Genomic DNA, 144,179 nt, shown 5'->3' with positions numbered 1-144,179 from the left:
TGAATTTATAGTGTAATGGAGGGAGGTTACTAGGTCCTCCTTCAAAGGGATAAAGCCCTCCTTCAAAGGGATAGCTCCTCTCATCAAGGGATTAGCTCCTTCTCTTTTGGGATGCATGAACCACCTCAGAGCGAACAATCCACGTCAAAATTCCTTCTAGAATCCTCTAGAATTAATCCAAAGTGAGTTTTTTAAGATAAAACTTGCGCCTTTTGACTTTCACAGGGGTCCGCACCCACACCTTTAGGGACAGAGTGGGCAGGTCCGCAGTTTTTGTAAACAGAAGGTGTGGGACCGCAGGTGACAGTGAGAGAAAGTGCGGAACCAGAGTTTCATTGATTTTTAATGTCTTTCTCCCATTTTCAAAGCTTGACTTGAAGAGCTGAGGTCTGAGAGTTGCTTAGGAGGACAGTGTAAGTGATGATAGACCCATACTGACTGCAAATAATCATGGTGATGATATTTTTGTGTAACAGCCCTGACGATATTCATAAGAAATTAAGACTCTTCTATGATTTCTACTCCAATATGGGTATGAATATTAATATTGAAAAAAAAAAGTCATGACAACTAAATCCAAAAGGTAACATATGATAACAACAATGTGTAGGGAATTCCTTCATACAAATATCACAAACTCAATTGGAATTATTGTTATAGCCTTAAATATCACCCTCTTTGAGCCTTTAATGATCTACTAAAGTCATCTACTAATTCATCACAATATGTCCCCTTCTTAGATAAGTTTTGAGTTTGTTCATGCCCACCCTTTAGGAAAAAAATGTGATTGGTTTCAATTTTCACTCCTTGCAACATGTGATAATTGTGAGGTGAACTATTAAGGTGATATCAAAGAGAAAATGGGGGAGAAATTTTATGCAAATTTTTTTCATCAAAATGCATATTTCTTTCTAGCTTTTGTGTTATTCTTCTTGTGACATTTTGGTGAAGCCTAATGAAGAGCAAGGAAAAGAAGTGAGAAGTAATATGTAGCCAAGATTCAAGGTAAACTTGGTTGACTATTGTACTTTTACTTATATTATTAATGAAATGGATATATATGCTTTCTCCCTACGCACTTCATGTATTTTAAGAGCATGACACCTCAAGTGGTTTATGTAATTTGATTAGCTAGTTTAGACTTGCATTTCAATTAATAACATATTGTCTAGAATATTTTGAGAAAGGTATTATATTCATTCATGTGTGGGAAATAGGTTATAGGAGGAGAAGATGGGATCTTAGGAGTTGAATCAATCAAGATCACACAAGGACAAATTTCTAGAAAAAGTACATACTTTTATATTCTTAATTTTCTTGAATGATTGATAGATTGAATGTCTTCTAGGTCTAGTGGGTTTCATTGTAGTTTTTCGACCCTCCATCTACCATGATTCATGGGCAAGTTCATGGGAGAACTCAACTATCCATAAGAGATATTTTCCATTAGCAATTATAACATTAAGAAAAGGATAAATGGAGGGTGTAAAGCTTATTATGGACTTGAAAACAATTGTAAATCAACAGATCCTTATATATGGAATTAAAAAATTAGTTTTTGAGACTCTCGTTGCCCCTTTTATTTTATATGGATCTAAGGTTTGGGGACTTAGTGTCTCTAGAGAGTCATGGAGAAATATATATAGAATAGATTCAAAAGAATTTTATAACCCATAATCTCAAAATTAAAAGAAATACACCCTATGCAATTCTCCTCATCGAAGCAAGCCTTTTCCTCATTGAGAGAATGGCTATGACTATGTACCTAATGTATAAGAACATGCTATACAACATGGAAAACAATAGGCTTCCTAAAATTGATTCAAACTCTAGCGAAAACTACCTATGACACAAGAGAGGATGGCATACAGATTCCCAATTTTGGCTAAACCATTGGGGAATAAAGGAAGCGATCATATTGTAAGATAAGGATAATATTAAAAGTATTACTTCAAAATTCAAGGAGAAATTGTGGTGTGATAAGGAGTTACAGGGAAAAAAGAAATTAAGATGTTAGAAGGATATGATCAATTCTAATCTCGAATATCAAAACTACCTCTTTGTTTTGACCAGTGTAAAGAAGAAAATAAATATTGCTAAAATAGGAAGAAATTCTCATGAGCTCACTGTGAAAATGGGCATTGGCCTACTTCTAAAACACCGTGGAATGAAAGAATCAGTCACCATTGTGACACCAAAAAGAAATTTTCCTTAGATTGTATAACATATACCCAGATTACGACTCAATTTTAAAAAGTTTGTCACAGAACTAATATTTATTACTTTTTAGCTCATTAAAACCATGGCGATCATGGAACACTCCGCTTAATGGTTTTCAAGTATAAAAATAAAGTTCTAGGTAATTCCAAGTAACCTCTTACACTCTTAAGGTACTTAAACCGAGCATTACAGGATGTTAATAATCATTTATATATATCTCTTTGTGTGCGTGTAACATACCCCCTACTATCCCTAGTCCCAACTAAAGGTAGTAAGAGGTTTATTAGTTAGCTTACATGAACTCCAAGGTTCCAATTATGGAAATGGGGTCTAAATTTTTGATATTTTTTGAACTCTTCAAAACTTAAAATGGATAACATCCTTGTGTTCGTCTCATCAAGACCTTACCAATGATATGTAATTTCCCTCGATCAGACTCCCAGATCAAAAGATATAGTCATTTAAATATTTGGCCTATTAACTTATGCCAAGTCATACTGGCATAGTAGAAAAGCTACCTGTCTTGGACTCCCATTTTACAAATTAGAGCCTGATGGCCAATTTAATTTCACTATAGGCATGCAACATTTAATATAGATATGTCCATGTCTTTCATACTCAGGCCATCCCGACCGTAATGCATGCTCTAGAAGAACACAAAAACTAACCCATTTTTGGGAAGATTTATCGAGGGATTACAAATCTCTCTTCTGCATAAGAAATAGGGCATCCCGTGCTAAGATTTAGATCCATTTATCATCCATCAACACCAATTTCACTCCATATACAGTAATTAAATAACTTAAGGAAATTAGCTCATAGACGCATGACAAAAAATCATAAAAGGAACCATATTCATTCAAGAATTTCAACCAATACAATCATGCACCAACATCACACAACGATGCAACATCATTCAGAGCTACACGTCAATTTCCACAGAGCATTTTTTTAATTTCATAGCTCTTAGCTCAATGCATTTCATTTACAATACAGAGAAAGGGAAAACTGAAAGTGAGACTTCAATTTTCCACCCAACCATAAACCTACTGTAGCCAGAATCACTTATAACAATCACCCTCAAGCCATATCCATGATCTAAGGGCAATTTATCTTCAACAGATTTAGTAGGAAACCATATTCAAGTCACAAAGGATAAAGAATGCATATAACAATGGGTGGTTTATCAACTAGTCAAGCACAACATATTTCACAACATTGTGTGGTTTATCATCTGTTTCAAGCACTTTGAGAGTGGTTTATCAACCCACAACAAGCACCCTGGGTGGTTTATCAGCTCTATATTAGAAAGCACCCATTTTCATGTAGTTTATCAGCCCTAGCTAGCACCCTAAGTTGTTTCTCAGTTGGTTCTTGGCAAGCACTCATTCTCATTTCCTTATTATCCTCTTGCATTTTTTGTCACAATTTAATCTTTCAGGGAATCTCTATTCCCTCAGCTCATAGCTCTTTCATGCTTTACTCATGAACTTCACCAAGAAGAGGTCCAACCCTCACATTTCTATGCATTTTCCTTTTTATCATTTCCTTAAGGTGTCTCTCCATGTTCCTCTTAGACTCTTCCTCTTCTTTTCTTATTATTTGCACCATAAAATTAATTAAAGGTGTTAGCTAACCCTCCTAGGTTTATATTTCCACTTCCCTCTTAGATCATGGATATATTATCCCACATTTTAGGGCATTACATAAAACAAGTTCTTTTATAATATCAAGTACCATTACATTACAAAAATAATGGGAAAAACATACCAGGGGTGTCACAAACCCCACCCGCTTAAAGGGAACACCATCATCGATGTTCTTATTAGCACCGAGAATAAATAAAACTAAGCTTTACATAAAAATAATACATCTCCTTTTTTAGTAACAAAATATGGGTACTACATCCTTATTTGTTCATCCATCTCCCAAGTGGCTTCATTAGGTCCAAATTGCTTCCATTTCACCTTGACCTGTCTATTGTTCTATTCCAAATAGTGATTTTCCTTTGATCCAAGAAGCATAGTGGCTCTGGTTGGAATTCTCCCTCTGGTTCCACCTATATCACAAACCAGTGAATTACATGATTAGTGTCATGAACATATTTCTTAAGCAAGGAAACATGAAACAAATTGTGAGCTTTCATTGTGAGTGGCAAGTCCAATTTGTAGGTTATTGGTCCCACTCTCTCCAATATCTGGAATGGTCCACTATATCTGGGTTCCATCTTGGCATATGAGCCTATTTTTAATGATATTTTCTTCGTCTTAATACAGAGATAAAAATGTTCTCCCACTTGAAACCCTTTATGTAGTATTTGCTGGTCTGCATAAATTTTCTACCTATCCCGCTATGCCTTTAAATTTTGCCTAATATTGAACATCTCCTGCTCCATTTATTTTAGCAAATTTGTCCCAACAATTAGTCTGTTCACTGGATCATCCCAGCTGACAGGGGTGTTGCATTTGCTCCCATAAAGTGCCTCAAAGTGACTCATTCCCAATGACTCTTGATAACCATTGTTGTATGAAAATTCTACCAGTGGAAGGTAGTCTTCCCACTTTCTTGGTTGATGCATCACATACATTCTTAGTATTTATTCCAATATTCTACTCTTTATATTTTCTCGTCGGTTTGAGGATGATAATTCATGCTAAAGACTAGCCAGGTTCCAAAAATAGCAAATAGTGACTTCCAAAATTTCGCAATAAACTTGGCATCTCTATCTGATATTATCTTTTTGGGTACTCCATGCAACCTAATTATCTTTTTCATGAAGATCTGAGCTATATCTATTGCTTTATGAGTAGACTTAATAGCTATGAATTGAGTTGCCTTGCTCAACTTATCCACTACAACTATGTTAGCATCATGTTTTCTAGATGTCTTGGGCAATCCTATAATGAAGTCCATGGATATTACCTCCCATTTCCATTTTGGAATTGGAATCATTTGTAGTAGTCCAACTGAATGCCTTCTCTCTACCTTCACTTGTTGGCATTCCAAACATTTTTCAAGGTATTTTGAAATATCATTTCTAGCCAAAAATATGTCCTTTTCATGGATATCATCATCTTTTGATATCCAGGGTGACCCGAGTAAGGTCTTTTATAGTGTTCATCCATATGATAAGCTTCCTTAATCCCCTGTATTGGGATCATATTTCCTTCTCTTGAATATTAGTATTCCATCATCATTGAGTTGGTAGTTTCTCCTTACTAATTCCTCTAGTTTTTCTTACCAAAACTTCTTCACATATTGGTAATGTTCATCCTTTATCAACCCTTCTTTAATCCTCTTCTTGATGTCAAATGAGCAAGTGCTTATGGCTACTAAGTGAACCTCTTGCAAACTTCTATTAAGTGCATTTGCCACTTTATTTTCCTTTCCTTGTAGATACTTAATTTCAAAGTCAAACTCACTAATCAATGCCAACCATCTAGCTTGGTTAGCATTTAGCTTGGGTTAGTCAAATAAGTATTTCAATCCACCGTGATCTGTCATCAACACAAATCTCCTTTGTAATAAGTAATGTCTCAATAGTTTTAGGGCGTGCGTGATGGATACCAACTTCAAGTCGTGAGTGACATAGTTCCTTTCATGCTCATTTAACTTCATAGATTCATAGTATATTGCATGTGCTTCCTGCATTGTTACTCCACCAAGTCCCTCCTTGCAGACATCAATGAAAACTACAAAACCCTTTTTTGGATTATCTAATCTCAAGATAGTTGCACAAGTGAGAACATTTTTAGTTGCTCCAAACTAGCTACACATTTAGGTGTCTTTGTAAGGTAGTGATGGGATACCCAATCTGTGAGAATGATTTGAATGAATCTTCAATAGTAACCAACCATCCCCATGAATGATATGACCTTTGTTACATTCTGCGGTGTGGGCCAATACATTATTGTTTTTATCTTCTTTCAGTCCACAATCGCTCCTTCTTTTGATAGCACATGCCCCATATAGTGAATTTGAGTTCGAAATAACTCGCATTTATTGAGTTTGGCATACAATTTATGCTCTCTTAGAAGTTTGTTGACAATGTTGGAAATCCGTCAACCAAGGAGGTCTCTCAGATGTGAATTCCTAATTAGACCTCACATCGTTTGGAGTAGGAGCCCCATCCGGAATATCATCTTGGTTTCTATTATCTCAAAATCAGATCCTGATAGGCTGCTAGTTAGGTTGACTCTAAGTAACTATTTCAAACCAATCTTTTAGCTAAGGCTTAGCCTCCTTAGCCTGAGAGGGCTCTCTCAAAGGGTTAATGATATTGATTAAAGATATGGATAGATGGCTAACTCTATGGTTTGGATTTTATATGTTTGTAGATTGGAAGATGGAGACTTGCTACCATTGGGCTATGGAGTCAGTGACAGAGATAAGGACAACAAATAGCTCTTCTTATAAAACTGAGGCTTGTATATACTTCAATGAAAGAGTGATACATCAATATAACAATGAACTCAACCTTACATGGAAGTCAGGGCATTCAGCATTTAAACATTCAGAACATAAACTCATAGGGGACCACACAGTTTATAAATGTATACAGGAAGTCAGAGCACATTCAGTGAATTCTGAGTGATTATACATCCATACCACTGTAAGAATTAAGGAAATGACAACATCACATATTCTGAACATAAAAAATCCTTCATGAATCCTGAGAAGTAAAGTCAAGCATGTATTACTGAACTCAATTCACCATAGTTTAACACTTAAAGGAAGTCAGAGCATGTTCCTCCATGAATTCTGAGTAATAAGCATTAAGACTATGGAAGTAAAGCATTTCAGAGATAAAAGATGAAGCTCACTGAAGTACACTAAGAATCTCAGCTTCAGAAAAGTCCAACTGCTTCTGTATATATCAATCCCTGCATAGCATTTACAAAAGTAGTCTTTTTCTCTAACATTTTCCAACCCTTTGCTAATTCGACCTCTTGCTCTATATAAAGCATTTACAATTAGGATTCCATCATCCCTCATCAAGAGAATTCGAATTTGACATCAGTGACACCTATTCTAACCATAAAACAAACCATTAATTAGAACTAGCTGTTAACTAGGAGTGCTAGTGACCTAATACAACTAGGAGTGTAACTCCTTATCATGATTCAACAACCTTATCTAAGCATTTAAAGCATTATTTGACAACTTGCAACCTCAAGAAGTCGAATTTGATGAAGCCTCCCACGTGGTCACCCAACTGCTGATGACAAACCCTAGAAATTAGGGAACATGTTTCCCTGTTTTTAGGTTTAAATCCTTGAAAATTGGCACGTGGGACAGAGCCTTTATCTCTTCATCCATGACACATTTTACAAAACTGAAGGAGGTTTTTATAGCCCATGTTGTCCAGAACAAAAACCTCTCCTGGTTTTTTAAAACATTTCTCTAGCTGTCCAGAAACTGTCCTTGAAAAACACGTGGCAAACAGGAAAAATCCGTTTTCTGAAAGTAGGGTCTCAATGAAAGCTTAATATCTCCCAACTGAAAACACTTATGAAGAAATTGAGATAGGTTATTGTATCTGGAGAGTTGATGAAGATAAACCTCTTTCAGAATTCCAAAATACCTTTTAATGTGACCAGGAACTGATCTTGAAAAACAGGTGTCAAACAGAGAAATATGCCTGTGGAAAACTTGCACCTACAGCAGTTTCGTAGCGCAAGTTTGATAACAACCATTGCCACTGTGTTGCTGTCTGCAATTGTATGAAGTTGATCTAGATTGATTTCCCAACCCCTTTCTGGAACTAAATCATGATGCCTTGCTTCCTTTTTCTTGCATTGCCAATATGATGGTAAGTGAAGATGACATGAGATATAAGCTTCTATTCTGGCTGAAAAATAGGGCTTGGGACAGAGCTCATAACTTCTCACAAAAAACGTATTTGGAAAAAATGAAGGAGGCTTTTGTGAACCAATCCATGCTGAACAAAAACCTATCTTGGTTTTTTGAAACACCTTCCCTACCGCCCAGAATGTGTCTTTGAAAAACAGGTGTAAAACAGGAGATGAAAAACTGCACCTACAGCAGTTTCGTAGCGCAAGTTTGATCATTCATTTCTCTCACCTCAGAATGGATTTGAAGAAACTGAAAGAGGTTTTTGTAATTCAGCATGTTAGGAATAAAAGCCTCTTTCATTTTGCAAAATTGAGTTCTCAGCTGCTCTGGAAAGCTTCTGGAAGTTAACTAGTAAAACCAATTTTTCTGCTAAAACAGGCTGCTACAGGGGTTTCGTAGCGCGCTACGAAAACTCCTAGTTCAGTGATTTCGTAGTTACTTTCAATATTTCTCCAAAATGATGTGAGATATGACTTATAAACACCTGGTAAGACTTCTAAAACATGGAATGAGGCTGTCAAACATTATTTGGAAAAGAGATATGATCTTAAAAGACTTCTAACCTTATGACCTAACCCTTAAAGCATGAAATGACCTAGAGACCCTTTAACACCATGACTAGAAGAAGGGTTTGTAAATGAGAATGACACTAATTGTGATGAGATGACTCAAAAATTATAAGACTATGACTAGAAACAAGGCTACTTTCCAAAGCTTAGAGACAAAGATTTTAGGGTGATAACAGTGGCTCCACTAGGGATAGTGTGCCCTTGTGGTATACTAAGAACTTGTAGCTCCAGTGCCACTATCCATCCTCTAGAATAAAACTCTGAACCTCTGCCCAATTTTCTCCCCAAGCCTTTAATGATTTCTGAATGAAGAATTCAAACTGCACCCACTGAAACAGATGCTCAGTCAACCTACCCTGAGCTTATTTGCACATTCCTACCTACCCTATCAGCTGCAATCTCCACTTGTAGTTCAAGGAACATGAAACTTCCAATGAAGCCAGTCATCGATCTGATCTAACACTTGAATCCTTTGACTGTGCTTGAAACAAAAATAAACCAGATACTGAAATAACCAAGGCAGCATGAGGTGTAATTGTTCTTCAAGATGAAAATATAACTGGAAGCCTGAACAGTAAATCTTTTCCATGTATTCAGCTATAGGGTCAAAAAACACATGGTTAGTTTGATGATTCTCACAACCTTCTATATCTTTAGACAACTGATCCTTAGCCACACAAAATCCCTTTGATGTGCTATCCAACTGCCTTTCTGCATGATTCCCATAGACAATGTAATTTTCCTCACTATTGTGATCATTCTTTGATGTAAGCTGCTGCAAGGAATCACAAAAATGGACAACCTTTTCTTCTGCCTGAGGATTATAAAAAATTTCTTCCAGTATTTCTTCTTGGTGTTTGCAATCATTTTTATCTTCATTATGATCCGAAGACTGAGAATACTGCTGCATCTCTTCATTCATATCAAAAGATGAAACATGGTTTTCACAAGTAAATCCCTGCTGCTCTTCATGCTGCGTTTCATGAGATGTTATACTTTCTTCTTGGTGTTGAAATGCATTGTTATGAAGAGCCTCTAAAATTTCTTCATCCATAAATTCATCATCATCATAACAATCCTCCAAATATTGAATAAAACTCGTAGAATGTTTACAACAATCTTTGACCAGCAATAAGGAGGGATGACACTCTTTATACATGTCATAGAACACATCATGGAAATCAGCAAGAGAATATAATGAACCATTTTCCAAACTTTTATACCAAGACCATGCCTTTCCTTCTAAAGTGGTCATAAACATCCTCATGAGACAATCTTCAGGGAACTGAACCTTAAGACTGCGTACATGCATATGGAACCTAACCAAATGAAGAGCAGCATTATCTTTCTTTTCATCTTTGAATATAGGAAGATCCTCTAACCAATCAACCTTTGGCATAGGATTTGGAAAACCAGGGATATGAGACCGATTCATAGGAGCATACCTGGCATTCATTCTTGCAGTGGAACTCATCTTGGAACTTCATCAAGCTACTGATCTCCTAGCAGTGGAGTCACCTTTCAATTTGTTATTTGATGTGTGGAGTCGCCAAGGTAGTTTTGCAGCCTCAAATAGATGTCTGAGCTCCTGCTACCTTCAGAAGTTCAACCTCTTAATTTCGGGAATGAATAGACTTCAGGCTCCCGGCAGACGCACCAAAATGTTATCTCAAAATCAGATCCTGATAGGCTGCTAGTCAGGTTGACTCTAAGTAACTATTTCAAACCAATCTTTTAGCTAAGGCTTAGCCTCCTTAGCCTGAGAGGGCTCTCTCAAAGGGTTAATGATATTGATTAAAGATATGGATAGATGGCTAACTCTATGGTTTGGATTTTATATGTTTGTAGATTGGAAGATGGAGACTTGCTACCATTGGGCTATGGAGTCAGTGACATAGATAAGGACAACAAATAGCTCTTCTTATAAAACTGAGGCTTGTATATACTTCAATGAAAGAGTGATACATCAATATAACAATGAACTCAACCTTACATGGAAGTCAGGGCATTCAGCATTTAAACATTCAGAACATAAACTCATAGGGGACCACACAAATTATAAATGTATACAGGAAGTCAGAGCACATTCAGTGAATTCTGAGTGATTATACATCCATACCACTGTAAGAATTAAGGAAAGGACAACATCACATATTCTGAACATAAAAAATCCTTCATGAATCCTGAGAAGTAAAGTCAAGCATGTATTACTGAACTCAATTCACCATAGTTTAACACTTGAAGGAAGTCAGAGCATGTTCCTCCATGAATTCTGAGTAATAAGCATTAAGACTATGGAAGTAAATCATTTCAGAGATAAAAGATGAAGCTCACTGAAGTACACTAAGAATCTCAGCTTCAGAAAAGTCTAACTGCTTCTGTATATATCAATCCCTGCATAGCATTTACAAAAGTAGTCTTTTTCTCTAACATTTTCCAACCCTTTGCTAATTCGACCTCTTGCTCTATATAAAGCATTTACAATTAGGATTCCATCATACCTCATCAAGAGAATTCGAATTTGACATCAGTGACACCTATTCTAACCATAAAACAAACCATTAATTAGAACTAGCTGTTAACTAGGAGTGCTAGTGACCTAATACAACTAGGAGTGTAACTCCTTATCATGATTCAACAACCTTATCTAAGCATTTAAAGCATTATTTGACAACTTTCAACCTCAAGAAGTCAAATTTGATGAAGCCTCCCACGTGGTCACCCAACTGCTGATGACAACCCTAGAAATTAGGGAACATGTTTCCCTGTTTTTAGGTTTAAATCCTTGAAAATTGGCACGTGGGACAGAGCCTTTATCTCTTCATCCATGACACATTTTACAAAACTGAAGGAGGTTTTTGTAGCCCATGTTGTCCAGAACAAAAACCTCTCCTGGATTTTTAAAAAATTTCTCCAGCTGTCCAGAAATTGTCCTTGAAAAACACGTGGCAAACAGGAAAAATCCGTTTTCTGAAAGTAGGGTCTCAATGAAAGCTTAATATATCCCAACTGAAAACACTTATGAAGAAAGTGAGATAGGTTATTGTATCTGGAGAGTTGATGAAGATAAACCTCTTTCAGAATTCCAAAATACCTTTTCATGTGACCAGGAACTGATCTTGAAAAACAGGTGTCAAACAGAGAAATATGCCTGTGGAAAACTTGCACCTACAGCAGTTTCGTAGCGCAAGTTTGATAACAACCATTGCCACTGTGTTGCTGTCTGCAATTGTATGAAGTTGATCTAGATTGATTTCCCAACCCCTTTCTGGAACTAAATCATGATGCCTTGCTTCCTTTTTCTTGCATTGCCAATATGATGGTAAGTGAAGATGACATGAGATATAAGCTTCTATTCTGGCTGAAAAATAGGGCTTGGGACAGAGCTCATAACTTCTCACAAAAAACGTATTTGGAAAAACTGAAGGAGGCTTTTGTGAACCAATCCATGCTGAACAAAAACCTATCTTGGTTTTTTGAAACACCTTCCCTACCGCCCAGAATGTGTCTTTGAAAAACAGGTGTAAAACAGGAGATGAAAAACTGCACCTACAGCAGTTTCGTAGCGCAAGTTTGATCATTCATTTCTCTCACCTTAGAATGTATTTGAAGAAACTGAAAGAGGTTTTTGTAATTCAGCATGTTAGGAATAAAAGCCTCTTTCAATTTGCAAAATTTAGTTCTCAGCTGCTCTGGAAAGCTTCTGGAAGTTAACTAGTAAAACCAATTTTTCTGCTAAAACAGGCTGCTACAGGGGTTTCGTAGCGCGCTACGAAAACTCCTAGTTCAGTGATTTCGTAGTTACTTTCAATATTTCTCCAAAATGATGTGAGATATGACTTATAAACACCTGGTAAGACTTCTAAAACATGGAATGAGGCTGTCAAACATTATTTGGAAAAGAGATATGATCTTAGAAGACTTCTAACCTTATGACCTAGCCCTTAAAGCATGAAATGACCTAGAGACCCTTTAACACCATGACTAGAAGAAGGGTTTGTAAATGAGAATGACACTAATTGTGATGAGATGACTCAAAAATTATAAGACTATGACTAGAAACAAGGCTACTTTCCAAAGCTTAGAGACAAAGATTTTAGGGTGATAACAGTTTCCATATATCTTAAAGATATGCCTTGGCTGAAACTATCAGCATGGGAGAGGGATGGAATGGTGTCTTTGAAAAGCAAGGGGGGTGTGCCTAGTGAGTGTGCAGTTTTGATTGTGTCAAGGTTCTTCTACTACAAAGGGGGGAGAAAAGTGAGCCTCTACGTGAGAGGTAACAGTACCACCGAGGAAGAAACACACATGAACCAGAAGGATCCATCTAACATCCAATGGAGTAGTTCACAACGGGTGTGATGTTCATTACAACCAAGAAACAAGGAAATATCTATTTAGTATCCCGCGAAATATTCCACAAGGATGGGACAACAATAACAACCATTACAACACATTCTCAATAAGATAAGAACTAAAATAACTGAAACAGTTCAACTATCTTAGTACACGTGAAATCAAACATGAAATAAAAACGTCCACATAATAGTCTTACAAACATTCATAGTCCATGCATGAATAACGTGTTAGCCTTAAAAGGCTTATGTTATTAAGCAAAAGTTCCAAGACACACGTTTACAATGTACATCACTAGCCCCAGTAATGGGGTATTGGAGCCACTCCTTGCTCCTCAAAGAACTAGTTGATCTCTCTCTAATGCCTTGCGGGAGAAGCCAAGGTGAAAATTCCTTTTCTTATACAATGAGGGAGTACATATAACCAAGGGGTGATGCTTCCCCTCCTTGTGACACTTTTACTACCCTCATGACTGATTGACTTCCTATGACTTTTCAGCTTACATGACTCTCCATATTACATATGTGTCCTTTGGACTTCCACTTTACATTGAATACAATATACATGGTCCACAATGATCATCTGGCATATGACAACTCGTGACAAGAGATGGCATGGCACTGCTGATATGAATTGGTTGAGTGATATGGAAATGTCAAGCCACTGTTGTTGTTGTGAATGATATATGCTTGAGAATACTCTTGTCTTCCACCTCCTCATGGCTTGGTGACAAGAATCTTCAATGATCTCAAGTCTTCGGTTGTGGTCACGAGTTGGTGTCCCTTTTCTTTGCCTTGATAGATCAACTTGCATGCTCAGCTACAAGAATGTCCTTTGCATGTATTCCTCCTTCATCTCCTTCATCATCCCGCCAGGTTCCTGTATCTACAATTCACTCATGATGAGACGACATCAGCCCGAAAACCTCCTAGCCGAAGATGGTGCATTATGGTTCACAAACTGAGTCGAAACCGAGTCATAAGTTGGGAAGGGAGGCTTAATGAGTGCACATGATCAATTCCAACAACTAGGGTTGAGGCTTGGGGCCTGGAACAACGCAATGCGCATTTTAGGCTCGACTGAGGGACAGTCTTTGTACAGTTTTGAGAGACACTAAGTCAGGCTGAGGGGAATGACCCCTGGGAGAAGCTTCTACGCAGTTCTGTAGGTGAAGGGAGGTTGGTCTTCTGCGTGATTATCCAATTTAGCAGCATAGGGAGGCAACTTGATGCTTGTTCTTGCGCAATGCATAGTTTAGCCAGGATATCTCAGAAGATTGCACAATTATGGCGCGAAAGGTTGGCTCTTGGGCTTAGGAATTGTGCAATGCAATAGTCTTGGGGGACAGGAACTATGCATTGCGCAGATCCAGGGGTCAAGTTCACAACCTGCTGACTGGAATTGTGCAATGCACTATCCAGGAAGGCTGGGTGAAGCCAAATTGAAGAACCCGGGAGCTTCTTCAAAAAAGGCTAAGTGTTGGACCAGTGAGACTGACAGATGAAGTGATGAAGCTTCGACTATGTCCTAACACTTAGAATACTTGAAAACTCAACAAAATTGATCACCCATGACACATGAACAACACTTTCTCTTGTGTGTGCCTACTTCATGACCAGTTACAACAAGTGTGACACCTAAGATAGACTTTATGACGACCGTGACAACACTTGTGCGACAATGTTCAAAACTTTGTGAATGAGTGCGATAGGTGTTTATATGGTTAGGAAAACTCATAAACACAAAGATGGGCCCTAAAAACCACCATAATGAGCTTATACATTAAGTGCAACAGCTAACACGCAAAAAGACAACATCTTACGTATCTTACGAAAGGGAGAAAAACAATTAGAGAAAACACATGGAATGACTTTCAATGTTTGCAACCATACATGTCATTGAAGACATAATGATATGACAATGGTAAGCTATCCTTAATACTACACTAAAAGGTGAATTTCAACTTCATGAAAGATGCGCTTTGTTCTTCGTACCTACCCTCCAAAGGGTTATGAATCAGATGGAGTCTTCATGTGGTCTTGATCTCTGATCTTCTATCATACCCTAGGGTTCCTTGGTATTCTTATCTGATGATTATCTTTTCTCCTCAGATCCTTAAGTTTCATCTAGCATGTCCTCCTTCATCTCCTTCTTCATCATCTTGCCATAGCATGGTATAATTCTTGTATCTGTGATCCACTCATGACAAGATGACATTAGTTTGATAAACCCCTAGTCTAAGATGTTGTGTGATAATCCATTGACCGAGCCAAAATCAGTAGTAGGTAAAGGGGGAAGGTTCAATAATTGGGTTGGATTGAGAGATAAGATTTTGGAGTTTTGGGCCTAGTGAGTTGAGCTGAGAGATTAGGCATTGGTTCAACCAACTACGTAGTTCTAGAGGACAAATGAGGCTGAGTGATTGTGTAACTATGCAATTTTGTCTGGGTTGGGAGAAGGATTGTGTAATTCTAGGAGTTAGGGTTTGGGCTTGAGCACTGAGGTTTTGAAATGCGCATTTTTGGGAGGCAGATATTAAGTAGTGCACAGTGTCAAGGAACAAGATTGCTTCTTGAGGGCTAAGATTATGGAGTGCGTAGTTTAGGAAGGTTGGATGAGGCTAGGTTACTAGGAATCCTCCAGAATTTGGCTAATTGTGGGATTAATGGAACCGATGTGAACAGTGATAGAACTTGACTGTGACCACACACTTGGACACTTGGTGACACAACATATATCATCCAAAACATATGAAAACATACTTCCCTTAATGCAACAACCTTTGTGGCAACTTATGACAAGTGCGGCACTGAAGATAGACTTTGTGATGATAATGATGACACTTGTGTAATAGTGTGTGAAAATTTGGAAATAAGTGTGAAACATGTCTATATGATGAGAACAACTCATTTTCAAAAATGTTTCCCCTTGAAGCAAACCAGAACATCCCTTTGCATGGTAAGCAATAATTCCCATGACCGAAGACGACACTTTCTTTATAAAGATAAAAGTGTGAACGACACTTGAGATCCAAGAAGGGAGTTTGAAATCATTAGCTGACCAATAAGTGACTAAGGCACGGCCGATCACAGGATCCATAGTTGGCTCCAAAATTTGAGTGTAGGACAAAATTTTGGAGGGTGTTGCAGTCGCTACAACACAGTTGTAGAACTACTCTCAGGTGGTCCTCATGCTCCTTTTCATTCTTTGAATACACCAGGATGTCATCCACAAACACCAACACAAATTTGTCTAAGTATGGTTTGAGCACATTATTCATAAGGCACATAAAGGTTGTTGGAGCATTTGTAAGCCCGAATGGTACTATAGTATGTTCATAGTGGCCATACCTTGTCCTTTACACATTTTTATGAATGTCTACTTCCTTGATTATGGCCTGGAGGTGTCTCGTCCTTAAGTCAATCTTGGAAAACACAACAACCCCTCTCAATTGTTCAAAATAGATCGTCAATTTTGGGTAATGAGTACTTATTTCTCACAGTGGTCTTGTTTAGCTAATGATAATCTATGCACGGATGCAATGTTCCATCTTTCTTTTTGAAAAAGAGTGTCGGGGCTCCCCACCGTGAAACGTTGGATTGTATGTATCCTTTCTCCATTGGTTCTTTCAATTGCGGCTTTAGCTCCACAAGTTCAAGGGTGTTCATACGATATGAGGCTTTCACTATTGGTGTTGTGCCTAGGATAAACTCAATGGTGAAGTTGATATATCTATTGGGCGGTAGTCCTGGCAACTCATCCATAAATACATCTCTCTACCTTCTTATGGAAATTTTGTTGTTACTTGCCCATGATAGAGCCCATATAGTCCAAGTGTTGAACTTGGATGCTCTGATACCATTGTGTAACAGTCCCCTCCTAATCATCACCATTACATCGATTAAGAGGGGGTGGTTACTATACTAACCCAAGATACAGGGTGTCATTAGGGAAATGGGATATACAAATTTTGATCTCTTCAACTTAATTAAACCCTGATTTTGACATCACTATTATGTTAAAAAAAAACAATTCGAGTGATATAAAACTTTACCTCAAACCAACCTTGAAATCAAGAGGTGTGACCATTGCAATTTTGGTAAAATAGATAGAACCACATCATCATCTCAGCCACGTGGCTATCGCCTGACTATACCCCATGGCTAGCCTCCCAGTGCCACATGGAAAACAATTAATGGTTATTGACTTGTTCATGGGGTTGGCTTCTGCGACCCCATACTTTGAATTAAAATGCAACCTTTACCTATATGCAAAAATACATACATATACATATATGTTACCGACCCCTCGATGACCGTTATTTGTGACCAAAATTCTCGTCTCCCGGGTTTTATAACCAAACCATTTCAATTGTATGCTTGAAGTTTTTCTCTGGGATTGATCCTCCAGGCTAATCCGTATGTGGGCCTGCACATCTACACCAATGATTAAACTATCAGGTGCATGTGTATGTCATCGTAGCCCAGGCTCACATCACCCTACTCATTTAGGTGTGCGTTCCTCTCTATACTTCTGGGGAATACCCTTTAGGCTTACATGCCATGACAGGCTCTCCCACATGATACTATCAATTCATTTGATTGGTCCTCACTGGTGTCAAGATGATGGACTTACCATCTCATCCCTGTCCTTATCAATTCGACTCTTCCCTTTCAGTGACTTTCTACGGGCTTCCGGGATGCGACCCCTCCATGCTCATGTCATCCCGAACCCTTGGCCAACTCTCGATCACCTCCACCGCTTAATCTTCGTCGCTCATTATGTTGGACTTGCTTTGAGTTATGCTATGGTCCTATGGTTATCAATCTGGCCATAGAGCCAGACCTTACTCGACTTAGTAAATTCTATCGTGACCATAGATAAGGTTAAAGGGGCTAAGGATAAGGCCTTTCCACCTAGGTCATTTACGAAGGGATTCATCAATGGCTCAGCCATGGTATTTCTACAAATGCCTATACCCATGTCAAAACTCAATCATCAGTTATTAAGGCTATGTGAGCATACACTGGTGTTATCCTTCAGAGCTTACAACCATATCATTCCTGAAGGTTTTAACAACAAAAATAGAAAATGTGAAACAAGGACTTTTCTATTCAACCCTTCAAGACTTGAAGTCCCCTTGATTCGTTAATATCTTATGGGAACGGGTCAATCTCAGTCAAGAGATCCCAAGGCCTCTCTACAAGGTCCAACTAGCACGACAACGTTACAGTGATGACCGAAACGAATATGATGCCCAAAAGGCTACAAAGGAACCAACAATAATCAAAGAAATAAGGAATTGTACCATTTAGCTCAACTAAAAGCATGGACCAAAAGCATTGTCACTTAACTGGTAGTAACACAAGCTTGTAATCATCTCATTTGGTTGAACATGAATTCTAGTCAACTTAACCACAAAATTGCCCAATATATGCATACCCATTATGGAGTACCAATAAAATTAATCACCATGGATAAAACCAATCATTTAAGCAAGGACTGTCCCCATGCCATCTCCACATAGAGACAACACACTCAACCTTAAGGCTTCAACCTTAACAAGTGCATAGCAAGGATGCATCTTTGTATGGAATATAGAAATTTAAAGCCAATTCATTCAATCTCATAACGTTGTTGTTGGGTCTCCAAAATGTCATTCATTTCACCCTCTTTTCTTTTACATTGCTTCATAATTTACCAGATTTCGCAACTCCATAACTATGCACTAAGACCATCTTCATAATTAAATATGGGTTTACAAACATTATTTTCCAATACATTTGTTCTTGTATTTTAAGTGAATTTATGGTAAAATATTAGAAAAATAACATGTATTCACTTATATATAAAAGTTGGATGAGTTTTGTGATGTGTGTAGGCATATTTGAATATTTTAGGACAATCATATTTGGCCTCCAAGACTCAAATTCTTGAAGATTTGAGGTATTGGTCAAACACATTTCATGGAGAAATATCATGGATGTTTTCACAAGTGTCTCCTAGCAAAGCTAGGAGAGATTTGTGAGAGGATATGAAGAGATGTTAATTGCTAGATGTCAACGCATGGTTGTAACCACATGAGTATTTGTGGATATGGGAGAGATTTGTAGATCTACATTTATGAATTAGTTATCTTAGTTTTTATAAATAGGAGTGTCTTCTCTCAAAAGGTGTGAAAATTTTGGGAGTTATGCTCATGCTTCAATGTAGAGTATTTGATGTTAAGGATTGACACTATGCTTATGATTGATGTAATGAATACCATTGCAGTTCACTTTGATATGGTTGGTGTTTTATCAATAGTTTTCTGAACTTTCCACCTCTCATGGACTTTATAATGGCCACCTAATGAGTATGAGATGCATTTTAATGTTTCATTTTTTTGAAGATAGATTAGTTTCTTTCATGATTCATTTTAACTCTTTTAATTAGATGCATTGTTTACATTATTTTATGCTCATTCCATTTGCGTTCTTTTGAAATTCAAGCATTATTGCTTATATGCCATAGACCCATTGCTTTTCAATTTGTTTGCTTTTAGATTCATAGATAGTCATGAATGATTCTAATTTGACAATGCACACATCAATAATTTTAATTGATCTCTCATTGATTTCATAATAGGTTTCCTTTAAATCTCATAGATTAAGAATTCAATGCTTTCTTAGTATAGGATTTGTTGCTTTCTAGATTAAATTTACTTTCAGTGATTAGAATGGATTTATTTTCATGTTGATAAAGATAGATTTACTTTCAAGTCAATGGAGTAAGTTTACTTTCATGCCAATTGTCATTTCAATTTCATATGTTAAAAGATTTATTTCCAAGTTCTAAATTTGAGACTTTTGAAAACAAAAGGTTGTGCATACTCCTCTTAGACATTTTTCCTAAATAGGTTTTATTTCATTCTTGTAATTTCTTTCAATAGATTAGAATTTCATTTTGAAATTGAAAGTTGATTCCTAGCATATATTGTGCAAGTATACTTCACACATTCACGAACCCCGAGCTTGACAATTTAATGACAATTAATTTAACTAACAATTAAATTACCCAACAATCGTACCTCACACAACATAGGATATAAATTTGTTAGACTGATCCCTAGCTAAAAATGGATGTACATGCCCAACACCAGGGTATGCATCACTGAAGGCTTGAAGAAGGCTCTTATATAAACAACGGGTTAATGAGGATAAAAGAGGAAATCCTCCATATTACCACCTTGCAACGTAATAAGGAAATAGTAACTTGAAATCAATAGAGTCTTAAATATTGCAATAAAGAAAAAGAACGCTCAAGCTAAATAATTCTACACTTGGTCATCATTCTTGCACACTATTTAGCACAACATATTAGCAAATCCTGCAATAATGCTTCATACAATTATGTTTCATGTACACTTACACCATTCTAACCATAATGTAATTACACAATTCATTAACATAGAGAACACATGAGAAATACTTATCTTATGAGTTATGGGCAACTGAGTCTAGGACTATGACTCTCCACCCAACCATAGACAGTTGCAACCATTTCTCACTTGCATTATTACCCTTGAGCTAGATTCTAAAGACTAAGATGTCTTTTAATCAAAGGTTGAAACATAACCTTTAGTTGCTCCAGGGACTCCATAGATGTTTCCTCCTCCACCCTCCAAGCAAGTTGCAAGTAGAAAAAACATAGGGAATCTGGAGATTAACTACCTCCACCCTTCAAAACTCAACATCGAGGTTCCACCCAACTTGGGGAATCCATGACCAAAACAAAATAAATCCTACAAGGAAGCCATCAAAAAATCCCCCATGAATTTTTCTAGGGATAATTCATCCACCTCACCCCTTCGGGATTTGTTGAGAATCACCATCTCCACTTTATGGCTACTGGGGTCTCAAGAGGTAATTTCTTCCCCACCTAGAAGTGATTTCCTCCCTGACTCCTTGCCAACCGAAAGTTGTGTCTTCCCTTGTTGTTTCCCTCTCTTCTATTTTCACTGCCACTGCGTTCTTCTCCTGCTTTTGCATTTTTTTCTTCTCTAATACTGTTGTGCTCTTTCTCAACTGATCCCAAGACCTTCTCTACTATTATTGTGCACTTCCTTTTTTTTTAGTGCATTTCTAACTGTTCGTTTCTCCCCTATATGTTTACCTCCTCGTTCTTCTCTCCTGCTACCTGCATAGCCCATAATAAATTCTCATCCTGTTTAATTGCCCAATCTCCCAAGGCAAGTATGGTTCTTGTACTTCTAATTCAGTCACATAAATTAGAGGAACACCACATTGGAGAAATTTTGAAATTAAAAATGGGCGTCAAAACAAAAATGTACAACAAAAATTGACTTTCTAAGAACCAATAAGATTCAATATAATGATGTCAACCATGGGGGATGATTCATCGTTTTGAAGTAAAAAAAAAAAAAAAACAAACTACTTTTTCAAGTCATATTTTCAACTTATCTCCCTATGATTTTACTCAAATTTCAAGTAAGAGCACCCGTTGGATCCGAAATTTAATTTTGCATCTAATGAGTACTCATGTTGCATACTTTTTATAGACCCTACTAGACGAAAAATGTTAAATACATGAAAAAATGTGACTGCAATCACGTTTTTTCATGTATTTCACATTTTTCGTGTAGGGGTCCATCAAAAGTATGCAACATAGGTACTCGAATGAAAAATTAAATTATGCATCCATCGATTGCTCCCGCTCAAAATTTGAGTAAAATCATATGGAGATAAATTGAAAATGAGTTGAAAAAAAAAGTAAAAATTTTCCCCTCCAAAATTTGATGAGGTATTTTATTCTTATTTTATTATTTCCACTATTAGTTTATAATATTCCTTAGGAGGCCCATTTTAAGCCTCAAAATTTATCTAATGGGTCATTAAAGCACAACAACCAACCTTAAATGGCTATCACATAATTCATAAAAAAAAAAATTATTGCATCAAGTAAACCTTAGCATCCCAGGCAATTACCCTCAGCATTTGGAATTTGTGTCCCATAACTCAACCCATATTTCTTTTATAAAAGTATTTACATTGAATGCATGACATTAAGCAATTAGGTTGTTACAAACCCCTCCTCCTTGGGGGAACATCGTCCTCGATGTTCTGTGTCCATATGCAATACAAAATACATGCTTGAAACAAATTTGTATTGTTGTTGAGAACTTCTTGCCCCTGAAGATGGGTGAAGTGTTCACCCAAAACGTCAGGCTCTTCAAACAAAACACACATGATTCCAGAAGTTCTCAACAACATTATGTTACTGGCTATGGAAATATATATGCCATAACAAATTCATATTGTTTATGGAGCATTATAGACATAACTGTGCACAATATTTACAATTACATATATAAATTTGCTTCAACCAGTAAACAAAAAGGGGTATGCTATCATCATTGAGTCATCCATTTCCCAAGTGGCTTCCCTAGGCCCAAAGTGCCTCCACTGCACTTTGACTTGCTCTATGGATTGGTTTCAAAGTGTGATGCTCCTCTTATCTAGGGTGCTTAGGGGATATGGCTAGAAATCTCCCTCTTGTTCCACCTGCAACACAGACCAATGAAGCACATTATTAGAATCTTGTACATATCTTTCAAGCAAAGAAACAAGGAATACATCATGGAATTTTATTAATGGAGGTAAGGCTAGCCTAGGCCACTAGTCTTATCCTTTCAAGGATCTCAAAAGTTCCACAAAACTAAGGTGTTGATGCCACTGATTTCAAATGCACACGATTTCACCCAATGACAAATTTTCCTCTTCGTTCCCATTTCCAATCGAACTAACCATGGTTCTGTGTGTAATTCCTTAATCAATTTGCATCTTTTCACATGTTGTGTCTGACATAGTTGTAGTTAGAATCAAGGTCAATCAAAATGAGAATAAATTGATCACCAAGCTTACCTTCTATCTCAATGATGGATGCTTGGTGGTCTTCCTAGCGATTATTCATAGTTGTGTAAATTTTGGGCAAGCTCTGAGCTACGTCCCCCACTGTACGAACTTCCTGGGCACTATAAATATTAGGCCCTGCATTCCTTTGATGTGGTTAGTCTATTTTATGGTGGTTTTCACCACACGTCCAACATTTAGATTGCTCTTTTATCTCATCTATGCGTTGCTTTGTTGTTGACTGGTGCACACTGCCTTCGGAAACCCGACCGATTTTTGACTAAAATTGATTGGCTTTGGTTGGGGGCATCCATTCCTTTCTTTCCATGGTTTTCTTAGGCCATTTATTTTTATTTCCAATGTTGCTCCTTGTTTTCTAGTCATGTTTGATCTAAGGCCTTCCCTTTGCCTGCTCATAACAATGTTTCAGTTTCTTAATGGCATCATTAAATTTTTTACGCTCCGACAATTCAATTTGGTCTCTGAATATCATAGACATCCCATTGATGAACCTTTGAATTATAGCCTTCTCATCTCTAATATATGGCACACATCTTAACTATTCCAGAAACTTGGTGACATACTCGTCATCTGTCATTTGTCCCATCTTGAGCTCATAGAATTCTTTTGCTATGTTGTCATAGTATCACTTTGAAAAATACTTCTTAGAAATTAATTAATGGAGCCATAAAACACACAGAAATATTGTAGAATCACAAACACAAAAACGCATAACATAAGAGAGACATAGATATATTTGGTACACCCAATTTGAGCTACATCCATGGAGAAACAAACAATCCTTCCTTTATTATTATCCAACAAAATGAAGAGATACAACCTACAACATATTTTTTGTAATTTATTACTTTCTCTCACATAATATCCTCTCTCTTTTTCTCTTAGACTAATAAAACACAACTGCAATAAAATTCCCTCCTATAAACTGAGAGTTTCCTTCTAGGGAAAAAACCCTAAATTAACATAACTTCTACCATTAGATCATCTCATCCAAATGAACGAACCAAATTGAATATGAAATTGCAATATTTTATCAGGTAAATTTTCATCTATTTTTAGCTTCGGGGGCCCTATCCCTAAACCCTGGCCAGGGAGGACTCATAAAATTGTCGTCACCCCCCCATAAACCCCTCTGATGACAATCACAATGGCGACATTGTCGCCATGTTAGGAAAAAAGATCCAACATAGATGAAACAAAAACCTCTGAGCAATCAGGAAGATAATAAGGCTCCACACCTAACAATCTCCCACTTGGAGTCTGATTATATAAACTCCATTGTTGCTTCACTTGTTGGAAAATGACTCCACTTGGACCTGGTTGTTTCTCATCTTCACCATCATACTTGAAGACCAATTGAAACTAGGCATAATCTCAGTTTCTCCTTGGTTACAAATTTTGTTAACATATTTGTAGGATTCTAGCTAGTGTGTATCTTTTCCAGCTTCAACTGTCCATCTTCCAACACTAAGCGTATCAAATGGTACTTGAGTTGTATATGATTAGTTTTGGAATGAAATGTTGAGTTCTTTTTAATATGAATGGAACTTTGGATGTCACTCTCTAACCTACCCATATCCTGCTTCATTCCCAATTCATCCGTAAACCTTTGTAACCAAATAATTTCTTTACTAGCCTTTATAGCAGCAACATACTCTGCTTCTGTTGCTGAAAGTGCAACAATATTTTGCAATTTTGAAACCCAATAGACATTTTTTCCACCTGCAGTAAACACATACCCTATGGCACTCCACCTGTTATTTCTATCCCCTACCATATCTGCATCAACATATCCCTATAGAGAAATGTTTGAACCACCAAAGCATAATTCTTGATTTGTGGTACCTCTCAAGTACCTGAGAATCCACTTCACTACCATCTAATGCTCTTTTACTAGATTGTTCATATACCTTCTAAAAAATCCCACAGCACGTGCAATATCAGGCCTTATGCAGACCATTGCATGCATTAAGCTTCCAACTGCTAATGCATATGGAATCCATCTCTTCCTGTGCCCTGGGACACATCTCCTTACTTAGTTTGAAATGGCTAGTAGAAGGTGTATTAACTAGTTTTGCATTCTACATGTTAAATCTTTCCAACACCTTTTTTATGTATTCACTTCGAGACAATGTTAATTTGTAATTTTTCATGTCTTTAGTTATTCTCATACCAAGGATTTTTTTTGTAGCACCCAAATGACTTATGAAGAAGAGGAAGAAATGCAACATGATATATCAAAATTACGATACCAAGTGCAACAAAATTCACTCTCACAAAAAGTAATATAAGTTAAGATGGATAGTTTAAAGAAAAGCATGGAAGCTAAGATGGATGGTTTACAGAAATGTGTGGAAGTTAAGATGGATGATATAGAAGAAAAACTTAAAGGCAACATGGAAGAGATGAAGACAGATTTGACAAATTTGCTACAAGAAATGCTCACTAATGGTGAAAGGGTAGTAAAAGAAACTTGTGAGGAGAACAAAAGAAATGTTAATCATGATTTCATAGACTCTAATAGTGGATTGAAGACCCACCATGTTCCAAAGATCGATATGAAGAAGTTTGATGGCAAGGATCTCGTAACATGGATACTACAGATGGAGCAATATTTCGATCTCCATAGTGTGCAAAACACACAAAAGGTACGCATTGCAACTTTATATTTGGAACCAAATCAGTGTGTATGGTATCGATGGGTTTTCTCTCATAAACAAATTGTCACTTGGGCAATTTTTATGGAACAAATGATAGCACATTATGAAGATACAAAAAACAACACTTTTTTTAGTCAATTGATAAATCTCAAACAACAGGGTTCAATGATGGAGCGCATTGAAGACCTCCAAAAATTGAATAGAAGGGTAAAAGATATTCCACAGGAGCATAGGATTGTTGTGTTCATAGGGACTTTAAAGGATAACATCCAACATGAGGTTCACCTTTGGGAAATTAATTCATTGGAGAAGGCATTCAGCTTGGCAAGAAAAATAGAAAGCGAAATTATGGCAACAAGGAAGCCTACCACTCACAACTATAAAGATGGAAGTGTTGTTGCCCCTAGCCTTTCACAACCTAGAAGGTTGAAACCACAACAATTGGAAGAAAAAAGAGCAAAATGGCTTTGTTATAGTTGTGATAGCAAATACACTAAAGGTCATAAGTGTGCTGAGAAGAAATTATTTTACATAAATTGTGAAGAGGAGGAAGAAAAGGAAAAGGAAATGCCAAAAGAAGAGGATATACACCCATAGTTTAAAACTCGGTCTTGCTAACGGGTTACCGGTCTAACCGGCCGATTAGCAAGCCCATCGGTTGAAACTAGCCAAAAAACCCGGTTCATTAGCCCATTTTGCCAATTTTTGCCCTAAACCGGTGCTAACCGGCCGGTTTTGTATCAAATCGGCCGGTTCTGTCCTAAACTAGCTGGTTAGAAGCACGCCCACCATAAAATCCAAAAAGCGTATTGCTTACTGTGTTTTAGGGGTTTTGGGGGGAAACTAAGTGTGTTTTCCCTCCAAAAACACTCTTTCCAAGCCTATAAGAGGCCCCTCTCACTCTCATTTGTCTCACACAACTGATTTGGAGTGTTTCTAAGTGTTTCTGAGTTTGTTTGTGAGCTTGGAGAGTGTTGAGTTTTTGCTGAAGTAGTCATCTTGGAGTTGGAGTTGGAGATATTTTGGAGATAGTGTGTAGCTGCCAGTGGAGTTGTCATCTTCAAGAGGAGGCTAAGGAAGCTAGTTTGCATTTCCAGGTAAGGATTTGCACTTGAAAATTCCTCATTTCACTATTGTCCATGAATTAAATTTTTTTGTGTTATAAATTTATAAACTTCTCACTTCTATGATCTATCATCTATGCTATGAACTCTCTAGCTTTATGCTATCAAATTTTGTAGCTTGCATGTGCATTTGTTTTCCTACATTTATCTTTGGTTTTCCATGTTGCTTAGCTGCAATTTTTTTTTAAATGGCAGATTTCTTTGCAAATTGTTATTATTTCAAGCAAACATGGCTCCAAAAGAAAAGGACAGTGCATGGGCTCATTGTGATGTAATTGATGGAAAAATGATATGCAAATTATGCCATAAATCTATTGGAGGTGGGGGTATTCTTAGGTTGAAACAACACTTGGCTGGGATAAGAGGCCAAGTAAAGCCATGTGATGCACCAAATGCACTGTTAGGTCCTATTAGGGCAGAATACATTTCCAAACTTGAAAAATTTTATGAGGATAAGGCTAGGGAGAAGGTCATCCAAGATGACATTGCAAGGAAGAGGTAATTATTAGAAGCCATGAAAGAGAGTGGGTTTGATGATTATGAGATTCAAGACTCCTCTTCTATCCCTTCCACCAATGACCCCTTTCACTATGTTCATCCTTCTTTTGGCCAACCATCAAAAGGAACAAAGAGAACAAACATCCAAAGTTATTTCTCATCTTCTGCCAACATTGCCTCTTCTAATCCCACTTCCTCTCAGCCAAGTTCTCAACCCACTTTGGATCAACATTGGAAAAGACAATGCAAAGAAACTTCTCATAAATACATTGCTAGATGGCGGTATGATTCAGATATCCCATTTAATGTTGCTCGCTCACCTTATTACCAAGCTATGTGGGACTCTGTTATAGCTGCAGGAAAGGGCTTCAAAGGCCCTAGTATGCATGACTTGAGGGGAGCTCTTTTGCAAAAAGAGATATCTTCCATTGATGAGTATTTGGTTGAGTTTAAAGATTCATGGCTCAAAACAAGTTGTTCCATCATGTCAGATGGATGGACTGATGGAAAGAACTGCACTATCATTAATTTCCTTGTTTTTTGCCCTCAAGGAACCATGTTTTTGAAATCAATTGATGCATTTGATAAGGTAAAGGATGCAACCCTTCTATTTGAGCTTTTGGATAACATTATTCAGGAAGTTGGGGAGTAGCATGTTGTGTAGGTCATCACTAATAATGCCTCAAAATATGTTCTTGCTAGAAAGATGCTTGAGACCAAATATAAGACCATATTTTGGACTCCATGTGCTGCACATTGCATATACCTCATGCTTGAGGATATAGGCAAAGTGGAGTGGGTAAAAAACACTGTAGAGCATACCAAGTGCATTACAAAATACATTTACAACCACTCATGGGTATTGAGCCTAATGAGGAAACGCACTGGGGGCAAAGAGCTTGTTAGGCCTGCAATTACGAGATTTTCAACTCACTTCCTCACGTTGCAATGTCTCAATGGTCAACATAAAAACTTGCAAAAAATGTTTTCCTCTGAAGAATGGTCTGAATCTCGGTGGGCTTGTAGACCAGATGGAAAAGACACCAAAAAGAAAGTGTTAGACACTTATTTTTGGAAAAGGTCTCTAAAGCTTGTGAAAATTACCAAGCCCCTTGTTAAGGTGCTAAGGTTGGTGGATGGGGAAAGATTGGCCATGGGCTACATTTATGAGGCTATGGATTAGGCAAAGGACCAGATACGGGCAGCTTACAAGGAAAGGTTAGCTAAATATGGCCGTATATGGGAGATCATTGATAACAGATGGAACAATCAACTCCATCGTCCTATACATGCAGCTGGGTATTTTTTGAACCCAAAGTATCACTATAAAAATCGGCTAGGAGATCTGCATGATGGGGAGGTCAGAGCTGGATTGATTGATTGCTTGGAGTGCATGTTCCCTAGCCATGCAGACCAATTGGAAATACATAGACAGCTTACTATTTTCAATATGGCAGGTGGTACTTTTTGCAAAAACTTGGCAAAGATGGTAAGAGATGTGGACCAACCAGATAAGCAATTCCAATTTCCAATTTGTTTTTCTTTTCAAGTTAAAATTGTTTATGTTCTTTACAATTCAAATTATAAACTAAGTTACTAATTAATGTCTTTTTCTTTGCAGCACATTGGTGGGAGTCATTTGGTGGCCAATGTCCTCAATTGCAAAGGTTTGCAATTAGAGTCCTCAGTCAAACTTGCAATGCTTCAGGTTGTGAGCGCAATTGGTCTGTTTTTGAGTGCATACACACGAAGAAGAGAAACCGTTTGGAACAAAAACGGTTAGATGATCTTGTTTTCGTGCAATACAACCTTCGACTGAGGAGGAACCAAATGATGAGAAAAACACCTAATCTAGATCCCATTGTGTTGGACGATATTGATCCAACATCAGAATGGGTGGAGGAGACTGAAGATCTTGTGTTTGAGGCTAATTTTGATATCGACATGGCTTTAGCAGGGGATGAAGCAGATTATGTGGCAGCATCAGAACCAGGATCAGTAGCGGCATCAAGGAAAGGCAAAGAACCAATGGAAGGCACTAGTCATGCAGGTGGACAAACTCATGCTTCCATTAGGTCCACTTCTATTGTTATTGGTAGCATTGATACTGAGGTTGTAGATCAGGCTGAGGCATCCTCAGACTCTGAACCAGATGATGTCTATGTAGCTCTTGATGATGATCCTGTGTCTAGTAGTGGTGATGAACTTGATGATTGATCATGTGTACACTGTAGACTTGTAGTAGGACTGTAGGCCAATGGCCTCATAGCTTGCAGCATTGTTTTTGGACTTTATAGGCCATTTAGAGCCTCATTTCTTATGTATTTTGCTATTTTGTCGATGATATGTATTGTACTCGGTGCCATTTTGATATATTCACCTTTACATGGCATATAAATGAGCCAACTTTGCATATTTTGTCTCTATTTGCTTGGAATCATGGTTTTACATCTTAAGAATAGTTTTGTTTCATTAAAAATTAATTATTTAATGTATTTTTTTAAAACCAGTTCGTTTAGACCAAACCAGTCCCGGTTAGACCAGTTCCGGTCGGTAAATCGGTTCATTAGGTGGACCAGTCCGGTCACCGGTTCCAGTTTTAAAAACATTGTATACACCATGAACAAACCCTAGAGAAAGAAGAAATGAATCCGACCATATCTTATAATGCATTGGCCGAAATTACCGCTCCTCAAACTATCAAGATAGAAGGACATATCAAGAAGAAAAATGTAATAGTGTTGATTGATTCGGGCAGTACCCATAATTTTATTCATTGTAAGATAGCCAAGGAATTGAATTGCTTCCTATATCTAGCACTAGAGTGTCAAGTGATGGTTGCAAGTGGAGGAACCATAAATTGCTCTGGAAAGTGCCATAATATCAAGTTATCCATGGGAGAATATGTATTGAATAGCCCAATGATTTCCATTCCAATGGGTGGTGCTAATGTTGTACTAGGAGTCCAATGGCTACAATCATTGGGTACAATAGCTTTTAATTTTCAAGAAATTTTCATGAAATTTTCTTCAGAAGAAAAGGAAGTTGAATTAAGGGGTATCACAAGGAAACCGAGAAAGATAATCAGCTCTAACGGAATGAAAAAGCTTCTAAAGAAAGAACAACAAGGCGTAATTGCATAATTATGTTCACAAGAGGTTCCCACATCGAAATCATCTATTTCTCCAGATCTCCAAAAAATCTTTAACAATCATTCCAAGGTATTTGATCCCAAAGGCCTCCCACATATTTGTGATCATGATCATGCTATTCATTTGATTCCAGGAAATGTTCCTCCAAACATAAAGCCTTACAGATATCCCTATGCCCAAAAGAGTGAAATTGAGCGTATGGTTGCAGAAATGCTAGAGGCTGGTATAATTCAACCTAGTCAAAGTTCTTTCTCTGCTCTAGTAGTATTGGTGCACAAGAAAGATGGATCATGGCGCATGTGTCTGGATTATAGGGAGTTCAACAAGCTCAATATTAAAGATAAATTTCCCATTTTTGTCATTGATGAATTATTGAATGAATTGCATGGATCTATTTACTTCACCAAGTTGGATCTTCGTTCAAGATATCATCAAATCATAATGAAGACTGAAGACATTCCAAAAACAACATTTAGAACTCATGAGGGTCATTATGAATTTTTGGTCATGCCTTTTGGCCTTACCAATGCACCTTCTACATTTTAAGGTTTGATGAATTCCATTTTCAAACCCTCCTTAGAAAATTTGTGTTAGTAATTTTTGATTATATACTAATCTACAGCAAGTCTTGGAAGGATCATGTTCAACATGTTGGCAGGGTGCTTAAACTATTGGAGGAGAAACAATTATATGCAAAAAGCTCCAAATGTTTCTTTGGAGTACAAGGGGTGAATATCTGGGTCATATTGTATCTCATGAAGGTGTGAAGTTAGACCCTAGAAAAATTAAAGCCATTAAGGAATGAAAAATCCCCACATCCATAAAGCATCTGCAAGGATTTCTCGGGTTGACAGGGTATTACCGCAAGTTTGTTAAGAATTGTGGGCGAATAGTAGCACCTTTAACAACATTATTGAAGAAAGATGCATTTTCATAGACTCCAGAAGCAACGAAGGCCTTTGAACATCTTAAAGAGGCAATGTGCCAAGCACCAGTCTTAGCTATGTCGGACTTCACAAAAATCTTTATTGTGGAATGTGATGCCTCAGGAAATGGAATTGGTGTTGATTTAATGCAAGAAAAAATACCCATTCCTTTTGAAAGTCGTCTAGTCAAAGGAAAGTATTTACACAAAGCTATTTATGAAAAGGAAATGTTGGCAATACTACATGCACTTAAGAAATGGCGACACTATCTAATGGGAAGACACTTCAAGGTAAAAATGGATCATGATGATAGTCCTAAATACTTTTTAGAGCAAAGATTATCTTTAGAAGAGCAACAAAAATGGGTCACAAAGATGTTGGGTTATGACTTTGAAATCATCTACAAAAAAGGGAAGCAAAATGTTGTTGCATATGCACTCTCAAGAAAGGATGAGGATGTCGAAGCATTGATTTGCACCATTTCTATTATCCAACCAGATTGGATAAACAAAGCAAGGGATGAATGGAAGAATGACGAAGAAGTGTGGGCACTCATTCAAAAGATACAACAAGATCCCAGTACATCTGATACATTTAGCTGGAAAAATGATTCGTTATGGTACAAAGATCACTTATACTATGTAAGAATTCCCAACTCAAACAAAATATTCTTATGGAATTGCACACCTCTCCCTTAAGAGGGCACCCAGGATTTTTAAAAACTTACCACAGGGTTAACAAGAAATTTTTTTGGGATGGCTTTAAATCGGATATTCAAAAGTTTGTGGTGGAATGTTTGGTTTGCCAACAAAATAAAGTTGAAACAATTAAGACCCTAGGTCTATTACAACCTTTATCCATTCCAAGCCAACATTGAGAGGAGGTTTCAATGGATTTTATCACAAACTTACCTAAGTCCAAAGGAATGAGTGTCATCATGGTGGTAGTTGACAGACTTACCAAGTATGCACACTTTTGTGCATTATCACATCCATTTAAAACCAGTACAATTTCCACTGCATTTATGGAAACAATTCAAAAGCTACATGGAAACCCAAAGATTATTGTACGCGACAGAGATCCCATTTTCACTGGAATGTTTTGGACAAAATTATTTTCTTGTCTTGGTTCTCAGTTAGCTCATAGCTCATCTTATAATCCTCAATCTGATGGGCAAACTGAGATAGTAAACAAATGTTTGGAAGGATATCTTCGTTGCTTTGTGATAAACATACACAATGGGTCAAATGGTTTCCTCTGGCTGAATGTTGGCATAACACTTCCTTCCATACTGAAGCAAAAATGACCCCATTTATGGCACTTTATGGATATCATCCACCGTCTATCACATCATATTTAAGAGAAAATTCTAAGGTTCAAACAGTGGAAGATCACATCGAGCATCAACAAGTTCACTACTAAAGATCATCTATTTAAAAATTACTTCATTTACTTATTTTAAAAGCACTTTCATTAATCTATTGGCTATTTCTAGAGCTATATTTTCTAGAACTATACTTTCTGATCTATAAGCGGAGGTGTCCTGATACCTATAAATTAGACTTGTAAATTAATTATAAATATTTTTGTATATGTCTTGTAAATAAATTTAACTTTGGTATATAACTCTTGTATATATATTTTTATTTTGTTTTGTATATACTTTGGGGTTTCATTAAGCTTTCATTGCAGATCTTTCTCTTGACATTTCTTTTGCAGGGCAAATCATTTTTGAGCTCAAACCCTCTCCTCTTTGGACGGTTAGGGTTTGTGTGTTGAGTCGGAAAAAATTTATGGCCATCTACACTTTCTAATCCTCTCTTCAAACCACAAGCTTTGGAGGCCCATCCCTTGCTCTAAAATCGAATTTTCTCTAAAGACTTTCATTTATAAATTTTATAAAAAATTCTAAGGCATTTTCCTTAAAATCTGTTTAAAAATATATATATATATATATATATGAGCCCTAACGACTTTTTTGAAATCTATAATTTGTGAGATCTGTAATTTGTGAGTGTCGCAAGCCAGATCGAAAGTTTTTAGGGATTTAAATTTTGATTTGAAATTTCCTGTGGTGTTAACAAACTTTTTTGTAGATCTTTTGGTGAGCCGGTATAAGAGGAAGATATCTTCCAATGCGATTTCTCTTTTCTGGTTTGGTATAAATATTTTAAAGATGATTTAATCTCTACCTCTGGACCTCCTTTGCAAATCTGCCTCTACTACTAGCCGCTAGGGTTTCTAACCTTTCCTTCAGAGCCACGAGCATTTCAAAGTCTACACCAAATACAAATCGAAATTCTTGAAGCCATACGATTGATTTGCTCTCAAATCTTCGTTCTCCTTGGATGGCTAGGGTTTCCAGCTAATCAAATTAATTTTCTTTGAGTCGTCCTCCCTTTTCAAGACAACTGAAATTTATGGGGTCATATTTCTCTGTTGAAGCACAAATTCGTGGAGGGCTCTTTCCAGCAAGATCCCCAAAAAAAAAAAAAAGAAGTTGGGGGCAGATCGAAACTTTTGGTGGTTGTCATTTGTTCTAAAAGCCAAATCGAATTTTTTGAGTAGTCTTCAATCTTTGAGTCTGCGATTTTTTTTTTACGTCTAACAACAATTTCGATTCAGGAATTTGAACATCTACCTTGCAAAATAATGTTTCCTTGCACGTCAAAATAATGACGCCGAAATCTTTGGAAGGGGGAGTCGATATTTTCGGAAATTTGATGAATTAAACCTTGCATATTTTTTGGCAGCTTGGACGTCAAGTGCAAGTCAATTTCTTTGGGAGAAATATTTTAATATAAATTTTGTAAAATTTGCGATAGGAATTTCTCTCATTAACTTGAGTGAAGGGCTATTTAAAATTTTATTTATAAACCTCTCTTCAAAAGTTTAAAAACTTTGTCTAATTTATTAAACAAAATATATTCTCGAAGTGAGGGTAAATTACTTTGAAGGCTTTGAAGGAAAATCGACTTTAAGAGAAATATTCTCATTTTTATCTTTTAAAGTCATTTTTTTTTCTTTTCAGAGGAATATCTTAATTTTGTAAAATTATTAAATTTCTCTTTCAGTGGTATTTTGGGGAGGGATCTTTAAAATTTCCATGATACAAGTCCTCACTAAAGTTTTAGAAACACTTACATTTGCCTAAAAGGATAATCCTTGTAATTTCAATAGCAAAAAGGCATCATTTTGGATTTGAGGGAGCTTGGGTTTACCCTAGTTTCCCATCTCCTATCTGGGTAAGAGGGCCTTTACTAACTTAGTAACTTAGTGTTGAAATATGTAACTAGGTTAGGTCTTCTAGATGACATGTGTAATCATGAATTTATCTATTTAATGAAATGAGAAAAATATATTTATTATGATTATTAATCTTGAAACATGGGTTTCATGCTCAAGGAAAAAATATTTTTAGGTCAATCTCTCATTGTGAGCTCTTAGGATTGGTCATTGAGTCATAAAGTCAATTGAGTCATGATCATGTATTGAAGACCCATTTGAGCATGTTACATATTGTAAAAGAGAATTGTTTTGAGCCATTATAAGAGACATAAAATCTCCAAGACCTCGTCACAAGTACATTATCATGTCAGCCCTCCAAAGAAGCTATAGATCGTTCTAGAAGGAGATGTCGACCTAGACACAAGCACAAGTCGACTTATTTTGCATGGACAAATCACTATATAAAGAAGGACTCAGCCTCACTTTGAGAGAATCCATCAAGCATCTGAAATAGAAGAAGAAGTGTGATTAAAGGGTAGAAAGAAGTCGTCAATCCAGCGAAGGGAAAAAGAAAAAGGTCGAAGTGTTTTGGCATTGTTTTTGGGTCATCTTCCTCACACACGTGACTGAAATTAGGGTTTTTGCAGTGAGGTCACATCAGTCCTTGAAGAAGCCAAGAAAGGGGTCACAAAAAAATCATTCTTGCTAGCCGAGATCACAAAGGGAAGTCTCCAAGTCAAGCGAAGAAGAAAAGTGTCACCAAACTCCTCCAATCAACTCACACGTGGGAAATTTCAGTGGTTTCAGACAGGCCGAGAATTGCAGGACTGTGGAAAGGGACTGAATTTCAAGGAAGTCGAGAATAGAAGTGCAAGAAGTCAATTTGACAAGCGTTGACTTGGACAAGAAGAAGAATTTTTCAAAAGGTCTTGTGACTTGGTCTTGGAGACGTTAGGTCAAGGGTCTTGGTTTTGGTCTTGGAAAGGTTCCCTGGTTGATCACCTACATTTTGTGTCCTTTGTCTCATGATTATTTGGTAGTTGTTTGATGATAAAAAACATTAATATAATCAAGTAAAAAAAACTAATAAAGATTAAGTAAAATTGCATCACAAACAGTTATCATTGCAAGAGAAAGCACCTCATCTCTCTACCCTACATTTTTCAACATCGTATAAGAGCTAAGGTGACAAGTCAAGGAAGGGCGGCTCAATAAGGGACACTAAAGCTCTCAAAGATCAAGGTCCTAGAAAGATATCAAAGGCATCAAAGAATCAAGAAGATCCTCTCATATCCAAGGCATTTTGAAGACAAAGGCTACATCATAATCTTGAAATAAAGTGTCAAAAACCTAGATCAATCAAAGAAGAAGTCCACAGTTAAAGCACTCTTGGGATCCTCACTCAAATCTCATCACAAGGAAGGAAACCTCAAAAGACCCTACCTCTACTTGAATTGAAGAAATCATCAAATCAAAGCATCTTGAAGTATACTCATCCAAGGGAAGTAAGAAGAAAGGAGTAGTTGATATCATCAAAGAACTCAAGGTGATTTCCCTCTATTTGGAGTCAAGGATCACTATTGAACAAACCATCTTCTTTAAGAAGTTTTATATTATCTATATTATCATCAAATTCAAGAAGGCAGCAGGTTGAAGTAGCATCTTCACAAGTAAGTATATTTATGTCTACATCTGAATCTATCAAAATGTCTTTTTGCAAGGAAAGCAACATACTGGTTAGGGTTTCAAACTTTCTTGCATGGAAGAGAAGAATAGATCTTAACCTCATAGAAAATGAGGTCATGGAACATGTTAAGGGCTCAATCACCAAACCTCCAAAGGAAGATGCTCAAGCACTTGCAAGGTATATGAAAGGGGAAATAAGTGCTCAAAGGATTCTCATAGAATCCAGGGTCCCCTCATTCCCTGTGTATCAAAATTAGAAACATCAAAGGAAATATATGACAAACTTGTAGAATTGTTCTTCGTAAACACTACAAGAGAAGTAATCTCATTAAGGCAAGAACTCTACAAGATGAAGATATCAAAAGAAGAAGGAATGGCCTCATACTTTATCAGGATATCTGAAATAAGAGATCAACTACAAGAATTGGGAGAGATAATGTCTGACAAAGAGATGACTACCATAGTGCCCAATGCACTACCGAAAGAATGGGGCAACTTCACATCAAGTATCTATGGAAAGAAGGAAGTTACTCCATTCAATAATCTATGGTCACTATGTAAAATTGAATAAATCGGGTTGAAGGCAAAATCTGATGTAGGATCAAATGAGAAAACATGGGCATATGCTGCCATGGCAAAGAGAAAATGGAAGTTTAGGAAGTTTGGTCCTCATAAAAGAAAGAATAATATGGCAAAGGTTCAATGCTATGGATGTCAAGAATATGGGCACTACAAGAGAGATTGTCCTAAGCTCAAAAAGGACAACAACAAAGGAGGAAGGGAAGAAGCCCATATCACTGAAGTAGAGGAAGCTGAAAAGAAGAAATCCAAGAAAGAGGAAGTAAAAGATCTCTACTATGATTGAAATAGTCTTCCTCACCTAATTCTTTTCAAGTTTCTGTCTCAAGGTTTTTTGTTGTAAAATATAGCTATCATGGTCGGAATCATTAGAGGCATGATAAGATGCATCATGGCATCATAGAAGCATACGATTGAAAACAAGAGCTCATGAAAAGCATGAAGGATAACCAAAATAGAAGTCTGTGGCAGCCACCCACAGAAGGATGTATCTTTTCATAACCTCATTAGAAGTATAAGTAGTACTTATGAAAAGAAGAAAAGTCATCTAGTATAAAGCTCATCATACATCATTCAAGAGGAGAATTTGTTGATAAGGATGATCAAGATCCTCTGTTGGAATCTTCATTGGAAGTTTCACCTATTGGAAGAAGCATGTGTCTCGCCGAGAATTCCACCTTGTATGAATCCATGGAATGATGGAATAAGAAACGAAGCAAGTCAAGGTGATTGAAGTTCTTTCAATCAAGGAAGTTGCTAAAGGAAGTCTAGATGACCTAAAGAAAAAAAATGAGGTATGTATGCATGCATTTAATTGAGTCATGTCATATGGTTGCAAATATCATGAATAAATGCTTTACCTCAATAGCATGATCAAAAGAAAGGATCTCCTCTCCTGAAATGATGCATGAAGGCATGGTTCACACATTGACTAGATGAAATCAACATAATATGACTTCATATGAAATATGAGGTGGTTGACAAAGTTGAAGGAACTATGGTTGGAAGTTCTTAGGAGGAAATGTGTGAATAAAGAAAGGAAGAGATCATGCAAAAAGCAACTATGGAGAAGGCAAACAACATGCAAGGACTAGAAGATTTGACTATGATATCTTCATGGGAAAGATATGAAGATCTTGATGAAGTTTGAAAAAAAAGAGACCCTTGACATTGTATATCTTTTGGAGATGTGTCAATATATATGAAGGATGTTGACGCAAACAAGGAGATGTCATGATGAAAGACCATCATGAAGGAATTTTTGATTTAATGTTCATTTTCTATTTTTGAATAATATATGGATGGGCTTATGCAAGGCTACCAAAGGAAGAGTTATGGATATCATCTACAACTGACACTCATGTGGTAGGATGAAAGATCTTGAAGGAAACATGATGCAAAGAAGGTAGCAAAGTATAAAGGAAAGGCCAAATATGGACTAATGGGTCAGTTTCCAATGAAAGAAATGATGACATTACTAACATGACTAATGAATGAAAGTGATGAATCGTCGATGCCCTTCGAAAAAGTCCCAAAAAGATGAAGACTCCTGAATAAAGAAAAAGAAGTTCATGACATCGAAAGGAAGGGCTCTTCAAGCAACTAGTTGTCCCATAATCTCCACCTAAAGAGTTGTTAGAAGCAAGTCCCCGGTCAAAAGGGAGCTTGGTCTCAAGTCCCTAATTAAGAGGAAGCTTGGGTACATTCCTTTTATAGGAATGGGTACATTCCTTCACTCGAATGAGCATATACTCCCTAATTGAGAGGGAGAGATAGACACATCATTCTTGTCTTCACTTGGGAAGATAGAATAGAGGATTGGGTAAGCATTTGCATCTGATACTCTTTGAGGATGTGGTAGGGAATCCAAGATAAGAGTAGTCATAGAGGACCGATATTCTTTAAGGACTGAGAATCCAAGATAAGAATAGTCCTTGTGGAACATACTCTGAGTGAACTCGGGTGGGGTATGTTCTGAGAGAGACAATGATGAGGGTGTCTATAAATCATTGGTCTTGCCAGCATTGTGCTCTAATCTTGTGGAGAGATAAAGCGGTTAGTCAAGGCCTTGCTAAGGGACAATGTTGGATGATATGATGCTATATAGATGGGTTACCAATCTGACTCTTCTTATGAGAATTCTTCAGATTAAGAATGTCCAAGTACCTTGTATGGATTATGAATACATCCCTAGTTAAGAGGGAGTGTTGAAATATGTAACTAGGTTCGGTCTTCATAATGACATGTGTAATCATGATTTTATGAATTTAATGAAATGAGAAAAATAAATTTAGTATTATTATTAATCTTGAGACATGGGTTTCATGCTCAAGGAAAATTTATTTTTAGGTCAAGCTCCCATTGTGAGCTCTTAGGATTGGTCATTGAGTCATAAAGTCAATTGATTCATGGTCATGTATTGAAGACCCATTTGGACATGTTACATATTGTAAAAGAGAATTTATTTTAGTCATTATAAGAGACATAAACCCTCTAAGACCTCATCAGAAGTACACTATCATGTTGGCCTTCCAAAGAAGCTATAGATCATTCTACAAGGAGATGTCGACCTAGACACAAGCACAAGTTGGCTTATTTTGCATGGACATATCACTATATAAAGAAGGACTCGACCTCACTTGGAGAGCATCCATCAAGTATCTGAAATAAAAGAAGAAGTGTGAGTAAAGGGTAGAAAGAAGCCTCTCATCCAGCCAAGGGAAAAAGAAAAAGATCAAAGTGTTTTGGCATTGTTTTTGGGTCATCTTCCTCACCCATGTGACTCAAATTAGGGTTTATGTAATGAGGTCACATCAATCCTTGAAGAAGTCAAGAAACGGGTCACAAAACAAGCATTCTTGCTAGCCGAGATCACAAAGGGAAGTCTCCAAGTCAAATGAAGAAGAAAAGCCTCACCAAACTCTTCCAATCAACTCATACGTGCGAATTTTTAGTGGTTTCAAGCAAGCCGAGAATTGCAGGACTGTGGAAAGAGGCTAAATTTCAAGGAAGTTGAGAATAGAAGTGCAAGAAGTCAATTTGACAAGCGTTGACTTGGACAAGAAGAAGAATTGTTCAAAAGGTCTTGTTACTTGGTCTTGGAGACGTTGTTAGTTCAACGGTCTTGGTCTTGGAATTCATCAATTGAAGATTCTATAAGAAGAAGAATTTGTTTGGGTGTTCCTCTCAAGTTGGAGAGGTTTTGGCCCTAGCCAATCGCCTACATTTTGTGTCCTTTGTCTCATGATTATTTGGTAGTTGTTTGGTAATGAAAAAAAAAAAAAAATTAATAAAGATTAAGTAAAATTGCATCACAAACAATTATCATTGCAAAAGAAAACACCGCATCTCTCTGCCCTAGATTTTTCAACATTCATGAATTTGAATATCTACCCTTCTAAATAATTTTTCCTTTAACATCAAAATAATTGAAGCCAAAATCTTTCGAAGAGAGAGTGGATACTTTGGGAAATTTGATGAATTAAACCTTGCATTTTGTTTTGGGAGCTTGGATGTTAAGTAAAAGTTAATTTCTTTGGGAGAAATAATTTAACATAAATTTTGTAAAATTTGCTATAGGGATTTCTCTCATTAACTTTAGAGGAGGGTTATTTAAAATTTTATTTATAAACCTCTCTTCAAAAGTTAAAGCTTGCCTAATTTATTAAACAAAATATATCTTCAAAGGGAGAGTAAATTACTTCGAGAGAAATTCTATCATTTTAATTTTTTAAAGTCATTTATTTTTCTTTTGAGAGGAATATCCTAATTTTGTAAGATTATTAAATTTCTCTCATTGGTATCTTGGGGAGGGATCTTTAAAATTTCCATGATATAAGTCCTCCCTAAAGTTTTAGAAATGCTTACATTTGCCTAAAAGGGTAATCCTTGTAATTTCCATAGCAAAAAGACATCATTTTGGATGTGAGTGAGCTTGGGTTTACCCTAGTATACCATCTTCTATCTGGGTAAGAGGGCCTTTACTATCTTACTAACTTAGTTACTAAATTATTTTATTTTATTTTATTTCTTATTTTTATTTTTTGCATTTATTAATTCTTAGCATTTAAGTGTTAGATTTAGTATCATTTGCTAGTAGCTTTTGTTATCACTTGTTCTTACTTTGATCTAATTATATAGTGGCTTCTTTAGCTATTTTAATTCGATTTGCATTTGTCTCATTGAATAATATCTCACTTGCTTCACTAGTCATTGATATACGTTAATCTTCTTATAATAAATTGTGTCCAAAGTGTTAAAATTTGATTTAATCATATAAGTGGAATGGTATTTGCTATTCATAAATTTTAAATACATTTCACATTTTGAAGCATTGTGGTTGATCTTGTTTGGAGCATTTGTTTAATTTCATTTTAGATCTAAACTTGCATCCTAATTTTCGTCTATTAACTTGCATTATTTTCCTCTCTAATTGGCTTTGTTTCTTTGAGCAAAATTATATGCTTCATTAATCTTGCAATTTTGGGCTTAAAGGTAATCATAAGTATATTAGCATTTCTCTCTTTGAAGCATCTCACTGAAGCATTGCATTGACATTTTGCATCTCATTTTGCAATCACAGTCTAGTCTTGCATTCATTTCATCTTTCTCTCATTTGGCATATTATTAATTGTGATCATTTTACTTCTCTTGCAATATTGTAGTACTACTCTTTTACTTGGCTTTAATTTCTCGCTCATTGATCACTAATATCACTTTGTCATATTTTACTTGATCATTTATCTTGAAGTACAAGTCATTTTCATCCTTGCAAGTTTCATTTTCTGCGCATACTTTGAATATTGTGCCATCTTTCCTAAACTAACATTTTTCTTGCAGCATGGTTATTATTGTTACTTGAGATATTTTATTTCCAAGTTTTTCAATTTTCATTGAGCATTGTTGAAGCACCAGTCGATCATATTTGTCTTATATTTGCCTCATTAATCCTAATTGAATGCATCTTAGAACACATTGCTCATAATTTATCATACTTTCCATGTTTAACAACCAAATTACATTAATAATAATTGTCTTGCTCTTAGATCTCCTAGACTTGTTGCTTCAACAAGTTTTCCTTCATTAATCATCCTTAGGGACTACCCCCCGCGACTTAGCTAGGAGAGACTCTAAATAGAGTGAGTAGGAATCAGAGTGACAACTCATACTTTGAGCATTGTGCCTTAGGTGTACACTTTAGGCGAAAACAACACTAAGCTATTTCCTAGCCCCATATCAAGCTTAATTACCACGATAACACTAAGCTATCTTCTAGCCCCATATAGAAATTCATTTCAATACACATTTTTAACGTCTCATGTATCAAACATGCCAAGTCTTGCTTATCTAGTATAAGAAACACCCTACACAAGAGACATGTTACACATGCCAAACACATTGTACTCATGTAACTCACATATCCACATCTTTGATGTATGGATTCTACGCACCAAAGGTATATGAGACATATCTTGTTTCATATATATATATATAAGGCTTTAACATTAAAAATAAATAACTAATGTGTTCTAGAATTCAACTTGAATTATTATATTCATAAGACATAAAAACGTGAAATAAAATAAAACGACTATAACTTCTCAAAACCAATTGTGTGTTAAAAAGAGACAAGATGGTGTTCATAAGGCACTATGGGCATAAAATTCATGTTTTAAATGTTTCCTCTACAAACAAGGAGAGGATAAAAGCTCATTAGTTGAACTCTAAATGCTTTGAAGGGAGCACAAACCCTACCCTTAAAAAGTGTTACAGTGTTGTTCCATAAGGCCATTGGTTAGACCTAGACATGCAACTGAATCTATCACTCTCCAAGAAAAAAAAGATGGAACTCCACTAATGAATTCAAACTAAGGAGTTTCATGCTAACCAGTTCAGTCTATTGTTGAAACCATCTTTAATATTGTTATCTTTACATCCTTAACTTATTTTGCAATGTTTGCTTCATAAGACCCTTCAACTTTGCCTGTCCTATGCATGATCCTAGGCACTTCCCTTGCTCAAGAGATAAGGAAATACAAAAAATTAAATGAAATACAAGTAAAGAAAAAAATCCATATAGAAGATCCAAGCACTTTTGCTCAAGACATGAGGAAATACAAAAGATTAAATGAAATACGAGTAAAAAAAAAATGTGCCAAATAGAAGAGCCAAGCACGTGTCCTATCATACAGATTAAAGAGGAATATAACAGAAAATAAAGGAGGTTACGTGTATTAACAATGTGGTGTTATAACATTCAACTCTAGTATTATTTACTAGATGCCCAATTTCCATACACATTGAAAATTGTTACTAAGCATATTGACCTTGACAATTGCATATCCAACAAACAATACTAATCTTCATGATAAAGAAAAAGACTAGGATAAAGGTAACGATCGTAAATTCAGCACATTAATATCAGTTTTCTTGTTATTTACAATAAAGAAGAAAGACAAAATATCATTCCTACGAACAGAAGGTTCCCAAGACAATTAATTTGCTCTTAACATAGTCAAAACAAAGTCATTGTTATCAGAAAAACACACTGGTTTCTTTAAAAATTTAGACCTCTAAATTCGAATAGCATTTTTCCCCTCCTCGAACACACAAAAGCGGTAATGCTAGTCAGAAGACAATGACATGTAGAACCAAACTTTGCCCGACTTCCAAATAAGATAGGTCTATGATATGAAGTCCTACGAGCAAAATATTTCTTACCAGGTATTTTAGAAAAAAGCTCAAATAGGATTTAGATATTAGTCTTTTCATGGCACATATGCATTAAGAATTATACAGGAATAAGAATCACAGCAGAGTTTTGTTAAAATTTAGTCAATTCAATTGATTATGAATCTGTTAGATAGCAAAAGAACCTATACCAAATAGGTTATCACTAGAAATTCTACAGTGTATGCATAAAAATGCTGATTGGATGTAACTAACTCTATACATCTTGACATTCCAATTCATTAAGAAATTGGAATTGGAATTATTGTCCACATCAATTCGGAAAACATTTCAGAATCTTGAGTTGGTAGGTATTTTTGTTGCTCCAGAAATCACAAAACTCCTCTTTTTTCTATAGTACACAACCGGTGAGCATATGAGTAGCAAGCATAAAACAATTCCCTGCCAAAACACAACCTCAAATCAAAATCAGAATATTATGCATAATGATTTGAGAATTGTGCATCCAAAATGTGGTGGTCGTTATCATGCTTATAAGTGGACGCATCACACCACAGCTACCCACCAGCAAATGAAAATGAAGTTGTTAAAAACTACATGCACACAGATTTAAAATGGTTGAATGTAAGATTTAAGGGCAAAATATACGTATCATTCTTTGATACACAAGCACAGCATACTTTGATGCCTTTCAGAGTATATAGAGATTCTTTACCAAGGTATATACCAAATTTACATAGAAAGGTACATGGACTCCAAGAAAACACCCCTTAAAATAAAATAAGAACAAGCAATCACCAGGGTAAAACAACTTGTATTTTCATAGTATATTCGAACTCAGAGTCATACCATAAGCATTGAACTTCCATGAAACAAACAAAACAAAAATGAGCAACTGCAGATTTAGTCCAAGCAGAATTTGTTAGCACTGCTTCTACAGATTATCAATTCAGTAAAGGGAACAAAAAGACGGATTGAATTGGTATCAATAAATTCCACCTAAAGGCTAGCCATTCAAACAAGCTCATCAAAAACTTTAAGGTTGATTTCAGTAGAATCAAGGAAATGACAATGAGGAATGGCTACAAGTGAACTACTTTACTTCCATTTGAAAGTTGCAAAAGTAGATAAAGAATAAGATAATTTTATAATGTCCAACAAAAGAGTGGGAGCACAAAGGGCCAATCCTATAAAGGCATCATAAAATCAGACCTAATCTATGCTAAAGTAAGATCTCTAGTCTAAGATCAAGGAGCAGAAAACAAAGTGGAACCACAGATACGTGCAAGTAGTAAGTACTGCTGAGAGCCAAAAACCCCTATGGATGATGCCTCATCTAAGGGACGCAGATTAATGGCCCACAATGCTATATGCTGAGGATGAAAAGAGACTGCTTCCCTCCCCTGAACCAAAGGTCCTAGTACTTGTATTTGTGCCTCTCTCAACAAGTGAGACCATGGTGAAGAGACTCGTAATAGATGACTAATTGGAAGACTTCGCAGCATCGATACAGTCCACCTAAAGGCTAGCCATCCAAACAAGCTCGTCAAAAACTTGAAGGTTGATTTCAGTAGAATCAAGGAAATGACAATGAGGAATGGCTACAAGTGAACTACTTTACTGCCATTTGAAAGTTGCAAAAGTAGATAAAGAATAAGATAATTTTATAATGTCCAACAAAAGAGTGGGAGCACAAAGGGCCAATCCTATAAAGGCAACATAAAATCAGACCTAATCTATGCTAAAGTGAGATGTATAGTCTAAGATCAAGGAGCAGAAAACAAAGTGGAACCACAGATACGTGCAAGTACTGCTGAGAGCCAAAAACCCCTATGGATGATGTCTCATCTAAGGGATGCAGATTAATGCCCCCCAATGCTATATGCTGAGGATGAAGAGAGACTGCATCCCTCCCTTGAACCAAAGGTCCTAGTACTTGTATTTGTACCTCTCTCAACAAGTGAGACAGTGGTCACGAGACTCCTAATAGATGACTAATTGGAAGACTTTGCAGAATCAAAAGATCTGCTTTGAGCAATGTCTCCCTGCCTAGATGATGTAATCTTCTACCTACATCTGGAAGAAGTCACCTATCTGCTGGTATTGTGTGAACTATCACAGGGTCTGAGGTGATAGCTATGAAAGGTTCTCATTAGCGGAACATGGATGGCCTCCCAAGGTCTTGCAGATCTAATTATTAGTGTAGTACTGCTGTCTGCATGCCTCTTGGTGCCCCTGTTTGTTGGGAGCATCGGAAAGTAAGAGGTAATCAGCCTGGAGGTGTCAAGTCTAGGTGTGGATGCCAGCTGCAAGTGGGATTTAAGTTTGAGGGCCTCCCTCATGACCAGGGCCAAGTATCTCCAGTCTGAAAATCAAAGGGAGGTGGAGAGGGAGTTCTAAGACTCCTTGTAAAGATGATATAATCATCCTCTAATCTCATAATAGATGGAGTGGCAAGAGATGAAGTGCTCCATTGTCTTGGTCCCTAAGGGTGGCAAAGCTAACAAATCCTGTCCCCCCAGGTTGTAGGAAACTAGTCAACTAGGCTATGTAATCAATGAGTATTGTAATAGGGTAAGCTAACCAAGGTGTGTACTCAACTAGGCAGTCAATTCAGTCAACGAATCGACTACTTCTTGTTGGTTCTTTAGTTTTTACTCTTTCTCTCTTTCTCCTCCTGTGTGTGCATGCTTGTATATTATTGTTTGTATAACATAGTTTAAAGAATAAATTATGAGATTAAGAAAGATTGCAACTTGAATGAATGTTCAAGAATTAAAGAATATGATGTTACTTGTGATCATTGAGAATGAAGTGTACATAGAGCTACCTCAAGGATTTGATGTAAATGGGAAGGAGTTCCATGTTTGCAGGCTTAAGAAAGTCTTGTATGGACTCAGGCTGGCACTAAGAGCATGGTATTCCAAGATAGATTAAAATATGTATGGGCTTCACCAAAAGCAAAACAAATCTCAACTTATATTATACATTTGCAGGGTGTGATCTACATGTTTTGGAAATGTATGTAAATGACTTGTTTCTTACAGGCGCAGAAAAGCTCATTGCAGAGTACAAAGCAAGTATGACAGTTGGCTTCGAGATGAAGAACATTAGCATGATGCAATAATTCTTGGATTTGGAGGTGTGGTAGAGACCAAAGTTGATTTTCCTTGGGCAAGTTAAGTTTGTAGTTGAGATCTTGAAGAGGTTCCAGATAGAGGACTACAAACTTGTAGACACACCATGGTCACTAATCTGAAAAAGGTGACAGCTTCATATTCAAAGTCCGTAGATCCCATGTTCAAGCAGCTAATAGGTTCCTTGATGTATTTGATCAACACTAGGCCAAATATATGTTTTGCAATGAACACTTTGATCCAGTTCATCGTGGAGCTGAGGAAGTGGCATTGGATAGCAGCCAAACTTGTGCTCAGATATTTGAGGGGTACAGTGGAGTAAGGTCTAAGATATCTTAGAGATGGTGAAGTGAAGTTGCAAGGGTATTTCACCTCAGATTGTGTAGGCAGTGCAGTAGACAAGAAGAGCACTTCAAGATGTTGCTTTAGCTTGGAATCAGTGATGATATCCTATTTCAGTAGGAAGCAAAATTCTGTGGCACTTAGCTTATCAAAGGCAAAATACATGGCAGCTAGTACTGCTAGTTGTGACTCGTGAGGCCAACTAGCTTTGCAAGTTATTTATAGGATTGTTTGAGCAGGACTTCGACCCCACAGTCATTTATTGTGATAACTAGAGTTATACCAAACTCTAAGAATCTAGTGTTTCATGACACGTCCAAGCACATAGAGATCATATATCATTTCATATGAGATAGGATTCATAAGGGAGCAGTGAAACTCTAGTATATTGCCACAGATCAACAAGTAGCTAATAACTTAGCAAAAGGGAAGTTCAAAGCATTCAGAAATAGGTTTGGATTGGTGCAGAATTCCTTCATCGCTAATAGAGAATGTTGAGAAATGTAGCTCGAGCAAGAACTGTTGATTTTTGGTAGCCTGGGAGGTACTCCAAGCCCTAGGGTTCGGGGTTTGGAGGGCAAAGCGCCACAAGAGTCACTTGTGGATTTGAAACCCAAGGTTGGGGTTTTACACCCATCGTGATTTGGGCCAAAACCATGGACACATTTCGACATGTGATGGATGGGGATGATAGCTCTCATCGAGACGAATCTGACACAACGAAGATCATCTGATTCCGAGTTGTAGAAATGGAGTTGTGAATTTTTGAAGTTATGTGTGGGCATTGTGGCAGAAGGTCAAGGTAGGCTTCATGTTAATAAGCATTATGACAAGTTTTCAAGCCCACACATGTGACTTTATGGAGCCCTTGTATTGTGTATAAATATAAGGTGGAGGAGAGTCATTTGACACATCCAAGAAGCATCTTTCATAGTCTACAAATCAAGGAAGGCAACGTGAGTGCAGGCAGCTCGAGTGCTGGTAGTGCGAGTGCAGGAACACAAGTGTGGGAACGTGTGAGCGCAAGAACGTGCGAGTGCAAGAACGTGAGTGTAGGTACTAGGAACGCATGAGTGCAGGAACACGTGAGTGCAGGAACGCGAGTGCAGGTAGCACAAGTGAGGGTTGAGCATGTAGCAGACTACACCAGGGTGACACAGAAGCTGAGCAGGGCTAGATATGTATTGTATTGATGTGTTAAGGTTGAATTGATGCTAGTGGATGATGTCCTAGGAGAGGACAGTTTGGAAGTCTGTTAGCAGCCATGTGGAAGGGTTTCCTAGGTGTTGGATACCCTAACTAGGAGCAGATGCTACAGCAAGTATTGGTCACTCATGGATTGTTGGAGGGCAGCGTGAGAGTGGACCAAGTGTGAACGTTGATTGGACATTTATGGTCTGTTGGAGGACAGCGTGATAGTGTCCAAGTTGGAGCTCGGTGTGCAACACTTTGATGGACAAGAGTGGTTGCTAGAGGGGCAGTTGTTGAGCTCAAGGGTTGACAAACCAAAGGAGCAGTTGAGCAGCCCTAGACTTGTGTGTGGAGAAGGAATTCTACAGCAAATGATGGGCAATCCTCCTAGCCTATGTTCATTGTGGGAGATGGGCATCTTGCATTGATAGGTGGCAGCCCTCCGTGCCCTATGTTAGTCTTCATCGGAGCAACGTGGGAAGACTATAGTGGGCTAAAGTCCTTGAGTCGCTGAGAAGCAGCAATGGGTAGATTGAGAGTTGTTCACAAGTGGAGTTGTGAACAACTCGACAAGAGTCTCAATGTGTTGTGCCCTTGACGGACAAAGGCACAACTAGTGAGCAGATTAACAACTGAGGTTCAGTGGCCAGATGGACTTGGATCGTTGAGAAAGGCAGTGTTGCAGATCAGAAGCCAAAAGACCGGGCAGGTACAAGGTACAACTAAGGTAGTTGGGAGGAGCTCTACATCAAGTAGACGATCAAAGTATCTTGTTGAGGGTAGATTGGTTGTCGATGGATTGACAACAAGCCCCAGTTTGTATTCTTGTACTAGTGGATAATTGAGGGCCATTATCCCTAGTACGGGAGCCCTAGACTGTTGTATTATGTATTGATTAATATAACGAAATTGGGTTGAAAATTGTAAAAAGTTGTCCATATTTTGTGCACTAGTAGATTTACTGTTGTTTATATTCCGTTGTGCAAAGTAGTATCATTGTGATTCTTGGTTTGGTAGCGTCAGAGATTCTAAGATTCTATCCTAGACCCAAGATCATGGAAAAACAACATGGTATCAGAGGGTATCTGAGCTACTTTGAGGGACAGTGAATCAGAGTGTGCACAGCGAAGCAACTTAGAGGGAGTTGTGGGTGTCTAGATCATGGAGCAGAGGGTTCAGCTGAAGACATGGAGATGTGGTCTTGATTGGCTTGGTAGCGAGATTGGCTAGGAGTTCTGGTGGATTGGTGGTGAGCCTGGTGAACAACAATTTGTTGTAGGGCAGATTGTTGATCATGGACTTTCGTTGATTTGTCATGGATGGTTGGGACAACTCGAGGGTTTCTTTGGCTTGGACGAGATCAGGTTGATCGAGATGGCTTCATGTGATGGACTACAGATTGGCAAGCTAGAGTCTTCATCGGATCGTGGTGTTGCATATCCGAGATTGGAGGGATTTTCACGAGTGGTATTTGATCCAGGAGGATGAGTGCTTGCAGCACTGAGCCAGTGGATTTTGTGTAGGCTCAGAGGGGGTCTAGCGAGTAGCCCTATAGAGGTTTGGGATCTTCAAGTTCAGATGTGATGAGGCAGAGGCACTACCGAGATTGTCGGGTTCATTCTACAAGGTATGCTGCAGTGATGGATGTCAAATGGGCTAGTGTCGCCAGAGATGATGATGGTTACTTCCTAGCCTTGGAAGTACCTCCATCGCTAAGAGGGAGTGTTTATTTCTGGTAGCTTGGGAGGTACTCCAAGCCCTAGGGTTTGGGGTTTGGAGGGCAAAGCGCCACAAGAGTCACTTGTGGGCTTGAAACCCAAGGTTGGGGTTTTGCACCCATAGTGATTTGGGCCAAAACCATGGACACATTTCAACATGTGATGGATGAGGATGATGGCTCTTGTCGAGATGAATCCGACACAATGAAGATCATCTGATTCTAAGTTGTAGAAATGGAGTTGTGAATTTTTGAAGTTATGTGTGGGCATGGTAGACCATGGCACAAGGTCAATGTCGACTTCATGTCAATAAGCATTATGACAAGTTGTCAATCCCACACATGTGACTTGATGGAGCCCTTCTATTGTGTATAAATATAAGGTGGAGGAAAGTCATTTGACACATCCAAGAAGCATCTTTCATAGTTGTTAAAATTGGCAACTAGGGCCAAACTCCATGTGGGTCATCTTATTTATGGCAGCTGATATTTTTCTTGGATCCCTCTCATCAAGAGGTGTAGGATTGATCTAAAGATCATTCAATTCCGATAAGTATTCATGGAGTTATGAATTTATTTGTGTTATAAGACAAATTGTCAAGTTGGCCAGCAACTTATGTAGGCTCAAAAGCCCAATAGTCATGTCTATTCATCATCTACGTTTTAGTATAAATAGAAGAGGACTTGAAGTCATTTGAGAGACATATTCTTCATGTGATCTCCTCCTCTCCACGTCTTTGGGTTTTTGGTGAAGGAGAGACACTAAGAATATACGCTGGGGTAAGTAGATGATGCCCTAGCTGCAATAAATGATGCCCTAGCTGCAGAAGATGATGAACTAGCCGCGGTAAGGATTACGCTGTCTCAAGAGGCTCAATCCGCAGATGAAAGGAGGGCTAATATAGGCCCCAAACAAAGGCCTGAATATGCTGTCTATTGACACTATATGCAGCAAGAAAGAGACTCTTTATCTGCAGTCAGGAAGAGGATCTATATACAGTTCTTGAGGAGATGATTTGCTGTCGAAAGGAGATTCATACGCAGCCCTAATCCGCAGTCAAAGAGGATACTCTAAACGTTGTTCATAAGAGCCTTAAATGAGATCCCTAACTCGCTGTTCTAAGCCGTAGTCATCAAGGGGTTCATCTACAGCTATAGGAGGCATTACACAGCCCTAAGTAGAGCCACAGTTGCACTATAACTGCTGGGCTTATGCTGCACTAGAAGCTATCCTTCATCCGTTAACGAAGGCTTCAAGCAGCTCCTAATTTCCGCTATCATAATGAAGATTCTATGTGAGGTAATGAGAACTATACGCTGACCTTATACACAGTCATACGCTGTCCTAAATGAGATTATACATCGCTGCAAGGAGAGGCTTAATACGCTGCCTTAGGAAGCCTCTATACACTATCAAGAGGAAGACATAATCTCACATCTATCCACAGTTTGATGAAACTTCTATCTGCCCTGATCACAGTCCAAGAAGGAGGTTCCAGCCACTGCAAACAAGGTCTCAAGCTACTTTTATAGCTGTAGGTGACAGCATGACCTTTTCTGTATTGTTAGGGTATGATATGATGGGCAAAGCATTCAATGAGGAGGAGCTATGGGGCTGCTGCATAATTGGGTTACTGTATGAAGAGACAAGGTTGCAATCAACAGCTGGGCTAGGCCACAGGCCATAGCCAGCAGTTGTAGGCCTCTTCAAGTGCAGCGTTCAGACCCTATAAGGCCATGCATCGTTGAAGCAAATATGTACAGGCAAGCTGCAGTCTATAGGTGGACTGTGGGGTTTGTTTAGAGTGTTGTAGCTCACAGCATTTGTACTCTATCTGGTGTCCAGCTCTGCTATGAAATGCATCAATCCTTACTGTATATGAAAGGTGCTCAGTGAAGCAGCAAAGGAGGAAGAGTGTTATAGGAGGAAAGCTTCAGTATTCTAGCTATTTGATTGAGCTGCTCTAGGCCTATCACCTGCCATTTTGTGTTATCTTCATGGTGAAGATCTTTGATTGCTGATCCCTTGTCTTGTCAAGTCAAAGTGTTGACTTCTGATGTATATGTACTATCTCTCTCTCTGCTGAACTATTGAAGAACATAGAAGAAGAATTTATCAAGGGTTTCCCCACATTGGGGTTTGTCCCTAGCTAGTGCCATATCTTGTGTCCTCTTGTCTTGGCTTGTCTTCTGCGATTTTAATTTATATTTATGTTCTATCTGCAATTTACTTTAATGCTGATGTGATTGCTAATCTGGAAAAGATATTGAGCTAACTGTGAAAATTGAAATAAATTGCTCTAGCATAGAACATACCTAAAAATAACATGGAATCAGAGTTGAGGTGAAGACAATGCCCAAGATAGAGTGAAAGGGCAATCACCGAAGACAGTTGGGACAGGATAATAGGGTCAATGGGTTCCTCATCCCTCTTCTAATTCACCAAGGGTGAAGTCGAAGCAGAGAATATTATCAGAATGGCGCAGCAGAAGTTTCTAATGGCCTACCTAAAGATCACTTCATTGGAAATTTCGGATCTACAGGTGGAAGGAAAGGCGGATGCCTTGGTTGCAATAAGTTCAACCATTATGCGAAGGAGTGTCCGAATGGCAGAGACACATCTCTTGATAAAGATAACAATCATTCCGGGACATCTTCAATGATCAAAGGAATGATAGGTAATACAGTGCATCAAGGAGAACTGGTCAACTCTTCAAAGAAAGCAAGGAACCTCGGTGCTTCAAGGCACTTCATCGGATAGATGGATGCACTCTCTAATTTGGTAGAGATGGAAACAATCATGGGATTATACTTGGAGCCGATGCCACCTATCCCGGAAAGGATGTAGGGAATGTTATCCCTCAAGTAAATGAGGGTAACTCGATTCATTTACAGAATCTCTTTTATGTACCTGATCGCAAGAAGAACCTGGTGTCGATTTCGGCAATGGAAGTCAAAGGTTTCAAGATGGCACTCATCGATGGAAAGGTACGTGTTTGAAAATAGAATTTTCAAAAATGTTTTTGAGTTCAGGGTTGTATCAGGTTGCAGGAAGTCCACTAGGGACCATGTCCATTGACACATAGCACCGAAGGTCTGTGAGTCAGATGGTGACAGGGATGCCTGAATTCAAAAAGAGCATGAAAGTACATGTTTGAGATGTACCGAAGGAAAATCTTACAAGGGGACCATTCCCCTCATATAGCAAGTCCACAAGTTTGAAACAATCCAAGGGGTTTGAGATTGATGATCGGGAATCTCATGTATACAGGTGGAAGAAAGCCCTCTATGGTTTGAAGCAAAACAACCCAGGCATAGTATGAGAGGATTGATAGCTGTCTAATGAAGCTGAGATTCACTAGGAGTGAAACCGATCCAAACTATTACCCGAAGGTTGTGGATGATAGACCTCTCATACCGGCACCTTATGAGGACGACCTATTTCTGACAGGTGCAGACCCTCTCATTTGCAGAAGTAAGAGGGAGTTGGATTCCGGATGTGGAATGATAAACTGCAAGCCTGTGACTACCTCGAGGATCTTAACTTTCAGAAGTTATATGGCAGTGATGCGGACCAGATTTGGGAAATGCCTCTGAGTTTCATAAACTCATTCGCATTGACGTTCTTTGTGAACTTCCGTCCAGACATATGTTTTGCAGTTAGCATGGTGAGCTCATATTTGATTGAGCCTCACTGGATTGATGCCAAGAATCTTCTAAAATATCTTCGGGGCACAATCTCTCATGGATTGAGATACATTGCCAGATTATTCGAATGCTGACTGGGCAGGTAGTGTGGAGGATCACTAGAGCACTTCCCAGTGCTAGTTCTCTTTGGATTCTGCTTCGATATCATGGATGAGAAGGAAGCAGAAGACGGTTGTTATAAGCACCACCGAGACCGAATACATAGCTATGTGTATGATCTCGTATGAAGCTGCCTGGTTGAGGAAGCTCTTCAGTGAATCGTTTGTACACATGATGAATACCACTGTGATTCTCTGTGACAACCAGAGGTGGGATTCGATTATTGAGGAATCCCATATTCGATGATTACTCCAGCAGATAGACATCAGATACTACCTTATCTGGGATATGGTAAGTCTATGAGCGAGGAAGCTCCATCGTTGTGAGATGATGTACAGGTCGCTACACTTTGTCCAAGCCCAGGAGGAAAGATCAAATCTATGATTTTCCCGAACGACTTGGAGTCGTCAAGAGACCCTTGTAAAAGGGTCCTACATGTTGCATGCATTGAGCTCTGGGAGCTCTGGGGGCTTGGGGTACTTACTGGAGCAACATACGACCACAGGGTGACTCACCCTCCCCTGGTGGTGCGCTATGAACAGGATGATTAGTTCTCATGTGGGCCAGGATGATTCGTTCTCCGTGGTGACAGTGGAACAGGATGATTCGTTCTCCTGTGGGCCAGGATGATTCGTTCTCTGTGGCGATTGTGGAACAGGATGATTCGTTCTCCTGTAGACCAGGTTGATTAGTTCTCTGTGGCATCCACTGGACAGGATGATTCGTTCTCCTGTGGACAAGATGATTAGCTCTCCTGTCAAAGCATCCTACCCATGCAGTCTGGGACTCATGGGAAGTACCTCATCTGATCAATGAGCAGGGAAATGAGGATAGGGACCATAGTAGTACCAATGGATGCATCGTTGTATCTACCGTACTCCCTATGCTAGGATACCTTCATTGATCTGGGATCAATGATACTAGTCTGGGACCAGTGAGAGTGGTACATACTCTGAAACTAACTTCGGGTCAATAGAGGACTGGTTTGGGACCAGTGGTACACACTCTGAGATGACTTCGGGTCAGTGGAGAATGGTATGACACATTCTCGATCAATTCTTCTTCTTCATGGTTCAGCAGAGCTGAGCTGAGCAGGGCTGAGCAGAGCAGAGCTGAACAGAGTAGAGCTGAGCAGAGCAGAGTAGAGCTGAGCAAAGCAGTGCAGGGCACTGATGACAGAGATAGTATAGTTGGACATATGGATTAGCGGATGGAATTCTCCCTAGTTGAGAGGGAGTGTTAAAATTGGCAACTAGGGCCAAACTCCATGTGGGTCATCTTATTTATGGTTGCTGGTATTTTTCTTGGATCCCTCTCATTGAGAGACGTATGATTGATCTAAAGATCATCCGATTCCGATAAGTATTCATGGAGTTATGAATTTATTTGTGTTATAAGACAAATTGTCAAGTCGGCCAGCAACTTATGTAGGCTCGGAAGCCCAATAGTCATGTCTATTCATCATCTACGTTTTAGTATAAATAGAAGAGGACTTGAAGTCATTTGAGAGACATATTGTTCACGTGATCTCCTTCTCTCCACGTCTTTGGGTCTTTGGTGAAGGAGAGACACTAAGAATATATGTTGGGCTAAGTAGATGATGCCCTAGCTGCAGTAGATGATGCCCTAGCCGCAGAAGATGATGCCCTAGCTGCAGTAAGGATTACGCTGTCTCAAGAGGCTCAATCCGCAGATGAAAGGAGGGCTAATATAGGCCCCAAACAAAGGCCTGAATCCGCTGTCTATTGACACTATATGCAGCAAGAAAGAGACTCTTTATCCGCAGTCAGGAAGAGGATCTATACACAGTTCTAGAGGAGATGATTTTCTGTCCAAAGGAGCTTCATACGCAGCCCTAATCCGCAGTCAAAGAAGATACTCTAAACGTTGTTCATAAGAGCCCTAAATGAGATCCCTAACTCACTGTTCTAAGCCGCAGTCATCAAGGGGTTCATCTACAGCTATAGGAGGCATTACACAGCCCTAAGTAGAGCCACAGTTGCACTATAACTGCTGGGCTTATGCTGCACTAGAAGCTGTCCTTCATCTGTTAAAGAAGGCTTCAAGCAGCTCCTAATTTCCGCTGTCATAATGAAGATTCTATTTGAGGTAATGAGAACTATACGCTGACCTTATACACAGTCATATGCTGTCCTAAATGAGATTATACATCGCTGCAAGGAGAGGCCTAATACGCTGCCTTAGGAAGCCTCTATACGCTATCAAGAGGAAGATATAATCTCACATCTATCCACAGTTTGATGAAGCTTCTATCTGCCCTGATCACAGTCCAAGAAGGAGGTTCCAGCCACTGCAAACAAGGTCTCAAGCTACTTTTATAGTTGTAGGTGACAGCATGACCTTTTCTGTATTGTTAGGGTATGATATGATGGGCAAAGCATTCAATGAGGAGGAGCTATGGGGCTGCTGCATAATTGGGTTACTGTATGAAGAGACAAGGTTGCAATCAACAGCTGGGCTAGGCCACGGGCCATAACCAACAGTTGTAGGCCTCTTCAAGTGCAGCATTCAGACCCTATAAGGCCATGCATCGTTGAAGCAAATATGTACAGGCAAGCTGCAGTCTATAGGTGGACTGTGGGGTTTGATTAGAGTGTTGTAGCTCACAGCATTTGTACTCTATCTGGTGTCCAGCTCTGCTATGAAATGCATCAGTCCTTGCTGCATATGAAAGGTGCTCAGTGAAGCAGCAAAGGAGGAAGAGTGTTATAGGAGGAAAGCTTCAGTATTCTAGCTATTTGATTGAGCTGCTCTCGGCCTATCATCTACCATTTTGTGCTATCTTCATGGTGAAGATCTTTGATGACTGATCTCTTATCTTGTCAAGTCAAAGTGTTGACTTCTAATGTATATGTACTATCTCTCTCTCTACTGAACTATTGAAGAACATAGAAGAAGAATTTATCAAGGGTTTCCCCACATTGGGGTTTGTCCCTGGCTAGCGCCATTTCTTGTGTCCTCTTGTCTTGGCTTGTCTTCTGCGATTTATATTTATGTTTTATCTGCAGTTTACTTTAATGCTGATGTGATTGCTAACCTGGGAAAGATATTGAGCTAACTGTGAAAATTGAAATAAATTGCTCTAGCATAGAACATACCTAAAATTAACAATAGTCTACAAATCAAGAAAGGCAGTGCGAGTGCAAGTAGCTCGAGTGCGGGTAGCACGAGTGCAAGAACGCGCGAGTGCTGGAATGTGCGACTGCAGGAACGTGCAAGTGCAGGAGCGTGAGTGCAAGAACGTGCGAGTGCAGGGACGCACGAGTGCAAGAACACGCGTGTGCAGGAACACAAGTGCGGGAAACATGAGTGAGGGTTGAGCATGTAGCAGATTGCACTAGGGTGATGCAGAGGTTAGGCAGGGCTAGGAATGTATTTTATTGATGTGTTAAGGTTGAATTGATGCTAGTGAATGATGTCCTAGGAGAGGACAATTTGGAATTCTGTCGGCATCCATGTGGAAGGGTTTTCTAGGCGTTGGATACCTTAACTAGAAGCAGATGCTACAACAAGTATTGGTCACTCGTGGATTGTTGGAGGGTAGTGTGAGAGTGGACCAAGTGTGAACGTGGATTGGGCATTTATGATCTACTGGAGAACAGCATGATAGTGTCCAAGTTGGAGCTCGGTGTGCAACACTTTGATGGAAAAAAGTGGTTGCTAGAGTGGCAGTTGTTGAACTCGAGGGTTGACGAACCAAAGGAGTAGTTGAGCAACCCTAGACTTGTGTGTGGAGAAGGACTTCTATAGCAAATGATGGGCAGTCCTCCTAGTCCGTGTTCATTGTGGGAGATGGACATCTTGCAATGATAGGTGGCAGCGCTCTGTGCCCTATGTTAGTCTTCATTAGAGCAACGCATGAAGACTATAGTGCGTTGATGTCCCTGAGTAGCTGAGGAGCAATAGTGGGCAGATCGAGAGTTGTTCACAAGTGGAGATGTGAACAACTCGACAAGGGTCTTGATGTGTTGTGCCCTTGATGGACTAAGGCACAACTGGTGAGCAGATTGACAGCCAAGATTCAGTGGCCAGATGGACTTGGATCGTTGATATAGTGTTGCAGATCGGGAGCCGAAGGACTAGGCAAGTACAGGGTACGACCAAGGTAGCTCTGAGGAGCTCTACATCAACTTGACGGTCAAAGTATATTGTTGAGCGTAGATTGTCGATGGATTGACACCAAGCCCCAATTTGTATTCCTGTACTAGTGGATATTTGAAGGCCATTATCCCTAGTACGGGAGCCCTAGAATGTTGTATTATATGTTGATTAATATAACGAAGTTGGGTTGAAAATTGTAAAAAGTTGTCCATATTTTGTGCACTAGTAGATTCACTGTTGTTTATATTTCATCGTGCAAAGTAGTAGCATTGTGATTCTTGGTTTGGTAGTGTCAGAGATTCTAAAATTCTATCCTAGACCCAAGATAGTGGAAAAACAACAAGAACTTCTTGCATAGGTTTAGTGAGGATGTGCCGGAAATGATTTGACATATTTCCTTAATGACCACGTTAGAAAGATGATGACTAATTCCATCTTGTAATTCACTTTAAAAATGAAAGAAAAAGTGAAAGTCCAGTGTTTTGAAGTCAACTATTCTTGGGAATCTAAATGAAATGTTCTAGAAGTTCTGTAACATTAATGACTTAGAATAGGATTTCATCTCTGTTGTACATCTCATGATTTTGACAGGTGGCAGCTAGGATTGAGGAGATTAGTTATCCTCTCTCAAAGCATAAATAGGACAAGAGAGGAGAGATCTCACACACATGAGAAGAGAACAAGAAACCTATGAGGAGGAAGAGTGCATAGAGAAGAGAAGAAGAGAAAATCTATGAAAGAGACTAGAAAGTACAGCAGGCCATACAATCTATACCACTGTTGTAGCTGTCTTTTCTTTATGCACAGGCGATACATCTTCAGATCTCACCTTACTTCTTCAGCTATATCCATACAGGGTATTGTTGGAGTGTGCTTCAATGATTGAGAGAGAGAAAGAGTGATTTGTTGTCCAGGAAAGGTAGAAATCGAGCAGGTTGTACTACTGTAGCTGTACCATAGTTTTAAAAACCGTTTTGAAAAACCGGTAACCGGTCAAACCGGCCGGTTAGCTAGCTGGCCGGTCGGAACCGGCCTAAAAACCCGGTTTAACCCATCACTTGCCCGATTTTTTGACCTAACCGGTAAAAACCGGCCGGTTTAGGACAAAACCGGCCGGTTTTAGGCACAACTTGTGACCTGTGATCAGAGTCGGTACTACATTCAGTGTGCTCATGCCCATGATGAAAATTTACAAATATGGTAGATAAATACACAGATATGTGGCACCAACAAATACCCAAGTTCTACAAAACAAGTGACAGGATGAGAAATGTGGATATAGTAAACTGTAGCACTTATCTAAACATAGACCAACTGGAGTGAAAGAGACCTAATCTTTAGGCTCTGATGCCAAAATAGGTATAAGCTAAAGGTGGGAGCAAGATGGGAAGCAAAAGCACTTCAATTTTATTAACTTGGAGAACATAGCTTATCCATTAAAAGTGAAGCGAGGGTCCTTAGATAGAAAAGGAACCCTATCATAAATTTGACACCTTATGTAACTCCCCAACATACCAATTTAATATATAAATAGGAGTCATGCATACAGCTGGAGAATCTAAATGATAAACACTATACTAGACGACAAATTGTACTAGAAGTTACAACTTACAACTTACAATGTCACAACAAGACAAAGTCACAAAGAAATATTATAATATTACAAAATGTGATGAGCACAAGTGAGTCATGACAGGATTGTATGGCTTGACTCATGACAGTGACTTCACAAACAGTGCAACAGTGATGACTGCAGCATGACAGAGAGGTATGGCTATGATCTATGGACAGTGAAAGTGGCAATGACACAGTAATCCTCTTGATGGCAGTAACCTGGTATTACGAGTAAGCAAGTGACAGCAGTGTTAGTGGACAGTTGGATCAGTGGGAGCAGTGAAAAGTTGCATAGAGGGAGCAGGAAGTGCAAAAGGAAGATGCAGTGAGAATAGCAGTAGGCAGCAGTCATAGAGCAGCAATGAATGTGTGAATTGATTGATTGTAAAGGAAACTGAAGACCCCTGCAAACTTAGTCTGCATATCTTTAGACTTGGGGAGTCTTGTACTACCTTCCAGGTTTACCTGCTAAATGTTGGATGTACATCATACATAACTGAGCTTATTGTTGAGCAAATTCTTGTGTACTCTCCTTGATGTCATTGGTGGCATTGATACTGAGGTTGCAGATCAGGCTGAGGCATCCTCAGACTCTGAACCAGATGATGTCTATGTAGCTCCTGATGATGATCCTGTGTCTAGTAGTGGTGATGGACTTGATGATTGATCATGTGTACACTGTAGACTTGTAGTAGGCCAATGGCCTCATAGCTTGCAGCATTGTTTTTGGACTTTATAGGCCATTTAGAGCCTCATTTCTTATGTATTTTGCTATTTTGTCGATGATATGTATTGCACTCGGTGCCATTTTGATATAATCACCTTTGCATGGTATATAAATGAGCAAACTTTGCATATTTTGTCTCTATTGGCTTGGAATCATGGTTTTACATCTTAAAAATAGTTTTGTTTCATTAAAAATTAATTATTTAATGTATTTTTTTAAAACCGGTTCGTTTAGACCAAACCAGTCCCGGTTAGACCGGTTCCGGTCGGTAAACCGGTTCATTAGGTGGACCGGTCCGGTCACCGGTTCCGGTTTTAAAAACACTGAGCTGTACCCTCTTTTCACAGGTCATACACTATCGTTTGAGGTGATTTTATTGACCATACAGCTGCTGGTTCAAAGCAAGTTACAATAAGCTTTGATCAAAGGAATGAAAATCTCATTTGAAGAAGAGATATCTGTGTACATGTTTTTTTCTTTTGTTACTCATTTTTCAACTATTTGTGTAATTGATGCAATGTCCAGAAAAGGTAATATTATGTTGTTAAATAAATATGTAATAGAACATTAGGAGAGCAGTGACCTAGGCTTGAAAAATTCAAAATTTGGAACCTCTCACTTCACCCAATGGACACTCAAGGGTGGATTATTTCATGGGAAGCTATTGTTTGTCATAATCAGAGGTTGGAGTATGATGAAGGCTCAAAATCAAAGAAAGGAGCCATAGGTGGCATGGCAACAGGTTGAGGAGGCTTGCATTTTTCTTGAAGAGGATATCCATAATGTGACTCTTCAAGAAGAGACTATGAAGCTGAAGATGGTTGTTCATAGAGAAGAATATATTGCTAGGGGTGCTGAGTTTATTTTCATCCATAATTGATTCAAGAAGGGGATGAAGGCTCCAAGTTTACTTTGACTTCCTCCAAAACCTGAAGGAAAGTTGTTGCTGATAGGGCACTTGGCTTGCATAGGGATGATGGTCCTCTTTCCAAGAGCCCTGTGGAGGTCAAAGGTATGTTTAGCTCACACTTTCAAAATAACTTTTCTCCTTATCCTCTAACAGATGGGGTGGTTGCTTCCAGAGATGCTTGTTGCAAGGTTGTTCCTTGCAAGGTTTCCAATCGTGATAGCGACAAGTTGGACACAGAATTTTCAATGGAGAAGCCTTGTGCTACTTTGGCTTCCATGCAAAAGGGAAAGTATCTAGATATAGATAGTCTTCCTTGTGAGTGCTATATGGCCATGTGGGACACCATTGGTGATGATTTTTTTTATTTGAATTTTGAATTGCTCACTTCAGGTTGCATTTCAGAATTTCTCAACCAAGGGTTGGTCAAACTAATTCCTAAGATTGCAACTAGACATTCCATTAGGGGTTGGTAATCTATTCCCCTAACCAATGCCCCTCTTTTTTCATTTATTTGACCTCCTCCTCCTCTCTTCATTTTCTATAGCCTTGTTTTAATTTATACCCTCCCCCCCATTGATTTTATTTTATTACATAAAAAGATTTTATTGCTAAAAAAATTATTGTATTATTGTATTCTTATTTTAACAACCAAACAGGAAAACTTGAGGGAGCGATGGAATGTGCTGGAGTTTTTTTCTTCAGCTTGCGAATCTGAACATGTCACCGCTGACAAGCTTCTGCTCACTTCAGATGCCCTCAACGTACAGTGTCTTGAAGGTTTTTGGCCTCTCTGTGGGTTAGTGCAAGGTTACAGCCGTTTTGAGAAAATCGGGGTGGGGATCCGACCAGCTCAATATTCTTTGATAAAGTTTCCTGCAGATAGTTGGGGTTCGGCCCTTAGTTTTATCTCTGCCGTCAGAAATCTCTACCTTGCACACACTGATCTAACACCTATCCTTAATGTTTACGTAGGACCTGTCAGTTCGTTTTGATGAATTCGCAGGCGAGGGGAAATTGTGGAAGCTTAATCCACTTTCTCTTTCATTTTTTGCTTAGATCGAGATGCGGACACTCTGTGATATATGCAGATACGGCACCACTTTTCTCACTGTCCGATTGTAATAGATTGCAACTGCATTATGGGCGTGAATGAAGAATTGTCCCAGATCCGACCCAGGTCTCAGATCTGGCCACTTTTTCTTTGTGCTCGTAGGCCTTTTTTTCAGAATACAGATTTGGATCTGGAGGGTTCTTTTCAAATCTTCGTAAAAACCCTAAGTGGGAAATCCTTTCTATAAGGGCTTGGGCCTCGGATCTAGTGAAAGATCTGAAAAAGAATGTCCACTATAACTTGGGTATACCGGTAAACCTATAAAATTTGTTTTATGAAGGTAAATCATTACAAGACGACAATCGGTTGAAAGACTACGACATTGAACATAATTCCACTATTATCATCAATATGAAATACAGGAAGGAAACCCAGGAACAAATAATCCAAATGGACCAGCTTCGTCTGCTAGATCCCCAAATGGTCCAGTGTCGTTAAAGAATGTCATGAAAGGGAAAGTTGCTATACCAGATGGACAAACCCCAAATCTGCCAACCCTAGGTCCATACATTATTGAACGGATGGAAAAAGTACTAGACATGACAATAGATATGCCAGAGGTAAGTAGTCTCTTCACAACCCTCCAAGATGGAGCCCTTATACGTAGATTTAATGGTTTATGACCCAAGTCAGAAGACTTACATCAGTAGGTCTTCACCAACTGGACCAATAACTATGATATCTACTAGTGCTCCAAGGGGTTTTATGTTGTACAATTTGACACTCGAAAAGATCTGGATTTTGTTTTAAACAAGGGGCCATGGTTTTGGGGTAGGGTGGGCCTCTTCGTAACTCCATGGGTTTCCAAATTTTGATGCCATAACGATGGTGGCTACAAAGATGCATGTGTGCGTGAAACTACACAATCTCCCTCTCCCCTTCCGGCACCACCAAGTATTAGAAGGTATTGGAAAGAAATTGAAGAGGTTTTTGAAGACGGATCAAGAAAGAATTGAAAAAGGATTTTTTACCTTTGTAAAGATTTGTGCCGAGATAGACATTAGTAAAGAATTACCAAATCATATCCATCTATCTCATAAATATTTTAAATGGACTCAAATATTAGATTTTCAAAACACGGCATTCAGGGGGTCGGATTTGTCTACAAACAAGACATTTGCATAATACATGTCCACAACCTCAAAAAATTACAAAAAAGACAAAGAAAGACCCCAAAAGCCAAAGGGATGGCAAGTACCAGATCAGCAGCTTTTAGAAGATGAAGAAGAAGAAATGGATGAGAATCATCAAAAAATGGAGGAAAAGAACCAACAAGGACCTCAAGCGGAGGAGGGAGAAAAGAAGCAGAAACACACCAAAAATCATGCAGAGAAAGACATTGAATTAGCGGTGATCCAGGTACCAGAACAGCAGCATGAAGAAATATATGATACTCAAGGAGCTGGTGGAAAAAGCGGACACATATCTGAGAGTTCCAACTCAAACAAAGAAGTTCCCATGAATATGAAAGGAGAAGAATTGGGAATAGTATCAACCGCTCCCAATCAAAGAGGCTGGGGAAAGGTGGAAAAAAAGAAAGGAAAAAAGGGGAAGCTAAGTGATTTTTATCACACTTAGCCTCGGCAAATTTATGTAACATTTATAGTTTTTTTCTTTTTTGAGCTTCAACCGAACGGTTGACTTGATCGAATGCTTTCAAGCATCTGCAAAATGTAATCTTATTCCTTGGTTTTCAGGTTGAATAAAATTACAATTTTTTCTTCAGATTAAAAAAAGCAATCAAACTTAAATTAATTTTTTCTTCTATTTTAAAAAATTAAACTTAATTTAGATTTTGACCTCATCCCCCCCTCCCCTTTTTATATCTTTGACCTTTATTTTATTATCAATTTTTGTTTTCTAGTTATATATTTTTACTATTTTTAATCTTTTTATCATTTTAAATCTAATAAATCCCTTGAACTAAGGTTTTATTGATTTTATTATTTTAATCTTGACCTTTACCAATTTTAATTATGTTTCCTCAACAACTAGTTCCTTTTTATCTTATATAATCTCTCTCTCAACACTAGTTCAACCTATCTTTAAAGCTTTCATGTCCTTGATGACGGGTGGTGTGTCCACCCAAAACATTAGACACACAAATCATCAACACATTTTTTCCGAAAAATTCTAGCAATATGAGCAACTGTGAAAATTTGCATTTGACTAATCTATCACTTCACTCACGTATGTTGTGGAGACTCTATGGTATATGCAGATATGGCACCACTTTTCTCACAGTCCAATAGATCTGGGACTGCATTGTAATAGATTGCAACTGCATTATGGGCGTGAACGAAGAATTGTCCCAAATCCAACCCAGGTCTCAGATCTGGCCACTTTTTCTTTGTGCTCTTAGGCTTTTTGTTTCAGAATATAGATTTGGATCTGGAGGGTTCTTTTCAAATCTTCGTAAAAACCCTAAGTGGGAAATCCTTTCTATAAGGGCTCGGGCCTCGGATCTAGTGAAAGATCTGAAAAAGAATGTCCATTATAACTTGGGTATACCGGTAAACCTATAAAAAAAAAATTATGAAGGTAAATCATTACAAGATGACAATCGGTTGAAAGACTACGACATTGAACATAATTCCACTATTATCATCAATCTGAAATACGGGGAGGAAACCCAAGAACAAGTAATCCAAATGGACCAGCTTCGTCTACTAGATCCCCAAATGGTCCAGCTTCGTTAAAGGATGTCATGAAGGGGAAAGTTGCCATACCAGAGGGACAAACCCCAAATCTGCCAACCCTAGGTCCATACATTGTTGAACAGATGGAAAAAGTACCAGACATGACAATAAATATGCTAGAGGTAAGTGGTCTCTTCACAACCCTCCAAGATGGAGACCTTATACGTAGATTTAATGGTTTATGGCCCAAGTCAGAAGACTTACATCAGTCAGTGTTTTTAAAACCGGAACCGGTGACCGGACCGGTCCACCTAATGAACCGGTTTACCGACCGGAACCGGTCTAACCGGGACTGGTTTGGTCTAAACGAACCGGTTTTAAAAAAATACATTAAATAATTAATTTTTAATGAAACAAAACTATTTTTAAGATGTAAAACCATGATTCCAAGCCAATAGAGACAAAATATGCAAAGTTTGCTCATTTATATACCATGCAAAGGTGATTATATCAAAATGGCACCGAGTGCAATACATATCATCGACAAAATAGCAAAATACATAAGAAATGAGGCTCTAAATGGCCTATAAAGTCCAAAACCAATGCTGCAAGCTATGAGGCCATTGGCCTACTACAAGTCTACAGTGTACACATGATCAATCATCAAGTCCATCATCACTACTAGACACAGGATCATCATCAGGAGCTACATAGACATCATCTGGTTCAGAGTCTGAGGATGCCTCAGCCTGATCTGCAACCTCAGTATCAATGCCACCAATGACATCAAGGAGAGTACACAAGAATTTGCTCAACAATAAGCTCAGTTATGTATGATGTACATCCAACATTTAGCAGGTAAACCTGGAAGGTAGTACAAGACTCCCCAAGTCTAAAGATATGCAGACTAAGTGTGCAGGGGTCTTCAGTTTCCTTTACAATCAATCAATTCACACATTCATTGCTGCTCTATGACTGCTGCCTACTGCTATTCTCACTGCATCTTCCTTTTGCACTTCCTGCTCCCTCTATGCAACTTTTCACTGCTCCCACTGATCCAACTGTCCACTAACACTGCTGTCACTTGCTTACTCGTAATACCAGGTTACTGCCATCAAGAGGATTACTGTGTCATTGCCACTTTCATTGTCCATAGATCATAGCCATACCTCTCTGTCATGCTGCAGTCATCACTGTTGCACTGTTTGTGAAGTCACTGTCATGAGTCAAGCCATACAATCCTGTCATGACTCACTTGTGCTCATCACATTTTGTAATATTATAATATTTCTTTGTGACTTTGTCTTGTTGTGACATTGTAAGTTGTAACTTGTAACTTCTAGTACAATTTGTCATCTAGTATAGTGTTTATCATTTAGATTCTCCAGCTGTATGCATGACTCCTATTTATATATTAAATTGGTATGTTGGGGAGTTACATAAGGTGTCAAATTTATGATAGGGTTCCTTTTCTATCTAAGGACCCTCGCTTCACTTTTAATGGATAAGCTATGTTCTCCAAGTTAATAAAATTGAAGTGCTTTTGCTTCCCATCTTGCTCCCACCTTTAGCTTATACCTATTTTGGCATCAGAGCCTAAAGATTAGGTCTCTTTCACTCCAGTTGGTCTATGTTTAGATAAGTGCTACAGTTTACTATATCCACATTTCTCATCCTGTCACTTGTTTTGTAGAACTTGGGTATTTGTTGGTGCCACATATCTGTGTATTTATCTACCATATTTGTAAATTTTCATCATGGGCATGAGCACACTGAATGTAGTACCGACTCTGATCACAGGTCACAAGTTGTGCCTAAAACCGGCCGGTTTAGGACAAAACCGGCCGGTTTTTACCGGTTAGGTCAAAAAATCGGGCAAGTGATGGGTTAAACCGGGTTTTTAGGCCGGTTCCGACCGGCCAGCTAGCTAACCGGCCGGTTTGACCGGTTACCGGTTTTTCAAAACGGTTTTTAAAACTATGACATCAGTAGGTCTTCACCAATTGGACCAATAACTATGATATCTACTTGTGCTCCAAGGGGTTATTTGTTGTATAGTTCGACACTCGAAAAGATCTGGATTTTGTTTTAAACAAGGGGCCATGGTTTTGGAGTAGGGTGGGCCTCTTCGTAACTCCATGGGTTTCCAAATTTTGATGCCATAACGATGGTGGTTACAAAGATGCAAGTGTGGGTGAGACTACACAATCTCCCTCTCCCCTTCCAGCACCACCAAGTATTAGAAGGTATTGGAAAGAAATTGAAGAGGTTTCTAAAGATGGATCAAGAAAGAATTGAAAAAAGGATGTTTTACCTTTTCCAAGATTTGTACGGAGATAGACATTACTAAAGAATTACCAAATCATATCCATCTATCTCATAAATATTTTAAATGGACTCAAATATTAGATTTTCAAAACATGGCATTCAGATGTCGGATTTGTCTACAAACAAGACATTTGCATAATACATGTCCACAACCTCAAAAAATTACAAAAAAGACAAAGAAAAGACCCCAAAAGCCAAAGGGATGGTAAGTACCAAATCAACAGCTTTTAGAAGATGAAAAAGAAGAAATGGATGAGAATCATCAAAAAATGGAGGAAAAGAACCAACAAGGACCTCAAGCGGAGGAGGGAGAAAAGAAGCAGAAACACACCAAAAATCACACAGAGAAAGACATTGAATTAGCGGTGATCCAGGTACCAGAACAGCAGCATGAAGAAATATATGACACTCAAGGAGCTGGTGGAAAAAGCGGACACATATCTGAGAGTTCCAACTCAAACAAAGAAGTTCCCATGAAGATGAAAGGAGAAGAATTGGGAATAGTATCAACGCTCCCAATCAAAGAAACTGGGGAAAGGTGGAGAAAAAGAAAGGAAAAAAGGGGAAGCTAAGTGATTTTTATCACACTTAGCCTCGGCAAATTTATGTAATATTTATAGTTTTTTTCTTTTTTGAGCTTCAACCGAAAGGTTGACTTGATCGAATGCTTTCAAGCATCTACAGAATGTAATTTTGTTCCTTGGTTTTCAGGTTGAATAAAATTACAATTTTTTCTTCGAATTAAAAAAAACAATCAAACTTAATTTAATTTTTTCTCCTATTTTAAAAAATTAAACTTAATTTAGATTTTGACCTCAAGCCCCCCTCCCCTTTTTATATCTTTGACCTTTATTTTATTATCAATTTTTGTTTTCTAGTTATTTATTTTTACTATTTTTAATATTTTTTTCATTTTAAATCTAATAAATCCCTTGAACTAGGGTTTTATTGATTTGATTATTTTAATTAAACCCCCCTTAATCTTCACCTTTACCAATTTTAATTACGTTTCCTCAACAACTAGTTCCTTTTTATCTTATATAATCTCTCTCTCAACACTATTTCAACATATCTTTAAAGCTTTCATGCCCTTGATGATGGGTGGTGTGTTCACCCGAAACATTGGACACACAAATCATCAACACATTTTTTCTGAAAAATTCTAGCAATATGAGCAACTGTGAAAATTTGCATTCGACTAATCTATAACTTCACTCACATATGCTTATATACCCTCCCCCCCCCCCGCACCCCATATCAATGACATTTTTGTATCGAAACATTGAAATGTGAGTGAAACATGTTTCACTTGTGGGAAACATATTTCATAGGGACTAAAACATGTTTCAATGTCAGTATAGCGCGTTCCCAAAAAAATTTGTTTGATTTTGCCTTAATTTGATGGTTGGGACTCAAACTTTTGGTTTTATTGCCTAATTGGAGGCCATGTTGTAGGAAACTTGGCCCCCCCATGTTTCAACCCTGTTTCCATTTCGAAACTCTAAAACTTGACTAAAACACGTTTCAGTTCATATGAAATGCATTTCACATGTCGGAAATGTGTTTCAATGTTTGTCCAATGTGTTTCCAAATGAGATTTATTTGATTTTCCTTGATTTAATTGTTGGGACCCACATTTTTTGTTTTATTGCATAATCAAAGGTTAATTATGAACTAATGAGACTTCTAGAAACCTCTAAGATTGGGAAATTTTCTTAAAAAGGGCTTCACTCTCAATTTGCACCAAAATGTTGTTAACTAATGGTATTGTTAATTTCTAAAAGTAAAAAAACCTTTACATAAATTTTTAACATTACTATTAATTGTTTCAAGATGTTTGAAAGTGTTTCCAAACTCATCAGTCTTCATATGGAGAAAGTAGAATTTCATATCCTATTAAAAATTCAACTCTTGATTGGGGTGTACAGACAATTGTCATAGGAGATTGGGAGGTGTGCCCACCACCCTGCTTCCTCCCACTGCAATTAAGAGGGGGTCGCGTGGCCAGCCCCTCCCATGCAAGATGCATACAAGCCTTTATTTCCCCCGACGTTATGATCTTTCCTTTGAAGGAACCTCGGCTTGTGTTGGTACTGCGTGGAGATGGTTATTTATTCCTGATTGGGAGTGTGCCCCTGCTGCTTTTCCTCCTGTTATTCTTAGAGAAGCCTGAATTTGGATTCTGCTTGGTCGTAAGATGGAGTGAGACTCTACCTTCCCCAGCACGGGAGTTGCTTTCCTATGGTGCAACAAAGGCAGTGACCCACACTAGCATCCAATTACCCCTGCTCTTGGTGTCTAAGTGTGATTGTTGTTTGTTCATGTGAGTGGGTGGTGGCGCCGCAACAAGTCCTAAAGTTATCAGAGCGTTGAGAGGTGGGTTAACGCAAAGATATCAGTATGGTATAGTGGAATGAGTCGACACCTTCACTCAGTTGTCATGGATATGGCTTTTGTCAGCCCCAACATTCCTAGGTAGCGCTTTATGGGTAATGGTTCCTTGCTTACTATTTGATTTTCATTACCATTTATTCGTTTGTGGATAATTAGTTTCTATTGATTTTCCTGCAATTACCTTGTTGCATCCCTGCCAACTGAGTCACAAAGCCTCGGGATTGCCAGTGGTTCCAATGTTGGTTTATAAGCTTGGTTTTATCCCTTTCCTAGCAAAGGATTTATGGTTTAAATCCACTTGTCTCACGTTCCATGGTTCAATTTGGTTATGCGACATTCTCCCTGTGGTTGCCTAGTTATTTGGGGACCAAACAAGGTCGAGCCTTTGGGCACTTGTCATATCTTGGTTTGTTGTTGCTTTAGGGGGAGATTGGGGCCTCCATTGGAGGTTTTGTTATAGGTTTGTAGTTGACAGGGTGTTGGTTGGTTGAGTCTCTTTATGGGGTAAGTTGGTTGTGGCCCCAGTTCTACAATTGGTATCCTTCTTCCTTGACTGCAATGTGATAGAGGATGAGTAGCCGTAGAGGGGCTGGGAGGCGTGGCCTGCAAGGCTGGCCGCACGCTCAAACCCAAGCCCAAGAAGCGACAGTTGTATATCATTCAGCGACTTCTCCTAGCATTCGGTAGGAGATTCATTAGCTTGAAACCTATGTTACTTATGATCATCAGGGCTACTCAGACACGAAATTTATGTAGGTCTCCAATTGGCTTCTTGACCCTGGTCATACCAGGGGAAGAAGGAATTAATGCCATCATTCCATCACCTTATATTGGCAAGTGAAGACCCTGCTAGACCGAGTTCTTAAGAAGAAGAATGAAGATAGGAATGATATCATTTCCTCCCTAAATGATATCTAGAGGGTGCAGTTCCACAAAAGGCTTCACTCCTACATTACAGTCGTTATGCTTGAATCAGTGGCATTGTTTCATTAGCATACGCATTTCTCTAAGGCACATAACTATGTTTATGGAAATCCTTATGACAATGATGCATGGCACAGTGACCTTGAGTAATCTTGAGATGTATGACAATACCCTTATATGGCTATAACCTGTTGAGAATTCAATAGGGCAATGAATATGTTAATTCTCTTTAAAACTTGAAAACTGTTTGTGTTACCTTTTTCCTTATTAGCTTTGTTCCTTATTATTATAATGTGAGATACATCAAACACCTACCAAAACAATAACAACAGTGACACAGTATATAAGCTGCAAGCCAGGGCCAAAACCCCTCCTCTTGAGGGGAAAACCCTTAAATCTCTTCTCTTCTTATAGATCCTTCAATTGATGAATACCAAGACCTTGTGACTCAGACAAATACCCTCCAAGATCAAGATCAACCACTAACTCGACCTCCTGTTGCAAGAACTTCGACCTCCTACTGCAGATCCGAAATCTTGTCTCCCCGGCAACTGCTGCAACTGTTGCTACCACACTAGAAAACTTCGATCTTCTTCTTGTAGCCTTCCTCTTCCCTTCGCTTGCCTTTCCTTGAGACTTAGGGCTAGAGAGATGCCCTAAGTAACCTTCGCTTGACTTCTTTCCTCTCCTCCTTCCAAGATCGAACCAGAGATGACCCTTGCGCAGAAACCCTAGCTTCGACTTGCACGTGGGAGAGAGAATTAGCCCAAACACTTAGACTTCCTTCGTCCTCTTCTTCGTCCTCTCCTTTGACCTCTCCTTTGTCCTCTTCTTCGCATAGAATAAGAGATGAGTGAATGATCCTTTGGAGGACGAGTTCCTCTCTTTATATAGGCCTCTTCAAGGGGTAGACATGGCTCTTCACTTAGGCCAACTTGACAACTCCTAGGTCGACTTGATCTTGGAGGAGATTTCGACACTTTGAAGACAAAAATATTTTTTCTTTACAAGATACAATGTGCCCATTGGGGTCTTCATTATATGACAATGACTCTTAGAGCTAGGGCAAACCCTAGACGCACTCAATGGGTGCTTGACCTATAAAATAAAAGTACTTGAGCATGAAACCCATGCTCCAATAATAATAATTTCTTTTCATTTTATAATTTACAAGAATAAATTTCATACTTATGAAGACCGAACCTACTTACACATTTTTCAACATAACTATAACACGACAGTGATCCTTGATATAGAGAAGCAGCCTTGTATGGCAGTGACCTTGAAGGATAGTGATATGGCAGTGACCTATCAATATGGCAGTGACCTTGAAGGGTAGTGATATGGCAGTGACCTTCATGTATTGCATTATATCTTTGTCAAATGGTTGTGTCTATAACAGTAATGATGGCAGTGATACTTGACAGTAATGTGATTTGAGGCATGGACCTGTGATCAGACTTCAGATATCTAGTAGAGGCCTTGATGTTGAAAATTGTGTCTCATACTTTATATACTTTGTATCTCAAATGAACATTTGATGAATATCTAATAGAAGAATAATTTGGTTGGGTTTTTCCCCTTGTGGGGTTTTGCCCTGGTCTTTGACCTAAATCTTGGTGTTTCTATTGTGCATGCTTTTCTTCTATTGTTCTTTATTGTTCCTCTACATTGTTGATGTCATTGTTCTCTCTACATAATTGCTATTGATGATATGATGTTATGGGGTATATGTGATGTGTAAATGAAAAAAAAGTTTAAAATTGAAATTATTTATAGCAAAGAACAATCTAGCCCTAAAAATTAACATCCAATAGCCAAAGAAACAAGTGTGAGTTCTTCTGAAGAGATCCAATCCAAGTGTTATGATGACGAGAAGCTCAAATGAGCTCCCATCTATTTATACATAATCCATCAAGTCTAATATTAGCCTAGAAGCCCCTCACAGTTGTCAAATGAAGGGCAAAACTAATTATCATTACAAGCCAACCACATAGCTAATGAAAAATCATAAAAATAAACCCACAAAAGGGTCGAAATGTTGACGTCATCAATGCAAGGGCCTTCTTAAGGCATGCATTGAGCTCTCTTTGTGCCACGGTGAGTCAAGAGGGCTCTATAAATTATCTACTAGGGATTGGCCCCTAGACATGCATGCAAATCATCCAGTGGACCACAGTTTTGTGTTTGGGGCACAAAATGGGTCTCATGGGTCTCTTGGTAGTAGAATAGCCTGCACTACTCAAACATTGAGGGCATAGAGGATGGTGCTAGCCCTCCTAAGTCTCAATTACGATACAAACCTCATCTGGGCCTCAGATCAATTGCCAAAACCTATATATACTACTAAGTCAGTTGGGGGCATGCTAATCCAAGTGCATCATCTTATGAATAATGTGGGGCATGGTGCAAATTGTTGTGATGTTATAGGTGCCCATGGAGTGAATTAATGATGCTTTGTAAGTATAGGAGTCCCATGGCTCTCAACGCTTCACCAGGGAGGTGTCATATGCTCCTCTAATGGACTTGGGCCCTGTTGCACCCATTTTGTCACAATTCCAAGGAAGCAGTTGTGCCAATGCTTTTAAAGTTCAAAATCATCAGCCAGCGAATTATCATGTCATTGTAAACCCAATTTCTGCAAATTGTAACGTAAATGATGCTAGTATAACCATTTAATTATGTAACAACCTATGTAAGCCTATTATTTTGGTGACGAATTTCATCCTATGAGGTTTTTCGTCTCACCACATTATGTGTGTTTCTAAACACAGATAATCGACAGAGTTTTTCCCTCCATCTTAACCCCAAAGATAGGGTGGAATTTATTGTCAAAGTCTTAAGTGAGTCCTAGTGTTCTTAGTCGAGTTTATCCTAAAAGTGATTTGGGAATAATTTAAGCTAATTGGCTAAATTATTTTATTACAAATCACTTGGTCTACTAGATCATATTGTGTCGCAGAATTGGGTAAAAATTACGAGAGTCTATAACGAACAGGTATTCCCCCTTTAAGGGTTGAATTTGTAATTATTTGTTGTAAAAATATTTTGGTGCATTGTCCCTCACAATCAGACACCATGGCTAAAATATTTGAGGGTGAAAAAATAATTAATCCCCTCCTGTGTCAATTAATTTTTCTGGAAAAATTAAAACTTAAATCCTAAGCTAGAAAATTAATTAATTTAGAGTCAAAAAATAAATTTTAGAGAAATTAATTTCTCCAAGTGGAAAATGATCATAAAAATCGTGGGTCAAAAGGAAGTTAATTTTTGGAGATCCCCCACCAAGACAAAAATGGATTTTTTAAGAAAAATTAAGCCCTTAGACCTTGTTGGTTAAATCAAAGTCAATTTCTTGAGGAAATTGATCCAAAATAATTATTTTTGGATTAATAAAAAAATGATTTTAATGAGAAATTCGTCCTCAAAAATAAATATTTCCGATGACAAAGATTAGAAGATGATCAAATATTTATAATTAGTCGAGATTATTTTGACAGGGATCAAGCCAACTAGTCATCATTTTCGACCTGGAGAGATTTTCTCTACAAATAAAAGGCTATTGAGCATTTATTGTCATCTTTGGTTGATGTAAACTTTGTAAAGCTAGTGTGAAGCCATTGTTCTACTGGGAATGTTTGAAATTCATAATAAAAGACTTTGGGGTATAGTTCATGGTGTCTTTGTCTCATTGACCTATGGTATGTGTTGGGTATGTGTATTCATATATTGTGCTTAAAATTTTAATAGGCTTGTTATTCATTAGATGGGGATACGAACATTTCATTGGTAGATTTTGGGTTTATCTTAGGTGATCTAATTTGCCATATGTCTAACAAATTTTCTTGCAGGAAATATATAGAGTTAGCAAGTTCCCCAGCTCTTGGGATCCAAGTTCATAGACTATGGGCACAGGTTGATCTTCTTTGGACTTTTGGAAATACTGAGTAGGAGGGTGAATCAATATTTCTTTTACAATTGTTATTTACCAATTTCAGATCACTTATAAACAAAACACAAAATGAACAATATAGCATAATAATTTTATTAATGAGAAATATTGAGGACTCCAATCCTCTTTCACAATAATGCTTAGCAATCCAACCCTAGAAGAAGACACTAATCTTCAATCCACTAGGCTCCAACCTGTACTTTTCCAAGCACCAACTTGGGCTTCACAAGGCTCCAACCCTATCTTCCACAAAGCTCCAACCTTGTTTTTATGAGGCTCCAAACTCTAGGGCTCCAACCTGATCTTCTTGAGGACTGTTATACAGTAATTTGTTGCACTCCCTGTCTCATACCCTGAGTTGTCGAACTTTGCCCAAAATGTCGCAAAGTGACAAAAGTTGTTAGTGTACTCACTATGAAACACATATAGAAACATCCCTGAAGAATAGAAGAAAAACTGCCTTGAGTCAATTCTAGAGAAGTTTGCCTGAAACCCTAGTTTTCAGGACCAACGCACTTTGCACTACTGTTGGCCCGTGCTAATAGCAGGTTGCAATTTGTTGACCTAGCGCTGCCAGCGTGGATTTTGATATGAAAACCCGCGCTGAACCTCTTCTGACAGTCTTTCCTAAAGTGGAGGAGAAGCTTCACCTACTAGAATCTTCGAGAACAACGAGTTGGATGTTGTTGGATAGAGATATGGTCGAGCTCTCCCATTTTGAGTCCTTGATCCTACCTTTAGGGATCTTCCCCTTGATATGTGGACCTTCCTCCCTCTTTTGTGGATCCCTAACTCCCTCTCCCTTCCTATAAATCAAGTCCCTTCCATCCCCAAATGGTTGGTCATTGCTTGCCTGCATTCCTATGCTGAAACTATGCCCAAATGTTGCCCATCTAACTAAGGAGGAGTGCTTGAATGGTCTTGGCTTGGACTTGGGAATCCACTACAAAGGAGGTCTCTAACATCAAGGCAATGATTGTATGCTTCCCTTTTTTATTCATTAATATAAACATCTGGTATTTACTTTCCATAAATGTTTAAATATTTATTCATTTAGCACGATGCTCCTTGATATGTCATGTAGTTTATGTTTGAATTATACTATGCATGCTCTTGTATCTCTTGTTGTCTTTTGATCTCTCTTGCAGGTATTCGGACACAAAGAATAGCGAGGAGCAAGCCTGGAAGCTAAGGGATTGAGATCATCATCAAAGGTTGAGTGCTTAGCATCAGAGTGAGGTAGGTTTCTCTCTCTCACTTTGCATTTTTCAACATAAACTAGGAGAGTTTTGCACTAGTTTGTCCAATTTGTTGCTAGATCCTCTAATAGGACTAGAGAGATCTCTTCTATCCGCAAAAGGGATTTATCTTCACAACAAAATGGCGACTCTGTTGGGGACCCTATAAGCCCTTTCACATAGGACTAGAGAGATCTCTTCTGTTCGCAGAAGGGATTTATCTTCACAACAAAATGGTGACTCTGTTGGGGACCCTATAAGCCCTTTCAACCTCTTTCTTATGTTTGGTCTTTTGATCAGTTTGGCCAACCGTTGAATTATCAGTGATTTGGATTCTGTATAGGTCTACAATTTGAGTGATCAGTGCTTTAGAGTGTTAAGTCTAGATTACTGGTTGAAATTATTTTTATTTTTCCCAATCTTTCTCGTTCAACGCATTTTTGCATGGAACAGTTACGCTGCTAGCATATTTTTCTTCATAACAATTGCGCTGAAAACCCTGTCAGCACGGGTTTGATTGTAACAGTCGTGTTGATCCCAGAGAATTGAGATATTTTAGGGTTTTTGTCAAAGGGTCTAGTGTGTCTTGACCTCTGAGGTCTTTTCCTATCCTGTATGCTTGATTTTGTCAGTGTTTTTCACTGATTATCTTGATTAATTTGCAAGATTTGTCTCATTGGATTTGAAGTGAAATCTGATTGAGTTCTAGGGTTTCTAGTCAATTGGTCATCGCTTGCTGTTTGTTTCTTTGATTGAGATGGTTTTGTTGATTGATTGAATGTTGTTTTTTGTGGAAATCATTGAAAACATCATTTTGCACTTCTTTTAGCTTGTCTTTCAAAATTTACTTTTCGTAAAAGTGCATTAGATTACTTGCATTGAACAGTTATTTTTTGAGATTCAAATTCATATAAGTGCATCTTAGTAAAAGTGAAAATCATTTTACTCTTGAAAAGTTGCATTCAGGATAGTGGAAAGTGAAAAATCATTTTTACTTTTTAGCATTGCATTTGGAAAGCGAAAGTGAAAGTTAGTAGAAGGCGTTTTGTTTGATGCATTATTGATTGAGATTTCTTCCCTTGATTTGTCTAGCTTTCATCGAAATGGCAAGAATATTTTTCTCATATAGCCGCACCTTTGGAGTTCAGGTGACATCGTTTTGAGCCCAAAACTGAATCATAATTCAAAATAAACATTAAAATTTACTGAATTAACCTAAGGAGCAATTGGAACTTAACGCAAACATTTAGATGTCTAGGCTAGAGACGTGTTCCGACATCTATATGTTGGCAATATTGTCATTGATGGCAAAGGAGCAGCAAGGAGACGCAATGCAACGAGCAGCAAGAAGCAACAAGGCAAGGAGCGGCAGCAATGCAAGGAGCAGCAAGGCAAGGAGCAGCAACAATTGAAGGAGTAGTAGCAATTCAAGGAGCAAAAAGCAGAAAAAGAAGTCAAACGAGCAGAAAGAGGAGGAGTTTTGATGCATTGAAATGTTTTGATAATGTTGTAGAGATTGCTATATTGCCCCTAGATTTCTCAACAGCCTCTAGTCACAAACAAGAGGAAGGTGGATGCTAGTATGGCAGAGAGTGGATTCTACAGTATCCAGGTAGCTCATTGGGTCGTTGATGCACTTGGTCAACACACAACCTGATATTTGTTTTGCAGTCAACCAGTTGAGTCAGTTCATGATGGAACCAACCAGAGTTACTGGGTTTGTTGCAAAACAAGTTTTGAGGTATCTTAGAGACATGGCAGATTACGGATTGTGGTACAAACAAGTCGATGGAGTGGGCTTGAGGGCTTCACAGATGCAAATTGGGCAGGTTGCTCCACAGACCGGAAGACTACTTCAGGTGTGTCTTTAGCATTGGGTCGGCAGTTGTTTCCTAGTACAACAGGAAGCAGAGATCAGTTGCACTCAGTTCAGCAAAGGTCGAGTACACGGTTGCTAGTTTGGCAACACGCGAGGCTATTTGGATGAGGAAGTTACTTGTGGGACTTTTCAGACAAGGGATGGAGCCTACTGTGATAATCAGAGTTACATCAAGCTCTCTGGCAACCCAGTGTTTCATGATAGCGCAAAGGATATATGCTAGAATATTCCGACACATAGGAAATAGTTAAGTATAACTTGGTCTAGTGTATAGTTAGGTAAAGTGTGTTTCTTTAGTATGTACTTTTTGTAACTTACAATCCGACGGTCACGATATGTTCTAGACATGAAGTGATCCGACGGTTCATTCTCTCCTCGGTATTACCGACACTTGATTCGTGGCTTAACACCCAATTGGTCCATGATCTCTATTTAAAGAGCATGGAGGGTCATTTGTAAGGTGATCGTTCATGAGAGAAGCTTATGTAAATTTTCTTTCTTTTACATTAATAAATTGCCTGAAGTGGCCACATTGGCTCAGGCCGTGGACTGTTTCCCTCTTTGAGAGTTTTAACCACGTCAAGAATATTGGTGTATTGATCTATGATCTGTTTGTGAGTGGTGTCCTTTGGTGTTCTATATGAGGAACTTGCCCTGTAAATTCCTACAATATAGAGATCAAGTATATTCATCTCAGAGGTTGTGTGCAGAAAGGGATAGTGAAGGTACTATTACCGCTCAAACTAGCAGGGATCCTAGGAGGGGGCCCTACAAGACAACTACTACGTCAAAGGCAATAATGGAGCGATAGCCCAATGTCACCTCAGCTAAGGCTCCCTCCTCTTTACGAGCTTTCATCGATGGCAGGAGACCCAATGTAAGAGGAATCACAATAATGGATGTGTCAATGAGAGGATAAAGGGTGATTCCCAAGGCCTATTTGTAAGAGAGACTCAATTATGTGGCTTTCTTGCTTGGAAAGCAAGGTGACAGGCTCTCTAGGAAGGGCTAAGAGGATTCTCAAGGCTAGGGTTTGGAAATGTATTTTGTAAAGATGATTCCTAGGCCTAGAAATCTTTATGGAGACTTGGTCTTTATGTGATTTTTGTGTCTCCAAGTGGATTGGAAATGCCTATAAATCATTTTTAAGGGCTAGGATGATGACATAAGCCCTCCCTCTGCAACGGGAGACATCCTCTAGACCCTAGAACATCTGCCAAGTGTATGGTGCAGGTGTGGACCCAGCTGGGCATGGTGAATTAGGTGCATCATACTCGTCCAATAGGTGGACCGTGAAACACGATGAATCGACGAGTGGTGTTGGGGATCCATGAAGTACTCTCTACTATGGTGGAGGCCCATAGCCCTCAACGCTCATCCTTCAAGTGCCAATGTGACTCTCTAGAGGGCTAGGACCCCATATAGGGTGACCAAGCCCAATATGGAGACCCACCTGTAATCCTGCATAAGATCCAATGTGCCCCCTTTCCCTACAATACAACAAATCATTAGAATAATCAAGTAAAAGAGCTTACAAGTCATGGAATCAATGGGGCACTTCATGGTGGCATGCCCTTCCATAATGGGCTTTGGCATGTACACCTGTCTTCAAGCTGAATAAGGGGCTAATCAAGGACCCTATTAGGCAGTTTCAACCTTTAAAAGAGGTGACATGTCCATGGTACATCCCTCAAGTGGTAGTTGGCAAATGATATAGTAATGGAACGGAGTGGGGATCGGGGGATTCATCCCGACCACATGTCATGGTACAAGGGTAGCTATAATAAGGGAAGCCCACACCTAGGTATGTGAGTGTAGGAGGGAGCAAATCGTGGTACATGAGTTACCCCAGCCTTTTCTTTTCCACACTTCTTCATATGCCCTTTGCCTTTGATTGATTTTTCTTCATAATTGTTCGGGGCTCCAAGGGATGAGAGCATGATGTGTAGTATATGTCAATGGATACCCCCTTAAGGTGGGGTGGTTCATTGCCCACCAGGGGTTGGGACAATCATGGGTTCCTTAATGATGGAGGGGGCTCATCTAGAACCCGTAGGAACCGAGGTGATGGCCATGGATAAGAGTTGGAGCTCATGTTTGGCTTTTGCCCAGATGCTAAATTTGTATGTCCCGACCATCTTTTGCATTTTGTGGTACATTTCCTATTGAAAGTGGCCAAATTATGCCTTTTCTTTTCTTTTGAGCTGCATCAACCTCTGGGCATCGTTCCAGGCCCAACCCAAGGTGTGGACAAGGGGAGGGGAAGGCTAACCCTATGTGGACCTAGTGGGCACATGGACCTAGATGGGAAAAGAGATGAATAGGGCTAAACTGAGTGGAAGGAGGTGATGTATGTGGTGTCGGGAAGCAGGACCATGCAACCAAAGTTGATATTTTCCAAGTAGTTCCAACCCTAAAGCTAGTGGCCAATAAAGGAGATCCCAAGAGACTAGGAGACACGGCTAACCACAAAATCGGGCAGTGGTAACAAGAGTAAAGACCTAGCCCACTCTTTCCACGGCATCCGCCACCAATCCATGCCCAAAAGTGCTCATGATAAGTAAGGAAATTTACTCAACTACACCAATGAAAAGTTGGCATACCTTCGAGGTCGAGACGCCCACCTTCAAACATACAATCATAAGAAGTGAGTGAGGAACCACATGGCTGGCTCAAGTGGCAGAGATAATGGCACATCGAGCTATCTAGTGGCTGCAAGGGGCTGTTGGCTACTGGTTGAGGACCATCTAGGAGAAAATGTTTCTCCTATATACACTACCCACAGGTGGTGGGTAGCATCTGGCTCCAACTGGGACATGATTTCTTGGAGAGGTGCATGAAGCTACTCAAACGGGAGTCATGAGAACACCAGCAATCTCTTGGTACCGTAGACCTGTTACCTGCACATATCAAAGACCAAGCACACGAGGCAGCATGTTTTTGTGGTGTCTTATGATCACCCATGCTTAGTATTAGGCCACTAAAAATCAACTAGTAAATAAATTTTAAATAAAATTTCAAATGCAATCTTAATCTAAATGCAGCTAATCTAGCATGATAATATCATATGATGTTAGTTCTAATGGGGAAAATGAGCATGCAATGCATCCTACCCTAACATGCATGTTATATCACCCAAATACTAAGTGTAATCATAGACCCAATGTAACCAACATATCATCCAGTCAATATGAAAGCAACTACCCTTATGCTCACTCATGCAATAGATCCAAAGGTAGGGGTAGGAATGACAACATGGAAGGTCACAAGGGCAGGAGGCGAGAAAATGAAGTGAGCATGGAGTATCACGGGGAAAGAGGGAGCCAAGGGATGCAATATTTTCCACAGGATCCTTTCTTCCAACCAAAATATAGAGATATCAACAATTAAGCTCATAAACCTCCGGTGGATAGCAACCTCAGGCATATCATCCCCATTATGGTCTCGATCATTAATGTCATGCTTTATGACCACCATAGGGTCATGACTAGGAGGAAAGGGAGACCGATGACAAGGGGAGACACAACAAGCAAGTTGCTCATGATGATCATATTCAAAATCCTGAGGGTATGAGGGGGGAGGAGGGATACAACTAATGGATGGTTCTTCCTCAACATCATACCTAGGAGGGGAAAAAGGATCATCAATGATGGTGCTAATGTGAGAAAGGGCAAGGTGCGAGCTCAGGGGTAATGTAGCTATGCTATCGGGATCCTGGGGAAGGTATGGGAAGACAAGGCCTTCATCAGTGTCATCATCGGTGTCATAAATGGGGCTTGCCATTTCCAATAAACCTTCTTCATGTGAGGGAAAACCACAATCCTCCCTTTCGATGGTGTGAGTAGGGATATCATTATGAGTAACGTCTTGGAGAAAAGGAGAATCAATTTCAACCTCATTTTCCATGTCAGTATCATAAATAGGGTCACTATTAAAATGATGGTTGCCCATATCCCATTTTCCCTCACTAATGCACAAGAAATCAAAAATGTCATCTTCACAAGGAGCTACAATATTCATATCCTCAAGCACCCTTTCTTGAATGAAAGTCCCTGCTTCATTGTGTTCATCTTCACGGGCTTTCAATAGGGATTTCACTCATGCCCTGCACATTCTCAATCCTTAAGTTTGCATCCTGAAGGTCCTCATCACTATCTTCTTTAGATTGATTCCACTCTTCCATATATTCCTCACTTTTATGATGATCCTTCACATTTGAACTTTCTTCAATGTCACCTTGATCATCTAATTGGTTACCTTTTGTGGGGCTTTGCGACTGATTATAATATTTTTCATTGATTAGGTCAATCAGAATATTAAAAGCACAGGTTAGGCCAGCAAAGTCAAAGAGACAACTAGGATCCTTCTCATAGGCACACATCATTATGTGGAGTTACTTTTGTGTTGACCCATGAAAACTGAGCATGAATTCCTTATTCATATTCTCCAATAAATCTTCATAAAACTCGGCATATTTGTCCACAGTCATTTGCAGTTCTTGAAGGTATTGATCATTTAGTTTTGCAAATGTAGGACGAAGATTAATCTCTTTTTGACAATAGTCCATTTTTCATGATTTTGCATATTAGGATTAAAATGGAGCCGTCAGGGTGAACTAAAAGGGATACGAGGATCAATGCTTTATTGCTTGGGCCTAATGGAGTCAAGATACACATAGATCATGAAATTTCGTGATCTAAGGAGCCCTAATTGATCTTTGCTAGCCTCTCCAAGGGCAGCAACTAGATACAGCTTGAGTGGGCCTAACGATTAAGAGCATGTGTTTCCTCCTAAGAGGTCACAGGTTCAAAACTAGAGGGGGGTAGAGTATGTATGCCTTTATAGACTTAGCAGTGAAATCACTGCGCGGAGGTGGGCCCCATTGTCCCACAAACAAGGGGGTCTCATACACCAATGTAGTCTCTGGCTTGGCCATGACCTAAAAATTGGATAATAATAATAATATACTTCAAATTTGAGAAGGAGACAAAATTTCAAGGTTTTTAACCTAAGAGGTGCCTCTAGGAACATTCACCCAATCCCTCAAAGGTCAATGCATGCATTTAATCACTGATTCAAGGTCCCAAAAGAATTTCGCATTACATTTAACCTATACAAGAATAAAGATAACAACATACATGCAGTTAACCAGTAAGATAACAAGAATAGCATCAAAATTTCAACTTACATGAGAGAGAGGGTATATCCATTTATCAACTTTGCATTCGAGAAGCTCCAAAGACAATAGCAAAATCCAAACTCCAAAATTCATCCCAGCAAAAAGTGCAAAAATCTCATAAGAGATACTAATACAATCCAATCCAAGTGATGATGATGAAAATGAATTATCTCACTTCTTTTTATACAATCCTCTAAGGAATTCGAATGGCCTACTTTGGAATAATAATGCCCCTAAGATAAAATAATGTGCATAATAACAATACTTTTGGTGACAAGCCCACCAAATAGCTCAATAAAACAAGAATAAGCCTCTCAAGAGGGCAGAATGATCAATATCAATGTTGCGAACATCAACATTGAGATAAAATCGCCAAGGGTTCGAAAAACCAAAAAATCGTAAAAATCGATAAAAATCGGCAAACATCGGCAAAATTAAGATACCATCAAAATATCTGTAAAAATCGGAGAACATCGGCTAGGCCAAAAAATCGTGATTTTGAGATAAAATCGGGATGTTATCGAGATGTTCGCAACACTGATCAATATAGTGAGTCGTTGGGCCTTTGAAAAGGCCTAATGAAGTCCTAGGGGTGCCATGATGTAAAATTGGACTCCAAACATAGTGGACAAGGGGTTGGCCCCTTGTTTTCCAAGCAAGAACTTGTGGTGCTCCCAAGTGGGTGTGGGGGCACAAGGACATCCTCATGGGTCTCCAAGTGGATCGAAAATGCCTATAGACCATCTATAAGGGCTATGATGATGATATAAGCCCTCCCTCTGCAACGGGAGACATTCTCTAGACCCTAGAACATCTGCCAAGTGTATGGCGCATGTGTGGATTCGGTTGGGCATGGTGAACCAAGTGCATCATCCTCATCTGAAATGTTGAACATGAGCAATCAACAAGTGGTGTTCGAGATCCATGAAGTACTCTGTTATGGTGGAGTCCCATGGCCCTCAACACTCACCCTACAAGTGCCAATGTGGCCCTCTAGAGGGCTAGGACGCCATATAGGGTGACCAAGCCCAATATGGAGACCCACTTGCAATCCTGCATAAGATCCAATGCGTCCCCTTGCCCTCTAATACAACAAATCATTAGAATAATCAAGTAAAAGAGCATTCAAGAATGTTTGTTGAAATTGTTCCTCGCTCATCTTAGTTTCAGGGGTTTCACCTGCATCAGATCCTATCATGGTCGGCTTATGAGTGACTCTTCGCTTTCCAATCTCTGGATTAATCTCCTCGAGGATTCCGTCTCCACGTTCTGACTTTGACTTGGTTAACATTCACTGACAAATTCTACGAATGCAACCTTCTCTAATATCAAATTATATGATCTAAAATGATCATATGTTAAACTGAAGTAGAATTGATTAATGCCAATAGTGAACTGAATGCTAACTTAAAGTGCTTTAACTGTGAGAACTACTTGAGAAGAAAGACTTTACGACAGATGAGAAACATAAGAAAGATATAAAACAGAAGTGAAAAGAAGCAAAAACACAGCGATACCAAACATCAAGATTGATTACGGAGTTCGTCCCTAATGGACTACGTCTCCGAGTCTGCTTTCAAGATGGGCGACCGCTTTATTAGGATTGAATCCGAGGAGGTCGATTACATAGAAAATTGACCAGACTGATCATGCACACAGGCACTTCTGGTCACTTTCACAAGAAATATCTCTGAATTAGCTTTCCAACGCCTGTCTCGATTCCCAATTCTAACTCCCGATGCTCCTGTTACATTGAAAACAAAACAACCTATATCCTCCCAAATCTGCATACAAAACTCAAAACCACTCTCTCTCACTTCAACGAGCCAAACTGGTTTTATAGCCCCGCAAATGCACTCTTAGACTGAGTTTAGGAATGAATGCGTTGAATTTAGAGTTCAAGTGCTCGGTTTTGTCGTGAATTTCCACCTAGGTCATTAGGCCATGGTCTTCGAGTTAAACAACTTCATTTGAAACAATACAAACCCAAAAATAACCATAGGTTATCCTGGCGGTTAACTAACAGTGCGCTCTTGGCTAACTGCCCATGTGAACAATGGATTTCATTGGCGGTAGATTGGCTTACTGCCACCTGTGCAGTTACGCGCCCCCCCCCCCCCCGGTGGTTCCGATCTGCAGTTGCGGTGCATTCATATGTGTTGTCACCGCTTACAACCTCTGCCTGGTTTATAGCCTGACTGCCACGATTGTCATTACCTGCTCACACATTTGCAGTTTTTTATGCTTCAGTTATATAACCTCCGCTCGGTGAACTCTTGTTCACATACCCACGGTTCCGACGCGGTTTAAACATGCGGTTAGGGACCTGTGGGTTTGAATTACAATGTATTTGCAATGTATTTGTAATGTATTGTGGTTACAAGGTCCGAGGGTTAGGTTTTAGGTTTATACATTGTTTTATTTTTTCACCTTAGGATTGTAAACTAGGTGTTAGGCTTAGGTTTTTAATACAATGTTTGAATACAAGTTTTTTAGGACTTGGTACATCAAATTAAAATAACCCTTTTTACAATAGATTGTCACAATGTGACATCACCCAAAGACCACATCACTAAACCACACATTACTGACGACAACTGAACGACGCCCATGAACTGCATGCTCACGATGAAATCAACCTGTGCAACTGATATGATGAGATCCTCCTGGATCATTATTAGGTGATGCATGTCTCATTACTAATACTTAACCATTTCACTACTACATTAAACAGTTCATTATTACATCACTTAATTAGTAAGACTTTATTATATACCTAAATCCTAATTAATAGGTCTAAGTATGACCATTATCTCTAGCAATAACATCCTAAGTTTGTGTTGGATTATACTATTACTCTATTTACATATGGTATCAAAGTGGGTTTCAACTGTGTGACCTTTAGATAAAAGTTGAAAAAAAAAAATACTTAATTAAATTAATCCATAATTTTACTTTTAGTGAAATGAAATAATTTAATCAAAAATAGATTTGAACAAAATATATATATACAATAATTTAAATTTTCTTTATTTTAATTATCTTACTCTTTTACTTTTATGAAATATATATACCAACCCTCTAAAATATTATATAATTATATACCTACATAATATTATAATATTGATTTAAAATAATTTTATTAAATAAAAAAAACTTTAGATAACTCATGTTTACATGCATTAACTATGCATGCATGATTGTCATAACTCTTTTATTTAAAATATTTATATGGTGCAAAATATATTATCATACTTCTTCTATTTTATATATATATATATATATATCAATGATAGGCGAATATATCTGCGATCCTAAAGGTTTGAAATTCACGTAGGATAGTACAAGGATTCCTTCAAATTGCAGGATATTGTGTCGGATATGGAACTTAAAAATAATAAAGAATATTTAGAAATAAAGGAAATAAATATAATTTAAATATTAAAAAAATTAAAAAATAATAAAAAGGTAAAAATATTTAAATTAAATTTATTTCAAGCCTGAGACATTAAATTTATTTCAAGCCTGAGACATAGTTAGAATAAGTACTTCAAGTAGTTAAATTGTTTATTTAATAAATAATTATATATATTCAATATCATGGATGGGTGCAATTTTTTTCCAACGTACATATTGAGTAAGAACTTTTGAGTTAAATTCCCTGGGAGTAACTCTTAATTATTATATGCGTTAACGAAAGTAATGATAGTATGGTTTCACCGTAGAAATTGCAAAGTTGCTTAAGTTTTTTTTTTGGGAAATTTTGCTGCATAAACAAAATTAATCTATATTGTGAAATTTTTTTATGTCGATTCCTCACGATAACCACCTATGACTTTCTTTCTTATATCTTACCATTAATTATTTTATACCCGTGTGTTACTCTGTTTTGTGTGGCCGAGATTTCAAGTTGAAGGTATATCGAAGGAGATATCATCACAATTTCATCAATAAGGCTACCTCATAAGTAGTATCATTATTTCAACGATAATTAAAAAGTATATTTATTTACATATAAGTGTTATACTATCAATTAAAAAAAAACATATACATGTTATTTATATTAAGAGTAAATATTAGCTAATAGCATGGAAAAGTTATTCATATATGTTTTATGATATTAAAAATATATATGATAAAGGTATATGCTTATGGAAGGTATTTTGGATTTGTATTTTTAAGAGAGCAAAGGAGAATAAAGTGTAAGTTAAAAAAAAACTGATATATATTATAGAATGTTAAAAAAATAAAAATGTAAAGATTATTTTCTAGAAGGATTAAAAAAATAAAAAATGAACACTGAATTATGTCTTAATGCTTACATTTTATTAATACCTTATGGTACTGGGTATGAAGTTATAGTTTTCGTTAATTGTTATGTCAATATAGGACGGTTGAAGTGTAATGTTGAGATGAGGGTTCATGATCTCATGGTACGTGGTAATTGGACATAGTTTTGGGGGGAAGATAATGATGTACATGTGGTTCTTATTTATTTATTTGTTATAATAATGATGTTGTATGGTCATGTTGGATATGATATGCATAATGTGGCATATGGATTATGATGTTATGGTATGAGGTTATATTGACACGTGGTTCATTTATTATGTGAGGATATGCTTTTGATGTTGATATGTTGATATTATGATGTGAAGCATGTAAAAAAGTTAAATCTTACAAAATAGTATAATGGTGCAATTGATATGATTAATCTAATTTCGATGTTGTATTATTTGGACTTGTATTTCCTAACTTGTGGTGATTAAATTTTATGAATGCAAGCTAATATCCAAAATAATATCTGTATAAAATAGCTATATATACTTTAAGTTATACTTTCCTCACAAGATAATTAATAAATAAATATTTTGTTACATCAACTTTTCTTAATTGTAAATGCATGAATTTATTTTCCATTCAAAAATATATGCATGCATGTTATAGAATAGCTAATGCAACCGTAAATTTACTCAAGCATGTCTTAATTTGAAGCTTACATTTAGTCATACATGAGGCATTTGGGCATGAAATTTTTCTTAGGGAGACTATTTGAACAAACCATGATATACATGACGAAGTGAGATTTGAACAAACATGGAAGAATTTTGAAACTTGATAGTGGATATTATAAGTTGGAATATAATTTTGAGTAAATTATGGATAGAAAGGATATGATATACTATGCCCCTCAGGTTGCTCATACCATGAAGGCAGGCATGGCTTTCATAGACCTAGAAAGAGGACATAAACTCGCAATCACAATATACATTGGAAGAAATTGGGAGGAAATAAGCAAGATCAACTTATGAAGGAACCCTTGATATTTTCCCTAAAAAAAACAATTTTCATAAATGAAGGAAGAAAATATTGTATTTAGCTTAGTAGACATGCGTTGATGAGTGCATGAGAAAACTAAGATGTATCTTAAGTTCATGATGGTATAGACGTAGAGGCCTGACATGGACATTAAAAAGAGAGCATTAGATATGAGTGTTATACAATCAATAATATGCAAAACTAGCCAAGGTAACCTAAGGAAGTAAAAAGGACAATAATTATTTAACCAAGATGTGGAAAAACATATAATAGTTTAGTTCCCCTAAGGTAAGGAAGGGTAGCCCTTGTAACATTGACCAACTTGTTATGATGAGCTGAACATAAAAGAGTTCTAGATAGATACTTAAGGTCATTAAGTGAAAGTGTCACAACAAGGGTAAGAAATCAATAAGAAGAGGTAGCCTATTTTTTGGAGGATTTTAGAAGTCATAACTTGGTACTCTAAAGTTATTCTTCGAGGAAAAAAAACTTGGTGGAAAATGGTTGTGGAATCATATAATTATTTCCACATAAGAACATGATGAGAATCACTATAAGTTTGATTTAAGGATGATGCATACAAGGAGGGAAACATTGGCAATCAACTAATGAAGTTGAATAATAACGAAGGTCGTTTTCAAGAGCTCTAAAAGGTATGATAACATTGGATTAAGAAGTGAATCCATAATAAAAAATGAACAATTGGATGAAAATAAATTATGTGATTAAAGGAATCGTAACAACATTTCCAAGTGTAACAATTTCATGCATTTACCAGAGGTGGAAAATAAACCATGATGATTCAAGGTGAGAAATCAAGGCCAATTTGATAATATTTTAATCTTTGAAGCTAGTAGACATGGAGCATTAGGAAATTAAGACTATTGGAGAAAATAAAAATATATTTATGAATATTCGGTGTGAGGAAGTGAAGGAGTGATTCTATCAAGAAGAAAGTTAAATATATTTATGAATATTCAGTATGAGGAAGTGAAGGAGTGATTCTATCAAGAAGAAAGTTATCTTAAGGATACAGATGAGTGGATTTATCAACATGATTGGTAACGATAAAAGTGATGAGCTATATAATTTAGAAGTATTGAGGTATGAAGTTGTGAGCACTTTTATTTGGTGACAAATGATAAGTGATAAAATAGGAAAATGTTTCAAGTATAACGATTGTTTAACTTTTGGAAAAAGAAATACGGTGTGTAGACTAATGAGAAAACACCGAGCATGAAGCCCAGGAAGAAATATAGTTGGAAATCCTATAATGAGGCTTGAGAAGGATTACACATAAATTGGCAAAAGAAGTGAGAATCAACTAATAAAGGGTGTACTTGAATAGATGTCACTCCAAGTGGAATGATGATCTATTGTTACTTCATAAAAAATAACTTATTAGTGTAACATTAGTATTGGAAGAAGTTATTTCCAAACACAACAGGCATACCAAATCTTTCATGAATAATAATGGTGGTAGTGGTTCCAATCATTTCAAATTCTAAACTAAAGATTTAGAAAACTCTAAACTAAAGATGTAACAAGTGATAATTAAAGTGGAAGAATCCCTAGTCCAACTTGAAGATGAGTGAATCTACAATAAAAGAGATCAAGAGGGAACTTGATGAGATAAGAAAATCTTTTAGATGAACAATGACAATTAGGTGAGTGATGGATAGATCACCAGGGGGACAACAAACCTTCAGGCAGGTGGATTAAGCATGACATAAGACTTAAAATAAGGATGACCAAGTGTATGTGTGCTATTTGGATAAGAAAACTATGTATAGTTTTCATGGAATTTTAACTTGATATTGATGATTTAAATGATTGTACAAATGGTAATATCTTAACAACGAATTTCACTAAAATTTCTTTGGAGAAGGAAGAATATATGACGAGAGATTAAGGCTCAAGATGATGAGGCTCATTTGAAATTTAACGATGTACTTAGATGAGTATACCTATGGTGTAAATGGTTAACTTACTAATAGAAAGAACAAGAAATGATTATTGAAAAGTGATTGGTATCTTGATGAAAACATGACCCTAATAGTACTAACGAGAGAACATATATCCTAGATGGATGTTCAAACAAACGAAATTGATTTTTCTGATGAATCATGATAAGAATGTTTATAGTGTATTATTCTATATTTGATAAGTATTGAGATGATTCTCATATTGATGATGTTTCATGATATGATGGTATGAGGATAATGATGCACATGTGGTTCTTATTCATTTAGTTTGATATGATAATGATGTTGTATGTTCATGATGGATATGATATCCATAGGGATTATGATGTTACAATAAAATGTATATTGACATGTGGTTCATTTAATATGTGATGTCATGATATATCTTTGATACATATATGTTGATGTTATAACTTATGATGGTATTTCATAAGGTGAAGCATGTGGTAATTGCATGCAGATTTTATGACATACAAGAGTATGCAATTTTTTTTACTATTCAGAATGTAGTGATTAACAATGATGTTATGTTATCATGATGACATGCAAGAGTTGGCATGTCGATTATTTTCTATGATACTATGATTTTAACTAATGCAGTGGTTGCATGTTGAGATGTGGTGACTGACAGGAACTCCACAAATGGGCCGAGAGGGCTAGTTTATTTGATGATCTTGTGGGAGACCATACCTGTGAGAGAGAATATGTAACACCATATGGGTTGGGGACAAACTCAATCAACACTACATATGCCAGTGGTTCCTTTGTCTTGTATAGCTCTTGATGGATAGCTCTTGAGGGGCTATGGGACCATCTTGAGGAGGCCAAGTGCCTGATATTGTAGGCTAGGTGCCTAGTATTGGATTGGGATGCCGAAGTCTAGTGGGGGTGTAAGGACTTCGATGCCTGGGGTTGTGCGCCTTAGTAGTTGTGGAGGGAGTGGGCCAACCTTGCGAGATGCCTGGAGTCATTGAGTACCGTACCGGATGCCTACCTTGGGGCAGATGAGGTCTGAGTCAGGCGCGAGCCTTGGGGCTAGCCTTAGACTAGGATACAGACCAGGGAGGCTTATGCCGAGTTCCGAAAGTGGGAAAAAGGACAGAGATTTCCCGGGTGTTGTGAAAACTTTCGATGCCTGCTGGTTATACTAGTTCAGCAGAGGGTGTAGGGCAAACATGAAGTAATAAATAACTAAATAAATAAAATGTTAAATAATTCAACTTAACTTCGGGACGAAGTTCCTTAAAGAGGGGGAGTATGTAATGTCCCCTAATAATAATAAAAATAATAAATAATAAATAATATAATATAATATTAAAATATAAGAAAATAAATGATAAACAATAAAGAAAAGATAATAATAGTAAATAAATAATAAATAATGAAGAAAATATAATAATAAATAAATAAATAACAATACTAGAGTTCTAAATAAATATAAATAAAAATAAACTATAGTAAAAATAAGTAAAGTTAACAGAAGTACAATAAAATAAGAAAGCGTTAAATTAAGAGAACTATAAAAATAGTAAATTTATCAAAAAGTAAAAAGGATTAAAATAAGAAAGAACTATATTAAGAGAATTACTAAATTAAGTTACACTTAAAATAAAGAAATAAAAGTTGCATGTTGACACATGGAGTGTGTGCATGCGGTTCCCCTTCCAATGTTGCTCTATTTAATAAACGGTGATAAAAATGAGAGATCATGCCATGATTCCATCCTCCATTCTCTTAGGAGAAAAGTGTTGTGAGACAAAGGATTCCCTGGCAGTAGTACGTTGATTGAGGGCTCGGGGGTTGCCAGTTGTAGCAAAATTTTATGCAATTGAGCCTACGGTTGAGTGGAGAGACGTCCCCAAAAATTTGTTGCAGTTAGTAGGATTCAAATATCGTTCAACTCCCAAAACAAAGTAAGGAATATCGTCGCCACAGGTAAGTTGTCTCTACTCATATTTCCGAAATTCGATGTTAAATCGTCGATAAGTTGTGTGTTGATTATAAATCGCATAATTGATCTCATTAGTTGCATGTTTTAAATTCGAGGTTGTTACACAATGGAGCACTTCATGGTGGCATGCCCTTCCATAGTGGGCTTTAGGATGTACAGGTGTCTCCAAGCTCAGTAAGGGGCTAATCAAGGACCCTATTAAGCGGTTTCAACCTTTAAAGGGGGTGACATGTCCATGGTACATCCCTCAAGTGGTAGGTGGAAAATGTTATAGTAATGGAACAAAGTGGGGATCAAGGGATTCATCCAAACCACATGTCATGGTACAAGGGTAGCTTTAATAAGGGAAGCCCACACATGGGTATGTAAGTGTAGGAGGGAGAAAATCGTGGTACATGAGTTATCCCGGTGTTTGTTTTTCCACCCTTCTTCATATACCCTTTGCCTCTGATTGTTTTTTCTTCATAACTGCTCGGGGCTCCAAGGGATGAGAGCATGATGTGTAGTATATGGCAATGGATACCCCCCGAAGATGGGGCAATTCATTGCCCACCAAGAGTTGGGACAATCATGGGTTCCTTTATGATGGAAGTGGCTCATCTAGGGCCCATAGGAACCAGGGTGATGACCATGGATAAGGGGTAGAACTCATGTTTGGCTTTTGCCCATGTGCTAAATTTGTATGCCCCTGCCATCTTTTGCATTTTGTGGTACATTTCCTATTGAGAGTGGCCAAATTATGCTTTTTCTTTTCTTTTTAGCTGCATCAACCTTCGAGCATCGTTCCAGGCTTGACCCAAGGTGTGAACAAGGGGAGGGAGAGGTTAACCCTATGTGGACCCAGTGGACACATGTGGACCCGAATGAAAAAAGAGATGAATAAGGCTATAATGAGTGGAAGGGGCTGATGTATGTGGTGTCAGGAAGCAGGACCATGCAACCAAAGTCCGGATTTTCCAAGTAGTGTCAACCCTAAAGCTAGTGGCCAGTAAAGGGGATCCCACGAGATTAGGATACAAGGCTAACCACGGAAACAGGCAATGGATACAAGAGTACAGACCTAGCCCACTCTTTCCACTGAATTCCCGCACCAATCCATGCCCAAAAGTGCCCATGACAAGTAAGGAAAATTACTCAACTACACCAATGAAAAGTTGGCATACCTCCAAGGTCGAGAAGCCCACCTTCAAACATACAATCATAACAATCGAGTGAGGGACCACATGGTTGGCTCAGGTGGTAGAGATAATGGCACATCGATCTATCTAGTGGCTGCAAGGGGTTGTTAGCTGCCCACTGAGGACCATTTAGGAGAAAAAATTTCTCCTATATACACTACCCATAGGTGGTGGGTAACAGGTACCATACATTCCAACATAGGAGAAAATAGTAGATACCTTGACAAAGGCATTGGCAAGAAGCAGTTTTGTCCATTTCATAGATAAGTTGGGAGTTGTACAAAATCCCTTCCTCGCTAAGAGGGAGTGTTGAAAATAGTAGCGAAGAAGGTCTTCTTGACGGGTGCCTTAGTCAAGAAAGACCTTGATCAATCCTTCTTTAGCATGCACGAGTTCAAGGACAAGTTCATGGAACAGTTAACTCATGTGTAGTGATTGGAGGCTTAGTTAAGTTGTTCTCCAAGTGCAAGTTCCACTTTAGAACAAGACGAGTTGGGAGCTTCAGTTTCGATTGAGGCAGAGACTAGTCATAACTCCAAGTTATTGAGTGGAGAGAGTTCAGTTCGAACTCAATTAACTTAGCAATCACAATTGTTGTTCTAAATTCACACTTGTCAGATATAGCATTGTTGAATTTCTTAAAAGGAGGACGAAGGCACAGCTTGTATCATTATTGTTTTGCACGAGTTTGTGTGAGAGCCTTGTTGTGGAGAGAGCGTACTTTGGAGGAGCCATATGCTGAGATAGAGAGCCTTTCTTGTTGCAGGTGTGAGCTAGGATTTAGGGAGAAATTCCAAAATAATAGGGGCCCAAATCTGCGCTAGGAAATAGGAGATTTCCTGCGCTAGAAGATAGGGGCAGAGATTGTGCAAGGGAGTAGGGGTTGGGTCGAGTTGATTGCGGGGAGTTTCAAGCTTAGTCCAAGTAATGAGGACAAGTGTGTTCTCTAGTGAAACAGTGTTGCCTTGTAAGAGATCAAATTGCTCATATTCTATCAATAGAATTCTACAGCAAGCAGAGGGTTTTCCCAGTTGATTCCCTAGAAAAGCCATTGTGTTATTATTATCGTGTGACTGTGTTTTTAATATTTATTTCTGTTTCTATTCCGCTGCAAATTTAAAGTAGAGAGATTTTGTGTCTTCGTGAATCGAACCTAGTTTCAATTTGTTCATTCAAGCAGTTGCAGAATTTCAAGGAAAATCTACAAAGCTCGGCATTCAGCTAGAGTCCTAGGGACCTTCATTTTTTGTGATATCATCTGCTTGCCCCATTTATTTCATGTGTTGGAGTCACTTATCTTCAAAAGCATATGGTCCACTTAAAAGTCTATTGCAGGTTTGGTCCATTGGCATTAGAAGGGTAGTAGTGTAGGTTGGGATTTAGCTTGTTGTCCTATTTCGAGCTAAAGGATCTGAGGTTCTTGTGTTGCAAAGATACCTCACTACAGGCTCTCAGGCTAAGCAAGAAGGCATTTTCTTCTGAGGTGATCTGTGAAATTATGTCCCTCACTCCTGGATGGAGTGGTTCTGTCTTACATAGGATTACAGTCACCTTGCCCCTAAAGAGCTTTTAATTATAGAGTTGAGAGGCCTTATTCCAAAGCCCAATTTGTTTAAAATTAATATTATGATGCTTGGGCCATTTTTGAGGGATTGGGATTGGAGATTTGGTAGACAGCTCCTTCAAAATGGCTCTTGACAACTATATTTGGTGCTTCATCAAAAGCACTATCATCCTTGGTCCTTAATGCACATTGGGTGTCCAAGGATACGAAGGGTAGATGGGTGTGTAGACTTCACAATCTTTGGTTGATTTGGCTTGCTTATAAGCTAAGAGCTTTGGCACGGCCAATAGCTTATCAAGGGCTTCCTTCCCAGGCCAGGCTGGCCAAGAGTGGAGTCTCTAATGGCCTCTGTCTTGATCGCCATTGCTCAGATGCTATAAAGCATATTTTCTATGAGTGTCAATTTGCCAAACATTGCTGGAATTATCGTAAGGATCAAAAATCAATGTCATTCCAGGGTAGGATTCACTTTTCGAGATAGCTGCTCTAAGGTTTGCACTGCATCCTCTAGGATATGGCACTCACAGCAGATCCGAGTCTTATTTATCCTTTGAAGAATAGAGGGTAAGCCTGTTTTTGATCATGATGTCAGCTCATTGTCTGCCTTCTGTTCTACATGGAGAAATGAGGCATGCCATCAGGCTCTTGGAAAATGGCACTTTGTGATCAAGAATGCCCACACTTTGGATCCAACAGAGTATTCTGATTTCATCTCAGTATTAGTAGCTTTGGTAAAAGGTTATGATGTTCATTGAATATACCCTCTGCTTTTTGCAAATATTATTCTGTAAATATGACATTTTTCAAAAAAAAAAAAGGTATCAGGCATCCTTATTTTTTGTGAAAGATCAAAATAGAGCCATTCAATCATACTTCTGAGACACTACTGTCATCATGATATTTGTAGTTTCAAGGTCAATAAAAATACCTCGAAACCTAGAACGCTTAACTTCTCATCATCTGCCGCTGGTACACAGCTACTGAAAATATGACGAATCTGCTTACCATCTTCTAGAGACTGAGTAGTTTCAGATAATCTTCTCCAGTTCCCATTTTTCCCTCCAGTAGTATCATTTTGACTGTTCATCTTCTGATTTTGTTGACTTTGTGAATGGGCATTTTTATATTCACTACTAATTCCAGCCTCAATTTCATCTTTGACAGGATAACCCTCTTTCCCAATTTGTTCCCTGTTGATTTCCTTGAATTTAGTCTTCAGTTCTACGCATTTATGAGGCATTCGATAGCCAGTCTCACTGCAATGGTATTTTTCATCACTCTGCAACAAGAGGAACAGAAAGAAAATTAGGTGAAAAGAATATAAAAATGAACTATGTCAATTAATGTAGCTTGGATGGTTGGGAGAAATGTTGGTATCCTCCCCACGCAAGTTCAATTCCTGCATGTGACATGTTAAGCTCATAATGAGTATATCCTTGTAATGGCTTCAAGCATTGTTGTCTGACAGTCCCTTGAGGAACGAAACATGTATATTCCTCGTATGAAATACCAAGATATTTCTTCATGGGAAAAAGAAATATAAAAATGAATTATATACTGTTTAAAACAGAAAATACAAAATCATATCAGCTAACCCTAAAGATAAAAATGAACTATGTACCATTAAAAAAAATCACATCAGTTAACCCTAAAGATCATCAAAGCATGTATATTCCTCATATAGAATATAAAGATATTTCTTCAAGAAAAAAAAAACATAAAAATGAACTATGTACCATTTAATACAGAAAAAATCAAATCAAATAACCTAACCCTAAAGATCATTTAACTGTTTCATCTCATAGAGTAGAACCATCGTAATGAAATTGATTTTGCATTCAATTGCAAAACATGCATATAAGGAGTATTTGAAATGAAAAATACTACCAAAAAAGGTGGCTGATCTGACAGACCAGATTATAATTGTAATAGATCCAAATAAGAGATTAAAGAAACCAAAAAAATAAAAATGCAACAATTAAAACCGAAAAAAGGGTTCTGTTTATGCAAAGCAAGAACTAGCATAGATCTGGTTTAACCTCAACTCTATTAAGTGCTCACAGGAATTTAAATCCGCAAGGTTCAACCTGAATGTTTTTCCACCCTAAAAGAGTATTTAGCTACATTGAGGCTTGCACCTCAGGAATTTTGATCCCTATCAGCGTTAAGATGGATCTAAGTTATAGCCAATAGTGTGCAACATCATGATCAAAATTTTGCAATGTATGTTAACAAGGGCATCTACCTGCAACAGTAACGGTTAGTCTTAATTAAGGTTTGTTTGCGTTTATTAGGGTTTATTAATACATAACTAGGAATTTCTTGATTTAATTTGGGTTCCTTAGAAAATAACTGTAATTTAATGTAATTTGGGTTCCTAAGAAAATAATTGTAATTTAATGTGTTTATTACACTAATAGGGTTTATTGGCATATAATTAGGAATTAATAATATTTTGTTTAGGTTAAATGGGGAATATACTTAAAATTAGCATTTCATAGCATATAATTAGAGTATGTTGGAGTTATTTATGGTTTCTGAGCATATGATTGTTAATTTTCAGACCATGGTAAGCAGATTCTGCACTCAAAATAACTACCTAAACACTAGGTAGTTAAAAACTGAACCCTCCAATCAAAACAACTTCTGAATAAATTAATCTACAAACGTATACTGCTGGAAAAATGAACAACAAATGCATGCAAAAATCTCAATGCTACATCTATCTTCCATTTATTAAAAAGGAAAAATTAAACTGCTATAGTTCGAAACTCAAAAATTCTAACCACCATAGCAGTGTGCCATAAATCTCCTTTACAGAAAAGGAAGCGGGGGAAAGTACAAATATATGGAGTTTATATACAAATACAGTCTTCCCAAAAAAGCAAAAAACACAAGTTTAGGCCAAATGACATATTGGGCCATAATTTAAAAAAAGCACAAAAGCAGAGGAAAAGGTGCCATTCCGGATCTGGGTGAAAACAATCCCACTAGACTTGCTTTTTCACCAGGATCAAGAAGAAATAGTCAAATATGATGTATGGGCCCCTAATGGTCTGAATATCGAAAAAGCAAAACTACGCAAACTAGCACTTTCCTAGAATCTAACGAAACTGAATGTAAAAGGTCCCCTGATCAACGATTATGCCATGAAGCATTTGGAAGTAGTCCCAATGTGACTGAGTCTCTTACTAGACCTAAATTCTTCAATAGCAAGAAGCGCTATTGGGAATCGGGATAACACACCCTAATAGAGATGCATATCTGGGAATAGTAGCAAAAGTATCCTCATAGTCTACTCACTCCTTCTAGGAGAACCCTCTCGCCACAAGCCTTGCCTTATACTTCTCAACACTGCTATCAGCTGCATGTTTGATCTTATAGATCCATTGAGAAGTGACCATTGATTTTCCCTCAAGCATCAATACAATCTCCTAGACATCATTCTTCATGATGGAGTTGTGCTCCTCTACCATGGCATCCCTCCAAACCAATTGATTTGTTGCCTCCTAAATAGTAGAAGGCTCGGACTTGTAAATGTTGCTCATCAAGGCCATATAGCTAGAAAATCTCCTATGGGGTCTACTCTCCCTTAAAGTGTTGCTAGGAGCCTCCACATGCTCATGAACATCCCTCAAAGTCTGTTCGGCCCATCCTAGCCTCATCCTGACAAAGCTCAAAGGAATATCCTGACCCTCCTCTGGATTAGAAGATTGTGTCATTGCTACTCGTGTTGTTGGTCCCTCCTCAGCGTTTGGAGCCTCTTGCTCCCATTACTTTTTCCATTATTGGATCTGACCCAAGTGACCTCTTAAATGTCCTACCCTCCTCAAATTTGACATCCTGGTTGACCATTGTCCTCCTTTGCATTGTAGTAGACCCTATAGGGATTTTGAAGTCTCCCTATATCCAACAGAAATGCCCATCTTTGCTAAGGGTTCAAGTTTAGTCCTCTTCTCTGAAGGAATATGGACATACACTGAACTACCAAAGATACCAAGATGTGTTGAATTTTTGTTACTATGATCGGTCTTCATAATGTACATTTGAGTCATTTATGTATTTGTAAGCATGTTCTTCATGCTAGAACAAAAAGAAAAATATTTTTGAGTCATGTCCCTTTTGGACTTTTAAAAGAGGAGAATTTGAATTTTTTGAAATAAACTTTGTTGCGAATTTTGTTGAGAAATCCAAAGTGAAGCAAGATAATCGATTTCTCTTATTATGACATTATCTTGTGATGGTTTATTATTATTATTCTTTCAATTTATCTTTTCATTATCATCAAGACTAATGCCAATCAACAAATAGAAGAAGACACCAGATGTAGGCACGTAGCCAGGGCAAAAACCCACTCTAGGGGAAAACCCTGTCAAGAATTCTTCCTTCAATAGATTCAAAACAAGATAAGATAACCAAGACCCTCACAACCTAGACTAGAGACTCCCTCCATCAAGTCATCCTTGTTTGATCTTCTTCAGTTGTAACATAATCTGTAGCCATATATATATATATATATATATATATATATATACTTCTCATATGATTTCCTTTCATTGTGTTTGCACCGAACTCATAATCAGAGATGTACCGAAATTCATTTCAATGTGTGAGCATCGTTTCCTTGTCACTGTGATAGTTTTGAATTCTTATCACTGTGATAGCACTGAGACCTTGTCATTGTTGAGGCACCAAAACCTCGTCCAACAAATTGACTTGACTAGGCAGATGGACCAGGTTTGACCTAGTGGTTGTCTTAAATGTATCTTTGTTGAATTGAAGAATTCTCTATTGAAAAGGTTGTTGGGTTTTTCCCCATGTGAGTTTTCCCAGGGTAAATTATTGTGTTCCTTGTGTTGTTGTCTCTTTATGATCATACCGTCTTAAATGTTATATGGTTGATGTCTTTTGTATAATTTGCTTAATGATGAAATCATGCATAAGAATGTGTAAAAGGAATAAATCATCAAGAGAAATTATCAGTATAGAAGACTCTTATAAACTCAACAGAGTGTTAGAGCTATGGGTGAAGAGCAGCCATGAGGTGAAAGAGAAGCGCTAATACGCGTTAATTTTTCATCACGTGTTCTATGTTGCAACTATTACTTTATTTAATATCATTCAATTTCTCAATTTCACTTCTTCAATTTTCCAATGACAGTAGAGCAATAGTAGATAGAACAAATAAACAAATGCACAGAAAGACAGCCAAGAGACAAGAGACTCAAATTTGGTCAAAGAGCAGGGCAAAACCCACTGTGGGGAAAACCCTTACAAATCTTCTTCTTATTAGATTGTCTTCAAATGTTCAAAGTAAAGGGATGTAGCCAACAATGATCAAATTTGAACCTTCTGTAATCTGATTCAATCAACAGCATTAGAGTCAACCCCAACCAGTCAATGGTCAAGGGTCAAAACTGTCCTCCAACGGCCTGGTCAAAGGGATTTCAATTCGGCCTTCTTAGCAGGTCAAAACTCTGTCAAAAACAGTGCCAATCTGAATAGTCAAAATTGGTCAACGCATAGGTGAAGTCTGTGGTCAAATATCTGAGATAAGTCTGCGGTCAAAGTGCCCAGATTTCCTCGAACTCTATGCCCTCCAATGTGGCCTCTTGAAACAGAAATAGTCCCAAAGAAAACGCAGTCAAAGCATGTCAAATGTGTCCAAGTCAAGAGCAGGGCAAAACCCACTGTGGGGAAAACCCTAGCAAACCTTGTTCTTATTAGATTGTCTTCAAATGTTCATCAGAAAGAGTACATCATCCAAGAGTCAAAGTCAAACTTTGACTTAGCCAACATCCAATGTCAATATTCAATATCAAACTATTATCCAAAGCAGAGACAAAGTAAAGAGATGTAGCCAACAATGGTCAAATCTGAACCTTCTGTAATCTGATTCGGTCAACAGCAGTCGACAGCATTAGAGTCAACCCTAACCAGTCAATGGTCAAGGGTCAAAATTGTCCTCCAGCAGCTCGGTCAAAGGGCTTTCAATTCGGCCTCCTTAGCAGGTCAAAAATCTGTCAAAAAAGTGCCAATCTGAACAGTCAAACTTGGTCAACGCATAGGTGAAGTCTGCAGTCAAAGTGCCCAGATTTCCTCAGATTTTGTGCCCTCCAATGCGGCCTCTTGAAACAGAAACAGTCCCAAAGAAAACGCAGTCAAAGCATGTCAAATGTGCCCAAGTCAACACAGGTCAATGCCCTGAAACAACCCTGCAATTCGGCCCAGTCAAAGGTGTCTTCTGTCCTTCGCACGTGTGAGAGGAGTCCTTCCAAGTTTGAGTTGTACGAACCAATAATAAGAGGAGAGAGAGAAGATATGTTGTGTTGCTTGATGCTCCAAATGAGGTGTGATGTCTCTTGTATTTATACCAATCCGAGTGGGTGAAAAGACATGTTGAATGGGCATCATGAGCCTACATAAATGTGTGGCCGACCTTAACAATTGTACATGTGTGAGAATAAATTAAAATTCCAACTTCTGCTTGTCCAAAATGAGTGATCTTTAGGTCGATTTTGGACCTCTCGAAGAGAGGAATTTAATGCAACAATTATCTCCATCAAATGAGTTGTCCAAAGTGGAATTTAACCCTAGTTCCATAATTTAACAATACAGACAACAAGAAAATGTCAAAGATCAAGGTTTCATGACTCTCTCTTGCATTAATGAAAAGGCCAATATTTTTTGAAGAGTTCCTAACCTTGTCCAAGTCTGTAATTGAGCCTCAGAGCCTGAAGAGAAGTCTAAGAAGGCCGAAGTTCTAAATCCTTAGGCCGAAATCTCAGATTTGATAAGGTTCGAATTACTTTCAAAATAATAAAGGCCAAAGCCCTTACTTTATCATTGTAGGACCAATCATCACCTTGGAAAGTCTGGAATTCTTGTTTCACAAGACATAAACTTGTGATGAAAGCCTTGATGAAATATGTAACTAGGTTCGGTCTTCATAATGACATGTGCAATCTTGATTTTATGTAATTGATGTAAAGAAGAAAAAATAAAAAATTATTTTGTAACGCTTGAGTCATGGGTTTCATGCTCAAGGAATTTTATAGATGAAGCTCCCATTGTGAGCTATTAGGTTTGGTCATCAAGTCATAAATTCTAATGAGTCAATGTCATGTATTGAAGGCCCATTTGGGCATGTTACATATTGTAAAAAGAGAATTTGTTTGAGTCATTAACCCTCCAAGACCTTGTCACAAGTACTCCTTCAAGTCGGCCTTCAGAAGGAGATGGAGATCACTCTAGAAGAGCATGTCGACCTGCTCACTTGCACAAGTCAGCTTACTTCATGGGTAGATCACTATATATAGTGAGGACTCGGTCTCACTTGAGACACCACTCGATCAAGCATCTGAAATACAACAAGAAGTGTGAGAAAAGGAGTAATAGGAACCTCTCATCCAGCGAAGAAAGAAGAAGAAGAAACCAAAGTGTTTTTGGCATTGTTTTTGGGTTATTCTCCTCACACGTGTGACAGGGATTAGGGTTTCTGCAGTAGGGTTATACCAGCCATTGAAGAAGTCTAGAAGAAGGTCACTAAACCAGCATTCTTGCTAACCGAGGTCACAAGGAGAAGCCCTCAAGTCAAGTGAAGAAGGAAAATACCATCAAGCTCCATCAATCAGCCCACAAGTGTGAAATTGCAGAAGTTTTAGGCATGCCGAGAATTGCAGGATTGTGGAAGAGGGTCGAAATTTCAAAGTAGCTAGAATTAGTGGTACTAAAAGTCAGTTTGACCAGTGTTGACTTGGGTAAAAAGGAGAAGCAGTGAAAAGGGGTCTTGTGACTTGGTCTTGGAGAAGTTGATAAGTTAAGGATCTTGGTCTTGGAATTCGTCACTTGAAGTTTCTATAAGAAGAAGAATCCGTTTGCGTTTTCCTCTCAAGTTGGAGAGGTTTTGGCGCTGGTGATCCGGATCTTGAGGGGAGTCCCCCAAGATCTGAAAAATTGTAATTCGAGAAAGAAAATGAGAGAACACACAGTAAATAAAACCACAAAGAAACATTTTATTAAAATGGAGAATAACTGTCAGAGCTACATTGTGGTGGAAAATCTGTCCTTTCACAAAATGTGACCTGTTACTTATAGCCTTTTTCAGTTACAATACCACGAGTAAATTCCATGGGTGAATGAACACCATAGGTGGATGTCACAATACCATGGGTGGATGTCACAATACCATGGGCAAATACCATCGGTGGATGCCATTTACAATACCATGGGTGGATGTCACTTACAATACCATGAGTAAATTCCATGGGTGGATGAATACCATGGGTTGATGCCATTTTCTATTCGGATCATTCCTCCTTCCTTAAGAAGCAATGGTCCCCATTGCGTGAAGTTCCCTCCTGCGAAGCCTTTGTTGAATATGAAGAGCCACTGAAGAGAAGGGTTTTATGTGGTTAACCCATAACCATGATGAACGAAGATACGAGGATAGAGATACCATGTAATGCTTCTGACCAACTACTGAAAATGAGAGAACACACAGTAAATAAAACCACAAAGAAACTTTTTATATATACCATGGGTGAATATATACCATGGGTGGATGTCACAATACCATAGGCAAATACCATGGGTGAATGAATACCATGGGTGGATGTCACAATACCATCGGCAAATACCATGGGTGGATGCCACTTACAATACTATGGGTAAATTCCATGGGTGGATGAATACCATGGGTTGATGCCATTTTCTATTCGGATCATTCCTCCTTCCTTAAGAAGCAATGGTCCCCATTGCATGAAGTTCCCTCCTGCGAAGCCTTTGTTGAATATGAAGAGCCACTGAAGAGAAGGGCTTTATGTGGTTAACCCATAACCATGATGAACAAAGATCCGAAGATAGAGATACCCTGTAATGCTTCTAACCAACTGTGATACTGACAGTGTGCGGCCTAGCAAATGGACTTTGATGAAGTGTGGGTTTGTGGATGACCCATAACCATGATGAACGAAGATCCGAGGATAGAGATACCCTGTAATGCTTCTAACCAACTGTGATACTGACAGTGTGCGGCCTAGCAAATGGACTTCGATGAAGTGTGGGTTTGTGGATGACCCATAACCATGACAAACAAAGATCCGAGGATAGAGATACCTTGTAATGCTTGTGACCAACTGTGATACTAACAATGTGCGGCCTAGCAAATGGACTTCGATGACAAGGATTTTGTGTGATTGACCCATAACCGTGATGTTGATTGTTGATGAAGTAGCAAGTGCCTACATATCCTGGGGTGGGAAGGCATGTCTCCAAAGAACCCAAACCGGATGTTGCTATGCTGAAACTGATGAATGTGAAATAGGTGCCTACTAAAGTGGAGTGAGAGGGCACATCTCCAAAGAGAACCTGATCTGAATGTTGCTCCAGATTTAAAATAGATATAACTCGGTCAATATAACTCATAATCTTTATTATAACCTATTTTTGGGAACATACTAATCATTCTGCATCTTCCCATGTGTTGGAAATCCTTATCTGGAGACTCTGGAATCTCAGTTTCGTGCTGCAACTGTTCCGTCGTCACAAAAGTTCTGAAAAAATAGTTGATTTTAAATCAGCAATATCTCCCACATCCAAACTCCAATTCGACCCATTTTTTTTAAAATTGGGTGATTTTTCAAAATGAGATCAGATCTGCAATCATTGTTCTGAAATTCTGCACAAAAAATGCAAAAAATGATAGGAGAGTCGTTGTCCACCAGTTGTCGTCAGAACAATTTCTACAACATAGCTAATTTTAAATCAGTGATATCTCCTTCATCCAAACTCCGATTCAGCCGATTTTTTTTTTGAATTTTGGTATTTTTTTGCAAGGAATCCAGATCTGTTATTTGTTTTTGTAAGTTTTGCACCAAATGTTTCAGATCTGATCTACAAACTCGCCGCCCAAAAAATTCCTACATTTTGTGTCTCTTATCTCTGCTTATTTATAATTTGGTAGTTGTTTGATGATAGAAAACACTAACATAATTAACAGAAAGAAAGAAGATAATAAAAGACTAACAAAAGTTGCACCACAAGCATTTATCATTTAAGAGAAATCACCTCATCCCTATGCCCTAGATTTCTCAACATGGTATCAGAGCTAAGGTGACAAGTCAAGGAAGGGCAGTTCAATAAGGGACTCTCAAGCACTCAAAGACCGAAGTTCTAGAAAGGCATCAAGGGTATCAAAGAATCAAGAAGATCCTCTCATCTCCAAGAAGGCAACGACTACATCATCATCTTAAGGAAAAGGGTCAAAACCCTAGAACGATCAAAAAAGAAGTCTACACTAGAAGCATCCTTGGGATCCTTCCTCAAGATCAAGGAAAGAGACCACAAAGACTACTCAAGTTGAAGATTTCTACAAATCAAAGTCAACTCATCAAGGAGCTAGATCAAGGACATTGTCATCATCATCAAAGGATTCAAAGTGATCTCCCTCTCTTTGGAGCCGAGGATCACTCTTGAAGAAAACCATCTTCATCAAGGAGAAGTTTTCTATTATCTATATCAAATTCAAGGAGGTAGCAAGTTGAAGGAGCATCTTCACAAGTAACTATATTTATGTCTACATCTGAATCTGTCAAAATGTCTTTTTGCAAGGAAAGAAACAAGTTGGTTGGGGCTTCAAATTTTCTTGCATGGAAGAAAAGGACAGATCTAAACCTCATAGAAAATGAGGTCATGGAACATGTTAAGGGCTCAATCACCAAACCTCCAAAAGAAGATGCTCAAGCACTCACAAGGTATATGAAAGGGGAAGTAAGGGCTCAAAGGATTCTCATAGAATCCATCAAGGATCCCTTCATTCCCTATGTATCTAAACTTGAAACTTCAAAAGAAATTTATGACAAACTTGTAGAGTTGTTTTCTGTAAGCACTGCAAGAGAAGTCATCTTGTTAAGACAAGAACTCTACAAGCTGAGGATATCGAAAAAAGAAATAGCATCCTACTTTATGAGGATATCTGAAATAAAGGATCAACTCCCAAAATTGGGAGAAATTATGTCTGACAAAGAAATGACTACCATAGTACTTAATGCACTACTTGAAGAATGGGGTAACTTTATGTTAAAATTGGCAACTATGGCCAAACTCCATGTGGGTCATATTATTTATGGTAGTTGATATTTTTCTTGGATTCCTCTCGTCGAGAGGTGTAGGATTGATCTAACGATCATCCGATTCCGACAAGTATTTATGGAGATATGAATTTATTTGTATTTACTTGATAAATTGTCACGGTCGGACAGCAGCTAAATGTGTGGCACACATGCTCGGCATTTCATATAAATACAATTGAGGTTGAGGCATTATTCCATCATCTCATCTCACTCATTCTTCTCTCTCTCTCCTTAGCATTGGGTTTACACAAGGAGCAGCGCACGTAGGAAGGAGGACATTGAAGGGCAAGGAAGGAAGACGCAGAAGTTGCAAGTCATCTCTTTGACCAGCATTGACCAGCGTGGACATTTCAGTGCTACGGTTTTAGTGTGGTTGTCTCTCCTAGGCAGGCCGCAAATTCTAGCACGCAAATCAAGGCATTATGACCTTTGGTTTGACCAGCGTTGACTACCCTAATTTGTGGCAGCAGGTTGACTTCAGTTGAGTGCAGTTTGACTAGGTTTTTCGAACTATTTATGAGCTGCCTCTTCTTGCTGTTGGAGGCCTAGATGACCGGGAAATTGACCAAGCATATTGAAGGTCAATTTCATCTTGTTTGACCAGATTTGAATTTGTTGGTTAGGGTTTGTTGCTACTGTCATAAAATTACAGATTTATGCATTTATACTATTTCTCTCTCTGTTGAACTATTGAAGATTATAGAAGAATTGATCAAAGGGTTTCCCCACAGTGGGGTTTGTCCCTGGCTACCCGCCACATCTGGTGTCTCTTGTCTTGGCTTGTTCTCTGTCGATCTATTAATGTTCCATCTGCATTTTACTGTATGTTAATGTGATTGCTAATCAGTGGCTAATAAGAAGAAATTGAAGTAAATTGCACTAAGCATAGAACATACCATAATTTAACATGGTATCGGCGCTGAGGTGAAGGCAAAGCCCAAGCAAGAGCAAGAACAAGAGCAATTACCGAAGGCTTTTGAAGCAATCCTAAAGACTTCATGGGGTCCTCATCACACTTCCCTGCTGAAGACAAGCTCTGTGAGAAGTCTGACTATCACAGATGGAAGATGTCTCTCGGTCTGACATTGAAAGAGCAGGAAGTGTTGGACCATGTGAGAGGCAGAATCATTGAGCCTCCATCATTGGAAGAGCAGGAAGTGTTGGACCAGGAGTGAAGTCAAAGCAAAGAAGATCATTCGGGACTCTATCGACAAGCACCTGATAGCCTACGTTTCCGAGTTGACCACCTCCAAGAAAATTTACAATAGACTGGTAAGCTTATTTAAAGTTAGTGATGCAAATCAAGTTTTGTTTCTTAAGAATAAGCTGAAGGAAATTAAGAAGGGCAAAGATGAGAGTATGCAAGCCTACTTCTTAAGGATCACCGAGATCAAGAATGATCTCCTATCAATTGGGGAAGTCATTCCTGACAGGGAACTGACCATCACAACTCTCAGAGCGCTCCCATATGAATGGTACATATTCAGAACCACTATTCTCAACCATAATGTAATTCCAGGAATTGAGGAATTGACGGCAAGATGCATTCAAGAAGAAACAAAGATGGAAGAGCAGGAAATGCCTGCACTTAGAGGCAATCCCGCTGCATTCTCCTATCATGCTAAAAGGAGAAATAATTCTGGGGCAAAATCTAAGGGAAAGGCCAACCGAAAGGTGGAAAGAAAGGAACATGTTTCATTTGCAACAAAATTGACCACTATGCGAGGGAATGTCCTAATAGAAAGGACACATCTCATGACAATGATCAAAATCACTCCAAGGGCAATTCCCACAACAATCAAAGGAAGGGCAGGTTCAATGGCATGTCAAGGAAAGATGAATGTCGGAAATCAAGTTAGTGATCAACCCTCCAAGAAGGCAAGAAACTCCAAGTATGAATCTAACGTTGTAACAATAAGCAAGATGAATATTATCTGATATCAGCCCTCTCTACTACTTCTCCTCCAGACTCGTTGGGCAATTGGCTTATTGATAGTGGTGCCTCAAGGCACTTCACTGGTTACAAAGAAGCTCTCTCTAATCTAATAGAGAAGGAGACCAACCTGGAAATTATTCTTGGGGACAACTCCAAATATCCCATGAAAGGCGTAGGGAATGTCTCTCTTCAATTGAATCAGGGTAATACAATTCATTTGCAAGAAGTCCTATATGTACCTGATCTCAAAAAGAACCTAGTGTCCATTTCGGCAATGGAAGACAAAGGCTACAAGGTGGCCTTCATCAATGGCAAGGTACGTGTATGGAAAAAGAATTTTAAAGATGCTTTCACTCTTCGGTTTTGGGTTGACTCTCTATATCAAGTCGGAGGAAGTTCGCTGGGTGTCATGTCTTGTGAGTCGTGACACATCTCTTCAGTCCAAACTATAGCACTGGAGGTTTGCTCACCTTCATTACAAAGCTCTACCCGATGTGAGACAAATGGTGACATGGATGCTTGAGTTTAAAGTAGAGCAAGAAGGTGTATGACCGGGATGTGCCGAAGCGAAGCTCAAAAGGGGACCATTCCCCTCAAAGCATAGCAAGACCTCCAGTATACTACAATTGGTTCACTCTGACATATCTGGTATGATGCATGTGAACTCCTTGGGAGGATATTTATATTACCTCACTTTTACAGATGATTACTCTCACAAGACTTTGATATACTTCTTGAAAAATAAGGATGAAGTATTCTCCTGGTTCCATCACTTCAAAGCCTAGATCGAGAATCAAACTGAGAAGAAGATCAAGATCTTAAGGATTGATAATGGGACTGAGTATGAATCCATTGAGTTCCATAACTTTTGTAAGGAAGCTGACATTAAGAGGGAGACCACAACACCATACACTCCTGAGCAAAATGGTGTGGCGGAAAGGAAGAATCGTACGATTATGGAAGTCGTTTGTTCCATGCTCCATGATCAAAGGCTTCCAAAGTTTCTATGGGCCGAAGCTGCAAATACCATCATATATGTTCAAAACCGATGCCCTCATCAAGCATTGCATTCCAAGACTCCCGAAGAGATGTTCACTGGTAAGAAACCAGATGTATCTCAATTTAGAATTTTTGGAAATCCTGTTTATTTTCATGTGCCGAAAGAGAAAAGGAATAAATTGGGTGCATCTGGAAAGAAAGGAATCTTCGTGGGCTATAGCGAAAATACTAAGGGCTATAGAATCTATGTGGCTGGTCAAAGGGAAGTTGAGATTAGCCATGATGTCACCTTTGACGAAGATATGGCTCTTAGCAAAGTTGACAATCTTCCTATACTACGGAAATCTGGAGACGCTGACACCAGCAAACGAGAGGAAAAGAAAGATGAAACAATGCCCAGATTGGAAGAACCCATGGACCCTATTGATCCCCCTCCGCAAGAGCCTTCCTCTTCTAGGAAGAGGCCCTCATGGCTTAGGGGAACTCTTGATGATGTTGAAGGACACAATGCACCCAGAGGGACTTTCCGAGAAAGCAAGAAGCTGACTAGGTATCATGGATACTTGACCATTATGAGCACGATCATTCAAAATGAGCCCTCATCATTCGTTGAAGTTGTGAAGCATCAAGTATGGAAGGATGCTATGACTGAGGAATACAAGTCCATCATGAAGAACGATGCCTGGTATGTGGTCCCCAGACCCCAGGACAAACTGTTGTCACTTTGAAATGGTTTTACAAGATAAAGCATGACGCTGATAGAAGTGTTGAAAAGTATAAGGCTCGTTTAGTCACTTGTGGCTTCTCTCAAAAGGAAGGAATAGACTATGACGAGATATTTGCACCTGTTGCCCAATATACCACCATCCGCTCGATCATAGCCCTTGCTGCGTCGCAAGGATGGAACCTACATCAGATGGATGTCAAGACCACGTTCTTGCATGTTTCGATCAAAGAGGAAGTTTATGTGGAACAACCCGAAGGATTTGAGATTCATGATCGAGAATATCATGAATGCAGGTTGAAGAAAGCCCTTTATGGGCTGAAGCAAGCACCCCAAGCTTGGTATGAGAGAATCGATAGCTACTTGATGAAGCTGGGATTCACTAGGAGTGAAGCCGACCTAACCTTTACTTTAAGGTTCAAGATGATAAACCTCTCATACTGGTGTTGTACATTGACAACCTCTTTCTGACAGGTGCACACCCTCTCATTCACAAATGTAAGAGGGAGTTGGCTTCTGAGTTTGAGATGAAGGACCTAGGACTGATGCACTATTTCGTACGACTGGAAGTCTGGCAGAAGCCAGGGGAGATTTTCCTATCTCAAGGAAAATATGTGGTGAAGATATTGGAGAGATTCAATATGGTGGACTGCAAGCCCGTGACTACCCCGATGGAGCTTGACTTCAAGAAGTTAAGCGATAGTGTTGCCGGACCTGTTTTGCAAAATGCTACCAAGTATCGTCAACTCATCGAAGCATTGATGTTCTTGGTGAACTCCCATCCGGATATATGTTTTGCAGTCAACATGTTGAGTCAACATATGGTTGAGCCTCACCACACACATTGGATTGGTGTCAAGAATATGTTGAGATACCTTCGTGGCACAATCACTCATGAGTTGAGATGCACCGCCGGAGATGTGAGACTACATGGATATACCGATGTTGATTGGGCAGGAAGTGTGGTGGACCGAAAGAGCACTTCCAGGTGATGTTTCAATTTTGGGATCTGCCTCGATATCCTGGATGAGTAGGAAGCAGAAGTCGGTGGCTTTGAGCACTGCTGAGGCAAAGTACATTGCTGTGAGGCTGTCCGGTTGCGGAAGCTCTTTAGTGAGCTGTTTGGATTTACATTGGATACTACCGTGATCCTGTGTGGCAACCAGAGCAGGATTTGTTTATCAGAGAATTTCGTATTTCATGATCGCTCCAAGCATATCGATATCATGTACCACTATATTCGGGATATGGTGCAGCGGGGAGCAATAAGGCTCCAATATATCGATACCGATGAGCAAGTCACCAACATTCTAACGAAGCCCCTGGGAAGGTCAAATTCTTGACTTTTGGAGAACGACTTGGGGTCGTTGAGAGACCCTCTTATGAGGGTCCTGCATGATGGATGCACTGAGCTCTGAGAGCTCCGGGGGGGCGTGGGGTACTTCTTGGAGCGACATGCGACCACGGGGCGACTCACCCTCCCCTAGTGGTGCGCTATGTATAGGGTGAAAGGTTCAGCCCTCCCTTATGATACCCCATGGCGACTTAGGGACAAGATGATTGGTTCTCCTGTCGAGTCATCTTACCCATGCAGTCTGGGACTCATGGGAAGTACCTCTCATCTGATCAATGAGCAGGGAAATGGGGTTAGGGACCATAGTAGTACCATCGATGGACGCATCGTTGTGTCTACTATACTCCCTATTCTCGGATGACCTCCATTGATCTGGGATCAACGAAACTGATCTGGGATCAACGAAACTGATTTGGGATCAGTAAGAGTGGTTTGACACACTCTCTGGGACTGACTTCGGGTCAGTGGAGGATGGTATGATACATCCTCGATTATTTCTTCTTCTTCATAGTTCAGCAGAGCTGAACCGCGCAGTGCAGATCAGTGCATTTGATGGAAAAGATAGTACCGACGGTTAGATGGATTAGCAGATGGAGTTCTCCCTAGTTGAGAGGGAGTGTTAAAATTGGCAACTAGGGCCAAACTCCATGTGGGTCATCTTATTTATGGCAGCTGATATTTTTCTTGGATTCCTCTCGTTGAGAGGTGTAGGATTAATCTAACAATCATCTGATTCTGACAAGTATTTATGGAGATGTGAATTTATTTGTATTTACTTGACAAATTGTCAAGGTCGGCCAGTAGCTAAATGTGTGGCACACATGCTCAGCGTTTCATATAAATACAAGTGAGGTTGAGGGATTATTCCATCATCTCATCTCACTCATTCTTCTCTCTCTCTCCTTAGCATTGTGTTTACACAAGGAGCAGCTCACACGTGGGAAGAAAGAGGACGTTGAAGGGCAAGGAAGGAAGACACAGAAAGGAGGATGCAAGCGCTGCAGGTCATCTCTTTGACCAGCGTGGACATTTCAAGGCTGCAGTTTTAGTGTGGCTGTCTCTCCTAGGTAGGCCGCAAATTTTGGCACGCAAACTGAGGAATTCTGACCTCTAGTTTGACCAGCGTTGACTGCCCTAGTTTGTAGCAGCAGGTTGACTTCAGTTGACTATAGTTTGACTGGGCTTTTAGGACTATTTATGGGTTGCCTCTTCTTGCTGTTGGAGGCCTAGATGACCGGGAAATTGACCAAGCATATTGAACGTCAATTTCATCTTGTTTGACCAAATTTGAATTTGTTGGTTAGGGTTTGCTGCTGTTGTCATAAAATTTTAGATTTATGTATTTGTATTATTTCTCTCTCTGCGGAACTATTGAAGATTATAGAAGATTTGATCAAAGGGTTTCCCCACATTGGGGTTTGTCCCTGGCTAGCCGCCACATTTGGTGTCTGTTGTCTTGGCTTGTTTTTTGTCGATCTATTAATGTTCCATCTACATTTTACTATATGTTAATGTGATTGCTAATCAGTGGCTAATAAGAAGAAATTGAAGTAAACTGCACTAAGCATAGAACATACCATAATTTAACACTTTACAACAAACATTTATGGGAAGGGAGCTACTCCATTCAAGGATCTATGGTCACTATGCAAAATAGACGAGACCAAGTTGAAAGCAAAATATGATGTAGTATCAAATGATCAAACTCACGCATATGTTGTTATGGCAAAGAGAAAAGGGAAGTTTGGGAAATTTGGTCCTCAGGAAAAAAAGAAGAACATGGCAAAGGTTCAATGTTATGGATGTCAAGAATATGGGGACTACAAGAGGGATTGTCCTAAACTCAAGAAGAACAACATCAAAAGACGAAGAGAAGAAGCCCATATCACTGAAGAAATGGAGGAAGCTGAAAAGAAGAAATCCAAGAAAGAGGAAGTAAAAGATTTCTACTATGATTGAGATAGTCGTCCTCACCTAGTTCTCTTCAAGTTCTTGTTTTCAAGTTGTTCTGTGTACAGCGATCATGGTAGGAATTACTAAGAAGCATGATAGGATGCATCATGGCATCATAGAAGCATACAATTAAAAGCAAGAGCTCATGACATTATCTTAAAATTAGTATGAAAGATAGTTAAATAGAAGTCTATGGCAGCCACCTATAGAAAGATGTAGCTCTTGATAACCTCGTTAGAAGCATAAGTAGCACTTATGGAAAGAAGAAATTCATCTATTATAAAAAGCTCATCATGCATTATTGAAGAGGAGCATTTGTTGGATGAAGATAATCAAGATCCTCTGTTGGAATCTGCACTGGAAGGTTCACTTATTGAAAGGAGCAAGTGTTTCGAGAATTCCACCTTGTATGGGATACATGGAATAAAGGTATGATGTCATAAGATACGAAGCAAGTCAAGATGATTGGAGCTCTTTCAATCAAAGAAGTTGTTGAAGGAAGTCTAGATGACCTAAAGAGAGAAATGAGGTATGTACACATATATTTAATTAAGTCATGTCATATGGTTGCAAATATCATGAATGAATGCTCTACCTCGAGAGCATCTCTACCTTTGGAAGGATGCAGGAAGGGATGATTCGCACATTGACAAGATGAAATCAACATAATATGTCCTCATATGAAATATGAGGTGGTTGACAAAATTGGAGGAACTATAATTGGAAGTTCCTAGAAAGAAATCTGTGAAGAAAGAAAGGAAGAGATCACGAAAAAATGCAACTATGGAGAAGACAATCAACATCCAGGGACTAAAAGATTTGACTATGATATCTCCATGGGAAAGATATGAAAATCCTGATGAAAACTGAAAAAGAAAGAGACCCTTGACATTATATATCGTTTGGAGATGTGTCAATATGTATGCAGGGTATCTTTTGGAGATGTGTCAATATGTATGTAGGATGCTTATGCAAACATGGAGATGTCATGATGAAATACCATCACAAAGGTAATTTTTATTTAATGATCATTTCTCTATTTTTGAACAATATCTAGATGGGCTTATGCAAGGCTGTCAAGGGAAGAGTTGTGGATATCTTCTACAATTGAAGTTCATGTGGCAGGATGAAAGGTCCTTAAAGAAACATGACATGAAGAAGGTAGCAAGGCATAAAGGAAGGCCAGATATGGACTAATGGATCACTTTCTGATGAAAAGAAGGATGACATGATTGACATGATTCATGAAAGTGATGGATGGTCTGTGCCCTACAAAGAAGTCCCAAAAGATGCAGGCTTCATATGAAAGAAGAAGTTCATGACATCGAAAGAAGAAGTCTTACAAGCAGCTAATTGTCCCATGATCTCCACCTAAAGAGTTGTTGGAAGCAACTCCCTAGTCAAAAGGGAGCTTGGATACATTCAATTATAGGAATGGGTATGTTCCTCAATGGAATGGATACATCCTCCCTAGTTGAGAGGGAGAGATAGACACATCATTCTTGTCTTCACTTGGGAAGATAGAATGGAGGATTGGGTAAGCATCTGGCATCTGATACTCTTTGAGGATGTGGTAGGGCATCCAAGATAAGAGTAGTCGTAGAGGACCGATATACTTTGAGGATTGGGAATCCAACATAAGAATAGTCCAGGTGGAACATACTCTGAGAAAGCCTGGGTAGGGTATATTTCGAGAGAGACAATGATGAGGGTGTCTATAAATCATTGGTCTCACCAGCATTGTTCTCTGACCTTGTGGAGAGATAGAGTTGTTAGTCAAGGCCTTGCTATGTGACAATGTTGGATGTTATGATGCTAAACAGATGGGTTACCAATCCGACTCTTCTTATGAGAATTCTTCAAATTGAGAATGTCCAAGTACCTTGTATGAATTATGAATACCTCCCTAGTTAAGAGGGAGTGTTGAAATATGTAACTAGGTTCGGTCTTCATAATGACATGTGTAATCTTGATTTTATGTTATTGATGTAAAAAAAAAAAAAAAAAAAATTGTAATGCTTGAGTCATGGGTTTCATGCTCCAGGAATTTTATAGATGAAGCTCCCATTGTGAGCTATTAGGTTTGGTCATCAAGTCATCAAATCATCAAGTCCAGTGAGTCCAAGTCATGTATTGGAGGCCCATTTGGGCATGTTACATATTGTAAAAAGAGAATTTGTTTGAGTCATTAACTCTCCAAGACCTTGTCACAAGTACTCCTTCAAGTCGGCCCTCAAAAGGAGATGGAGATCATTCTAGAAGAGCATGTCGGCCTACTCACTTGCACAAGTTAGCTTATTTCATGGGCAGATCACTATATATAGTGAGGACTCGGCCTCACTTGAGACACCACTCAATCAAGCATCTGAAATACAACAAGAAGTGCGAGAAAAGGAGTAATAGGAGCCTCTCATCTAGCGAAGAAAGAAGAAGAAGAAACCAAAGTGTTTTTGGCACTATTTTTGGGTTATTCTCCTCGCACGTGTGACAGGGATTAGGGTTTTTGCAGTAGGGTTGCACCATCCATTGAAGAAGCCTAGAAGAAGGTCACTAAACCAACATTCTTGCCAGCGAAGATCATAAGGAGAAGCCCTCAAGTCAAGCGAAGAAAGAAAATACCATCAAGCTCCATCAATCAACCCACACGTGTGAAATTGCAAAAGTTTCAGGCATGCCGAGAATTGTAGGATTGTGGAAGAGGGTCGAAATTTCAGAGAACCGAAATTAACAGTGCTAGAAGTCAGTTTGACCAGTGTTGACTTGGGTCAAAAGGAGAAGCAATGAAAAAGGGTCTCGTGACTTGGTCTTGGAGAAGTTGATAAGTCAAGGGTCTTGGTCTTGGAATTCGTCACTTGAAGTTTCTATAAGAAGAATTTGTTTGAGTTGTCCTCTCAAGTTGGAGAGGTTTTGGCCCTAGTTGATCGGCTACATTTTGTGTCTCTTGTCTCATGCTTATTTATAATTTGGTCATTGTTTGATGATAGAAAACATTAACATAATCAACAGAGAGAAAGAAGCAAATAAAAGACTAATAAAAGTTGCATCACAAGCAGTTACCATTTAAGAGAAATCACCTCATCCCTATGCCCTAAATTTCTCAACAAGCCTCTATGTCTAGATCCAAAAATTTCAGAAATCTTAAAGGTCGAAGTTCTTTAGATCAAACCCCAAAATAGGATATCCAGTTACTTATGAAATAAGGCCTCGACGTCTCAGAAAATACACATCCTATACAATTTGTTTATTGTGATTGACTTTTAAAAGGACGGAATCATTAAGAAGTATATATTGAGAAGTCTTGAGCATATGAGACTGGCCTATTGTTTCCAAAAAAATAGAAAGTGCTAATGCTCATTGCCAAGGAAGAATGCTTCTCATAAATCGAAGATACTTGGTCTACTACAAGACTGGAAAAAAGTCCTTTAAGGAAAGGAACTAAGACCATGGAATATCATAAGGTAATTGGTTCAGTCAAGTCAAAGCCAACAAAGTTTGATTGCATTGCCAGGCATGCGTTATTTCAGAAGTTTTGTTCTTTTGAGAATTGAAAATGTATTTTCCCTCAATCTCTAGTTCAAGCAATTTGGGACAAGTCTGTGCTATAATTCAAGAATGCATCTCAAGACAAAACATATAAAGTCTCAAGTCTTTGTGAAGATTTCTAACAATAACTGAAGACTTTGTATGAAAGAAAGTATGTCAGCATACAAGTTATCTTGAGACATGTTGACTCTCTCAATACGATTCATGTTCGATAAGTCTAAAAGCCAAAATATGAGCGAAAATGAACTTGCAAAGCCAAAGTTTCTATATAGATCTATGAAACTATGAAATAGCATGTGACCTTTGAAGTTCCTTTCTAAATGGGATTTGCAAAGAGTTATTCAACCTTTTTGCTTTAAGTATCATGAAGACATTCTCCTATGTTTCGAATACTCAAAGGTTGATGATGTAAAGGAAGCAAAATTATTTGATATTATTAAACTTTCGTTGTTAATAATATTGTTATGGGCTTACAAGAAGAGGTCGAGTTCCTCTTTAGAATTAACGTCCAAAGTCATCTCAAGGAAATTTACAAAATATGATGTGCTTAAGATATTTGAAAAGCTAAAATGTAATGGTTGAATTGGTAATAGTTGAAGCAACATTCAAATATAATTTGCACTGATTGCAATAAAGTTTTTTTGCTATTAGAGCTATTGATCACTTGTTAAAATTGGCAACTAGGGCCAAACTCCATGTGGGTCATCTTATTAATGGAAGCTGATATTTTTCTTGGATCCCTCTCATCGAGAGGTGTAGGACTGATCTAAAGATCATCCGATTCCGATAAGTATTCATGGAGATATGAATTTATTTGTGTTATGGGGCAATTCGTCAAGGTCGGTCAGCAACCAAATAAACCCCACTTATGCTCAACATTATAGTATAAATAGAGGTGGCCTTCAAGTCATTTTAAATACACTTGGGATCTCTTCCTCTCTACTTGTCTTTGGGTTTTAGTAGGAGGAGAGATCCTAAGGGATAACGTTGCCCTAATCCAAAGGGCAAGCCGGAACTGCCGGGAACAACCGGAATTGCCGGGAACTGCCGGAAATGCTGGGAAAGTTGATGCAGAGGGCAGAACCCAGAACTGCTAGGAATAGTCAGAACTGTCGGGAACTGCCAGAATTGTCGAGAAAGCTGACGCAGAGGGCAGAAGCCGGAACCGCTAACACAGAGGGTAGAAGCTGGAACTGTCGGGAACTGCCAGGAACAACCGGAATTGTCGGGAACTGTCGGGAACAACTGGAATTGTCGAGAATTGCCGGAATTACTAGGAAAGCTGACATAGAGGGCAGAAGCCAGAATTGCCGGGAATAGCCGAAACTGCCAAAACAGCCGGGGAAGCTGACGCAGAAGGCAGAAGCCGGAACAGCTGGAACTGTCGGGAACTGCCGTAACAGCTGACGCAAAGGGAAAAAGCCGAAACTATCGGGAACAACCGGAACTACTGGGAACAGCTGGAACTGCTAGGAACTGCCGTGCACTGCTGGAACATCCAGAGCATCCGTCTCCGAAGGAGAGCAGCATGCAAGGAACAACTAACTAACACTGGGACAGTTGTATGGTACTTAGCAGCAAATACACCAAGCATACAATGTTACAGGCTGTTAGACTGAGTTAACTAGTCAATCACAAGACCGAGTTCTAAAAATAAACTTGCCAGATATAGCATGAGCAAAAAGCTTATAAGGAGGATCAAGGCACAGAATTGATTCATTGTTTTGTGAGCACGAGTTGGTGAGACAAGGCAATAGAGAGCACGAGTTTGTGTGCAGAAGCTTGTGTGTGGAAAGAGCATACTAAGGAGAAACCTGTGCACAGTTGATAGAGGAGAATTTCATTCAGATTTGCGGAAAGAAATAGGGAAGCAGGATTAGGGTTCTTGCAAGGTGTTTCAGCTCAGGACAAGCAGGGAGAACAGGACTATTTTTCTATTGAAACAAGGTTGTATTGTAAGAGATCTATTGCTCAAAATTCTATCAATATAATTCTCAAACAAGCAGAGGGTTTCCCAGTTGGGTTCCCTAGAAAATTCTGTGTTATTATATTGTGTTAATGTGTTTTTAATTCTGTTCTATTCCACTGCAAAAGAGTAGAGAAATTATGTGTCTTGGTGTTACAATTTAGTTTCAGATTTGTTCACTACAGCAGTGCAGAATTTTCAAGGAATTTCTACAGACAGTCTCATCTGATGTTGATAAGGTCTAAATTTCAGTGCTACATTCAGCAGTTCCAGTTCAGACTCAATGGAATCTCACAACTCATATCTAACACAATGCATACTGTACTAGCAATTCATAATTTTTTTTCATTTTGGGAGGTCCTTTTGGACTCGATTATCATATGTTTTTTTTCCTATTTTGATATATTCTTCGGATTTAAGCCACTGTAGTATTCCGGAGAATAAGGTTGACATGAATTCCAATGGAAAAATCTCATCTTTACAAAAATACAAAAAAGCTAAGACCGAATCAAGAAAGCTTACGTACAAAAAGGGTATGTTCAATTCACTGATTATATTTTATGTAGTCCTCTGTATTTTTCAGGGATCCAAATATTATACCTAAGTATAGTATTCTAGGTGATTGTTTCAGATTGAAAAAATCATATGTATAGATAAGTAGGTCAATATTCAAAAAAAACATACAGTTCACTGTTAAAACTTGTAAATTTTGGTAAATATTGTTCATATGTGCATATTTTATGTAAAAAATAGGTGAATTTTTAATGTGAAAATGGCCAATTCACAAATGTATTTTTTGAAACCAAGTGCAAAAATAGCCAGTTAGCAAAAATTCACCCCTAAAAAATATCCTGGGCCACCAGCCCTGCATCCCTGCATCTTCTTGAGAAATGATCCTATTGCAAGATCATAAAAAGTACAGACGATAATGACATTTGTGCTCGAAGGAGAATTAGGTCTTAACTTCATTCAGAAGAGGATCTCCACATTAAAATCAAAGCTGCTGAAGCTTGATAAACATAACTTCATCAACCAAGTCATTTGCAACAACGGAGAACATTTTCATTGCTGAGGCTGGCTATGAGGAATATTAGCACCCCGCTATAATTAATGATTCTGTCAGTTTCTAAGGCGGAAAGAAAATAAATTGGAACGTTGAACACGGCTAAAACTAAGGACTCTTTTGTTTCTGAAAAAGGATGAGAGACCAGACTATATTTGCGCTGAAATAAAAATGTTAAAGACAAAAAAATTGTCCCACCAATGGGGCATAGGTTCGCTGCTATGGTCAATGGAGTATGAACCCATTCAACAGGGTTTCATTCTCACTATGATCTGCCTCACCCAAATTACATGAGTTACAAAGGGATCAGATGAGGTGCAAGCTTCAGGCAATTTCGGTGGAATAGTTCCACCTCATACCCGGTATGTAAGCCAAAGAAACCCCAGTCTGTAAGGTGCAGCCCCTTGCAGCATGTGTAAAAAGGGAAGAGAGACGAGTATTTGTACACTGTTAAAAATGTTCAAAAATTGGACCCACCCATGGGGTAAAGGTTTGCTGGTAAGGTCGATGGAGTATTGAGCCATTCACTAGGGTTTCATTCTCACCGTGGTCTGACCCACTCGAATGGCATCAGTCACAAAGGAATCAGACCAGGTGCAAGCCCCGGGCAATTGTAGTGGAATAGTTACACCTCGCACCTGGCATGTAAGCCAAAGAAACCCCATTCTGTGCAGAGCGACCCCACGGGGCATGCTATTCTTGAAAGACTTCCAATCAAAAAAGAAAAGAAAAAAATCATTTTTGCCCCGCTCTCATCAAGCATTCAAGTTAGTTCATCCAATCCTCCACGTCATATACATTCTAACTATTTTTGCTTTCAGACCTGATCAATGTCCAACGCAGCTGTCCAGGAGGAAATGATCAGAGCTAGATTCTGACAGTAAGGTTTTAAGTAAAAAATTCCAAAATAAAAATGAGATAACTAGAAGCAGTAAACAATCCCGGGATAAAGATTTGTTTGTTGCGGTGCAGTGCAGTAAATTTGATTTTCAGAATGATTGCGTGAGACTTAGGTGCCCTGCTGTGATCCACGCCATTATAGAAGCAGCATTAAGTATGTTCAATCTCCTAATCACAAGTTCGAATCTTTAGAGGTCATTGCATTATATGTGCTCTGAAAACAGAAAAGATCAGAATGGAATAGTGATTCAATTAAATGAAGAATAAGAATACTGCCGTGTACCTTCTCAGAATAAGAACAGGGGACGCAGGGCCCTGAGGACAAGCATTCAAAAGTGGCGTTGTCAATTTTTTCCAATCTCTCCTCCGCTAATTCTCGCTTTTCAAGGCTGCATAACAATTAAAAATCATTGGAAATCCTTCATCGCATTCCCCATCAGGCCATGCTAGACCACCATTGTTAAATTAGTACAAAACAAGAAGATAGAGGGCGATGGTACCTGGAACATTCTGTTGCTGGTGGACATATGTACGCTACGCAGCACAGCAGAATTGTCAACAGCTTCAGAGTATCCACAATTGCCATCCTGAGATTGGCAATCAAATTATTCCAACGCGCATATAGATAACCCGGACATTAACACAAGAAATCTCTTTTGTATAATCGCAGAGGTGTTGTTGAGGATACCCTGTTCTTCAAAGTATCAAGAAAGCTTTCATCTGGTAATGTGTGACTTACGAAATGAAATGATATATTAAGATGTATGAGAGATTAAAAAGTAGTTATGTGTTTTTGGTTTTGATTCAAATTGATGATGCCCTCGGTCAACTTTCTAACAATTTTTTAGCGAAAAAACAATAATTTTCTAGCGAAAAAATAATGGCAAGAAACTATGCTAACATGTTCTCATAACATGTTTTTGAATGCATCACATTCCAAAATGAAATGTTTTTCCAATTCCACAATCCCAGATGTGCAAAATGTACACACCCATTATAAATTCATTAAAAGAACTAACGAATTATGGGTGTCCCAAAGGTTTGTTGGTTGGGCAAGGTGAGATGGTCTTAATTTCCCTTTGGTGTTTACTTAATTTCAATGATATATTATTTTGTGATTGTATTTGTGGCGGTTATTGTGGGTTGTACTTTTATACTTGCAGTAGTGGGTGAAGTTTGATGCAAATGTTTGTATCTGTGTTGGTGTTTGTGTATGTGTATATTTCTTAATGATGGGTGGGTTTTGTGCGAGTTTAAAGAGTTTTTATAGAGTATATATCTCTCATCCACAACTCTTTTTACTTACACAATGAATATCAAACATCTTAGGCAAATGATTTATATTGAAATCTTGTTGATTGTACCCATTTTTACATGGAGTTAATCATGCTAGTCTCAACATGATAAGTGAAAGCCACTAAAAGAACCCCTAATTGGATGTTGTGGCAAACTAATTACATAAATTATTGAATAATATGTAATTGATTAAATTATTTGTGTGGAAGTATGATTACAAATGAAGCACACATGAAGTAAGTTAGACAAAATAGTCTTATGTTATTATGAAAGGATATGTACATTGGTTATTGAAATAGATCATGAAAAGGAAAAGGTGTTATACTATTTTATGTTCTATCATATATTTTATAAATGGAAGTACATATGAGTATTAGAATGTCTATTTACTTTTTGTAAGTGATTTAGTGCCACAATTGTTGATGAATGTTTTACACTGTCCATTTAGTTTTCCTATGTGGTTCAATGTTGCAAATGTTGATAAGTATTCATTTCCTAGTGCCCGTGAGCCATTATAGTTACATGAGTGCAATGGTCTTAGTGGTGATTGGCATTCCTAACTCATAAACAAAGGAAGTGGGGTTGTAATAATGTTGATATGGGTGCACACAAGTTTTTGTGGTGTGCATGTGTATGTCACTTAGTTGTGAACACATAGGATGGAACTTGGTGCACATAGTAGGAACTTAATGCAGTAGATGGCGTAGAGGTTTTACAAACATGTGGGCAAGGGATCTGCCCCTTGATCTTGCTAATGAGAAATAATGGTGGCCATCATGGGTACTCACCCTTGGACCCCAAGGGTTGCACTACACACTTTGCCTATTGATACAAGGACAAGATGATGAGGTGCTTTGAATGGAGGAAGTTGGTGTAAAGGATGGATGCTTCTTGTGATGCATGAGGCTCTGCGCCAAAAACTATGCTTGCCCTCATATCAATCAATGATTGAATGCACATTGTATTAGGTAGATTTAGCATGAATCAACGTGGGAAATTTGGACGTGTTGTAAATAAGCTAATATTCTTAGTCACATTTCTGATGCTACAACCTAGTCACATAATTCCAAAGTTAAATCACATTAATACCTTGCCGTTCTACCTTAACGTTCACGCTTTTATTTCAAACACGAAAGTCTAAATATTGTGAAGATTTTGGCATGGGTGGAGAGCTCAACACATTGTTACATGTGAAAGAACGTTAAGCTCTAGACCAGACCCATGTTGGCGCTAAAGAAGGGGGGTGGGAAGACCCAAGGTTCAAGAGTTATCCAACAAAACCCCCAAGGATATTGGCATTAGCAACACCCACAAGCAAGTGAGCTCTCACTCGAGGTATGCAATGGGATTGTAGAACCTATGTAGGTTGTGCAAGGAGTTATGGGAATATGATGCTATCTCAACTTACAAAGATCCATCCTAGAATATCGTAGTTGTAGCGTGACGCAAATATCCCATGGCTTAAACATACATGTTCTTGACTTTTTTCATGTGCAATTCAATAGTTATAAATTCTTTATATATTATCAATTGCACATATCCTACAAATTATAAGAGAAACCCATCCTTTGACAACCCTTTAACATGTATGCGTAGTATAACTTCAATAGGAAATAGCAAAAATTGGGTTCATTCTTTATACATTGGTCTAGATATACACAACAACCACAATAGCTACAGTAACATAAAACTCCATGCAAACTTCAATTCCATCCATGATATTCGCCATTAAACACAACATTACACATTGAAGACATACATCTAGGGCCAAAACTCTTGTTGACCTCTTATATTCATATTAATCAATAACAAAGAACTATACATAGTCCATAAATCTAACAGTGAAACTTGAAAAAATCATGCTCAATTAATACCTCTGGCCAACGCCATATAATTCAAATCCATACAATGTTTATACAAAACATCATCTCAAAACTCGCCATCATATTCCTCATCAAACTCAGAATATACATAATGGGACAAAGCATACTCGGACAAAATACTCAGACAGAATAGAGAAAAAACCCATGTTAGACACCTAATCCTTGAGGATTGGGTGAAATATGTAAAAAAATAGGGTAATTTGAACAGACCTTGGGATTGGAATCCCAAAGGTCACCACTTTGATCTATATATATAGATCTTTAGATTAATAAAAAGATCGGTAATCCAAATTGTGATTCCTTATCCTACATGGCATCATAGCCTAGTTTGCAGATCCTCAGTTTAGATCGTCATGTCATTCTCAGGGTAGGTGTTTCGTTGCGCTGTCATGTCATAACTCTTATCTGCTCAACGTATCAAATATGTTATCTTGAGCATAATATTGTTATATTTTCTGACCTGCTTACTTGACAAGTTGTGTTATCTGGCCCAGCACTACATTATCCATGTATAAAGTATTAGAGCCCCTATGCTTGTGTTACTTGATAGGTTGTGTTATTTGGCCCTGTGACTTCTTGTCATTCATGTCCATTCTAGTACTAGTATTTGTCCATTATCAACTCATATTGATTCACATATTTGCCCTTTCTCCTATGTTGCAAGCTTCTCATCCCTTCCTCTTGTGTTGTGGGTGTCTCAAAGCTTTTGCATGGTGAGTTACTAATCCACAACTTATTCTTGTGATGGTAATGTTTTAGTCGTGCTTCAATCTACCATCTTCTCCTCCAAAGCTAGTTGGAGGCATTTGAGTTGGCCCATAGAGTGCTCCAACGAATCTTGTGAATCTATGGTTGGATAACAATTATGATAACTTTGCAGCAAACCCTTTCCCTTTAGCATATAGATGGGAGACACACCAATGGGTCCCTTTGTCACGAATAACATTTAGTTTCCACTCTTATTCCATATTCCCGTCTTATATATGATTGATTCTGATTATTCATACTATATAGTTTATATTGATCTGCTTATGCCTTGATGCAATACGAAGGGGAGGGGCAGGAGTAGTAATGTGGATGGGTGTTGCTCTTAGATATGAATGGTGGTCACAACTTTCCAGATTTTTCTGAAGTTCACCAATGTTCTTCAAGCGCTTCTTTGGTATCCATATCATCATGTTCCATGGCAAGAGTTCTTGAAGTAACATAGTGTTTTGTTTTTAGCCCCAAGGGTTAGCTCAACTGGTCGAATCCCCTTTGTTAAAGTACCTCGCCGATTAGGAGGTCACAGGGTCAATTCTCCTCGACGCTCTTGGGGTTAGGTCAGCTAGTAGGCTGTGGGGCTTGATCCCCTTCGGGGTTGATCAACTCAATATTTCCTATGGGAAAAAACATAGTGTTTTGTTTCACTCTACTTCTCTTTCTCGTGAAATCTCTCTATGATACTCCAGAAGAACAAATCATTTAAGCATTGTGGAATGCTTGGATGTTTGTTAGAAGATTTGTTCTTACTTATTTGGTTCAGGAATCTTTATCTGTAGACTTATTTTGAAGAGCATTGTTTCTAAAGTCTATTCTCTCACTGATGTTGTTGAGCATAGTTATGGAATGAACTATTGATCAATAAGATTTCCCTACTCATAGTTTATTTTAAATATTTCTATCCATTGCTCTTTATAAAATATTTATTTCTCTTTCAAGTGAGAAACTTTAACATAATCTTCAAGATTCCCTTTTCTACTATATAGAATGAGAGAAATCTTACCTTGTGAACATTTGAAGAAAAAGAAATTATTATTACACCAATTATTTTCAACCTCAACTCAAAGCTTTGATAAAGATGTACTCTCTCAAATCCATTGTTAGCGTTGTGCTCAATGGGAAATAAAACTACCATGAAAGGTCAAGAAAGATTGGGAATGCCCTTATCTTCAATGACTTGTGGAAAGATGTATATGAAGGATAAAGTGACAATCCACCTCCCAACCCCACATTAGATAAACAACTCACCATATGGGAGAACAAGGATAACAAACCTTATGCCCTTACTGTTGCTTATGTAAGTGAAGAGGTGAGTCATCATATAATTCCAATTACAAATTCTTATGATGCATTAAATAAGTTGAAAGATTTATTTGACTCACACTCAAAATTGGAGGTAGTTCAATTGATGATCAAGCTATTGACATAGAGTTGAAGGATGATGACCTTCTGGCCCTGTCCTCATAAATTAAAACTATCATGCGTGATGTGGAAACCACTAGAATTAAAATGGACATACCTCTCACAACCTTTATCAAGATCCTCTATCCTACATATTCTCACTATCTTGAATCCTTACAAGTTAGTGCCCAACTCAAGGATGTTATTTTTGACACTCTTGTGGAGAAGTTTGTAGATCAGGAGAAAGATTTTGGGAAGAGGAAGACAACCTAGCAATCTTGTAAAGAATATGTGTGCCTTGCACAGAAAGAGAAGAATCAAACATATGATTCTTTTAGAGGAGGAGTTGGTAGAAAAGGACGTGGAAGGAAGAACAACAGAGGTGGGGGGGTGGGGGACGGGGTGAGAGGGGGTTAAAAATCACCAGGGAGGAGAATCTGATCTCCATTGTATTCATTGTAATAGAGATGGACATGATGTGCATCCACATGCAAAATCCCTTGGGAAAGAGTAAAGCAAGAATGCAAAGAAGATAAAGATAAAACACAAAATCCAATAAAAGGTAGAGCACGTTAATCAACTTTTTATATTGCCACAAATTGCAATATTGGATTAATTGAAGATATGCTTCATACTTCATTTGCTTCTTGAAAAGATGCATGGCAACTTGATACCAGTGCAACTTGCCACATAACCGTTCAAAAAGACTTCTTTGAAGACTTCAATGATAATGCAGATGGAGCAGTATGCTTTCCAGACAAATCAAGTCTCAAGCCATTCAAACTTGGCACCAACAAGCTTAAACTGTCTGGACTTCCTAACTTTATGTTGCATGATTTACTCTACTTTCCAGAGTTGCGGAGAAACTTATTGTTGCTTGTTTACATTCGCAAGCAAGGACACTCCATTCACATGTTTGATGGAAAGATTGAGATAAGAAAAGCATCAAACAACACAATTGTCATGACTGGAATAAAGGAGGAAAGATTTTTGAATCTATAAGGAACATTTTCTCGTGCATAGAACTGTGCATACAATTCTCAGTACAGTGAAGGTACATTGTCATCTAGTCTTCTATAGCATGCAAGATTTGGACATCTTAATTATGACAATCTTCATTTGTTGAAAAGAAATAGTGTTTCTGGTTTTCCAACTATTCCAAGGAAACTGAAGCAATGTGATCCTTATATCCTAGAAAAACATAGCAAACAACCATTTGATTATTCTGTTTCCAAATCACATAGAAAATTTGCACTAATTCATTATGATTTCTGTGGCCCTATTCATGTTCCTTCTGTAAATGGAAATAAATATATGATGACTTTAATTGATGATTACACCAAGATGTGTTGGGCATATTTATTAAAAAGTAAATTAGAAGCTTTTGAAACTTTCAAAAACTTTCATGAATGGATTTAAAATTATGCACAATCACATATTGGATCTATTCGTATTGGTAATGAAAGAATATACTTCAAATGAATTGAAAGTTATCTTCCCCAACATGGGATTCAACATCACACAATCGTGCCATACAAACCTCAACAAAATGGTGTAGCTGAAAGGATGAACTGGACTATCTTAAATATAGTTCGCTCAATGATTTTCAAAAATGTAAAGTTGACGTTCTAGGCCAATGTAGTTCTATGTGCGATATATATTAAAAATATATTTCCATCTCATGCTCTCAAAAACAAGACTCCTTATGAAATGTGGTATGGTCAGATTCCTTTGGTAAGGGATCTCAGGGTCATTGGTTCCACCTCTATGCCTTGATTCCCTAGCAACAAAGAAGCAAACTGGGTGCAAGGAGTCGAAAGCATATATTCTCAAGGTACTCATATACCACCAAAGCATATCATCTTTATGATGAGGTAAATAAAAAGTATATATTGTCTAGACATGTAATTTTTATTGAATCTTCTAGATTGACAATGTTGTTGAGCAACAACTTGATCGTCGGGACATATTCAGTCATGCAAAATATTTTCATGAATCTGATAATGAGATTCCACATCTTGAAGGGTTATCCATATCGTGGATCAATCTATGGAATCCCCTTTTTTAGTTCTCCCCCCCCCGCACGAAGTTCCAAACACTTCTTCAGATCAGGAAGTCACTTTGAGTGATGTGATTGAGAGGATTGGAAGGCTAAATCTTAATGCAACCCCATCTCAATCAACATAGCAACTTGAACCATATCATAAAGGTCCTCCATATTGGCTCATTAAAACACTTGAAAGTGTTCATCCTGATGAGATTGGAAAGACAAGAACTAAAAGTTGCACTAGACAAAATGGAGTGATGTAGATGATTTCCATTTAGTTGATAATATGGATGTTTCTTATGATTGTGAAATATTTTTTTCTACTCATTTTGAACCAACTTCCTTTAATGAAGTTGCTTATCATGATGAGTGGAAATAAGCAATGCAAAAATAGTATGACGCTCTCATAAAGAATGGAACATGGAAGCTGATGGACCCTTTGTTTGGAACCAAACTGATTGGCTATAAATGGGTCTCCAAGAACAAGTATACATTAGATGGCTCACTTGACAAGCACAAAGCAAGGCTCATGGAAAACGGATTTGCACATAAAGAAGGGGTCAATTATGAAGAGACCTTTTCCCCCACAACAAAATGGGCCACCATCTATCTAGACTCTCTTTGCCTTGGTAGCTCAAAATGGATGGAAAGTCCATCAAATGGACGTAAAGTCTGTTTTCTTTAATGGAGACTTGAAAGAAAATGTTTCTATGTCTCAACCGAAAGGTGTTAAGTTTTAGGGATAGATTATTCTTTGTTATAGATAATTGCATTTATAAAACTTTTCAACATTTTTACATTACATTCACCCCACAAGATCATAGTGAGAACAATAACATTGTCAATGCAGCAAAATAGTAAAGAACGGTTGAAGAAAAGCATGCACAATAGAGACACCATGATTTAGGTTAGAGACCAGGGCAAAATCCCACAAGGGAGAAAAACCAACCAAATTCTTCTTCTACTAGATATTCATCAAATTCTTCAGTTGAGATACAACATACAATAAGAATGAGATACATCAAGCACATCATGCCTCGTAGGCCCAACCCAAGTTAGTTCACAACTATGTTTGTGAACTGAACGATCTAATATTTGTTATTCAAATAAGTCAAGAGAGAGTTTTTATCATATCGTTGTCTCAAGTAGTATCATCCATGTCACGACAATAAGTGTCATCAATATCAACAGCCTTCATCATCATTGTTAATGCCATCATTACTGCCATGTATCATAAGAGCAAGGTCACTGTCATCGCATATCCCACTGTCATCATATATAATAGTAGCAAGGTCATTGCCATCATATAGCAAATTCATTGTCATCGTTGTCATTAGGTTACAACCAAAAATTATGCATCAAGGTCACACGTTCATGTATCATTGTTGTCAAGAGTATTGTCTCGTTGTTAATAGGTTACCACCATACTCATATGCATCAAGAGCACTCATATATACATATAGATCACAACCATGAATCAAGGTCATTGTCTCACCGTTTAGTAGGTTATTTACTCATTGTCATGTATCATAGATTATTGTTATGAAGATCATTGTTCATACATCAAATTTTGATATATAGTTGCCAACAATTTGAGGCATAAAGATAGCAAAGCGATCCAATGCGAGCCATAAATTATAATGTCATAGAGAATGGTACGAGCCACAAAGTATAGGGTCATAGAGTATAGTGCAAACTACATAAGCATTACGATCCATTGAATATCAAATGTGTGCCAATGAGAATACAATGAATTATAGTAAATGTGAGTCGCAGAGAGGATTAGCAAGCCACTATTGAGCCACAAAAGAAAACTATAGAGGAATGCAAGCCTTTGAGAAATGTGAGCCTCAAAGGTCATAAATGAGCCACTATAATGACAAATGTGAACCACAAGGTGTGGTGTGATCATTGTAATTCAATGCGCGTTGCTGAAGTATAGAAGTGAGCCACTAATAAATTGATGCGTACCATAATAGAAGTGAGCCACCTTTAGATTAATGTGAGCCACAAATAAATTAATTTGATATGATCCATTATGCAAGTCATATGAAAATGCCATATAATGTGTCATAAAAATACCAAACAAGCAGTTGTCGAAAACTATCACAAAATACCAATCTATTACAAGAATGTGAGTTGTCCACAGATATAGTGAGTTTCTCATATGTGATCAAACTGCCCGTATGGGAGATAAGTCATTCGTATTTATAACCTTTTATGGTGGTTCAAATAGATGCCTTGACGGATCAAGTTGGCAAGGAAAATTTGGAGGGAAATACATTAATTCAGATTTAAATAAATTTTCTTTAATGATTACTTCCCTAAATTTTATGTCACATTAATTAACAATATTTTCCTTTTTAATAATTGCTTGCCAACATATTAATAATAATTTAATTTGTATAATTTGAATTCTTCTTCGGGGCTTCTATTGGGGCAGTTAGGTTCTTATGGGAAATTCGTCCCATAGCTGCCCAAATTTCAACACTTCATCTCAACTAGGTAGGAGATTCCACATGCATCATAAGTTTTGTCTCAGATGTCTCACCATCATTGCATCATGTCTCATGTTGTATCATCTCATCTCATCTTATCCCATAGAAGCAGAGTAATTCATAACCGACGGTAGGGGAGATCGATTTACCAAAAGATCCTCCAAACCCTACAAGTCTCCAAGTCACGTTCCATTACATTCAACTTAGTTGCATCAACAACCATTCATCTCATCACATCTCATTTCAACTTGTCTCCTCTGATCATTAATTGAACGAATTATGTCTCAATCTAAAGAAGAAGAATCATTAGAGGGGAGATAAATATGCCACCCTATATCCAATGATAATAGGTAGGATACCACTTACCATGAGAGGTAAGGATCACACTCATCTTATTATATAATGAAAATAGATAGGATACCCAACTTGCCATTAGTTGCAAGGATCACACGTCCTATTTCCTAATGAAAATAGGTAGGATACCCAACTTAGCATAAGTGACAAGCATCACACATCCTATTGTCTACTGATCTTCCCACCTTGACCCTTAAGAATCAAGTGATATAACACCTGCATCCTTTAACTTGGGGAGGATACCTCTACTTACCAATGGTAAGGATCACACACACCCAAGTCTGTCCTCACCCATTGGTAAGATGGGTGGCAATCCCGACAAGCCTAGCTTGTGGATAGGATGCATATTGGGGTATAATCTATCAAGTCCTAGAATTGATGGTGGGGGAGGATACCTAACTTGTCATAAATGAGAAGGATCATACACACCCTACAGTTAGAATAAGAAAGATACCCAACTTACATTAAATGACAAGGATCGCACATCTTATTGTCGAGAGTTCTCTCACCCCCATGAGCTCTCTGGCTCAATTCCTCTCCGAGGGAGCTCAAACAGGGGGCAGTATCATAGCTCAATGTCCTCGATCTGTCATGACCCTTTCCCGAGAAGGTCACACCCGCCAATCTAGGTTGTTATCTGAAGACCAAGAACTTCCATTTTAGTAAAGGCTTGGCAAGAATGTCAGTTAATTGCTCATCAGGAGATGAGTTGGAGCCTTATTGCTCCTCTTTGCACCATATCCAGAATATAGTGATATCTAATCTCAATATGCTTGGACATGTCATGGAACATAGGATTCTATGAAATTCAAATGCCACTCTTGTTATCATAGTATATCATATTCATGTCCAACACATGCTCAAACAACTCTCTAAAGAACTTTCTCAATCATAATGCCTCAATAATTTTCTCTACCTCAACTGTACCCAAATCAACAAACTTATATTTCCAGCTTATCTAGGAAATCATGGCAGATCCCAAGTTGTAGCAGCACCCAGATGTGTTTTTCCTGCCAACAAAATTTTCTGTCTCAATCATCATTGGTGTATTCATCAAGTATCTGATGGTGTGTCTCAGTCCATGATTAATTATTTTATGTAGATACATCAACACATGTTTAGCATCAACCCAATATACATATCCAGGCTTTATCTGAATATGAAGAGTCTTTCTCAACTGCTTCAGTATAATCCATCAGGCCAATTCTCTCACATCATGTTTCCTTTAACAAGGAAGTACTTATCATTTATATGTTACTCTTCTAGTCTCAAAATGTGGATCATCGGGGCTCATAAGTCAACTTCCTATTGATGAGGTGATTTGATCCTATTAGAAATCATATATGAAACCGAATATCAAAGACATATCTTCAACCTTGAAGAGGGGTTGGAGTCTGCATCAGATGTCCATCAATCCAGGCATGCAAGGTCTAGGGGACTAGTTTGGGTCCATACAAGACTTTCTTGAATCTATAATCATGAGTCTTATCTTATGTGCCTCAAATATTTGAAGTAGATCCACATGCATTCCTTCCTCAAGTGCATCATGAAGGAAGCCAACTTCAGATACATATGATAATAATGCATCTAGTAACATGAGCTAAAATCCTCTCCCTCTAAGAGCTTATTCCTTATCGTTGTTTAATATAGCTTAAGCATCTAACACTGCAACATCTTTGTCAACTGGAAGAGTTATTTCATGAAGGAAATATTTCTTCTCATCATCATCATTACATGACAATGTACTCCCTTTGAATAGGAAGCCTCTTCAATTATAGATATCAACATCAGTGATTGGATTTCTTCCTTCAAGATCTGAGTTCTTGTCTACTTTTGAATGTCACTCTAATCATGGGATGGCTCAACATTCTTCAATGTAGAGGAATTGGTCCTCACATTCATCTAAAGCACCTATAGATGCCAAAATAAGAGTACCGATAGCAAGTGAATGAACATAATGATAATGTACCTCGTGATGAGGCAGGACTATCTTTCTTCCCTGGGTATGAGAGTGGCTTCTACATTTTCTTACGCCAGCTTCCTCTTAGAACTTACTCTTCCTGCACTATTATGCATCCTCAAGATCTGCTTTCCTTGATCACATCCTTATCCAAGAAGTTAGTGAAAGAAGCATTCAAATATTCATGCACAAAGAATAAACAATATTTCAATAATGATAAATCTAAATAAGAGTAGTGTCACAAAGAAATAACATGAACTTTGAAAGTACTTATCTTTTACGAGGATTGTAGGAAGTTATCAGCTCCCTCTTGATCCTGCACCACGAACCATCCACTATATGTTAATTTGTCTTCAAAAGAAATGCATCTTCATGAATACTACCTGTATTTTAATTCCACATCTTTCCAAGCCTGGTTAACGATGTACAAGATGATCACTAGATCTTCATCATAACATCTCCTTATCGGGTAAGAGACAATTCCATCTAAGGTTTCTCTAAATCTGTCACAAGTACTTGAAAAACTGAATGACTTCTTAATCACATCATATCATGAGGAACTATGAATCATATCATGCCTTTTCCATATCAAGGCCACTCCTAGGGTTTATCCCAAACCCTAACTTATATTTGCACGAACAAAGGACTTTCTTAAGGTTTCCTTCAAACCGTATCATTCTTGTTGAATTTTCTAAGTCTATCCATTAGAAAATTAATTCGTATTCTATATTTAAATACCAAAATAAACACAATATAGTCACAACATCTACATATCATCAACTGAAAGAAAACAAGCACACAAGTGAAACCGTTATTTTTGGACAACTCATCCCTCGTAAAACCCAACTTGGGAAAATTGGTGCAATAATTTTGAGGGTTTATTTATTATGCAGTCTATCCTTGAGTACAACTGGGTGCCTAACCGGCTCACCCAACAGAGAAACAATACACTGCAGCAATACCTCTCTATTCGGAAACAGGTATTTAGAAAACTTGTCCGACGAAACCCTCTCTAGCATAATTGAAGCTTAGCGCTGGCCCTTTTGGCCTCTGCGTCAGCCTCCTGCTGACATGCGTCGGCCCTAGGAACCTATGTGTCAGCCCTCTGAGGCACTAAGCAGCCTCTGGGACCCTCTGCATCACTCCAGTGACCTCTGCGTGGATGACGCAATCCCTCTGGCCTCTGCGTTGTCTCTATTGGGCTCTGCGTGGCCTGAACTGGCTGCTGCTTTCACTCTCGCTGCTTTTGCGTTGGTCTCTCAGTATTGTATCTGCCCCTCATTGTTGATCACTGATTCAACTTTGCTTAGCAACCCCGCTTTAGCAAAATGAATGATTGATCACTCTGGTGTGTTCTACAACTGACCCTCAAACCTCTTATTATACTTTTCTCGTTGGTCCTTCAACGGCCGAAATTAAATCTCTAATCAACGGATAAGATTAGATTTGGCTTGATCCATGACTTTTGGAACCTTCTAACCCAGTTTTATATTAATACCCATCAATATTTTATTTTTCCTAAGTTTAGACTTAGGAACTCCATTAAAAATATTAATTATTTTAATATCTCCCAAAACCGGGTACAATCTATCCAAACCATTTATGGGTCTTGGATATCTCATGTGCTTTAGCCTCTCCACAAATTTTCATGGCTAGAGCACATCCGATGCTACCCCAAATCAACACTCCCTCTTAGCGAGCACTGTGCTCTAGTACTACTCCTCACTTAGCATCACCCTGATTATTTGGCATCAGGGAAGTAATATTCCTCACTGAGCATTACCCTGATTATCCGGCATCAATCCTTGTGCTAATGCTAGGCCTCCCCGCCCAACATCCTTTGCACTGTTGCATCCTGTACTGTTGCCCATGGCCCTGCCACTGCCACTGTTGCATCCATACAACAACTCCCTCTGCATCCGTGCTGATGCTGGTCCATCCTCCCAACACTGCATCCCCCTCTCATCATGTTGCATTGTGCTACTATACTGCAACTCAATTACTGAGAAGTAAGTAATTGATCCACCCAACTTCTGACATCCTTGTCAAGCTAGAAACATTCCCGATGTTGAAGCTCCCTCTATTGACCTCTACGCTGCTGCAACAACTCCCTGCATCTCGCACCGTTGCACACCTCTTTGTGCCATCCTACACTGGAGCAACACTCCCGTGCCTCTCGCACTATTGCAGCCTGTTAGCCTCACATTGCCTGAGGACTCCTGCATTGTAGCATTTCTCTGCCACTTCATTCACATCCGTCTTTACCGACATCCACCAGTCCCGCTAATTCTCTTTAGGGCTTCCGTAGCAAGGTATAATCCAAGAGGTTGGGTACCTCAAGGATCCTGCCCCTCATCGCCTGTAGTCATCCTTACTACATCTCGATGTCTCCCCACTTCTTCTCAAGTGGCACTTGAGCACTCATGGCACAATTGTCATCCTCCTCATACCTTTCATTAGTTACAGGGTCAACTGACATAGCCATTACTTTCAAGGCGAAGCCCTTGATACGATGTCTATCTAGAATGGACAAGATCCTGGCCTTCCAGACCACAAAGTTGGACACTCTATCCAGCATGTCCTGATCTCTCAGCCCATTCACGACCATTTTGCTGCTCTTTTGTCGACTCCTCCAAGTCTCTCTATGTTATGAAACTAGCTCAAGAAAAAGATAGAAAAGATATATCAACGCCTTAGAATTCAGCCTCTTCGAGGGGGCAACCTCCTTTACATTACATAAATGAACAATTCTTGGATGATTCAAATGACAAAACCTCCTTTCTATATATAAGAGTGTAAGGAGTCACAATATAACCCAACCGACCTAATAATAATAATATAAAGCCACAAAAATAACAATAGAGGGATTCTATGGGGCACAGTAATAACAATATGGGGATAATAGGGGCACAACAATATTAATAAGGGGTACAACTACAATAGTAATGGGGTAATCACTAGTATTATAGGGACCCAACATGCCCCTCTCCTTCAAAAAAGTGTTGTCCTCAACGCTTGAGAAGTTCTAGATGCTTCTGTATAAAATTCTCATCCTCCCATGTGTAATCTTCAGCGGATAAGTTCTTCCTCTTGATAAGATACTCCGAAATTGATCGATTTCGTAGCTGTCGAGTTCTTGTTTCTGTGACTGCTTCCGGTTCCAATATAATTTTTCCTTCCTCGTCAAGTTCTGGCAATATTGTTTGAACTGGGAGCTTGTCGCCTATAACCTTCTTTAAACATGAAACATGGAAAACTTAGTGCAATCGAGAAGCTGCAGGAAGCTCCAATTTGTATGCCATAGTACCAATCTTTTGCAACACCTTGTATGGACCATAATACTTTGGTGATAATTTATTGTCCTTCTTAACTTGCTTGAGGGACATTTGCTTATATGGTTGTAGCCGTAGGAATACCCAATCACCTACATCAAAACTTCTTTCGCTACGATGTTGATCTGCCTGTTGTTTCATTCTATATTGTTCCAACATGAGGTTATCCTTTAAGAGTTGGAGGACTTGTTGTTGATGTTCAATGTGATGTTCCACTGCTTGAACCTTAGAATTTTCTCTTAAATATGATGTGATGGATGGTGGCCGATACCCATAAAGTGCCATAAATGGGGTCATTTTTGTTGTTGTATGGAAGGAAGTGTTATACCACCATTCAGCCAGAGGCAACCATTTGACCCATTGTGTTTGTTTAATCAGATACAAAGCAACGACGATATCCTTCCAAACATTTGTTTACTATCTCAGTTTGCCATCAGATTGAGGATGATAAGATGAGCTATGAGCTAACTAAGTACCAAGACAAGAAAATAATTCTGTCCAAAAATTTCCAGTGAAAATGGGATCTCTGTCACTTACAATAATCTTTGGGTTTCCATGTAGCTTTTAAAGTCTGTCAACTACCACCATGATGACACTCTTTCCCTCAGACTTGGGTAAACCTGTGATAAAATCCATTGAAACCTCCTGCCAACGTTGGCTTGGAATGGATAAAGGTTGTAATAGACCCGGTGTCTTAATTGTTTCAACTTTATTTTGTTGGCAAACCAAACATTCCGCCACAAACTTTTGAATATCTGATTTAAGGCCATCCCAAAAAAATTCCTTCTTAACCCTGTGGTAAGTTTTTAAAAATCCTGAGTGCCCTCCTAAGGGAGAAATGTGCAATTCCATAAGAATCTTTTGTTTTAGCTGGGAATTCTTACAGAGGTATAAGCGATCTTTGTACCATAACGAATCATTTTGCCAGCTAAATGTATCAGACGTACTGGAATCTTGTTGTAACTTTCGAATAAGTGCCCACACTTCTTCGTCATTCTTCCATTCCTCCCTTGCTTCGTTTACCCAATCTGGTTGGATAATAGAAATGGCGCACAACAATGCTTCCACATCCTCATCCTTTCTTGAGAGTGCATCTACCACCACATTTTGCTTCCCTTTTTTGTAGATGATTTCAAAGTCATAACCCAACATCTTTGTGACCCACTTTTGTTGCTCTTTAGAGGATAATCTTTGTTCTAAAAAGTATTTAAGGCTATCATGATCCGTTTTTACCTTGAAGTGTCTTCCCATTAGGTAGGGTCGCCATTTCTTAAGTGCATGGAGTATTGCCAACATTTCCTTCTCATAAATAGCTTTGTGTAAAAACTTTCCCTTGATTGGACGACTTTCAAAAGCAATGGGTCTTTCATCTTGTATTAAAACAACACCAATTCCATTTCCTGAAGCATCACATTCCACAATAAAGGTTTTTGTGAAGTCCAGTGTAGCTAAGGCCGGTGCTTGGCACATTGCCTCTTTAAGATGTTCGAATGCCTTTGTTGCTTCTGGAGTCCATGAAAATGCATCTTTCTTCAATAATGTTGTTAGAGGTGCTGCTATTCTCCCATAATTCTTAACAAACTTGCGATAATACCCTGTCAACCCGAGAAATCCTCGCAGATGCTTTATGGATGTGGGAATTTTCCATTCCTTAATGACTTTAATTTTGCTAGGGTCTACCTTAACTCCTTCATGAGATACAATTTGACCCAAATATTCCACCTCTTGTACTCCAAAGAAACATTTGGATCTTTTTGCATGTAATTGTTTCTCCTCCAATAGTTGTAGCACCTTTTCAACATGTTCAACATGATCCTTCCAAGACTTGCTGTAGATTAGTATATCATCAAAAAATACTAACACAAATTTTCTAAGGAATGGTTTGAAAATTGAATTCATCAAACCTTGAAATGTTGAAGGTGCATTGGTAAGGCCAAAAGGCATGACCAAAAATTCATAATGACCCTCATGAGTTCTAAATGTTGTTTTCGGAATGTCTTCAATCTTCATTCTGATTTGATGATATCCTGAACGAATATCCAACTTGGTGAAGTAAATTGATCCATGCAATTCATCCAGTAATTCATCAATGACAGGAATGGGAAACTTATCTTTAATAATGAGCTTGTTGAGCTCCCTATAATCCGGACACATGCACCATGATCCATCCTTCTTGTGCACCAATATGACTGGAGCAGAGAAAGCACTTTGACTTGGTTGAATTATACCAGCCTCTAACATTTCTGCAACCATACGTTCAATTTCACTCTTTTGGGCATAGGGATATCTGTACGGCCTGATGTTTGGAGGAACACTTCCTGGAATTAGATGAATAGCATGATCACGATCATGAATAGGTGGGAGACCTTTGGGAGTCTCAAATACCTTAGAATGATTGTCCAAGACTTTTTGGAGATCTGGAGAAATAGATGATTCCATTGTGGACACATCTAGCGAACATAATTGTGCAATTACACCTCTTTGTTCCTTTTTTAGAAGCTTTGTCATACCGTTAGAGCTGATTATTTTTCCCAATTTCCCTGCAATACCCCTTAATTCAACTTCCTTTCCTTCCACAGAAAATTTCATGAAAAGTTCTTGAAAATTAAAAGCTATTGTAGCCATTGGACTCCTAGTACAACATCAGCACCTCCCATTGGAATGGAAAGCATTGGGCTAGTCAATACATATTTTCCCATGGATAGCTTGATATTATGGCACTTGCCCGAGCAATTTATTGTTCCTCCATTTGCAACCATCACTTGACACTCTGGTGCTGGATATAAGAAGCAATTCAATTATCTCGCTACCTTACAATGAATAAAATTGTGGGTACTTCCTGAATCAATCAACACTATTACCTTTTTCTTCTTGATTTGTCCTTCTATCTTGATGGTTTGAGGAGTGGTAATTCCCGCCAAGGCATTACAAGATATTGTCGGATTCATTTCTTCTTTATCTAGGCTTTGTTCCTGGAGTATATCCTCTTCTTTTGACCTTTCTTGCTCCTTTTCTTCTTCCTCTTCACAATCTATGTAGAATAATTTCTTCTCAGCACACTTATGACCTTTAGTGTATTTGATATCACAACTGTAAAAAAGCCCTTTTGCTCTTTTTTCTTCCAATTGTTGTGGTGTCAACCTTATAGGTTGTGGAAGACTAGCGGCAACAACACTTCCGTCTTTATAGTTGTGAGTGGTATGCTTTTTGGTTGCCATAATTTTGCTTTCCATTTTTCTTGCTAACCTGAATGCCTTCTCTAATGAATCAGGTTCCCAAAGGCGAACATCATGTTGGATATTATCCTTTAAAGACCCTATGAACACATCAATCCTATGCTCCTCTGGAATATCTTTTACCCTTATGTTCAATTTTTGGAACTCCTTAATGTGCTCCATTATTGAACCCTTTTGTTTGAGACTTATCAATTGGCTAAAAAAAGTGTTGCTTTTGTATCCTCATAATGTGCTATCAATTCTTCCGTAAAAATTGCCCAAGTGATAAATTGTTTACGAGAGCAAAGCCATTGTTCATTATTTAAAAACATCAAATCCTACCATGGAAGGGATATGATGGACAACGCATCAGAATTCGATAAATTAAGATTATCCAGAGCTAAACCCTAATTATAGCTCTTGGATACATCATTAAGATCTTAAGAATATCTATTGACGCATCCTTCCCTGATGATGGACTCACTTGGTAGTCCGAAACGTTGGGTTCATAAAACTCTACAACAGGTCATTCCTCCTCTACCTAAGACTATGCTCACTTGTATGGATTCATTATTTAAAAACATCAAATCCTACCATGGAAGGGATATGATGGACAACGCATCAGAATTCGAGAAATTAAGATTATCCAGAGCTAAACCCTAATTATAGCTCTTGGATACATCATTAAGATCTTAAGAATATCTATTGACGCATCCTCCCCTGATGATGTACTCACTTGGTAGTCCGAAACGTTGAGTTCATAAAACTCTACAAAAGGTCATTCCTCCTCTACCTAAAACTATCCTCACCTGTATGGATTCATTATTTAAAAACATCAAATCCTACCATGGAAGGGATATGATGGATAGCGCATCAGAATTCGAGAAATTAAGATTATCCAGAGCTAAACCCTAATTATAGCTCTTGGATACATCATTAAGGTCTTAAGAATATCTATTGACGCATCCTCCCCTGATGATGGACTCACTTGGTAGTTCGAAACGTTGGGTTCATAAAACTATACAACAGGTCATTCCTCCTCTACCTAAAACTATACTCACCTGTATGGATTCATTATTTAAAAGCCATTGATACCATACAAACTGATTTGGTTCCAAATATAAAGTTGCAATACGTACCTTTTGTGTGTTTTCCACATTATTGAGATCGAAAAATTGCTCCATCTGTAATATCCATGTTGCGGGATCCTTGCCACCAAACTTCCTCATATCGATTTTTGGAATATGGTGGGTCTTTGATCCAACATTAGAGTTTATGGAATCATGGTTAACATTTCTTTTGTTCTCATCATGAGTTTCCTTTACTACCCTTTCACCATTAGTGACCCTTTCTTGTAGCAACTTATTCATATTTATCTTCAATTCTTCCATGTCTGTCTTCAAATCTATCTTCAAATCATCCATCTTAGCTTCCACGTCATTCATCTTAGCTTCTACACCTTTCTTTAAACAATCCATCTTAGCTTCTACGCCTTTCTTTAAACCATCCATCTTAGATTCTGTTCCTTTTTGTGCAAGGGACAATTGTTGCACTTGGTCTTGTAATTTTGATATATCATGTTGCATTTCTTCCTCTTCTTCATGAGTCATGCTAGAGCCTTCAGGTTCCTTACTAGGTGTTTGAATTTTCTTTCCTTGGGGCATCAGTTACCGATAATAATGCTCTATTATGCCCTTTGAATTCCTTCAAAATAAATTTTCAAACCAAGCTTAAGCAAAAATTTAAGAAAATCTACACACCTTTTTTCACTTTGTAGGAGCTCGATATTGCCTCTGATGTATCTCTGTACTTTCCAGTCATCTAGATCTGAATTTGTGACCTGTAGTAGCCCTCTGTGTCCTCTTTCCAATGCCACAAGTCTGACCCAAATTGGATTCTCCAAGGAAGAGTTATGTGAAATCTCCCACAGTGACTTGATTATAGACTAGTTCAGTAGAGCGAACTTGTACGACGTGCCACGAGTCACTGTTTCGACCTTTGGATTTGAAAAATGCATACAAGAAACTACAGTCCGTCTTCTTTCTGTACCTTCTTATGAAATTTCAATCTGATCCCCAGAGAGAAAGTTATGACGCTTTTCCCCAGGTCACCTGTTTGGAATGTAATTCAGGATTCTACAAAAAGACCAACTTCCTCAAATCATATCTAAGCAAATATAGCGCAAACAGCTCTGAAATTCAGACCCGAGGTTCAGCGTTATTTCTTCTCAAATGGGTTTTTTTTTCAACTTTTGAGACATCGCAGAAAAAAAGGTATAGCGAAAATGCCACGATGACCTGTTTGGAGCAGCGAAACCCTAGAATCCAAAGCTCTGATACCAAATGTTATGAAACCAGCTCAAGAAAAAGATAGAAAAGATAGATCAACGCCTTAGAATTCAGCCTCTTCAAGTGGGCAACCTCCTTTACATTACATAAATGAACAATTCTTGGATGATTCAAATGACAAAACCTCCTTCCTATATATAGGAGTGTAAGGAGTCACAATATAACCCAACCGACCTAACAATAATAATATAAAGCCACAAAAATAACAATAGAGGGATTCTATGGGGCACAATAATAACAATATGGGGATAATAGGGGCACAACAATATTAATAAGGGGTACAACTACAATAGTAATGGGGTCATCACTAGTATTATAGGGACCCAACACTCTACTTCTTGCCTGAAAGTTCTCAGTTTGACTCTTGTTGAGTCTCTCTACTTCCCGTCTTGAAGTTCTCAATTTGACTCTTGCTGAGTCTCTCTACTTCCCATCTGGAAGTTCTCTTCTGGTCTCCCTCTGAGTCCCGATTTCCCTCTTGGAAATCCTTCTGCCAACTGTCAAGTTTCCCCTCTCCAATCGTTTGTGCAACTGCAACACTGATTAGGATTCCTTGCCTAGAAATTCGCCTCAACAACAACTTCCTCTACCTTGGTCTTGCCCTGTTAGGTATTGTTCTGACCATAGTACCCCACCAGCTTCACTCCCTCAAACTGCCCACAACTTCCTTCGCCCCAGCAACTGAAGGATTGAGCCTCTTGGCCCTACGCAATCCCAACAATGGAAAAACAACTCCCTCAGCCAACTGCGTCAGCCCTCCTGGCCTCTGAGTGACCCTGTTTCGGCCCTCCTCAGCCTCTGCGTTGGCCTCTCTTTTAACCAGAATGATGACGCAATCCCTCTGTGTCAACCCTTCCTCTGTTGCTTCTGCAAGGATCAACTACTGTTAGTCAAGACAACTGATTCTACTACAAATGCTCTGCTCAGCTGACGCCTTCAACTCTCCTGTGATCTGCAACCACACTCTGATACCATGTTGAATTTTCTAAGTATATCTCTTAGAAAATTACTATGTATTCTGTTGGTTTATTTCTTTTACTTGTTTAAATTTGAACAAGTTATTTAAAACATTTAAATTCCAAAATAAACACAATACAGTCACAACATCTACAGATCATTAAATGAAAGAAAACAAATACACAAGTGACACCATTATTTTTCGACAACTCGTCCCCGTAAAAACCCAACTTGGGAATGATTGGGTTTCTTCCTTCAAGATTCGAGGTCTTGTCTACTTTTGAGTGTCACTCTAATCATGGGATGGCTCAACATTCTTCAATGTAGAGGAATTGGTCCTCATATTCATCTGAAGCACCTATAGACACCAAAACGAGAGTAGTGATAACAAATGAATGAACATAATGAAAATGTACCTCGTGATGAGGCAAGACTGTCTTTCTTCCCTAGATTTTAGAGTGGCTTTTTCATTTTCCTGTGCTAGATTCCTCTTAGAACTTACTCTTCCTGCATTATTGTGCATCCTCAAGATCTGCTTTCCTTGATCACATCCTTATCCAAGAAGTTAGTGAAAGAAGCATTCAAATATTCATGCACAAAGAATAAACAATATTTCAACAATGATAAATCTAAACAAGAGTAGTGCCACAAATAAATAACATGAACTCTGAAAGTACTTATCTTTTACGAGGATTGTAGGAAGCTATCAACTCCCTCTTGATCCTGCACCACGAACCATCCACTATATGTTAATGTCGACTTCAGAAGAAATGCATCTTCATGAGTATTACCCATATTTTCATTCCACATGTTTCCAAGTCTGGTTAATGATGTAAAAGATGATCACGAGATCTTCATCATAACATCTCCTTATTAGGTAAGAGACAATTCCATCTAAGGTTTCTCTGAATTTATCACAAGTACTTAAAAAATTGAATGACTTCTTAATCACATCATATCATGAGGATTTATGAATCATATCAGGCCTTTTTTATATCAAGGCCACTATTGGGGTTTCTCCTAAACCCTAGCTTATATCTACACGAACAAAGGACTTTCTTAGGGTTTCCTTCAAACCTTATCATTCTTGTCGATTTTTCTAAGTCTATCCATTAGAAAATTAATCTGTATTCTGCTGGTTTATTTCTTCTACTTGTTTAAATTCGAACAGGTTATTTAAAACATTTAAATACTGAAATAAACATAATACATTCACAACATCTATAGATAATCAAAAGAAAGAAAACAAGCACACAAGTGACATCGTTCTTTTTGGACAACTCGTCCCCGGAAAACCCCAACTTGGGAAAACCAGTGAAACAATTATGAGGGTTTATTTATTATGCAATCTATCCTTTAGTACAACTGGATGCCTAACCAACTCACCCAATAGAGAAAAAATACACGACAATAATACCTCTCTATTCAGAAAACTTGTCCGATGAAACCCTCTCTAGCACAACTGAAGCTCAGCGTTGGCCCTTCTGGCCTCTACGTCAGCCCTCTGAGGCACTGTGCAGCCTCTGGGAACCTCTGCATCACTCCAGCAACCTCTGCGTTGTCTCTGCTAGGCTTTTCGTGGCCTGAACTGGCTGCTGCTCTCTCTCTCCCTGCTTCTACGCTGGTCTCTCACTACGATATCCGCCTCTCTGCCCAATATTCACTACCCCTCGTTGTTGATCATTGATTCAACTTTGCTTAGCAACCCCACTCTAGCAAAATGAATGATTGATCACTCTGGTGTGTTCTCCAAATGACCCTCAAGCCTCTTCTTATACTTTTCTCATTGGTCCTTCAAAGGCCGAGAGTAAATCGCTAATCAATGGATAAGATTAGATTTGGCTTGATCCATGACTTTTGGAACCTTGTAAC

At 38.4% G+C, this 144,179-nt stretch overlaps 1 protein-coding gene across 1 annotated transcript; it reads right to left on the bottom strand.

Moving 5' to 3' along the window:
- Positions 1-43,604: 43,604 nt before the first annotated feature.
- On the bottom strand, positions 43,605-121,012 carry LOC149206534 (structural polyprotein). The gene is made up of 4 exons (XM_089395452.1): positions 120,755-121,012; positions 120,538-120,643; positions 95,613-95,963; positions 43,605-43,917 (listed from the first exon to the last, which is right to left on the bottom strand). The coding sequence occupies exons 1-4, from the start codon at positions 120,838-120,840 to the stop codon at positions 43,807-43,809; spliced, it is 654 nt and encodes a 217-aa protein (XP_089251578.1). The 5' UTR covers positions 120,841-121,012; the 3' UTR covers positions 43,605-43,806.
- Positions 121,013-144,179: the final 23,167 nt, after the last annotated feature.

The sequence above is a fragment of the Pinus tabuliformis genome, chromosome 1_2 (assembly GCF_031772625.1).
Source record: "Pinus tabuliformis cultivar Carrire ecotype Pingquan chromosome 1_2, CPIR1, whole genome shotgun sequence".
Taxonomy (NCBI): Eukaryota; Viridiplantae; Streptophyta; class Pinopsida; order Pinales; family Pinaceae; genus Pinus; species Pinus tabuliformis.
The sequence above is the reverse complement of the archived record's forward strand: the minus strand, read 5'-3'. Positions and strand labels throughout refer to the sequence as shown.

Coding starts and splice junctions, on each gene's coding strand:
- LOC149206534 (XM_089395452.1), bottom strand. CDS start 120,840: ATGGCAATTGTGGATACTCTGAAGCTGTTGACAATTCTGCTGTGCTGC. Junction 120,644..120,754: donor CCAGCAACAGAATGTTCCAG/GTACCATCGCCC, acceptor ATTGTTATGCAG/CCTTGAAAAGCGAGAATTAG. Junction 43,918..95,612: donor TAAGCGTTCTAGGTTTCGAG/GTATTTTTATTG, acceptor GTGTTTTGGCAG/GGAATTGTTTTATGCTTGCT.